General features: G+C 34.9%; 1 long non-coding RNA gene across 2 annotated transcripts; it reads left to right on the top strand.

Annotated features, from left to right (window-relative positions):
• The first annotated feature begins 50,817 nt into the window (after nucleotides 1–50,817).
• LOC116420041 lies at nucleotides 50,818–122,976 on the top strand. 2 transcript variants are annotated; one of them, XR_004230368.1, is made up of 3 exons: nucleotides 50,818–51,175; nucleotides 104,177–104,278; nucleotides 122,549–122,976. It is a non-coding gene; the product is annotated as an uncharacterized LOC116420041 (long non-coding RNA). The 2 variants fall into 2 exon arrangements; XR_004230369.1 differs by lacking the exon at nucleotides 50,818–51,175 and adding an exon at nucleotides 95,632–95,689.
• Nucleotides 122,977–144,179: the final 21,203 nt, after the last annotated feature.

Genomic DNA, 144,179 nt, shown 5'->3' with positions numbered 1-144,179 from the left:
CCTGGGATTTGTGATTGTTCCTTTTTAATCCAATAATAAAAGATGAAGGAGACAGAAGCAGAGCTGTCTGATTGGTTCAGGGAGTGGTTCTGAATCAAAGAAATAAAATAATGCCTGTACTATAGTGTACTTGTGCTGTGTTTTATCTTCATATTTTCCATAATGTACTTTCATTTTTATTTTTTGGAAATATATGAAAAAGTCAGCCAAAAGACACAAATCAATGAAAAAATATCATAGCAAGTTTTCTGTTAAAAAGATTTCTTCTTAGAAATTTCTTATGCTATACCCCCTCTGGGGCTACTTGCTTAACTTCCAATTGAATTGGTAGGTCCACTCTGAAGAATATGATTGTAACACATTTTTAGGGTTCTAGGAATAACCCTAAGGGATTGTAATTCTAGCTCAGTTGTTCCTCAGTATCCAGCAGTGTGCTCCCTATGAAAACAGCCATCTAACAATTAGCTTTTATAAAAGGTTTTTATGAGGAAGGGATGGATGGTCAGAACACTTAGTATGAAACGTTCTTCTCAAATAGAAAAAGAAATTTCCATACAAAATGTCCTTGTAAAAAGTAGGTTTAAGTTTAAAGTACAAAGGTAGGGAGACCTTTATATAAAGAACACATGAATATCTCAAGATTTTTTGCCTTAGAAGTCTTTTTCTCCCTTTGTGGAGTCCTAATGAAGTTCCCCTGTAGTGTTGCTCTCTATTGGGCTACTAATGTGAGGCTCAGTGCCATTCTAGAATACAGTCAGCACTTCTCTCCTGCATGAGAGGCCATATTTCCTGAAGCTGTTGCTGCTCATGGTTGTTTTCACTATTGTTCACTAGTGTTGGTCACTCACCACTGTTCTGCTGGTTTGCTACTTTTGCTGTCATAAAGCTCCAGTCAACAAGGGGCATCCAATGGGATCTTGGATCTTCCAGAATGGAGATTCTACCTAGATACTTCCATCTTGGAATGTTCACTTGCCCAAGATCAGGAAAAAATAAACATAAAGAGACAGAAGCAATCATGTGCCTATGACATCCACTATCAAGGAGACAGGGTTGAAATCCCTCTCTATTCCTCTCCCTCACTTTTAGGTCTAATTCAAAGTAGTTCTCTACACTCAAACCCACCAAGGGAAGACTATCCTTTGGCATATCCATTTTGTTTTGACTCAGCAATCCTGATTTATCAGCTCTTCATAGCCAATTAGATTTTTGATCATCGTATGAGTCATCTGTGTGATATCTTAAACTGAAATATAGCAGGAAATTTTTGTTTATTATTCAAGAAATGGCCTTTATAGGACATATACCCTTTCTTAAGCCTCATTACACTCACATAGAGAATCTCTACTGTTAGACATGTGTACTAATTATAGGGTTTACATTAACTAGCAAAGTGAATATTAATAAGTTTTTGTCATTTGAGGGCGTAAATAATAAATAAAAGAAATAATATAAATATTATGCTGTTTATATTCTTAGTGGGTCATAACTTGATTTTTTTGGTGTGACACTATATTGCACTAGTAAGATTTTTATTTTAGTATCTTATTGGTTCCCAGTGGTTCCTTCTACCAATGTAGATCAATATCTACTCTACAAATTAAGTCTTACAAAGCTGACTGGAGACAGTGAGAAATTAATTGGCTTATCAGGATCATGAAGACGGGTAAGTGAGAAGAACCCAGATCCTTCAGACTTTGATCCTTTTTCTACTATGTTATACTTGTTTTTTGTGACCTCAAGGACCATAACATGTAAATATTGTCCATGGGATTTTCTTGGCAAGGATTTATCATTTCCTTCTCCAGTTGAATAAAACATCAGAAATTAAATGACTTTTCCAGGGTCACACAGCTAGTGTTTGAGATTAGATTTGAACTCAGGTCTTCCTCACTAAAGATCTAGTATTTTATCCACTGAAGCACCTAGCTACCTTCCAGGCAAACAGAGCATTAAATCATTGTGTGTTAGACTATGTAATTGTACTTAAAGTTTAGAAATTTTAGAACGACAAGATTTAGAACTGAAAGACACCATAGTGATCCAAATTATTTCACAGGTGAGGAAATTAAGGCATTAGATGATTTGCTCAAAGTCACAATGAAATCAGCTTTCTGACTCCAAGTTCTATAAAACCAAGATGATCCTGATCTCAATATCTATAGAATGTCTTAAATGTGTATCCTGTTATTTCAGGAAATTGAAACAGAATTTCAGAAATTTTGTTATTTCAGAATTTCAGAAATATTCAGAAAATGTTTCAGATTATTTTCAGAAATGATTTGTAGAACAAATATTTCAAACTTTTTTTTGTGAATTTGGAAAAAAAGAAAGCACACCACGGTTTTTTAAAAGTCATCTTGCAAGTTTCCATTTTGAAAAGATCTCTTCTGTGTAAAGCAACTGCCACCTAGAGTTCAATTCTTTAGTTGTGCATACAATATAGCCATTTCTTGTTTTTGAAGATTCTTACAGAGATTGTGATGCCAGTAGGTGGCACCATGGGTATGTAAAAGAAAGGTTCATCTCTGTTGACTACAGTATAGAATGCTAAGATTTAGAGATGAAAGGAACTCTTGCAATCACCTAATGCAACCTCCTTATTTACAGATGAAGAATCTGAATTCCAGAAAAGTTAAGCAATTGTCCAAGATTTCTTAGGGAGTGAGAAATAGGGAAATAGAGTGAGAAATAGATTTGGAACCAAATCCAGTCATTTTCCCACATTTATCAGGCTCTCAGCAATCCTAAGGATTTCTTAACGTGTCAGCAAATGAATTGTTTTCTTTTCTTTTCTTTCTTTTTTTTCTCATGATAACTGTGACATTTTTATAAATGAATTATACATCTTCTGGGAACTGTTTTGTTATCAACTGCTATGACCTAAATAACTGGAATATGCTTTGACTTAATTCCTGGCTTTTGGAAACTAAGCTTACAAATAAATATATTAATTAAAAGTATATGCCTGTATATAATATATGCATATCACATATACATACATCTATATTACAATAATAAATGCATATCATATATGTATGCATATTACATATATGCATATATGTATACATATTATATGTGTATGTAAACTACCACACACATATATGCACATATGTAAAGGTGTATATAACACATAAATATATGTACACATACATTTATACATATCGCATCTCTATAGGAAACAGATGGTTTTGGAGTTTCTCTTTTACTCTTTTCTACAGTCATTATTCAATCAATGTTTAGTAAAAACAAAAAAAGGAAAGAGAGTGAGGAGAGTAGAGGAAAGAAAGGGACAGAAAAAGGGAGGGGGGAGAGAGAGACAGAGACAAAGAGAGAGTGACAGAGAGACAGAGAGACAGAGATGTTCAGAGAGAAAAAGAGAGACACACACACAGAGGAATACACACACACACACATAGACATAGACACATACAGACAGACAGAGACAGAGACATACACACAAGGACAGACACAGAAACAGAGACAAGACACAGAGAGACAAAGATACAGACTGACATCAGACACACGCCTGCGTACATATACACATACAGAAGGAGTGAGGAGTTAAAAATATTTGCAAAAATACAATAACAATGTCTATGTTCTGTGTAATGTTCAGGGATTTTGAGGAAGGCCTCTAGCAGGCTGGGTGGAGCCCCTGAGGAACATTTTATTTGAGATATGGAACTAATTTGCCCAGGATGAGAAGGCCTGGGTGGGTTGTGATTGGCACCACTGGAGGGAGCACTACACTTATGGATGAGATCAGGCATCTGTCCAAGCATGGCAGGAAACTCAGTACCACTAGGGGAAAAATAATAATCGAGTTATTTTTTTTTAAGAAAAGAAAAACAAAACAGATGATTTTTTTTTGGGGGGGGGGGAAAGGACTGTTTATACTTAGAGAATGAGGACATGTTTTCTATGGGAACACTGATTTCTCACTCTATTAGAAGAATTCATGCCTGATAACCCAGGTATTAGGTTAAGATGAAAATTCTCATATTTACAAGGAAGTAAATGTAGGCAGCTAAGTGGTATAGTTGGTAGAATACTAGATCTAAAGCTAGGACGACTCAGATACTTCCTAACTAGGTGATCCTCGGCAAGTTCCTGTTTGCCTTAGTTTCTTCAACTGTAAAATAAAGCTACTGTAGCTCCTGTCTTGCACACTCTTCTGAGGGTCAAATGAGATGACATTGGTAAAGTGCCCATATAATACTTATTAAAGCACAGAGTAGGAACTATGTATTTTTTATTCCTTCCCTGAAGTGATGATTGGAAAGCATCAGGCCAAGGAAAGTGTGTTGCTCTTCATACCTTTGTATACCTTATACTTTATAACTTTGTGAGCATATTTAAAGCTTTATCTTGCTATTTCATGATCATGAGTTAATCCATAAAGTGCCAAATTTATTGCATTTACTCTGCCAGGTATGGCCCTGAAAAATTAGTCTTAATTAAATACTGTTATTTTATGATGAAAAAGGTGGAGGGAATCAAGTCTGTCATACTAAGAAACGTGCTAATTCTTAAAGACTACAACAACTGAAGTATCATGTATTGTTGACCCTCCCAAAGTCAGGACAAATACAATAGTCAATGTTAGTCTCATACTATCAAAGTGACAACATATATCCTTCCTTTTTGTTAATAAGAATCAGCAAAATACAAAAGTGGAAAGTGACATTAACTATGTCATTACATTTGTTTTTAGATTATTTACTTTATAGGGATGTTTATTAGAAGTCTGTTATGTTAAAACAAAATATGGCAATACTTTTTAGAATATTACATACCTATAACATAAGGTTTTTGTTTTTGATTTCTCTGGTTTTTTTTTTTTTTTTTTTTTTTTTTGTTATTGTTGAACTCCTTGCGACCTCATTTGGGATTTTCTTGGCAAAGATACTAGAGTGTCTTGCCATTTCCTTCTTTAGCTCTTTTTAGGGATGATGAAAACTGAAGCAAACAGAGTTAAATACCTTATTCAGGGCACACAATTAATAAGATTTGGGGCCACATTTGAACTCAAATCTTCCTGACTACAAGTCTGGTGCTCTATCTGCCGTGACATCTAGCTGCCCCTCAATTAATTAGTAGATTAATAACTGAATTATTGGAAGGGTGACATTAAAACTTTTTAAGTAAGAGTTTCCTAGGACATCAAGATGACATTATGGTTGCATCACTAGTTTGCAGGAGTTCAACTTAGGTCTTCCTGATTCCATCCACTCTGCCATGTTACTTCTCAAAAACTTAGTCTATCAAATATAGAAATATGTTTAGAAGAATTGCATGTTATGATTTTTATTGTTTTCTTGAAGAGGGAAGGAGAGAGAGAAAAATTTGGAGCACAAGGTTTTGCAAAGATGAATATTGAAAACTATCTTTGCATGTATTTGGAAAAATAAAATACTTTAAAAATAAAAAACCCTAATTTATAACTTCAATATGAAAATCACATAGCTATATTGGAAGGGTGAGGACCTCATTGGGTTGAAAATTCTGCAAGGGCTGTATTTGTACTGAAGCATCCAGTACTTAGTAGAGGATCCCATAGCTAGTGGCATCTGATACTCATTGCCAAAGTAATTTTGTCCTTTTCATCCTAAGATTGTTGCCAGTCAGCCTTGGGTATAGTAAAGGAAAACTAGTTGCTAGGATACCTCCTTTGAATAATTTACCATCACTGCGAGTTGATATGTACAAGTTAGTTTTTTTAAAGGATTTCTGGAAAAAGAGCTCCACAGGATCATGGGATCATAGATTCAGAACCATCTAGAGGCCATCTAATCCAACTTTCCATTTTAAAGATAGGAAAATGAGGCCCACAGAATGACATGCAGGGAAGTCTTTAGCGGTATAGAGTTTCAAATTCAGATATTATAATAACAAATGCAGGATGCTTTTAGTTACCCAACACTGTCTGTTTTCTGTCTAATATTTCTTTAACTTTACCAGTAGCCAATAAATCTAAAATGCATATTCTTTGTTGAGATTTAAACCCCTCTTGTTCAAGTTTAGACTGAGCTCCAAAAATGTGGTTACCACCTTTTATATTGTAATTCATACAAATCAGAAGATTTATCAATCTTCAGCTTTTTTTTTTTGATAAGGAATCAAAATATTAGTGCTTTGGGGGTCATTTTTTTCATCTATAAAGTGAAAGTAGTAATCTCAGCCCTACCCTACTTAACCAAATGAAATAAAGGATGAAAAAATTATTTGAAAAAGCATAAAACTCTGAAACAAATGCAAGTACTTCTCCCCTCCACCATTCATTTTTTCTTTTTTTGCTGGGGGAAGTCTGGTCTGTGATTTCATAGGTAAAGCTCTTTCTAGTGTTATATGGTACTCCATCCACTATTTCTGTCCACCTCTCTTAAAACATACCATAAATTTATTATCTTTATAATCATCATCATAATCATCAATGAGGAACAGCAAAGAAGCTGCTTGGGAGGCATTGTAGCTGTTGGTCAATCATTTTGTCAGGTCTGATTCTTCATGCAAAGATAGTGGGATGATTTTCATTTCCTTCTCTGACTCATTTAACAGATGAGGAAGTTGAAAAAAACAAGGTTAAATTACTTGCCCAGGATCCCACAATTGTAGCATAGAAAGAAAAATTTAGGAAGAATCAGGTTGTAAAAGCTCTGAATGTTAAATGGAAGATTCTATATTTAATTCTGGAGTTAAGAGATAATCACGGAATTAATTGAGGAGGGGGTGAGAGAGGCATAGGCAGTTACAATCTGCCTTAGGAAGATTACTTTGACAGTTGAATGGAGGATTGAGAAAATGGGGAATCTAACCAGATTATTAAAATAGTCCATATATTAAGTGATGAGGACCTTTACCATATTACTATTTGAAGAACCATGCAATTAATGTAGGAGAAAAGGTTCTTTTTTTTTTCCTAATTAAAAATGATTTCAATTTCCCAGTGTGGAAATATTAATATAGGGTTAAAAGATGGCAAAATAGTGGGAAGAGCAGTTTACAAACTTAAGCCAATAACCTCTATACTTCTACTCTTCCCATCCACATCCCTGAGCCTGGTACAATGGATATTTCTTCAAGTAATCCCTTGATTCCAGTACAATATCATTTCATTCAGAGGAGACAATGTTACAAAACTGTGTTAAAAAATCCATGGCTAAGTTTTAGATTAAGATGGTTTTTGCTCTTTTGCTCACTCAATAAAATATTTTAAAAATAAATTTAGTTTAATTTAACTAATAATAATGGCTGATCCTATTATAAACTACTCTTAATTTACTATTCTTTAATTTTTATAATAATAACTAGCATTCATATATTGTTTTAAGGTTTATGAAGCAATACATTATAATACAAATATGTGTGTGTGATATGAATGGACATAATTTCCTATACTTGTACAAACATTGATATGAATACACACATATGTATAAAATCTCAATTGAACTTCACAACAACCCTGTAAAATAAACAATATAATTCACCCTATTTTACAGATAAGGAAACTGAGGTTGAGAGAGGTTAAATAATCATTTAGCTATCAAATATCTGAAACAAGATTTGAACTCAGATCTTCTTGATCCCAAATTTGGTAATCTATCCATTCCATATGTTTTAGTATTTGATATATTTCAAAATGTATCTTATACTTAATAGGTGTTCAATTAATATTGGTCCATAGATTTAAAATTTAAAGAGATGTTAGGAATCATTTGATTATTATTTTAGAGATAAAAGCTGAGACAAAGATAGATTAAATAACTCATGCAGTAAGCAGAAGAATTATGACTTGAATTTAAGTCCTGTGAGTCTAAGTTCAATACTCTTTCCACTCCATTCCACTGAAAAATTGTTACTTATTTCGAGATAAATGTAAAGTTATTTATTTGGAGATAAATATAAAGTCCTTATTGGTTGATTGTTGTTCTCTTTTCTTAAGAGGACCAAAATGACATCATTGTTAGAGTCCAACTGTGGTTGAACAAACCAATACAAGCTTGAAATGCTATTCCAGGGATCAGACACAAATAGGCTATATGGACGTTTGGGGTGACTTCTTTATTTTACACTTCTTGCATTTCTTCTGGAGTAATTCAATGCTGCTTTGCTCATAAAGCACAGGATCTTCTTTTATGAGGGCACATCATGCTGGGAGATCTTGTGCCTTGGTCTCCCATGTCATACAATTGATTATAAAGTTTTTTTTTTTTTTTTTTATAAAGTTCTTAAAAACTACTTTGAGAGTTCCATGTGTAACTTTTTTTGGACTACCTTGTGAGCACTTGCCCTGTGTGAGACTCCTTATTAAATGTGTGTGTGTAGTTTAAAAAACCTATTATCTTAGAATAGGTTTACATATTGTTAGGGTTAATATGTTTCACTCAGTTAAATGTTCACAGTTATTTTCTAGACCAAAAAAGCATAAAACTTAATATGCTAAAGGTGATTTATAGCTCCTGTATGAGCTTAACAAAAGAACAATTGTGTCTAGGATTATATCAACTTGGTTAGCCTATAGGAAGAGTAGGTTAGTGGATGAAGTAGTCCACAGTCTGCTGAACAAGAATGTTTCACAGAATCAGGTAAGGAAAGTACTTCAACATTTAAAGATCAGTAGTTTACTCTTTTAAACTTTCCTCATAAGTATTCCTTCTTCCAAGCACAGCACAACCCTTTTTTGCTTTCACAGGCAGTCTTTATGGATAGTAGTGATACAAGAGAAAATCTTTACCCAGGGTCAACTTTTTTTTTTTTAATGTTTCAGTCATGTCTAACTTTATTTTTTTAAATTTTTTATTGTAGTTTTTTATTGACAAGATATATGCATGGATAGTTTTTCAGCATTGACAATTGCAAAACCTTTTGTTCCAACTTTTCCCCTCCTTCCCCCCACCCCTTCCCCCAGATGGCAGGTTGACCAATACATGTTAAATATGTTAAAGTATAAGTTAAATACAACATATATATACATGTCCATACAGTTATTTTGCTGTATAAAAAGAATTGGACTTTGAAAGAGTGTACAATTAGTCTAGGAAGGAAATCAAAAATGCAGGAGGACAAAAATAGAAGGATTGGGAATTCTATGTAATGGTTCATAGGCATCTCCCAGAGTTCTTTCACTGGGTGTAGCTGGTTCAATTCATTATTGCTTTATTGGAACTGATTTCCCAGGGTCAATCTTTTGATGATCCTCTTCCAACTTAGTGACAGAGTCTATTTCCAAATCTCTCCTTGAAGCCTTTTAAGCTTAGACAAACTGGCCATAATTCATATTCTCCTGTCATAGTCTTCAGTTTCACAGATTCTTCACCATGCCATGAACAGGTTTCAGAGTTGACTATTATTAGTAGGACATACGTTTCCCTTAGTAAGCTCTTAAACAATATGTTGACCCTTCATTTCCAAAAAAGACCAATAACATCACAGAATCATATCTAGTTTTGAATGGTATTCAAGTGAAATAGAATTTCCAAAGTCTTTAGCCTCAGTGTCTTTTCCAGACTCATTGAAGTCTAGAGGTGAGACAAAATTCAAAATGACTAGTGATGACTAAGGATGTAGTGGATGACCTTGATTTCTTCAATATTTGGTCAAGCTCTAAGTGTTGTTGGAACCAATTATTCTCATCCTCTCATACTGGGGAGAATCTTGGGGTAGACATACTTAGGGATAAACATCCTTCTAATTCACTGATGGGTTTGAGGATTGGCAGTTACCTGCTGCTTGGTTTAGCCTATCTGCTGAGAAGGTTTACTGGGGTGAGGTTGCTGTGAATATTGCATCTTGGAGCCACAGATGAGAATTGGGTAAGGGATAATCACCAAAGGTGAATGAAAAACCCTAAAAAACATGCTGCTTTTTCCTAGAAGCACCATATATGATATGCTAAAAATTTAAATATATCTCAGTGGACAATATCGCTGATAGAAGGTATTATGGTTATTTATTATTTACTTAGAACAGAAAATCAAAAACGTAGAGCATAGATGTGTCTATCCTTAACTCCTAGCTTTGAGAATCTGAAGATATTGGTACACTTGAGATAACATAAAAGCATCCAGAAAACAAGGATACATTTATTGCTGACTTTTGTGACACAGAGATGCCACTGTTTTGCCCTTTGGCTTATTTTTTTATTCAATATCTCAAGTACAACTCAGTACATTCATTCCACAGAAAGAAGACATAAGACACATGGTGAAACACAGGGAATGCTGTCCAGATAATTTTGTGGTATAGTGAAAAGAGATCTTATTAGAACCAGAGCTCCTGGGTTCATGTCTTACCTGTTATACTTTATATCTGTGTAATTTTGGGCAAATCATTTAACTTTTCTGAACCTCAATTTCCATATGTTTTAAAATGAAGGAGTTGTACTAGAGAGCAGATCTGGTAAGTACTATCTAACTTCAAATTCATGATCTTATGGTTCTTTCTCCCCTGAGTTGTACAGCTTTAGTATAAACTGTTTATTGATTGACTGGTAGCAATAATGGGTAGCTCTCAATATTGATGTCATCTTTATGCATGCAGCATTTGTGCTCTGGCTCATTCTTTCAGAGACTGGCTACATCTCCACCTGAGGGTGTTAGGGTACCCCTGAGAGAGATTTGTGAGTATCTCTCTTTGTTGTGACTATCAGCTTAACTACCTACTGTTTGCATTCCTCCCATTGTCAGGCACCTGTGACTATTTGCCCAATTTCACTTCCTCTATTTAATAACAAATAATTTTAAAGAGGGATGTTTACATTAAAAACATAGCAAGAACAAACCTATAAACGTTTCCTTTAAAACCTCAGGGACTCTCCCTTAATCCATTTCAGACTCTGAAGTGAAGAATCCATAACTTAGCTCAGTTCCTATATATTTTTGTTCCTTGGAACATCAATGCTGGACTAGACATAAAACCTGCCCAAGAACACTGGAACAGCAAAGTGACCTCCAAACTCTGGAATGCTGAGATACTTAGGCCCCCAGTCAAATTTATAGGATCACAGAGTTCTATTCTCTTCATCTAAGATGAAAAAGAACAAATCTAGGGGTCAAACACAGAGTCTCAAGACCTCAACCCATGAAAAGCAACTGAGGCAGAAAAGAGAAACTACTTTAAATGATACTATAACCATGCACAACTCTGTCATTTACTACATGATTAGTAGACCAGAGACAGTTGCAAAATGTCTTTGGATGCTTCACACTTTCTCGAAAGATTCTCCTAGAATCAGTTTCTCAGCTTCTCTAAATGGGGAGCTTTATTGGTGGGTTGATGGAGTTAGGACATTTGCTAGACCCTGATTATATTAAAAAAGATGTTTCCATGTGACATTATTGTGTTGTTTTCTTTGAGGTAATAAAGCCCATGCCTTGAGGAGTGGTTTTTTTTATGAGTAGCTTGTGTTCCTTGAGAGTCTATGACAAGTTAGGGTATCTATCTGAGGCATGAAAGCAGACTTCTTTTTATCACTCATTTGAAGCAGTATTAACCCTTTCCCATCAGCTTAGGAGATCCACTATTGGTTATCAAATCAAGACATCACATTCTTCCCCTTCCTTCTAAGTCAGTAATCAGTGTGGTTCAGCAAAACTCTCCAACTTCTTTAGTTCTAGGGAAAATCTCTGTGGTGGCAAAAAAAAAAAAAAAAAAAATGGAAGTTGCAGATATGTCCATCATTTGGGGAATGGTTGAGCAAATTGTGGTATATGATTGCAATGGAATATTACTGTGTTATAGGAAATGATGACCTCAATGACCTTAGAACAATATGCATAGATTTTCAAGAAATCATGAAGAATGAAATGAGAACCAAGAAAACATTGTATACAGTAATAGTACTATTGTTTACTGAATAAACAATTTTGATTATTATAAAAAAGCCCAAAGTAACTGTAAAGAATATATAAAGAAAGATGGTGTTTTTATCAAGAGAAAGAACTGATAAACAGAAGTATGTATAAAATAATTTTTATCTATATTTAGATATTTATTTAGATATTAAATTTTTATCTATATTTATATATATCTAAACTATATTTCTATATTCACAACATTTGTTGTATACATTGTCTTTTATCCACTCATACAACCACAACTCTTGTTTAGGTCCTTATCACCTCTATCCTAGACTATTACAGTAGGTATCTATCTGTTTTCTTCAAGTCTCTTGATAATAATCCATCCTCTACTTTTTTCTTTTTTTTAATCAGTATGATTTATCTTTTTAATTGATATCTTAAAAATTGTAATAGTATTTTATTTTTCCAAAAACATATATGTTAAGGGTGGTCATCTCTGGGGTCGAAGGTGGAGAATAAAATAAAAAGAAAAAAAGAAATTTACATGATATTTTTGTTGTATATTTGAAAGATATAGCAAGTTGTTTTTCATATGCAATCATCTTTTTATTATTCTGTGTTATGGGAATGCTTGTTTTATTCCATAAATTAAAAACAAAATAAATTTTTTTTAAAAAAGAAAGTGATAGGGAGAACTTTGGTGTTCCATGGCTTTTTAAGACTTCTGATTCTAAACTAGAACTGTAGAAAGTCCATGAGAGGCAAGTTTGGCAGTTTTTCCTTTTCACACAGAACTTTAGTACTAGTGCCAGTTTTTCAAGTTCTACTTTAAGTTTGACTGGATGATCAGTCACTTTTTTTGGTTGCCTTTGTTACTTTGATAGGGTCTATTACTCTTGAAATGTTTTTAAAGGGCTCTTTAAAATCACCATTTTGTGATTTTAATGTTCCCCTTTCACACACAAGGAAGTCATAACAGTTTTCCCTTATCTTATCAGATGTGGATATTTACCCTGGCATAAAAAAATTACCACTTTTCTCTAAATATTGGGTGTGTCTGCACTTTGGATAGTCCTATTTAAATATTGAGATATTAGGTAGATGATATCTAGATATTAGATATTTAGATAGTTCTATTTGTAGACCACATTAATTTTCTATGAGTTTAATTCAAACATTTATTAAACATCTGTGTAAAGAGCACTGTGTTATACACTAAGGAGAGATACAAAGTCAGATGTTATCCTGCTCTCATGGAGTCTAGTATGGGTGTCAACAAAAATAGATACTATATAAAATATTATAGTGTTAGTGACCTCCATAGAAATCTTTTCTATTACAAGTTATCTTTTCTAACACTTGCCATTCCTACCATCCCTTATTATATAAGTAGCATCATCATTAATTCTCTCATTAAAGGGGCCATCCCTTTAATGATTCACTGTTAGTGATTTTAATCATTATTAAATAGTTCTCTGCAGAAGATTTAGAATTTATGGGAAATGTCAATTCATTAAGATGATACCTTGAAAGAGGGTAATCTATGATGGAAATGAATTCACAGAAGATTTGCTGACTGTCACTATAACTAAGCCTTATACATTAGGACTAGATTCAAAATTGTGCTTATGTTTTATTAAAAATATCACCTATGGCAGCTAGTTGGCACACAGGAGAGAGCAGTCCTGGAATTAGGAGGAGTTGAGTTCATATCTGGCCTCAGACACTTACTAGCTGTGTGAATCTGGGCAAGTCACTTAACTTTTTGCCTCAGTTCCTCCACTGTAAAATGAACTGGAGAAGAACATGGCAAATTATTCCAACCATTTTGATAAGAAAACCCCAAATGGGGTCACAGAAAGTTGAACACAACTTAATTATCTTTTAAATATGTTTTATTTATGTCCTGTTATTGTTGAAGGCATTGCCATTTTCCCAGTCAACCAAGCACACTGTCACTCACCTTACTTATTTGCTTCATTGTCAACTCTTGTTATTTCTATATTCACAACATTTGTTGTATACATTGTCTTTTATCCACTCATACAACCACAACTCTTGTTTAGGTCCTTATCACCTCTATCCTAGACTATTACAGTAGGTATCTATCTGTTTTCTTCAAGTCTCTTGATAATAATCCATCCTCTACTTTTTTCTTTTTTTTAATCAGTATGATTTATCTTTTTAATTGATATCTTAAAAATTGTAATAGTATTTTATTTTTCCAAATACATACAAAGATAGTTTTCAGCATTTGCCTTTGCAAACCTTGTATACCAAGTTTTTCTCCCTTTCCTTCTCTCTTCTCCTCCCCAGGACAGCAAGCAATCTAGTATACGTTAAATATGTGCAATTAAGATGATTGTCCTAAAGTTCATATCTGACGTTGTTGCTGCCTTTCTCAATGAACTCCAATAGCTTCCATCCCCCAGGATTAAATATAAAGTCATCTCTTTGGCCTTTAAACTCTTCCCAACCTTCCTGGCATCTTTTTATTTTCCTGCCTTTCCTACTTTCCTCAGCTACAGATGTCTTCCTCTTTCAGATTCAATAGATTTTATTTACTCTGAATTTATCTTTTCCGTACCTACTTATTTATTCATTGTCTCACACATTAGAATATATCTTTGAATGCAGAGACTGTTTTTTTACCTTTCTTTGTTGCCTGGCATAGTTTCTCATCTGTAAAATGGGGATAATTATAGCATCTATCTCCCAAGGTTATGAGGATCAAATAAATATATATCACTTTGCAAAACTTAAAATGCTATATAAATGTTAGCTATTATTATCAGGGCAACTAGGTGGTTGGGGTTACAAAGAGTCAGACGTGACTGAAAAATAACTGAACAAGAAAGTATTACCATTTTGTTATTATAAAAGTCTAATAAATAAGGGCTTGTTTACTGAGTGGTTGGCATTCAGCTAGGATTCATTAGAACACATTGGAACTACATTTATGTCTGATTCAGAATCTGATAAAAAATTACATCCTTAGCCATACCTTTTCCTTTCTCAAACAGCAAATATATTGTTTAGTTATTTCAGTCAGGTCAGACTTTTTATAATTCTGTATGGGGCTTTCTTGGCAAAGACACTGAAATGGTTTGTCATTGCCTTCTTCAGTTCATTTTACAAATGAGGAAACTGAGGCAAACAGGAATTATATGATTTGCTCAGGGTCACATAAGGGTCTGAAGTCAGATTTAAATTTATGAAAATGAGTCCTCCTTAATCCAGGCCTGGCACTCTATCCTCTATGATACCTAGTTGTCCCACAACAAATATAAAACTAAGGCATTTAAGTACTACAACATCAACATTTTAATTGTTATAAAAAGTAGGAACAAAATGAAAATATTATTATCAAATTAAAAAAAAAAGATGAAGCTTAAAACTGGACCATTTGGCCTATTCTTTTTGTCTCTTTCCAGTTTAACATATCTACATTTCTTAATGGCCAACGTCCTCTTAGATCTGCAATTGGGTTTAACCCAAGCTTCAACACAATGATTTTTTTTTTTTTTGATGGTCTTGGCTTTTGAGGGAAATAGGCTTTGTTTGACCACTGCAAGTAACTGAGTTGCCTCAGTCATGATACTTTTTTGCCCTAAGTGTTTAGGGAGTCTACAACCTTCTTGTACTGAGTGACTTGGTGAGGTTAGTACTGGCCATATTTTTTGCAGTAGGTAATAAAGACTTGAAGAGCATTTATTATGTTGGTGGCAAATCATCAGCACAAAGAGAGGGCAAGGAAATTTCTTCTCACATTCAAGTAGACATATTGGCTTAATCTTTACAGTTTAAGGACAATGCCTGGTACCAAAGGATTTTAAGTTGGTGCAGGAGAGAGGTTAGTTGAATTCCTTGAAGATATTTCTAATCTAAAGACTCAGTCTGTCTAAATGAAAGCATTGGCTATGGAATAAATAACTGGATGAGTTGGAAAAAGTAATAAAAAGACAAAAGAGAGACAAGAGAACATTGTATACACTAATAGTGATATCAATTTAAGAATGACTTTGAGTTAACTAGTCATTTTGATGATTATAAATACACAAATAAAAATAAAGGATATATGAAGATATATGTATATGTGTGTGTATGTATACCTATATGCCTATTGGTATCTAATGATAGTTATCTCTAGAGTCGGATGGAAAAAAGGAAGAAAAAAGAAATTTCCATAATAATTATTATATATTTAAAAGGAATAACAAGATGTACATAATAGATTTATGTGCAATTACCTTTTTATAATACTGTGTTATGGAAATACTTGTTTTATTCTATGAATTAAAAATAAAATAAATTTGTAAAGAAGAAAGACATAGTGAGAGAAAACTATCTAAGCCAACAGAAGGAGATATTGGGACTTAGACATTCATCTCCAAGCTCTCCTTGGTATTTGACCATCATTAGTATTTTAATTTTCTAATGCTGAGTAATAATTTACTTCAATTTGATTCAATTCAAGAAATATTTAATAAACAATTTCTATGTGCCAGATACTGTGCAAAGTTCTTGGTAAGTTTATATTCTACTGGGGGGGGGGGGGAACAAACTGAAAAAAAAAAAAAAAGTATGTGTGGGAACAGCGACTTCTGGGAAAAGTTTCTGTGGATAATTCTGGAAGAAGGGAGAAGTTAGGCCAAGAGGTTTCAAAGTTCCTTCCTCTCTCTTGGTCCTGTGTATACTTTGGCAGAGAAGCATTTCACTCTTCCCTCCTTCTCAAGGACCTTCAGGTGACAGCTTCAATGTAGCACTGGCTTCCATAATTAATGTTAGAATTGATATGGGTCCAAGAGTGACTGAGAGCAGTGAGACCAGGCCTGGGTGCCCCTTATAACAATTTCCTTCTGTTTTGACTCTCACTTAGAAGAAGGAGGTAGCTGTTTGTAACTGCCCCATTTCTCTGGAGTTTTTGGCCCAAACTATTCTGTTAGAGGAAGATGTTTGCCCACAGGTGTTTCCCGTTCCCCCCTGTGCTTTCTGTTCTCCCCCTCACAATTGTTTTCCCTCCTAACAATTGTTATAATAAAGAATTTACCAGCTACTAACTGTTTCATATTTGATGTTAGCTCTAATGGTAGAACTGAGGTCAGAGGAAGGTGGAGGACAGCCGCCAAAGTGGGAAAGAAAAGTGGCCACTTTTGCCTGAAGTGATCACAAATATTTCGGTTTATGATGCCATAGTATTCTTAGCTTTCCGAAGGAAATAGGTAGGAGAAATAATAAATAGAGAATGAAAACAATTCCAAACTAGTCACAATTCCCTAGACCAGAGGTGTCATATAATTGACCCATAAGTGAATTATAGCACTTTTAAAATGTAATTGGGAAATATTTAACAAAATATATAAAAATACAACAAAACAGATAATATTACATTTTAAAACTGTTATCATATAGCCCACAGGGATCTTTATGTATGGATTAGTGGCCCCCATTTTTATTTGAGTATAATACCATTGCTCCAGACTAGTAGAGGAGGTATTTCTTTCTAGTTCAAACAAATATCAAAGAAGGAGAAAAAGAGGAATGCTTTTCATGTATGAATCTTATTGGATCCTTTATTGGAGTTTCTCTTCTTATTCTTACCTCTCATGAAATTGTTATCTCTCTCTCAAGAAAGAGCCCATGTAATACTTAATTATGGTAGAAGGCAGATGAGGTAGGGAGCAAAATAATGACAAAATTCATTTGAAGGAATTGAAGGTCAACGATACCAAAGAATAAGATGTAAAAGGGTGGAAGATGTCATCTTCACTACCATATTCCAAGCTATACTAGAAAATAGTGATTATAAAAACTAACAATGGATAAAAAAAGTGCAAAAATAGATCATTTGGAAATCCCCGTCAATGATTCAGGTTACACAGAGAAAAGAGAATCAAGGTGTTTCTTTATCCCAAATCCATCAATTGAAATATGCTGCTTTATTATTTTTTTTTTTTGTTGATGTTAGCCATAAAACATGGATAATAAAATTAATCTCCCTTTAGATAGACACCTGGACATTTTTTCTATTTGCTCTCAACATTTTTTCTATTTCTAACACATATGGTTCTAAATTCTCTTTGTGCAAAACCATAGCAATAACCCTTCAGAACTGATGCACTAAGGTTATGATCTTTGCTCATTTGGAGTGCAATGATGGTGGTGAACATGATATCTTTATATGTACATTTAATATTTTTTTATTTTCCCCAGTTATATGTAAAATAATTTTTACATTTGTTTTTAAAACTGAGTTCCAGATTCTCTTCCTCCTTACCCCCACTCCTCTTTAAGAAGGCATATTAGAAATTATGCAAAATATTTCCATAAAAGTCATGTTGCAAAAGAAAATATAGATCTCTTTCCCACTCCTCAAAAAAAAAAAACCCTCAAAAAAAAATAAAAAAAAGAGTATGTTTCAATCTGTATTCAGACACAATCAGTTCTTTCTCTAGGTATGAATAACACTTTTAATCATGAGTTCTTCAAAGTAATCCTGGATCATTGTATTGCTGAGAATAGCAAATATCACTTGGCTTGAGTTCATGGAGGACTTTTCAATTTTTTCTGAGAACATCCTACTTAACATTTCCCACAGAACAGTAATATTTCATCTTAAGCACATACCACAGTTTTTTCCCCCAATATGTCCTCTCTTCTATCACCCTTCCTCCTTCCAATATCCTCTTTCCCTCCTACTTTCCTGCAGGGTAATATAGATTTCTAAATACATGTGGAGTGGATATGCTTTTTTCTCTTTGAACCAGTTCTGATGAGAACAAGGTTTACTCATTCTCCCTCCTCTTACCCTCTTCCCCTCCATTGTAAAAGCTTTTTCTTGCCTCTTCTATGGCAAATAATTTATACCATTCTACTTCTCCCTTTCCCATTCTCCTGGTATATTTGTTTTTCATCCCTTATTTTTTTTTAGATATTAACCCTTCATATTCAATTCACAATTTTTCCCTCAGAATTTGGCAGTTTCCTCTTCATTATTTTTTTGTACTTCCTTTTGTACTACTCTCAATTCTCTTCCTATTTTTTCTTCTATCTCTCTTACTTGATTTTCAAAATCTCTTCTGAGTTCTTCCATGAACTGAGACCAAGTCTTATTTTTCTTGGACTCTTTGGATGTAGGAGCTTTGATTTTATTATCTTCTGACTGTGTATTTTGATTTTCCTTGTTACCATAGTAACTTTCTTTTATTATTATTATTATTATTATTATAGCTTTTTACTGACAAAACATATGCATGGATAATTTTTCAACATTGACTCTTGCAAAAACTTCTATTCCAACTTTTCCTCTCCTTCCCTCCACCTCCTCCCCTAGATGGCAAACAGTTCCATACATGTTAAACATGTTAAAGTATATGTTAAATACAATATATGTATACATATTTATACAGTTATCTTGTTGCACAAGAAAAATTGGATTTAGAAAGAAGGTAAAAATAACCTGGGAAGAAAAACAAAAATGCAATCAAACAATAACAGAGAGAGTGTAAATGCTATGTTGTGGTCCACATTCATTTCCCATGTCATTTTGCTGCGTGTAGCTGATTCTGAGCATAGTAACTTTCTAAGGAGGATATTTGTAACTTATTAGAACTTTCTAATTATTATGGCAGTTAGAAGGAGTATATATAGACAGAAGGAGCAGATGTGACTTGAATATGAAGGGATAAAATCTAAAAAAAAAATAAAATTAAGGAGTGAGAGAGGAATGTATTGGGAGAGGTGGAATGGTATAAATTATCTGCCATAAAGGAGGCAAGAAAAAGCTTTTTCTATTCTATTTTTTGCTCATTTCTCCAGCCTATTACTTGGTTTTTAACTCTTTGTTAAGGACACCATTTCCAGAGTGGAGAATATACTGTCCCAAGCTGTTTTCAGAGACCCTTCTAGGGACCTAATCATAAGCACTCTTTTCTGCCATGAAACTGTTGGGGTGTCCCTGCTCCTGTAAAGTTCTAGTGTGCTAAAGCAATAGAGTTCTTCTTCAGTACTAGCAAAGAGACTTCCTGTGAGCTGAGGCCTCCTGAAACTGCTGCCGCCACTACTCACAACCATTTCTGTTTTGCTGTTTTCCCAAGGCCCTCTCATCCTACCAACAGACCTTTCCTAACAATCTTCCAGTCCTCTTTGGTGTCCTGGATTGACAGGTCTAAAAATTGCCTGTCTGTACCCATTTTCTTGAAAGGAATAGGAGGTATTTTTCATAATAATACTTTTCCTATACAACAGTAATAATTTATAATAATAATTATAGATTATAATAATTTATAGAGTGCTTAAAGTTTGAAAAGCACTTTATGTATCTCATTTGCTCCTCAAAAAACCTTGTGAAATGGATACTCTTATTAGCTCTATTTTTTGAGAGAAGTTAAATGGCTTACCTTTGTCACACAATTAGCAAATATTCAAGGCAGGATTCAAATTCAGGTCTTTCTGACTATCAATTTAACACTTTATCCATGGGATTGCTTAGCTTCTTCAAATGGGAGTGATAGTTGTCTGAGTTCTCAAGAAGGAGGGATGTCCTAACTTTAATTACAGTGGGTAAAGTGGGATGATATTACTGGGATTGCCTATCAACTAGGGGTAGAAGCTTCATCAGTGTTTGAGTTGATGGTCGAAGACACATGATACTTTTTTTTAAACTGGGGCTTCCTGACAGCTTTCAGGGGTATACAGTCTTTCTTCCCATTAGCTAATGATAGTTATTAGTTTGGTCTTCTGTTTGCCCAAATGGGACTAAAATAAAAGCCACAGCTTTAGATGCTTTCCTTTGAACTGCGAATATAGCCTTGGCTTCATGTCACAAACAAAGCAGTAGGAAGGAAAGACAATGTGAGGCTTAACTTAGCTGGACATTTAGTGTTCTCTTTCATTGCCAAGGGAGTTAGGGGAAAGGGGAAGCATTCTTTTTTGACCTTAAGATTGGACAAAAATGAATACTGTTCTTTCTTTTTTAGTTTTTACAAGTTTCCAAGGAGTAAAAAGGTGTGGTAAGGAGGCAACACCAGAAACTCCACATACCAACAGCAAAATATTTTGAAACTTGCACAAGGTTTGGACAGGGGCCAATGTTCTACAATAAACATTTTCTAAGTCTGAATAGTACAGTATTTTAAGAGGCAAATGCGAGAAAATAAGTATTGTGAAAGAGAAAAATATCCTTTAATACTATATAATTCTTAGAAAAGCTTGGGAATTGGGAGAAAATTCTGGGAAGATGATGGAGTAGGTCAGAAAACTTTTGGTTCTCTAAAATTCCTCCACAAAAAAAGACAGAACATTGCCTCAGAGCAGCAGAAATAAACAGTGGATAAAGAAGTTATTCTCCTAAGACAATTTGAGAAGATCTTTGAAAAAGACCTGACCTCCAGAGATGGAGGTTGGACCTGAATAAAGTGCAAATGCCTCTAGCCTGATTCTATGGAATCCACAAATAACAAGCCCTAGGGGCAGTTGGTTTGGGAGGACACCTTAGTCTTAGAAACTGTCACCTCCTGGACTGTGTGTGTGGGAGTCTGATGGTTGAATAGAAGACTGAAGGACCTTCCATTGTCTAGGGACTCCAAGAATAGATGTGCTGACCAGATACATTCTGGTCTATGATTGCAGGGGAGAAGGAGCTAACAATCATGATGAAATAGAGAATCACAAACTTAAGGAAGAAAATAATTCTTTTGAACTTAAAGGGCTTTTGGTCTTTCCTAGTCCTTCACAAAATGTAAATAGCCCTGGGAAAGCTAAGAACAGCAAGTGATGTCAGTTCCCATCAAAAGAAATTGACAGCTAAATGAAAGTAAAATTGTAAAGCAGAGGCTTTTCACCTGGTTTTTATGTAAATTGAAGGAGTACATGGATAGATTTCAGGGTGTTTGTAAACTTGGATAGGGAAAATTAGAGCTTAATTTCAACATAACTGATTTCCTTGTATGTTACTTTACACACTTAATTCTATGCACTTAATGTCCTCAAATGTTAAGATAAGAGTCTTAGACTAATTAATTTGTCAGTCTTTCCCAGCTCTCCATATGGGAGTCTAGTACTAGAACTTTGTAAAATAAATGGAGCTCCAGTTCTGTGCATGAGATATATTGTCTATCCTTCTTAAGAAATTTGGAGACAAAAAAGAGCTCCATTGGTGAGAGTTCCATAATAATGATCCATGTCCATAATGACAGCTTTGGGTCATCTTTTTTTTCTCCACTTTGGTTTTATTATAAGTAAAATCCCTGATGCAGATCTTTTCTTGGTTGTAATTTTTGTATCATCTCGGTTGGAGGCATAAGAATTTGATATGAAAAACATGACAAGCATGCAGAAGGCACAAGGGAGCAAGCTCTGTCATTTGGTTAGCCAGGCTTTCTGGGCTACAGACAATGGGAGAATATATTCCAGTAAGAAGGAAAGAATAAACTGAAGATTATAGGAAAAATCCTTATCCTTATGGGATATCTCTCTCCTATTATGGCTAAGTAAATCTTTTTTGAACTACCAAATGATTCATATGAGATTAGGGTCTCATTTTGCTTCAGTATCAAAACCAAATCACCAAAGGACTGGCCTGAGTCAAGCCATAAGGATAAGGATCAAGAATGTTTTGCGTCAGTTCAGCTGATTGAAGCTCCCTGGTCTCAACTGCCCATCATGGTCCACTAAACAAACAGTAACCTTGGGGTTGCTTTGTACTCATACAATCAGGAAATAATATCAATGGACTGAAACTTTAGTCCTCTGAATTAACCAAGACTACAGGAATTAATATTAATGCCTTTTAAAAAACATATTTTTTTTTCCCAATTACATATTAAAACAATTTTTCAAGATTTTGAAAAAGTATTGAGTTCCAAATTTAAAAAGTGTTGACTTCCAAATTCCCTCCTTACCTTCTCCCTCCCAAGACAATAAACAATCTGATATAGATTGCACATGTGCAATCATGTAAAACATTTCCATATTAGACATTTTGACTAAGAAGACAAATAAAAAAGAAAGTGAAAAGCAACATGCTTCAGTCTGTATTCAAACAATATCAGTTTTTTTTTCTGGAGTCTGATAGTATGCTTCATCCTGAGTCCTTTGGAATTATTTTGGATCATTGTAGCATTGAGAATAGTTGTCACTCAAAGTTCTTCATACAATATTGCTTTTACTGTGTACAATGTTCTCCTGGTTCTTCTTACTTCACTTTTCATTTCATGTAAATCTTTCCAGGTTTTTCTGAAGTCATCCTGCTTGTTATTTCTTATAGCACAATGATATTTGATCACAACTTATATACCACAGCTTGTTCAGCCATTCTATAATTGGTGGGCATCAATATAGCTTTTAAGGAAAAATTTTCATGGGGGTGGAGGGGTAAGAATGATTGAGATATTGAGCCTGTGTGGGTGTGTGATACTGACTGAATTGAGAGTGATATATTGAAGATTGAATAATATCTCATTGTTAACTATTAAATAAAGGATTGTCCAGAGAACCAGGTCTATTTGGGTTCAAGTTCTAACTTTGACAAACACTGGCCATTTGGCCCTGGACAAATCACTTGACTTCTCAGACACCCTGATAACTCTCAAGGGCTTTCAATTGCGGAGAAGGAGATGATCTGTTTTGGTTGGAGGAGTTTCTCTTTGAGAAAATGAAAAATCTTCTCTCATTGAAGGATTTCTCTCTATCAATCAAACACAAATCCAGTTACTATTCCCATTCCATAGCCTAGAGATAGCTAGATGGTGCAGTGAATATGACACCAGCCTGAAGCTAGGAAGACCTGACTTCAAATGTTATCTCAGATATTGAATAGCTGTCTGACCCTGGGCAAGCCATTTAACCACTATTTCCTTTAGTTTCTCAAGTTTAAAATAGATATAATAATAGCACTTACCTCACAGGGATGTTAAAAAGATCAAGTGAGATAATATTAGTAAAGCACATAGCCCAATGCTTGTCACTATGTGCGTATTAAAGCCTTCCTTCCTTTTTTTACTAAAAAAAGATCCACAATGGGTCAAGGTTTTGGTTCTATAGAAAAGATTTAGCTTTCTAGGGAATTTGGAATGACCAAATACCCTGGATGTCTAGTGGTAATGATATTTTAAGTAGGACTTTAGTCAATCTATCCAAAAAAAATTGATTTTATCTAAGGCCATTTTAAACCATTTTTAGGTGAACTGTTTGATTGATAACTATCTTGTAAGAGAACACTAAACTCCCATTTCAGCCTAGAAGGAAATAAAAATGAATCAATAGTGAATAGTTGTTGGGAGTAGACATTTTGACTTGGGCTTGTTGCATAGTTCATGGAATAAAGCCTTTAAGTCCAATTCTTCATTTTATAGTTGAGAAAATTAAGATACAAATAATTTAAGTAACTTCCTAGAGTCAAGTGGTCAAGTATCTACCAAGTATTTGAGGCAAGATTAGAAACTCAGGTCACCCTGATTCTAGAGCTAACATTCAATCCACTACACTACCTTATTTTCTCAATAAACCAGAAGTATATTTGTTGTTCAGTCATTCTTCAGTCATGTCTGATTTTTAGTGAACTCGTATTGTTGAGGTTTAGTAGGGCCTCCAAATGGTTGGGGGGTGACAGACTGGTGTCATGAGGTGTCTCAAGAGAATTTTCAGGCTTGAAATCAAATCCACATCAAGGGGCAAAGTTTATTGTAATTATAATGCCAATTGAAGCCCGCTAAATTCCAAAAGAATTTAGCAAAGAATCAGGAGCAAGAAGATAATTTTATAGGAAAAAGACAGAGAGAGTAAGTGCTTCATGGCACTGATATGCTAATTTTAAGATCTAGAGGTAGAACTGAGGAGTGGTCTCAGGAATTTGGTTATCACTGACAGCAGATTATGTATCTGACAGTAAATAAGATTTTAGGCCAAAAGACTTTAGAATCATTGACAGACAGGTTGTGAGAATAAGGTCAGAAGGTCTTAGGATCATTAATATAACTTCCCTAAAATGTAAGGGAAAAAATATTATTATATTTCTAAACCAGAAGACTTTTACAATCATTGACTGACAGATTATTAGAACAATAGCACTCTAAGGTTGGGGGACCTTAAAATTATTGCTATAATTCCCCTAGAAGTTATACCATATCAGTATGATATTTTCTTGGCAGATATACTGAAGTGTTTTGCCATTTCCTTCTCTAGCTTATTTTAGAGATAAAGAAATTGAGGCAAACAGGGTTAAGGGACTTGTCCACAATTAGTAAGTATATAAATCAGTATATAAAATCAGATTTGAAAATACTACTTAAACTAAAGTTGGCAATGCTGCAAATAAATTGGAATAACTAAGCTCACTTTGAGGAGCTGCCACTAAAAATCACTTGATTGTGGTTTTTCTTGTAAGAAATTCTGATATTCCTATTTGATCCTATGGAAGGTACTACATGCTCTCTAACCACCATCCTCCCCTCTTCCCCACTGTGGAAATTTGGGTTCTAGCCCTGGGATTCCTGGTTCTCATAGGTGAATTTTTGCTCTACCTTGTCAACCCAGCCTCCATTCCATTTCCTGGCCATCTCCACATGTATATTCCTTTCTGTTCTTTCCCCACTACTCTTTGTATGTTGTCTTCATGCTTTAGAATGTAAACTTTTTGAGGGCAGGGACTGACTTGTTCAATTGTATTTGTATCTCCAAGCCTCAACAGAGTGCCTCTAAAGGATAGCTATTTAATACATGCTCTTTTTCTCTTTGTCATGCTCCCCTCTTGTATGCCCTATCTAGCTACTGAGAAAATAGAATGACTATTAGTCAATTAATTAATGATTTTTACTTTACTAATCATTTTAATTTCTCTTACCATCCAGAAGACGCCTGATTGATCTGGAATCAAAATCAGAACCAGAAGAACAAGAAGTAAAGAGATTTCTTGCAGTATTAGCACATCAGAAGCTCCTTACAGTATTCAAGTACCCGAATTCTTTGTGGTATTGATATACTGAACCCAGAACTTCCCTTGTCATTCCAGATAACCAACTCATGGACAGTCATGTCAACTGCCAGTTCTGAAGAACAACCCCAATCCAGGGATAATCTGATTAGACCACTATGCAATTACCCCCACCCTACCCTGACATGTGATTTTTGTCTTAATTACCTGATCAGACTACTATGTGATTACTTTCTGCCCCCTTTCCTTGATTTATAGGGTGATTTTTTTTTTTTTTTTGCCTTTATAACCTCCTCTGCCTAAGCCCACCTTGAGCTCAGTCAGGGCTTCCAATGTAGTTTACCTTATTAGGAAGAAATACTTCCACTTAAGAGAAAATAAACTTTTCTTAAATTGAACTCAGGAAAAAGGTTGACTGACACTCTCTCTCTCAATTTTATGATCTGTTTTTCTGTCCTATCTATATTAAGGCAACAGAAGTACAAGTTGTATCAGAGGGAAATGGCTACAATAAGAAAATTTAAATGTGCTCACTCTCTAATACTAACGTGGTCCCCCAAGCACAGTTTTGGTCAATGATCTACTGGCTTAGGAGTAAACTATCACAGGCATTGACCTCACTGAGATAATGAGCCTCAGAAAATAATTCAACAGGGTGAAACTATTAATATACTTTTAGACTGTTCTTGGGAAATTCTGACCAATCATTAACCTTATTTGATAATGAAGCTATCAAAGCCCAGGGATTTATTACTAGGGATACTAATTATGGGTTATTATTAGAATGGACCTAAACATTCCCAAAGTTAAGATAATGAGAATAACTCAGTTCATTATAGTGTGTTAAGATTTATAAACAAAGCAATTCCCTTACAATAGTCCTATGAATAGGTTATTAAATAGTGTAACCCTAATTTTATATATGAGGAAACTGAACCTCAGGAAAGTGGTGACTTGCCAATGATGACATATCTAACTTAAATATCAGAGATAGGATTTGAACGCAGGTCTCCTGATTAGAAGTCTAATAATTTTTCCACTGAGCCAAACCAATTCCCCTAAGTACTTTGAGATCATATGTTCTTTTGATTTATTTTTCCTTGGTGTTGACTCAGCGTCCTTATTCCTAGACAACTATCTTACTTAGGATTAGAAAATTCCCTTTAACTCTTTTAAAAACCTTGATAGTGAGTCTATGTCCTCAAAATCCATTTTGGGGACATCACTCACTTAAAAGATGTCCTAACAACATGTAGACTAGAATGATCAGGTTCCTCTAGCTCTTAAAATTCTTTCTTTTTTGGCAAATGAACAAAGCTGGAGCAAGAATAAAAACTTAGTGAAACATTCAAGATTTCTGTTCTCTCCTTGTTTCACACTCCAATCTTGACATATCTGCCAGCAACAAAAGTAATTATTCTTGTGCTGCAATGTGGGTAGTACAAACTTTCAGAATCACAAAGGCCTTGAATATATTCTGAATGATTCTTCATTTTTCTGACTTACAGTTCCTACCAAGGAAATAGAGGGACATTATGTTGTTGCTGTTTTTTTGTCTTTCATTTTTGAAGAGGACCATAATATCAGGAAGGGATCATTTTTCAACTTTGTCTTTGTAATCCCAAGGACTAGAAAACTTAGGTTTTTGGTTCTAATTCGGGGGTTACAAGATGATCAGTTTCTTCTACCCATTCCCCAACATTTAATAGCAAATATTATCTCATTGGATAGCTATTTGGGGAACACTGCTGTGCCTCACTAAAATCTGACCTCAGAACAAATATAAAGACTCACAAGTATCTTAGTATAATTTATTGAAGGACCTGATTAGATAATAAATACTAGGAATGCAAATCCTGACCAGTAGTCCTCTAGATGATCTCAAGAAAGGGTGAAGCTCCTCGGCTTGTGAATCTCTTAGTCCATTGTTAATTCACTGACTTCCTTATAGGAACATGATCAACTGTGTAAGAGTTACAGGATGAATCTTTAGCAGCAATGCAATTTGAAACTTGTTTTTATTTGCACAGAAAATTGATTCCACTTTGATGTATTTATTAATGAAGTCTCACTTTTTGATCAGTTTGAAGTTTTTTTAGGGAGTTGAGTGGAAGTTTCTTACTAATTAGGATATATGTAAAGAGTCTTTTAATTGAAGATGGGTCTTAACACATATTATACAATCTCAGAAGTTTTATATACAGCTGTCTGCTATTATAGTTGATAAGGCCCTTTACTGAGTATATTCTTATAATTATTGGCCAAAGGATGACATAAATTCAATGATCCTGGGAGATGACAATCATCTTAAGAAAGAGATCTATTCAAGTGCTAATAATTGTTTTCAGAATTACCCATTTTCCTAGAGCTAGGGAAAGATTCCAGTAACTTACAGAAAATTATAAAAGAGTGGGGAAAACCAAACTTGACTGTATGGCATGCAATTATAGGACTAAAAGAAATCATAGTTCAAAAAAATTTTTTTTGCATGCAAGCAGATTAAAAAGATTTCACTATTTCATATACACCAAACATATTTATAGCAACATTTTTTTAATGGTAGAAAAGAATTGAAATTAGTAGGTGCTTATTAATTGGGTAATTCCTAAACCTGGATATAAATTGATGTAAATGGATGTAATAGAATATTGTTATGTTGTAAGGAAGATGGACAGAAAGAATATTAAAAAAAAGGGAAGGGATTCATTTGCATATGGATTGATGCAAAATAAAATAAGTAGAACCAAGAAAACAAGGTAAACAATGACATCAATACAAATGAAAAGAACATTTTCTTTGTTCTTTTCATAATACAAAGTGAAATCAATTGTTTTGTAATTATAATTACAACTCTTTGCCTTGAAGAAGAGATGCCAAAATGTACATTTCCCCTTTTCTTTTCTTTTTTTTTTAAGGGGTTGGAGACTTAGGGTACAGAACAATGCATATATTGTCAGACTCTTCCTGAGAGTATTGTTGTAAAGATCAAATGAAATAATATTTTTAAATCTCAGCAAGTGCTTGGCACTAGAAAGTGCTATATAAATGTCTATTCCCCTTCCCTTCCCTAGAGACCACACTTGCTGTCAGGCAAATGAGTTTTTTCTTTTGCCTTTGACACATTTTGAGAATGTGATCCTGGGCCTTCTTAGTTCCCCATTCCATAGAATACTTTCTAAGAATGTAAGATATAAAAGAGGTATTGATGTAAATTGGTGGAAGATATTTCTTCACTAATAGCTATTAACACTGATAAGATTGTAGGTATAAAGAAAAAAACCAATTGTGATGATGATGTTATTTCAAGGACTTTATACTATGCTCTTCATACATTGGTTGGGGGTAGGGGAGTGGGAGGGATAGGTAGAATGTTAGCTCCTGACCAAAGGCAGGTCAGAAGATGAAGCAAGAGATAGGCTCTGTGAACTATCTGAAATGATAGAGAATTCCAAGATCCCCAAGAAAATAAGTTTAAAAGGTTACTTAAAAAATAATTATGAATTCTTCTTCTGCTAACCTGGAAGTGCTGAATAAGTTTAAAATCCTCATGATAAAAGGAAGATAGACTGATAATTGTAATATGTTCGCTCAAAAGAGCAGGCAATGCCTCAGAAGTCACATTATTTTTAATTATTGGTGGCTCTGGCAATGATGGCCGTGGTTATGCTTTCCTTAGTAGATACTGATATTGTGCACAGTTTCCTTTGATTATTCTACCTCAGTTTCCCTAATTGTTCTACCTCAATTTCCCTGAATTGTTCTCCCTGGTTACAACATCCCCTCTCCTAATCATCATGATCCAGATAAGGGGAAAGAGCTTCTATCTTAGACATCATAACCCCAGACCTTCCCTACTTATCAGAATGTCTGGTGCTTCCACCCACCCTGTCAGAACCGGAGTGATAGTCCATTCCCGCTCTCAGTGCTCTGACTCGGCCTCTGCCTTGGTCTACCCTCTGGTATCTTGGAGCCATGTGCATATATATGTCATTGAGAACTCATGTTGGCTTCTGGATGCTGGATTCTTGGAGACGATAGTCTCATTTGGCCCTGGGACCAAACCATGGATCCATTTGGTGCCAGTAAATCTCTCCCTTTCAAATAAAATATTAAAAACTCTCTAATCTCTATCTTGCCTCAGTTTCTCTGGCATTACACTGACTGATGGTAATAATGGCAACAACTGCCAGTGAGAGGGAGGTGGTTTTCAGTTTGCCAATACTAGTGCAAAAGATTCAACAAAGAAAACTTATTTTTCATGGGGCTAGTTGCTTCATTAGGAGAGAAACCCTTTGAATCCTGGATAGGATATGTCACAGAAGTAAAGTAGGAGTGATAGAGACCAATGCTGAGGAACACAGTAGAGAGCCATACATGCTCTTTGAACTTTGAAATGATGGGGAAACCCTGAAACTGTCCTTGACTTTTTAAGTGAGCCCTGAAACTCTTCTGACAGGACCCACCCTTCAGGGCAGTTAAGTGGTTTCCTTAAGATTGGCCCAGGACACTCCCTACTTAGCTCAAACTTAAGTGGTCTCACTTAAGAGATCTGGACCTGATATTTCTATTGAGTAGCTGTACCTTTATTGAGCTGAAAATTAGTCCAGGATCATTCCTACTTTGCCCGAACTTAAGTGGCCTTATTCAATTGGAAATCTAGGCCTGGGGGCAGTGATAACATTGAAGTAATTTCATTCAATTGGAACTTCAGTTTCAGATTTCCTATTAAAGGGCAATTTGGGGCTCATTTTTTTGAAGGAGGCCTAAAGTAGGAATCATGCCATGGCAAAGGACTCTCTCCCCTTAGCACAGTTACCTATCAGAACCCCTGCCCGCTGTGAAGAAATATTCTCTTCTCAGTGATAAACCTTTTGTTATCTCTCTGCCAGGATTTCTTTGCTAGGACCTTTATCTCTCTGCCAGGACTTTGTCACTCGGAAGTTAGTCTTCCTAGCAAAAGCTGGCTTTTATAGTGCCAACAATAAACTTCCTCTTGCCAGTCTAATATTTCAGGTTCGTGAATTCTTTCATGTTGGACCTGTGCCACAACTCTCTGCACTGCCATTAACTTCATCATTTGGTTCCCTGACAGGGAATCAACATCATTTGGTTCTCTGACTGGGAATCGACATCAATATGTTCCATCACAATATAGTCCTTTCAGTTGAAATGTTATAATGCTTGCAGATTCTGAATAACCAGTTTGGTGGTACACAGAATGTATGGAATAGCTATGGAAAATTTCTTGAGGTCCTTCTACAGAAGGGAGGACAGATCTTTGATTTTTTTGCCTATTAGTTTGAAAAGTTTCTCTAAAATATGTGATCAAAGCATCCCCCTCAGTGCTTGGAATAGATGAACAATGGTAGACTAATATAAATGACCAGATATATAATGAAACACTTGAGTTGTAGCTATAAAAGAGTGAACAGCAAGGATAGATTCTCAATTAATTAGAGTTGATGTATCTGGTCAGAAAATAGAGACAAAGATGGTGGACAGAAAGGTGGTCCATAGATATCTCCTCAAAAGAAGGTCTATTTCAATTCAACCAGAACTCTCTGAAGATGCATGGGCCAAGATTGATAGAAAATGAACCACTTAGCAGAGTAGCAGTTTGTGATTAGAGGTCAAAGCAACATACTATAGGAATAGTAAAAACAAAGAACAGGTAGAGAGGTTGAGTTTTACTTTGCCATATCAATAGATTTCTATCATGATGGGATTATTCATATTGGGATCAATCAAGAATCCTAATGGGAAATCTTGATTTCCAGGGAAAAAAAAACAAGATAGTGCTTTGATGGACTATTTAGTATCCCATAACAAGTAGGTGAGAAAAATTGGGTAATTTGTCAATGTACCCAAGAAAATAACAGAGATTCTGCAAAAATGATAGGTTGTAATAGTTTGTTGCTCAAAGGAGAGGTAGTCAGACTCCTTGGTGATTGTCAGATAAATAAATTTGAGTCTTGGATATGGTTACCATTTAGACAATTGATGTCAGACATGGCTCAAATGTAAGATATGAACTCAATTTAACCTTCCACAGAGGGAGTTGGCAGCTCAGAATCAGAACCAAGGAAATGTCAAATTCATATTTAATAAGCTATAGTCCTTCCCTATTTCCTCCAAGGACAAATATAAAGTTATTCAGTTGAACTATAAAAGAGAGCAACCCATCCCCAACCTATTCTTGTCTGTAGATTATATGTGGGCTATTTAAGCTGCGTCCTTGAGGTGTGAAAAAAGGTCTGGTAAATGAATGACAACAAAACAAAACACTTATCAAGTATCTGAAAAACACAATGCTGAGCCAGGGTTATCAAAAAGTTCTCAAGAGAAGTCCATTCTAATGGAAAAACAACCCACATGGAACGTTTCAGCTGAAAGTCTCAAATATTCTTTAGAGTACATTAACAAAGCAAATGGTTAATTCCTTTTTTTTTTTTTTTTTTTTTTTTTTTTTTTTTTTTTTTAACATTTTTCCATCAACAGAAAAGCATATCAGTTTCTGATATTGAACCAATTGAAAATGCCAAGGACTTGGAGAGCTATAATTTTCTGGGTCTTCATTGGCTGTAGCAGTAGCAACTGCATCTCTATAGGGGTTATTGGACTAGAAGCCTTGCTATTTGAAAGGCTCTTGAAAGGGTTCTTGGCTTCTCTACTGGGATGTGGGAGGAGATGGTGGTCATGGTCTTAATGAGGTTTAATTTGCCTGGACCATGTTGTTTTTGATTTTCTCTTGGGATCCCTTGCTATTCCAATTAGGCTGGTTTCCTTCTCTTGTATGTGGCAGTTTGTTGGTAGACATTTGTCTGGCCCCTTCTCCACATAGTCGTTTCCCTTAATGGGTTGTAGGAGCTGGACTGAAAGCAGGACCCATGACCTCAGAGGTACTGCCACTCCCAGGACTCTTGTGCTTATCTGTTGGTGGCAGTTTGTTATCCATTGTTGCTGGAGGTAAGCCCTCTTTCCACAATGATTTGATGGCCATGGGCCTGGGCTGAAAGTGCATTTGGTGGTGATGAACTTATTCTTTCTACAATAAGAGGCCCTTTGCTCAGATACCTGCTTCTGTCTGGGAGTTCTGCCCTCTCATGATTATTTTATTATTTATACTTCCATCCTGAGTCCCAGGGAAAATTTACATAAAACTTAAAGTTGACTTATGTCTTAGAATCTCCCAAAGGAAAGTTCAGTTACTCAATGTTCAATACCAATTGGACAAAGGACAGCTATTTGTTTTCTCTAATCCTTTCCTCTTCTCTTAGTGATAGCACAAAAGATTCATTAACAAAGACTTAAAATAGGATATAGTGGCATGTAACTATTGTTACTCCCACCTAGTAAGTTGAGATTTAAATATCAGAACAAGAAGCAATTCATGGGACTGCTTAATAAACATTTCACACTTAACCTCCCCTTTGCATTATTCACATAAATCTTCTGGAAAACCAGGCCAGCAATTCAGCTACTACCCTTGTTTGTGGTAATCCTTTCCAAGGCAGACACTCCCTTTCTTATCATTCATCTCTAGCAAGGAGATCAGAATCTCTGATCTCTCAAATTCACAATGTTGCCTTCAAGACTGTACATATATGCACTTTAGCATTGCTTTTTGGTGACCTGCATTCAGGAAAGAAATATAACTGGAAAGACAGCCAGGGCTAGAAGCACAGGCACAATTTACCCAAACCCAGACATGTGTTTTAGTCTCCAGGCTTGTGAGTCATCATTTCTCCTTCCTTGGAGTATGAACTCAGTAATGGAATCTCTGGTTTAAATTGTATGAACGATTTAATCACTTTATTTGCATAATTTCAAATCACTTTCCAGAATGGTTGTGTTATTTCCCAGCTCCACCAAGAATGTATTAACATGCCTATGTTTCCAAAACCTTTCCAACATTGACTAAATTTTTTTTTTGGGGGGGAAAGGATGAGGTGGGGTCGTTTTTGATAATTTACAAGATTTTCAAGGTTGTTTTAGTGTGCATTTTTCTTATTATTAGCAGCTTGGAGAATTTTTAAAAATATGGTTGTGAATACTTTATAATTCTTTTAAGAACTATTTATTCATATCCTTCATAGTTATATATTATATACTTTCATATATTTTATATTTATCATATATTATATATCTCACATATTTTAGATACTAAATCCTTGTTAGAGAAATTGATATGAAGAATTCCTCCTCCTCCCCATTTGATAACTTCCCTCCTTTTCTTGAATGTCTTTAATGCTTTCTCTTTGGGTTCAAGATCCCACTTCTGTTGTAGACATAGTATTATGTTCTTTCAATTAGTTTGCTTGCTAGTGTTTTTAAGGTGGCTCTAATTTCCAATGACATTATTTAATTTCCTCCAATCCCCTCTTCTCATGTGATAATTTCCCTTTGTATCTTCCCTTTCAGTTGAGTTTTATTCCTCATCTTTTATATTTTTTGCATCTCTTTCCAAAAAATTTTTTTTCTCTCACTCTTTTCATTATAAAACTTCTCTGTTTATTCTAAAACTCTATTTTCTGATTCATGACCTCTATAATGATATGGTCTCTCTCTTTTCTTGGCATTCTTTATATAATCAGTTTCCAAGGTATCTATTCTAGGTTCTTTCCTCTGAACTCTTTCTGTCACTGCCTTATAGGGTTTATGTTTCATTTCCAAAACGACTTTTTCAAGTGTCTGAGAGGATGCTACTCCATGTTAGGGTTCTTTCCCCACTATGGTCCTGATTATGAAGCCCACCACTGATGTATACCCTCTTTTCTTGACTTTTTCCCTTCTATATTTGTCTGAAAATCTCCTTTCTATATACATGCTTTCCCCTTCCTCTAGATGATGGTTCTTCTCAGAGGTGTCAATCCATCCTCTTCAAATAGACATTTCAAGCACCAAGTCCTCTAGACTTATCCAATGAAAGCAACTACTTGTTTTCACCTATAGATGAATTCATCAGAGGAACCTCTTCTTCACCAACTTCCCTGTAGGCTCTTCTATTCTGAGATCATAGAGGTCACTTTCCCATCATTTCTAACTCTTGATTTCATCCCAGAAATGCCATGGACACCTTTCTATTCCCCTGTTCCCCTTTCCCCATCCTGCTTAAGTACTGTCCAACTTTATAATGTAGTCTCACAAAAGAAGCATGAACTTGTAAACAGGCCACCAAGTTTTGTCTATAAATGCCATTTCATTGTTCCTTCTACCAGATTTTCACCTTCATTTCAGTATCTTTGTGGACATTTAGAAAGAAGTCTCCTATTGTCCATCTGTGACTATTATAATAGCCGGTCTGTGGCTATTATCATCCTTGCCTACTACATTTATTCACTCCCAAATTTCTGTTGTTTGAAAAGCAAATAATCTTTTTACTTCTGATTTTCTTCCTAAAATTGTTTCAAACTCTTCTTTAATCTTTAATGTCTGTCTTTTGTTCTGTATGGTTAAACTCAGATTTGCAGATTAAGTCAGCCTGATCTGTGTTCTAAGATCAATTGGTCTTTGGAACACATTATTCTATTCCTTCCTCCCTTTTATAGTGGGTGTTGAAATGTTGAATAACCTTGCATTATTTGAAAGTCTTTTTCCTTTGTATTTGACTGATGACTTTCAGAACTTGTTATTTATGAATTGAATTGTTAAATTTAGCCACTATTGTCTTGAAGTTTGCAGCCTTGAAGTTTTTTTTTTTTTCTTTTCTGGATGTGATCTGTGATTATCTTTTATTGGAATGTCATTTCCTATGTTTAGAAGTTTTGGGCTGTTTTCTTCTATTATTTTCTAAGTTATGGTTTAAGGATTTCCCCCACTTCTCGTTCTTCTGGGAGACCCGTGATCCTTAGGCTGTCCCTGCACAACATATCTTTAATTTTAGTATGTTTGCTTGCATTGGGAGCCTATTTTCTTTTAGTGTTAACTGTTTTTTTTCTTCTCCTAGGTTGTCCTTCCCTTTTGTGTATTTGCATTCCCAATCTACTGTTATTTTGTTTCTTTGATGAGGCTTATCATTGAAGATTCAAGTTTTTATATTGTTCATTTTTTTCTGTATAGGACATTAATCTTGATCTTATAATTCTCATTTATCTTTTGAACCACTCAGAAATAGTGTATTGTGATTCCATGTATTCCTAAAATTCCATAGGGTCCTATGACTCATCAATTTGGATCATTTTTCTTTATTTTGCTGTATGTATTCATAGAAAGCTGAACTCATTTACTGAATCTGGAGGTCATGGTTCCTTCTTTCTTAATATTTTTCTGGTGATATATCTGTTTATGTTTAAGTTCTTTGAGATTTTTTCTTCCTGAAGTCTTCAGAATTTTTAGTCCATTCCCTGCCTCTATCCCTTATTTTCATTGTTACTCACTAATGAGTCTATAATGCCAGAGAAAGTGAGGCAAGATAGAAATTAGAGAGTTTTTAATATTTTACTTGAAAGGGAGAGTTTTACTGGGAACAAATGGATCCATGGTTTGGTCCCAGGGCTAAATGAGACTATCGTCTCCAAGAATCCAGCAAACAATGTGAGTTCTCAATGACATATATATATATACACATAGCTCAGATACAGGGGTAGACCGAGGCAGGGGCGGAGTCAGAGCACTGAGAGCGGGATCATGACTATGGATCTGGTTCTGACAGGGTGGGGGGAAGTATGGAGGACATCTGACAAATAAGGATTACAGAATGGGGAGAGACACCCAACATTCTGATGATGTCTATGATAGAAGGTCTTTCTCCTTTTTTTATTTTATGATTTTAGCTTTTTATTTACAAGATATATGCATGAATAATTTTTCAGCATTGACAATTGCAAACCCTTTTGTTCCAATTTTTCCCCTTCTTTCCCCCACTCTCTCCTCCAGATGGCAGGTAGACCAATACATGTTAAATATGTTAAAGTATATGTTAAATACAATATATGTATACATGTCCATACGGTTATTTTGAGGCACAACAAGAATCAGACTTTGAAATAATGTACACTTAACCTGTGAAGGAAATCAAAAATGCAGGCAGACAAAAATAGAGGTATTAGAAATGCTATGTAGTGGTTCATACTCATTTCCCAGAGTTCTTTTGCTGGATGTAGCTGGTTCTATTCATTATTGAACAAATGGAACTGATTTGGATCATCTCATTGTTGAAGAGAGCCACGTCCATCAGAATTGATCATCATATAGTATTGTTGTTGAAGTATATAATGACCTCCTGGTCCTACTCATTTCATTTAACATCAATTCATATAAGTCTCTCCAGGCCTTTCTGATAGCATCCTGCTGGTCAATTCTTATAAAACAATAATATTCCATAACATTCATATACCACAACTTATTCAGCCATTCTCTAATTGATGGGCATCTACTCCAGTTTCTGGAAGGTCTTTCTCCTCATCTGGATCATCGTGATTAGAAGGGAAGGGTGGTGTTGCAGTATTGACCAGAACAATTAGGAAATGAGGCAGAACAATTAGAGAAACTGAGTCAGAACAATAAAAGAGAACTGTGGCACAACATTCCACATTTTCTCTCTTCTGATATTCATATCATTGAATTACTTTCCTCTAGGTACCTGGAAGATCTTAGCACCATAATTTTGACCAACTCTATGTGAAGCAAATAAACCAAAATAAAACTAGAAAAATGCAAGGACTTATGGCAAGGACATCTCCCTGATAACCCCAGAGCTAATCAGCAATACAAAGGCTACAAGGGCTAGCATATCAGGTCCCCTGAAGTTCCAGAGCATCTCAGCCAGAGAATCCAGTTTGAGATGGACAGTTTACTGGGAGTTAGATGGTCTGCAGTCATTTGTGCCCTTAACTCAGCCTCTGCTTATAGAGAAGCAGGGGTAACACTCTCCAAGGGAGAAAGGTGAGGCTTGTCCCCACCTGTCCCCATCAAAGGAACAGATAGGACTGCAGAAAGGATTCAGATTTCTGAGCAGTGTATACACAGTTAGTCCAAGGCAGGCAATCACCAAACTTTTAGAGGCCTGATTTCAACCTGCAAGGTTCTTTGAGAATGCTGAAATACTAATTAAGGAACTGGGGTAACAGGAGTGGAAAAACAGATCAGAGAATCTGCCAGTCCCAAGACAGGTGTCTGATTTCTGGTTGTTTCTAAAAAATAATTCTCAAAACTGAGTCTGCCAGGGCAATTCCAACAGAATAAGGGATTCCAAAGTTAAAGCATAACCAGCAAATCGTAGTCCAGTAAATTTAAGCAAGGAATAAAAATGAAAAGGATTGGTTTTTAAAGGACTTCCAATTGAATCTAAATTAGTGAGATAGGGGGTGGGGCAGAAATGCCTAAGGCAAAGTTCCCATTCTTTCAGATATTTTGAGAAAAATCCATCAATTTCCTCCCTTTTTTTTTCCTACAGAAAGGAAATATCAAATAAACATCCTACATATAAATCCCAAGAGTGAATCAAAATTCTTATACATAATAGATTAGTATAGTAGGTTTCCTAAAAATCTTGCAAACATACAGCAATAGTTCCATCCCAAATCTTAAACGCAGTAATACAGTTAAAATTTTAACAATAATTCATCAACCCCCACTCCCCCATATCAGTCCATCAGGGGTAAGGGATTGTAGAGGGCTGAAACTATTGAGTCGATGCACTGAGGTCAGGACTGCCGAACACTTGAGAATAACTACCAATTGGACAATACTCTATGGGCATATGCTTAGAAAATGGCCCTTTCTACTATCTGTGCTGGATCAACGATTGGTGTATACAGAGGATTGTAGGAGGGACTAGGGGGTAGAGTAAGACTAGCCAGAGTTACTCTTTGGAGGTAGACAAGGGAGAAGGTGGTTGTGGAGATTCTGTTTCCATCCTGTTCAATCATGCATCTAAGACCAAGAATAAAGACTAAGGACTTTTGCTTATCCTGATTCTGGCTGATGCTGAGGTATCTGGGATGTTAGCGTGGTCATCACATTTGGCGTCCAAGCATGGGAACCAAGGACTCTAACTTCACTGAGGAAGTCTCCGGTGACCAGGAAATAGGGTGAGTATTTAAATAGACAAACAGGGAACTTAACTTTGTTAAGGACTAAACTAGTAACCTTTTCTAGCTGCAATTGGGCAGATATTGGGAAAAGATTCTCCCCCGGCCCCGGCCCCAGCCCCAGCCTCAACCGCAACCCCACCCCAAGGGAGATCTGCAGGAAGCATACTCAGACTGATAAAGAGACAGGGCTTATTTATGACTTGGGAGTAGATTGATGGATTGCTGGATACATTAGAATGTATGTCCCCTTGGTTCTTTAAGGAAGAAGAGATAAGCCTAAATAATTGGAAACTTATAGGAGATCAACTATATGAATATTATAATGATAATGGTTCTGAGTCACTTTTCAAAGAAACACTATATATATATATACAACATAATACAATTGGCCTTAAAAAATCCTGCAAGTTATAGAAAAAAGAAAAGTTTCCAGAACAGCCAGATGAGGAAGTATGAGGAAAATGAGGAGGACAAAGGAGGGATTAAAAGCGATATCACCAGAGGGCATGGGGAGTTAAGTGAGGATAAAGGGCGTGGTGAAGGGCATGGTGAAGTGCATGGTGATTCTGGCTCTCACAAAGCAGCTTCAACCCCACCTAAACCGGAACTGGTTCTTGACATGCCTCCATCAACTTCACCTTCTGGGAGGGAGGGGGAAGGAGTAGTAGGAGGGGCTGTGACACCACCAGCACCTCACCCCTCCAGTCACCTCCTATGACTAGATTGCAAAAAGCAGTACTTAAAGCCAGGGAAGAAGGCCAGAATTTAAGTGATTTGCAACTGGAAATGTATCCAGTGATTCAAGAGTTTGACTCTTCAGGTCAAGAAAGTAGAAGATACGCTCCTTTTGATATAGAAATCCTCAAAGACCTGAAAAAGGCTTACACTATTTATGGGGTTACATCAGCTTATGTTAAGATGTTATTACAGAATTTGGCTTATGAAGTCTTAATCCCTAGGGACTGGAAATCGATAGCAAGGACATACTTAGAACCTGGACAAAACTTGTTGTGGCCTTCTGAATATAGTGAGCTCTGTAGGATATAAGCCCAACAAATTAGTCATAGTGGACTTAATCCTCCAATCACCTGTGACCAACTAACAGGTGTAGCTTCTTATGCAGAAATTTCAGTACATATTAATTACCCTTTAGCAGCTTATGGGCAAATTGCTGCTGCTGCTATCAAAGCATGGACTTTGCTTCCCAATAAGAATGACAAGGGTGAAGCCTTCACAAAAATAACACAAGGGCCAAATGAACCCTTTGCTGATTTTGTGGGATGTCTGCAGAGAGCTGTTGTACATACTAATGGTGAAAATGCAGTAACAGACATTATGATAAGGCAACTTGCTAAAGAAAATGCTAATGAGGTTTTTAGAAGAATTATACTAGGACTGCACAAGGATGCTCCTTTAGAGGATATCATAAGATGCTGTGCCACAGTGAATACAAATGCCTTTTATAGCCAGGCTCTGATGCAGAATTCCCAAAATCCAAATATGGGGAGACAGGGTCCCTTTTGGGAAGGGACTTCCAGAGAGACTCGTCAATGCTTTCAGTGTGGTAAAGTAGGGCATCTGAAAGCTCAATGTTGGCATAGAGACAGAGTGAGAAAACAGGGTGGGAGAACAAGACCTAAAACCCCATGTCCAAAATGCAACAGAGACTTCCATTGGGCCTCAGAATGTAGACAGATTCAGGGAAACGGGATGAGGGGCCCAGCTCCAGGGCCCAAGACAAAAAACACTTGGGGCATGATGGCAGCCAATGGTGCACCCAGAGAGTGCCTAGAATTCCAGTACCCAGACATGACCAATCAGCCAGGAAGCCATATGATGGGAGAAGGGGATTACAATTGGGGAGAATAGAGTTGTATGCAACTGGGACAACTGAGATACCCCTTGGAGAGGTGAAATCTGTTCCTCTCCAGCCTATGGATCCCTTGCCTCCAGGCACAGTAGGCTTGACCATTTCACCTCCTGAGAGTACTTACAAAACAGTGTCCATTCACACACTGATGTGGGAAACTGGGGAATGTGTAGATAATATCCCAGTCACTAATACAGGTAGACAATGTGTGACTTATCAACCAGGAGAAGTTGTAGCATCAGCTTTACTGATATAGACTCCTAATAAGCAACCTGGTGATAGTCGCCCAGATTCTGACTCCATGCAACAAAATCCAGGAATATACTGGACAGCAGCTGTGACAGCTGACTGACCTATGCTCACTATCTATATAAATGGTATACCATTAGAAGGATTGGTAGACACAGGTGCAGATCGTACAGTCATTAGAGGTGCCAACTGGTCCAGTCACTGGCCAAAGATTAAGGCAGACACCTACATGTCTGGCGTAGGAAGATCAATAGAAGCTGAAGTTAGTGCTACCCCTTTGAGATGGATATTTGAAGGTGAAACAGGAATTTTTACTCCTTTTATAGTTGAAAAAATTCCCATCAATCTGTGGGGAAGAGATGTTTTACAACAATTAGGATTAAAAATGAGTACTTTGGTTTTTTAGGCAGGGCTGCTGTTGAAGGCCTGCCAACACTTTCACCTGTTCCTGTCCAATGGAAAACTGATACACCAGTGTGGATAGAATAGTGGCCCTTAGGTAGCAATAAAATTCAGGCCTTATTAGATATAATACAGGACCAACTTGACCAAGGACACTTAATAACCTTCTCTAAGTCCTTGGAATTCCCCAGTATTTGTTGTAAGAAAGAAATCTGGAAAATGGAGGATATTGACTGATTTAAGAAAGGTAAATGAACAGATGGAAACTATGGGAACTCTTCAGTCTGGACTTCCATCTCCTACTCAATTACCTAGAGAATGGCCTCTTTGGGTCATAGACATTAAGGATTGTTTCTCTTCTATCTCTCTAGATAAGGAGGATATGAAAAGATTTGCCTTTTCAGTGCCCAGTGTTAACTTAGCTGAGCCTTATAAAAGATATGAATGGACAGTTTTGCCACAGGGAATGAAAAACAGCCCTACTATGTGTCAAATGTATGTTGCTGCTGTTCTTACTACAGTAAGAAAAGCATTTCCAAAAGTATGTTGTTACATTACATGGATGATATATTGGGATGTGCACCTGAGGAACAAATGTTAGAAGCATGTCCACAAAAGACCATGGAAACACTAAGATACTACAAATTGCATATAGCTCCAGAAAAAATTCAAAGACATTCTCCTTTTCAATATTTAGGATAGGAAGTATATCCTTAGGTGCTCACAGTACAAAAACTTTCCTTAAGAACAGAAAAGTTAAACACCTTAAATGACTTTCAGAAATTATTAGGAGATATCCAATGGATGTGACCAGTGTTAGGCTTGACTACCTATCAATTGCAACCATTATATGGCATTTTAAGGGGAGACAGTGCTTTAAACTCACCACGCCCACTTAACAAAAGAAGCTCAAGAGGCTTTGAGAGAAATTGAACTGGCTTTATCCAATGTGGTTGAAAGAGTCACTCAAAAACCCTTGGAAATATTAGTTTTTGCTACACAAGAGGCACCTACAGCAGTCCTTCATCAAGGAGACAGTGTGATAGAGTGGGTGAACTTCCCGGCACAACCAGAACAAAGGCTTACTCCTTACCCAGTGCTAGTGGCTAGAATTTTATTAAAGGCCATTAAGTGAGCAGTATAATTATCTGGGATAAAACCTGACAAGATATACACCTTTTATACTAAAGCACAAATTAATATATGCTGGGAACTATCCCAGAGTGGCAAATTTTATTAGCCATGGCTCCAAATTTCACACACAGGTCTCCATTAAAGATAACCAGATTATTACATAATTGGCGATAGATTCTTGAAGAAAAGGTTTCTAAAGTTCCTCTTAAAGGACCAACTATCTTTACAAATGCATCAAAATATAACCTTTGTGCTGTATACTCTCATGACTTAATTATAAAGAGAGTAGTCAGAACTCCTTTTCAATCCCCTCAACAGAATGAATTGTATGCAATCATTCTAGCTCTTACTTATTATCCAGGAGATATAAATATAATATCTGATTCAGCCTATTCAGTAGGTGGGGTACCAAGAATTGCCACAGCCCAAATAAAATTTGCAGCCTCTAATATATATCAGCTCTTTAAGGAACTTCAAGAGCAAGTGAGAAAGCATCCAGGTAAGATTTATATCTTGCATGTCCACTTTCATAGTGGACTTCCAGTCCTATTTTTGATGGTAATTCAAAGGCAAATAGCCTTCCAACTATGTTGACCAACACTCCTTTATTTCAGGAAGCCCAAGAATCTCATTTTAAATATCATCAGGCTGCTTGAGCTTTACGTTTACAATTTGGAATAACAAGAGAGGAAGCTAGGAGCATAGTAAAAGCCTGTACAGCTTTCCTTTCTTTCTATGCTCCTACACTGCCTCCAGTTTGAGACCCAATGAAATTTGGCAAATGAATATGACCCATTATAAATCTTTTGGTCATCTGTCTTTTATCCACATTGTGGTAGACACATTTTCAGAATTCACTTTTGCAATACCAGTAGCAAAAGAGACAGCCCAAGTGGTCACTGAATTTCTTATCCAAGCATTTGCAATTATGGGTGTGCCACAAGCCATAAAAACAGATAATGGACCTGCTCAGATACAGGGGTAGACCAAGGCAGGGGTGGAGCCAGAGTGCTGAGAGCAGGAACAGGACTATGGATCTGGTTCTGACAGGGTGGGGGGAGGAATGGGGGGCATCTGATAAACTGGGATTACAGAATAGGGAGAGGCACCCAACATTCTGATGATATCTAAGATAGAAGGTCTTTCTCCTTATCTGGATCATCATGATTAGGAGGGAGGGATGGTGTTGCAGGATTGACCAGAGCAATTAGGAACTGAGGCAGAACAATTCAGGGAAACTGAGGCAGGACAATTCGGGAAACTGAGTCAGGACAATAAAAGAGAATTGTGTCTCAACAATTCCTTTCCCTCTGATTGTGATTTCCCTGGAATCTGGATCTCAAAGTGTCTCAGCCTCCTCTCACACTGAGTACTTTATAGCTCATCAGCCTAGATCTATGCTCAACTGACTTCTGGGTGGTCAGAACTGGTCTCATTTGCATGTAGCATAAGCTCCTCCTCATACAATGTACTGTCTTGGTGATTTGCCCCTCTTCTTCTGTTCCTTAGTTCTCTGACTCAGCATTGGAAGATCAGAGCTTTGCAGCACTGGTTTTAGGTTTTAACTCCCAAACAAGGTTTTGTTTCTGAAGGGTTATGGCTAACTGGCTGTGAGCCTGAGCAAACTTCTGTAGCCTGGAATAGGGGTCTCCATAGCACTGGAAAGAGGAAGGGAGGACAGAGGTGCAGAGGTGGGTTTTGGTGTAAGGCTATGTCATATACTGCTAGTGATGTAATAGGACTCTGTGTTCCCCTGATCTTTGGGGGTGGGGGGTATGAACCTGGGTTAGAAAAACTCTGAATCTCAACCCCTCTTGGCCTCTGGAAAACTTCCTAAAATGATCCCTACCCTCTTACTTGGTTCCCTTGGGAAACTCCCACTTTCAATTGATCTGGAAATTAGTTTGGTTTGGGAAACAATTATTGACTTTTAGTGATTTGGCAATTAGTCCCTCAAATGACTCTCTAGACTCAAGCCATAGAAGGCTAAATAAAATCAAAGCTCTATACCCCAGTCTTTGCCTTCTTCCTAAGAAAGAAAGAGCTTCTCAGTGAAAATAAACCCATTTTTTTTTTTTTTTTCCAAACCTCTCTTAGAGACTAGGACTGTCAATTCTTTCACAAAACCTGCAATACTGGCCCAGGGGGCCCCCATCACTGTTAGGCCTCACTGCTGATGGTGTAGGAGGTGAGGGAGGGCTTCTGAGTGAGCTCAGGGTCAGTGAGTGTCAATTCATGAGATTTTTAAAAAACTTTCTTTTGAATTTTGGGTATCCCAGATCATGGATAATTAGGCTAAATTGCTTTATATTTAGTTTATTATTTATTTTAGAGAGGTCTGAGAGAGATTTTGGAGAGGTTTTGAAGAGTTGCAGAGATTAAAGACAAGGTCTAGTCCACCATCTTGTTGCTCATGGGATCCATTAATGATTTTCTTAATTTCCTGAACTCATTTACTGAATCTGGAAGCCATATTTCCCTCTGTTATTAGTGTTTTTAGTGTTTTTTTCCTGTTGATTTATCTGCTTATGTTCAAGATCTTCCAGATTTCTTCCTCCTGAAGTCTTCAGTGCTTTCAGTCTATTCCTTGCCTCCCCTTGTTTTCCTTATTATTCACTTATTGACTCCCTCCCCAATAATTGCGATTTCCTGGAAGCTGGATCTCAAAGGGTCTCAGACTCCTATCCCATTGGGTAATTCATAGCTCATCAGCCTAGATCTATGTCCCAACTGACTTTTGAGCAGTTTGTTTTGTTATCTACTTGTTGCCATGAGCAATATTCTTACATAACCTTGTGTTTCAGATTTTCCCCTCCTTCCCCTCATCCCTCCTCTAGATGGCAAGCAATCCAATATATATTATACATGTTAAAACATATGTTAAATCCAATATGTGTAAACATATTTATACAATTCTCTTGTTGCACAAGAAAAATCAGATCAAAAAGGAAAGAAAGTGAGTAAGAAAACAAAATTCAAGTGAACAACACAAAAAGAGTGAGAATGTTATGTTGTGAATCACATTTGGTTCCCACAGTCCTCTCTCTCAGTGTAGATGGCTCTCTTTATCACAAGATCATTGGATCTGGCATCAATCATCTCATTTTTGGAAAGAGTCATATTCATTAGAATCGATCATCCTATAATATTGATGTTGCCATGTACAATGATCATGAGCAATATTTTTAATTAAAATCTTTATAACAAACCTACATAGTTAAGTAAAATAAATTCTTATACCAACCATAAAGGAAATTGTCTCATTTTACATGGTTAGTCCATTATTTCTGCCAGGAAATGCTTCATCACAGTCTTATGGAGTTGTGACTGGTCATTGCCATATTTGATTAGAATTCTTAAGACCTTCAAGTTTTGTTTTTAAATGTTGTTTTTATTGTATAAATTGTTTTTCTGGTCCTGTTTACATCATTCTGTTTCAGTTCATTCTGAGGGCTATGAGGTGGAATCTTGTGGTTGGTTTAAATTGGAATTTTCTTGTTAAATTGCCTCACTTTACTATGGAGAAACAAGAGGCCCAGATTAAAAAAAAAATGAGATACTGCATTAGTAGTACATAAATACATACATAATGTATACATAAATACATAAATAGTACATGCCAGACATGAATTTCGAACAGAGTTCTTGTGATTCCAAATTGAATACTTTTTCTACTCTACCACCCAGGCTCTATTAAATAAGAAAGTAATAAGGTACTGTGAAATCAGAAAAATTATTTAAGATTATTTAAGAGATTTCTTTATAGCAAAAGACTTCATGTCTTATCAGCAAGGGAAGGCATTAATCTCTGTTTTCAATAATTCGCTTTCCCAGATTGATTATGCCAAGTGAGGCAATACCAGGTTGTTTAATTTAGATTTTAAAAGGTATCACTGTAAATACTGACAATCTATCCAGTTTGCTGAGAATATCTTTTCTGCCTAAAGAAATTACAAACTGACCTTTGGAAAAGAAAAGCCGTGTTAGTCATGGTAGTTGGTATAGAAGACAAAAGACTAGCTACATTCTAGTCTGCAAATTATTATCTGCCATGGATTCAAATGCTATCAGACAGCCACTCTAAGATGAAGCTTGATTATGTTCTAAGCAGTGTGTTGGAATTTGTAGTTGGAGGTTCTATGTTCAAATTTCATCCCTCTATTTAAAATGAGACCTTAGACAATTCACTTCATTTCTCTAGGCTTCAATTTCTTCATCTGTAAAATGAATAGAACAAACTAGATGATATCTAAGATCAATTAGAACTCTAAATCTGTGTGATCCATAAATATTTCCTTCCTTCCTTCCTTCCTTCCTTCCTTCCTTCCTTCCTTCCTTCCTTCCTTCCTTCCTTCCTTCCTCTTTCCCTCTCTCCCTCCCTCCCTCCTTCCCTTCCTTCCTTCCTTCCTTCCTTCCTTCCTTCCTTCCTTCCTTCCTTCCTTCCTTCCTTCCTTCCTTCCTTCCTTCCTTCCTTCCTTTCTTCCTTCCTTCCTTCCTTCCTTAAAAAACAATTTCTATCTCATACATGTGTGGTGTGACTTAAGGTTATTCCTAACGAATCAAAGATTTCGATCTAAAGTGACCTCAGTAAACCTTGGAGACAATCTAGTCCAGGTCCCATTTGAATCAATCTATTGGTTCAGCTTCTGGACTGAAAGAAAAGGGATACTTGAAAGTCAATCTGACAACCAATAAAAGAATATACATCAAGGATAGAGCAAGGATATAGTTTCCCCACCAGAGGATTAGCTAGGGTTATGCACTGGTCTCCATGTGTCAAGTCTGGGAGAAGAGTTCTTAAGTGTATATAACCTGGTTTTTGTACTTTAGACACTAGGATGCTTTGTCAAAGGTCTGACCTTAGTCCTCTGAGTCAATTAAATCTCAAGGATAGTTTTACTTCCTTTTAAATGCAAAAATAGCTTTGTCTATCAGGAAGAAACTATGACATATTATGATACATATTATTACTGCTACCACACCCCTCATTCTACAGATGAGGAAACTGAGACTAAGAAGCATAAGTGATTTGACAGTGGTAACCCAGGTAAAAGACAGAGGCAGATTTGAGTGCATGTTCTTTAACTCCAAAGTCAGTCCTTTTTCCATTGTACCACAACTCAACCAAAATATTTTAAGCTATTCAAAGTTTGTGGTTATCACAGAACTAGCTGAGCTAAATTTTGGAAAGTTTATTATCACTAGAAAAGGTGGACATCACATGATTTCTTTTTCACAGAACTACTCACCAAGCCTATCAATTTACACTTCACAGGGTCATTACTTGTATTGGCAGAGAATAAAAGTATTCAGTAGATTCATAGATACTTGATATAATAATTTGTGGGAGATAGTTCTTATTAATTATTTATAAAAGTGAAGTCTATTGAGACTTTTACCATTGTGCTTGTTAAGATTGATTCACCTTACTTTGTGGAAGGGATCCATGGACATGCAGGGGTTGGAATCTTAAGTGTGGTAGAAGCAATATCCTAATCCCTATTCCCTTGCAGGTAAAGCTAGTTTTTTTATTTAAGAGGTATTGAAACCATATTTGAGATTTGTTTGATTCAAAAGACTAAAGATTCAGGCTGTTGACATTTTCTAGGCATTAATGGGGTACTATATCTGATGGCTGGCTGCTGGGAGAGGATGGAAATTCAGATAAAATAACTTAACATTGCTGAATCAACCCAGGTGCCAATGCATATTGTTAGGAAATATTTTTCTCTTTCTGTGAAAAAATAAGCCATATTTTGCTAATTGTTGAATAACCTATGAGAGACTCATTTTGCTCTAAAGTTGAACCTAAACTATTGGGGGGATTGGTCTGTGTCAGGTCTAGTCCTGAATATCAGGTTTGATTTTTTTTCTCATCTGGCTATATCCTGGCATCTGACCAGATGCAAATTTCTTGCCTAGACACATTAAGAAAGGAACATCCCATTGGCAATTTTCAATTATCTGGGGTCCTAAAAGGGAAAAATGTGGATAAAAGAGCTAAAGAATAGTAAACTTCATTTTAGCCAATAATTTCAATCTCTTCCTTTATAAGAATAAGCTAGATGTATAACAAATAGTGTACAAGACTTGTAGTTGAGAATTCCTGGGGTTCAAATCTTACCACTTGTGTAGTTGTGTGACTCAATCTCAGTTTCCTTATCTGTACAATAGGGATAATAGCAACTGTTTCCCAGGATTATAAGGATAAAATGAAATCATATTTGCAAAGTGTTTTGCAAAGCTCTATGTAAAAACTAGCTTTTATTAAAGCTAAGATGGATGGATGCTGGAGGATTTGCTTTTTTCACTTTTTCTGTCTCTACTCCTCCTCAATAAATTTTTTCTTACCTAAAATACAATAGAAGAGAAGAAAGTGAAAGACATACAGACTATTTCATAATTGGCAAAATCTGCCTCTGCATAACTGAGGTGGTTATGCTGAGCACAGTTAACAATTTATGGGTCTTTAGCTCGATGAATTAAGCAACAGAAAAGATCAGGGTCATAGTAACATTTTTGTATATGTTGTAGGTCTAAAGACCTTCTTTGGTACTATATGACTATATGAATTTTTAGCTTTGTTTTATAATACCAAGATCTATCTGACAGTTTAACATAGTGTTTATGGGTGTGGCAAGTAGAAATCAATTTCATTCTTAATCCATAAGTAATTTCAGCTCTAGTTAATTTTGGGACTTTTTACATATAAAGATCATTGAACTATTGCTTAAAGCACAATAATTATTCCCCACTGTCAGAACAAATACTCAATTTAAAGGGCAAATTCCTAACATATAGTAATATGTAGAGCTCCACAGGTATATCATGAATCAAAATTCTTCTGACCATGGTCAAGTTGTTGTTGTTGTTGTTTTAAAAGAAACATTCCATTGGATCATGACATTTTTATTGAATTTGACTGAAATAACCATAGGAAGTAAGAAACTCAGAAACGGAGGCCTAGCACCATAGAAACAAAAGTCAATTTAGCTTTGGAATGGGTCAGACCCACTAATATGTAGAGGAATTGTGCACATACTAGATGCTTAATATAATACTGCTGAATAAGTGAATGAATTAACCTAGAAATACTTAACTGAAGTATTAATATTAGTTTTAGCTTGGCATAGTGCTTAAAATATAAAGAAACTGAGAGGTGACCATTTCACATATTGGGTATTTCTGCAGATTTTTGCAAACTTTATGTGCGGACATGGATTAACGTGAAATGAAAAGGTGTATGAAGTTTGTGGTTTCCACTGCTGAAAAGAGTGCCCTTATTAATAAGATCATGGATCCATTGAAATTCTTATAAGGTTTAAAATAGCCCTAGTATTATTGCCTGTCTTGAATATGTAATAACATGCAGGGGATTGGACACATTGATTATTGAGTCTTCCCTGCAAGGGACTTCCTTAAACAAGCAGTCATACCCTTGTTCCCCATTGTGGATTTAAGAGGGATTAGATGTATCACTGAAGGAGAAAAAGGGACCTCTAAGATCTAAAAATATGGGACCTCATACATTTGTGTTAATTAAGATCAGCCATTAAGATGCAGCTAAATAGATAAGAGTGCTGGACGTAAAGTGAGAAAGACCTGAGTTTAAATCAAGCTTCAGACTCTTACTAGCTATGTGACTCTGGGCAAGTCATCTAAACACTATTTGCTTCAGTTTTTGTTATGGGCCAGAACTCTGAAACAAGAATTCTTACAAGGTGTTATGTCAGTGGAATTGATAAAGACAATGGTTGTTTAGCATGGTGCTTAATAGTTCTTTAGTTCAGTACATGTACTTAGTACTTAATATAGTTCTACAAAATTCACACCTGTGATAATGGAGTATATAACAGCCAGCAAGGACTGGACAAGATTCATTCCATCTGTATCAGCCTCGTGGTGGCCTGGCCTCCTGCACTTCTCCACAGAAAGCAAGACTCCGAAGGCCTTTTAGAAAGCTAGCCCGGCTCCAGACAAGGAGGCAATAAAGAATTTGGACTTTAACTCCTGGCTATTCTTATGGTGATTACTTGGCTGAAAAGAAGGCTGCCCCAGAGACCCCCAGGAAACCAAACTAGAACGTTACAAGTTTCCTAACTGCAAAATGGAGATAAAATAGCAAGTACCTCCCAGGTTTATTGTGTGAAACAAATAAGACTGTATTTGCAAAATGTTTAATAGAATTTCTAGAACATAGTAGATGCTTAATAATTCCCTCCCCGCAATTTTCTCCCTCTCCTCAACTTCCTCTCCCTCCCTTCTCTCCCTCCTTCCTTCCCTCCCTTTCTCCCTCCCTCCCTCCCTCCCTCCCTCCTTCCTTCCTTCCTTCCTTCCTTCCTTCCTTCCTTCCTTCCTTCCTTCCTTCCTTCCTTCCTTCCTTCCTTCCTTCCTTCCTTCCTCCCTCTCTCTCTTCCTTCCTTCCTTCTTTTTTTCCCCTCTGTTTTTCCTCTTCATTTCCAAACTACTCTGAAAAATGCAGGAATATTGGTAGGATGTTTTTGAAATCTGCATAGGAAAGGGCCAAGATAAAACCACCAGTATTAATCTAGTAGGCAATGAAATCTATTTCTGACGTGATGATTACCCTCTTGGACTATGTGGCCAGCTCCTAGGATTAGCCACCCAACCACAAGGGTAATTTCACCACAGTGTGGATTATGGAAAGGTGGAAAGAATTTAATATTTGGATCAGACCTGAGGGAGAGATCCAGTCATCTGATGGGAGAAAAGGAGAAAGCAAGCCAGAAAGGTAATGTTCAAACTTGTAAATAGGATTTTCAAAAAAAAAAAAAAAAAAAAAAAAAAGTCGGTGGAGTGTGTTCAATGAAGCAATTATACCTGTAACTAAATACTGAATCTCAGTAATAGATTATTTCACTATTGACATATTTGGGGGGACCTTGAAGGACCAATTTTAAAAACTGTAAATTGAGCATTCTTGTTTGTTTCATATTGTTCTGTATATATTTTGTTTCCCTGAAAAGAATGTTAATACTATGGCATGATAAGACAAGCATTTATTAAAAATAGCAGACATTTATAATTTGTGATAAAGGCAGATGCTGTTTTCAGTTTTGTTTTTGTTTCTTTAGCACCCAGCAAAGTTTCAGGGGCTCAACATATTAGATATGTTGATAAATGTCTGTTAAGTAGTAGTCAATTTTTCCCAGGGGAGAAGATCCACAGAATATTAGAGCAATTAGGGGTTTCAGAGATCATCTTATCTAACCCCTATTATTATATAGATAAGGCCAAGAGATTTGATTTTTTATAATAATGTTACTTGTTAGTCAGTCAACTAGCCACAGTCTAGCCACAAAAGGGAGAGGTTGAGAATATAGAGTGGGGATGACTGGTTTGCAGAGGTTTTTTGAGGATAGGGGAGATATGGACAAACTTGAAGGCATGCAGCCAACTGAATGTCTGAATATTAAGTGAGAGAGTAGAGTTGATAGAGGGAGTTCTTAGCAAAAATGAGGAAGAAAGGAAAAGAGGGAGTTCTTGGCAAAAGTCCTTAATCTTTTCAGTAAAATATGAGACAAACTTCTCAGCTGAAAGGATGGAGGGAGAGGTAACCATTGGTGTTTGAGGAAGGGAGGAAAAATTTATAAGAACCATTGCAACAAATGAGAAAAAATCAATTAGGTATGTGTAAAAAGATTGCTTTGCTGCAGTGAGGGCCAAATTGAGATTATGTAATATCAACCTGTAGTGAATCTAGTTAGCTAATTTTAGGTGGTTTTTCTCCACTTTTGTTCAGTAGTATATGTTCAGCAGGAGGGAAGATGGGTTGGTGAGAGTGGTCTAAGGTTAGGGCTTGGCAGGACAAATATTTTCAAGGGACTAAAGAGAAGAAGATGCTGGAGTTAAATTAACTTATCAAGAGATCAAAATGAGGAAGGGAAGAGAATATAATGTGAAGATAATGACTTTCTAAACTTTTTTTATTGTATTTCATGATTTATTCATTTTAGAAAATAAAGTATAAGTTGACTTTTTAAATTTTTTAATAGCTTTTTATGTACAAGATATATGCATTGGTAATTTTTCAGCATTGACCCTTGCAAAACTTTGTTTCAACTTTTCCCCTCCTTCCCCCCACCCCCTCCCCCAGATGGCAGGTAGACCGATGCATGTTAAATATGTTAAAGTATATGTTAAATACAGCATATGTATACATATCCATACAGTTATTTTGTTGCACAAGAAAAATCAAACTTAGAAAAAAGGTAAAAATAACCTGAGAAGGAAAACAAAAATGCAAGTAAACAAAAACAGAAGGAATGGAAATGCTATGTTGTGGTTCACATTCATTTCCCATAGTTCTTTTGCTGGATGTAGCTGGTTCTCTTCATTATTGAACAAATTGAACTGATTTGATTCATCTCATTGTTGAAGAGAGCCACGCCCATCAGAATTGATCATCATATAGTATTGTTGTTGAAGTGTGTAATGATCTTCTGGTTCTGCTCATCTCACTCAGTTCATGTAAGTCTGAAATCATCCTGCTGGTCATTTCTTACAGAACAATAATATTCCATAACATTCATATACCACAACTTATTCAGCCATTCTCTAATTGATGGGCATCCATTAAATTTCCAGTTTCTAGCCACTACAAAAAGGGCTGCCACAAATATTTTTGCACATACAGGTCCCTTTCCCTTCTTTAAGATTGCTTTGGGATATAAGCCCAGTAGTAACACTGCTGGATCAAAGGATATGTACAGTTTGATAACTTTTTGAGCATAGATCCAAATTGCTCTCCAGAATGGTTGGATGCATTCACGATTCCACCAATAATGCATCAGTGTCCCAGTTTTACCACATCCCCAACATTCAGCATTATCTTTTTCTGTCATCCAAATTAATCTGAGAGGTTTGTAGTAGTATCTCAAAGATGTCTTAATTTGCATTTCTCTGTTTAATAATGATTTGGAGCATTTTTTCATATGGTTAGAAATAGTTTACATTTTTTCATTTGAAAATTGTCTGTTCATTTGATTCATTCCTTTGATCATTTATCAATTGGAGAATGGCTTGATTTCTTATAAATAGAATCAATTCTCTATATATTTTGGAAATGAGGCCTTTATCAGAACCTTTGACTGTAAAAATGTTTTCCCGGTTATTGCTTCCCTTCTAATCTTGTCTGCATTAATTTTGTTTGTACAAAAACTTTTTAATTTGATATAATCAAAATTTTCTATTTTGTGATAAATAATGATCTCTAGTTCTTCTTTGGTTACAAATAACTTCCTCCTCCATAGGTCTGACAAGTAAACTATCCTATGTTCTTCTAATTTATTTATAATCGCATTCTTTATACCTAGATCATGAACCCATTTTGACCTTATCTTGGTATATAGTGTTAAGTGTGGGTCAATACCTAGTTTCTGCCATACTAATTTCCAATTTTCCCAGCAGTTTTTGTCTAACAATGAATTCTTATCCCAAAAGCTGGACTCTTTGGGTTTGTCAAAAACTAGACTATGATTGTTATTGAACCTAACCTATTCCACTGATCAACTAGTCTTTTAGCCAATACCAAATGTTTTTGGTGACTGCTGCTTTATAATATAGTTTTAGATCTGGTACAGCTAGGCTACCTTCATTTGATTTTTTTTTTTTTCATTAGTTCTCTTGTAAGTCTTGACCTTTTGTTCTTCCAGATGAATTTTCTTGTTATTTTTTTTAGGTCATTAAAATAGTTTTTTGGGAGTCTGATTGGTATAGAACTAAATAAATAGATTAGTTTAGGTAGTATTGTCATCTTTATTATATATGTTTGACCTATCCAAGAGCACTTTATATTTTTCCATTTGGTTAGATCTGACTTTATTTGTGTGGAAAGTGTTTTGTAGTTTTGCTCATATAATTCCTGACTTTCCTTTGGCAGATACATTCCCAAATATTTTATACTCTCAGCAGTTATTTTAAATGGGATTTCTCTTTGTATCTCTAGCTGTTGGATTTTATCAGTGATATATAAGAATGCTGATGGTTTATGTGGATTTATTTTGTATCCTGCAATTTTGCTAAAGTTATGGATTGTTTCTAATAGTTTTTAGTAGAATCTCTGGGGTTCTCTAAGTATTCCATCATATCATCAGCAAAGAGTGATACTTTGGTTTCCTCATTACCTACTCTAATCCCTTTAATCTCTTTCTCAACTCTTATTGCTGAAGCTAGCATTTCTAATACAATGTTGAATAGTAATGGTGATAGTGGGCAACCTTATTTCACTCCTGAACTCGTTGGGAATGGTTCCAGTTCATCACCATTACATATGATGCTTGCTGATGGTTTTTAATAGATACTACTGACTATTTTAAGGAAAAGTTCATTTATTCCTATACTCTCAAGTGTTTTTAATAGGAATGGATGTTGCATTTTATCAAATGCTTTTTCTGCATCTATTGAGATGATCATATGGTTTTTAATTTGGTTATTGATATAGTCAATTTTGCTAATAGTTTTCCTAATATTGAACCAGCCCTGTATTCCTGATATAAATCCTACTTGGTCATGGTGTATTATCCTGGGGATAATCTTTTTGCTAATATTTTATTTAAGATTTTTACATCAATATTCATTAGGAAGATTGGTCTATAATTTTCTTTTTCTGTTTTCAACCTACCTGGTTTAGGTATCAGTACCATGTCTTTGTCATAAAAGGAATTTGGTGGGAGTCCTTCATTCCCTATTTTTTCCAAATAGTTTATATAACATGGGAGTTAATTGTTCTTTAAATATTTGCTAGAATTCACAAGTAAATCCATTTGGTCCTGGGGGGTTGATTAATAGCTTGTTCTATTTTTTTTTTTTTGTAAAATGGTACTATTTAAGCAATTTGCTTCCTCTGTTAATCTGGGCAGCCTATATTTTTGAAGATAGTCATCCATTTTACTTAGGTTATCAAATTTATTTGCATAAAGTTGGGCAAAGCAACTCCTAATTATTGCTCTAATTTCCTCTTCACTGGTGGAAAGTTCTCCTTTTTCATTTTTAAGACTAACACTTCCTCTTTCCTTTTTCTAATCAAATATAATTAAATATGTAGTTTTTATTGCATTGTGATCTGAAAATAATGCACTTACTATTTCTGCCTTTCTGCATTTAATTTTGAGGTCTTTATGTCCTAATATATGGTTAATTTTTGTATAAGTTCCATGAACTGCTGAGAAGAAAGTGTACTCCTTTCTGTCTCCATTCAGTTTTCTCCAAAGATCTATCATACCCAACTTTGACTTTTTAAACTTTAAAGTGCTATAGAAATCAGTAATTGTTGTAGTTGTTGTTTAAAGTTAAGGTTATTCCTTCCACACGTGACTTTGTCCATCAAGGCTTCCATATGTTGACTGGATTAAGAAATTAAGTGGGAATTTTTTGGGAGTTTTTTGAAAGCTACAGATGACACATGAAGAATAGCAGGTGACATAAAAATACTTAACACAAATTTTCCAAAAATGTTCTTTAAATACCCCATAAAAGAAAAAGAAAAAAAAAAAGATTTCTTCTCTGGTTTGAAGGGAGGGTTAAAAAACTTTACTTGGATTTTTCAGATCATGGGAATGGGTTGGGTGGGATGCTGCAACCATATCTCCATGATCTTTTATTATTATTATTTGGTAAGGCAATTGGGATTAAATGACTTGTTCAAGGTCAAAGTTAAGAAGTATAAAGTGTCTGATTCAGGATTTGAATTCAGGTCCTCTGACTCCAGGGCCAGTGCTCTATCTACTCTATCCACTCTAACTGCTCCCATATTCTCATGATATTGAGGGAATAACTGTATATAGCTGAGATCCACTATACCTGGATATAATACAGAAGTGTTCCAAATGCTGTTTGTAGGGGCAAGCAATTACCTACTATATCAAACCATATTAAAATGTCATTGGGAAATATTTAACAAAATAAATAAAAATATCATAGAACATAGGTAGTGTAAATATATAATTTTCTGAATCAGTATGGGCCACAGGAATCATTATATGTGACTTTAGTGGGACCATTTCTGAATTTTGATACAGTCAATAAAGAGCTGGCCTCAGAAACAGGGAGATGAATTTAAGTTCAAACCACCACATATGAACAATGTGATTTGGGGTAGTCACCTAACCATCAGTGCTCCAGACTACTAGCTAAGAAAATTATTGGTGGAAGGATTTAAGTTATTGAGAGTCCCCCATACTGATGAATCACAGGTCTAGATCATTATGATGAAATGAAAAGATTACTACATTTGGAGTCAAGAACACTTAGATTGAAATCTAACCTCTGTTACTAATTGGAAGGATGTAGAGAGTATCAGGTCTTCACCTGTAAAATAGTTCCTACCTAAGGTGCCTACTTCAAAGTAGTTCTGTAAGGTTTGAATGAAGTAATGTATGTGAAATGCTTTGCAAACCTTAAAACACAACACATATTTGAGTTATTATGAACTGTCCTATCTAATTCACAGAGCTATGAGAAAAGTGCTTTATAAACCTGGATGACTGGGAAGATACTGGTCCTCTCCTTACAGGAATAGGAATATTAGAAAGAGAGGATAGATTGGCAGGAGGGCAATAATGAATTTTTTTTTGGACATTTGGGTTTAAATTATTGATTGAGTTTGAGATGTTCAATAGGCAATTACAAATCTAATATAGGAGGGAGATTGGGGTTCGAGAAATAGGTCATCTTCATAGAGATGAAAATTGATGCCTTTATGAGCTAACTATTCTGAACTATGATTTTATCTAAGCCAATCAATTTGGGGTTGAGAGAAGGGCAACTAGCCTATGGAAGAAGAAATTTTCCTGATTTATTGGGACTGACAGTAGTTTTTGACTTGCTCAGGATTACACAGCTAGTGTCTGAGGGCAGATTTGAACTCAAGTCCTCCTGATTCCAGGTCTGGGGCTAACTGTGCCATCAAGCTACTTTTAATGTATAATATATCAGGGTCTAAGGTTGTCAGGAAATGTCCATCAAAAGTGAAACTCACTTTTTGCTAAAGAATAAAAACACAATATTTAGTAAAAGTTCATATTTATGTTCTTTAAGCTTTACAAAGTGCTTTCCTTGTGGCGTAGAAGTGTAAATATTATTTCATTTTCTGCACCAACAAACTTAGACTCAGAGAGATGATATAGTCTCCCATTGTCATTAAGACAGTGAATTTGGATTCCAGCCCACATCTCTTTACTCTTGAGGCCTTCTTACAATCCTAGATAGGATCATTCTGTAGTGCAGGGGAATGGCCAATGAGCCCAGTCTTTATGGTTGCTGATGTAATCCCCATGTGGACTTTGGAACATGCCCAGATATTCTGTATTTGGTTCCAATCTGCTAGCCAAATAGTGAAGAGATTTTTTTGGGGGAGCTATGAAGCTGGAACTTGGATACTTTCAAAAAATACCAACCGGTCAAAATGAAATTCTTGGTCTGGTTCTTCCTGATATTCCTGACCTGTTTTCTCTCACTGAGCATTATCAGATAAAAAAAAAAAATCAACGAATAGCAGCACAGTCAAAAGAAAAATGGCTAAAGCTGTAGGCACTAATTAGTGCCTTGTTGAAGGCACATCAAGTTCCAGCCATATAGCCAGATCCAGAAGCTATCTATCATTCATCATGTGGCTAGCAGAAGTAGTTACAGAACATATTCCAATGTCTCCCCAAAGTACTTACATTACTCTTTATCATGGGTGTCTTGGAAGTAGATTTACCACTTTGTTGACATTGAGGGTAGACTATCAGATTCACTTAGTGAAAATACTAGTAATCCATTATAGTACCATTTTAATAAAAATGGCTAACCTCCTTACAAAGAAATTTAAGTAAAGGAGAAAAAAAAATTCTTTTAAATTGAGATTTTTTTAAAGCTTTGCTTCTGTACCCCTAGCATCTAGCTTAAGGATGTTGTTGTTTAGTTATTCTTTGTGATCCCTGGACCTGTAGATCAGTGTATAGGGGTTGTCTGGGCAAAGATACCATAGTGGATTGCCATTTCCTTCTCCAGTTTTATGTAGTCAAGTATTAAGTGCCTTGCTCAGTGCTGTACAGACAGTTAGATTTGAAATCTGGTTTTGCTGATTTCATGCCCAGTACTTTCTATGTTGCCCATAGCTAGCATGTTGTAGGCATTTAATAAATCTTTGGTGATTGATGGGTTGATGGGTCTAAATTGTCATTTCCAGAATACTCAATCACTACCTTTGTTAAAGTTGCTCTTTACAGATTAGAATTTGTTTGAGAGAAAACTCCTCAGAACCAAATTAATAAAGGATACTGTATTATTTTTTTATCTTTCTTTTTTCCTCAATAACATTTTATTTTCCCAACATTCACCTTTGCAAAATCTTGTGTTTCAAAATTTTCTCTCTCCTTCACCTCCCCCCTCCCCAAAACAGCAAGCAGTCTGATATAGTTAGATATATACAATCCTTTAAAACATATTGTCATATTTATCATGTTGAGCAAGAAAAAAATGATATTGTATTAAAAGAAAAGAAATACTAAGGACAATACTTTTCTCATCAACTTCTCTGATTCTTTGCAAGTTTGATTATGGACAAGGATAAAAGAGCTGGAGCTGGTTCATATGGTTTGAGATGATTGTTAAATTTTCAGTATAAGTATTTATACTGCAGAAATTGTCAAATGCTCCAAATCAAGTCTTGATTTATTATTCTACTGATAGACTTAAGTCTAAACCTACGGGAATGATGAAAAAAAATTTAATAATGCAAATTAAACTTGAGTGTGCATGCATACATTTCCCTTGACCCCCTGTCCTCAAGTAACCATTAAACATTTACCAGATGCTCCTGATAATAGACAATAGTTGAGTCAGAAATGAAAACAATCCCTAATTAAGAGTTTATGTGAAGTCATCACAAATTGGAAGGAAAGATGGAAAACAAGTTCTGATTGGTCCTACTTATTCCCTTCGTCTTCCCTTCATCTTCTGTTACAAATCAGGAAATAGGGGGGCAATGCATTTAGCAATTAAACCCCAAAGTACTACTCTTCTATAAAATGCTTTTCCCTGGTGGTCAGGGAAGCATGAGACACTCACTGTGTCTCTACAATGTCCCTATGCTGTATGGATGTACTTCACATCCACATGGATCAAATCCAGGAAAAGCAACTCTATCCTACATTCCAGTTCCATTCCTCCCTCTCTGCTGATAGTTCTTCATTTTCTCCCCAGATTTAAAAATAAAAAATGAAAGGAAGAGGGGACAGAAACATTTGCATGTCTTAGAAGTCTCCTCAAATTTCTATCTCTGTACTCTCTGACCTGCAGTAGGAAGTCTTTGAGGGAGGGAATCCCCTCTAAGGGTGTTGATTTCAAGCTGTGTAAGAATAAGGAGATCAAAGACTGCTCTAAAACCAAGAATGGCTTTTTTGATCTCTACCAGAGCCTTAAAGGAAAAGCTTTTCATGCAAGCAATTAGACCTCTATACACTTCTTCCTAAAGAGTGATCGATGACTTCGTCTTTCTGCCTTGATGGAATAGGACAAAATGTATATGCATTTTATATGTGTAATGAGACCCCATGTGTTGTGAGGGTCTGTCCCTTCACATGTAGTTTGGGGGTATCATTGTGTGGCTCCAAGGAAGGTAGAAAAGACAACTCTATCCTCTTTTTCCTCACTCTTCACCAAAGAAGACTTTGAATTCCTACCAGAAGAAGCAAAAGTTTGAGGGAGCTGGAAACCATTCTGTTCTCCTCAGAGAGAAGGGTGAATGTACCAGATTAGAATTCTAGAATCACTTCCTTAAATATTGTTAGTCTAGGGAATATGATCAGGTTGAAGCTAATCATTGTTTCATTATTAGGGGAAGGAGAACATTGAGCTTTATGTATAAGGCTTGACTCTCCATCCCCCAAGACAGTTTTACAAATGAGCACACATAGAAATTATTGAAGAATTCCCATTTATTCAAACTGTAGCAACACAGAAATCAGAGAAAGTATTCATATGAGAATGTGTCAGGCAATACAGAGTAAAGGAGCTCTTTCATTGGGAGTGAGGTAAGCAGCTCAACCAAGCAAGAGTTTCAGACCTCAACCGAGGGAGAGGTTCCCCAAAGTCTCTAGTGTATGATGGACACTGGCTGCTTTTCTCATGTCAGGTTCTTCCCAGGATATTATTGTTCAGGAGGTAGGGTTGGTTCCTTTTAGCTTTCCTCTCAAAGCTGGAAGCCAAAAATTCATGAATAGACTAGAAGCTTAAAAAGAACTCAAAATTCTGTTTCAAGAAGAACTGAAGAGACTTGAACTCTTCTGTCAAACTCTGCCCCACACTTTACAAAAGCACCAGAAATTTATTTTCACCAATAAAGAGAATCCCATAATAAAGGGTTTTCAGTAGGGTTTACGTCTCTTCCCTAAGTCAAAACACTTTGCAACCCCCTTGCAAAGATCAGCTGGGGCAGTTTAAAAATTTGTAAATATATATATAGTATAAACACAAGTATCAGCACTTTCAGACAACAAGGATAATTTTCCTGGTATCCCAGGTTCTGTCTCTGACCAAATTACAACCCTTAAGATATTAAACAATAGCATAAGAACTTTTTCCACAGGATGGAGAATGCTCCTATTGTCCTGCACTGGTGGGCTTGTCATGGGAAAGTACTCAGGCCCAGAAAAGATTGTATCATAGTCTACCTTTCCCCTTCCTTCCCACTTATCATTTTTTTTTAAAAAAATCTTTGCCTTTACAAGAAAACTAGTTTGCAAATTATATTCCTTACTCTGAAAGTGTCCCAGATAACCAACTTTTATTACCATTGAAACTGAAAAATATTAGTAATGCATATTAATACATGCAGTGGACATGGTACTATACCAAGCATCACCTGGAAGGATACCACAGTGACAACATGCTTAATTCCATATAGGACATAAGACATAACATATTTTAAATGCATATGAATATCAATAGAACATGGTGGTCAATCGAAAGCAATATGTCTAACAAAATGAAGATAGCTAGATGCAACAATATTACTATTAATAGACATAAATATAAAATACAGTTTATCTATAAGCATTAACCTATTCACAAAAGAATTAAGAGAAATTGATATAACATGAACATAACACAAAATATTGTCTAATAAATATGACAGAAAAATTTAAAAATCCACCATACTCAAACATATAATTCACATATATAACAACAATATATATATATGTGTATATATATATATATATATATATATATATATATTTACATCTAAGCCACATTTCAGATAGGTAATTTTTAGTATTATCTCGCAGATACATACCTTTAGGATTAAGCATAATACCATAACTTTATGCTTTTAGGTTTAAGCATAATACTATAACTTAGCCAGGTGATTGGTCTAATAGACTTATTTCTCCTGTCACTGACAAATCTCTCTGCTTCTATATCAGAGCCAGGAATTGATATGGGCTGATCATAGGATTGCTGTAGACTTATGTGTCTATATCTGGGCTGGCAGCTATTCCAGGTTGGCAGTCAGTATGGTCAAACGCTATGAATTGAATCTGTACCCTATGAGTCTCTGTGGCAGTTTGGAACATGAAAGGCCTGCATCTCTGTTCAGTTGTATATATCATTTGCTGTCTATATCACTTTGGGTGCTTATATCTGGGTCAGAAAATGTTTGTACAGCTGGTGGGCAGTCTCTATCTCAGTCATTTACTAGATGAGTGTGCATCTCTCTTCCCCTGCTCACTAGAAAGTCCAGTTCTTTATGCTGTGAATAATAAGGAGAGGACTCTTTCTTTTCTCTCAGGTAATTTTTATCAAAAGCCAAGTTGCTTATTTTCTCAATTACTTTGATGAAATAATTTTCTAGCTAATTTGTAAGTCCTTGAGAAGATGAAATCCTTGTCCCTTAGACATAAAAATCTGGTACATTGCAAGTCATAGACTGAAAACCACCAAGTGATAGCAGACAATCTGGTACATCTTATACCCATTGCTCAGAATAATTTAGTTTTTTTTTCAAGTTTAGAAATCTACATATATTCCTTTCATTTCATTTTTCTTAGGTCCTATCACTATAGGTGATACAAAAGTGCTGCTGCATTCTAAGATGATGCCATTAACCATCATTTCTTTGAAAATGGTTTCTGAGATTATTCATCACACAGAGAGAAATCATCCTAGATCTTTCTTTGAATGGTCTGAAATTAATGAGCTGGATTCTGTGGGTTGCACTTCAAGCACATCTCACATCCCACCCATATAATAAGAACATACCTGTTCTCTTGCTGAGTCCCAGACTCAATCTATCCTTGTAATATTAAGGAGTAACCAAAATCAATCTTCAAGGCCCAGTACACAGAATGAAAAGTCATGGCCTCCATTGTGGTATTCGCTGGAACTTCTTGTCACTATTGTTTTGTAAGCCACGGTACATTATGCATGGATGGTCAAAGTGTGCAGATATTGAGACACAGCTTGTCCCTTGAAGTATCCTACTAGAATTTTGAAAAGGCTAAAATTAGTTCCAATCATATTTGACAATCCAGTGGATTGTTGAATGATCTGGATATACCAGCACCAGAGTGTCCATTCTTCTTTGAGCACTAACAACTTCCTTAGGTAAGTTCAAACTTACCTGAATATATCTCAGACATAGCCACTCAAAACATCAAGTTCAAGCTTTGTCAAAGTCTTTAAAGGCATTTTACTCAATACCTATCATAAAAAGATTGGAAAATGATGGTAACTTGAGATCCACTGTAGAGGATAGAATTGCAGGCCAAATTCTCAATTTTTACTATCATCTCTGTATGAGATCCTATGAGCATATATGGAATAAATCCATAAGGAAATAATAATGAGATGGATATAACTCTATGTTCCAAGGTGATTTCCTCCCTGGCCCCACTCCAAATTCCCAAAGTTGAATCAGAAGATTTTAAATTCTTAATGAGTGAGGCACTGTTGCCTTTGCTAGCACATCCAAAATAAGTATTACTATCTAATCCACACTTAAGACAAAAAGTGGATCTGTTATTCAGGTTTTTATACCCTTTATTCCCTTAGCTTTATACCTCTTCACTGAGAATAGCATTGTGCACTCCCATCTCTTACCTGAATATTTCAGACTGTGACTGTAATTCAACACTGGTGCTGATATTGCCTTGTTTTGCTCATATGGCTCATAATTCTGAAGGTCTGGAACCTCATAAGGCTGAGCCCTGTGGATAAGTTTATAATAATTATCTCACCTTGACTATAGTTAGCAATGGTTTCTGTGGTACATAGATCTGATGACATCAGCTGCCCTTTTCTGCAGGCTGACTGCACATAATCAAAGTCACAAATAACATTAGAACATGGGGCCACTTCAGAATATCAGTGACTGATTTTTTTTCATCTATCAACATATAACAAGTAATTATGTATTTAGTAGCATTCAGATTTTTATGAAATATAATCTAAAAATACAGTGATTACATAATTGTATAATGTAGATATATTGGACATTATACATATATAATGTATTTATAATTACATATATAGAGAGAATATATTATATGTAATAGAAAATTATATATAATATATAGAATGTAGACATATTATATATAAAATCATATAATGATGTTACATACAATATCATTGTAAAATTATACATTATACAATGCAATAATTCTATAATTTTATAGATGATTTTGTTATACCTTATTATACTTATATAGATAAATTTGTTACACCTCCAAAAAACCATAAGACATAAAAAATAGATTAAAAATATTCCAGGCTATAGCTAGAAACAAAACTATCTTTGGCACTCAAAATTTTTTTCTACTTCCTATGAAAGTGAAAAAGAAAAGCAAACCATGCCAAAAAGAGTGTTTTCCAGAGCAGGAAAACAAAAGCTAAACTTCTGAAACAAAACATAACACAAAAAAAGTCAGAAATTTTCTAAGTCAAGGAAGTTTCCTAAGTCTCAGACTTCTTACTGAGAGAAGACTAATTCAAAGTAAAGGATTGGGTCCTTACCTCCCACATCTTCCCCTTCCCCCCTCCAAAAATCAAAATCATTCAGATAGGGAGAGCTACTTATTCCAAATTTTTAATAAAATTGTTAGTTTATACATATAAAATGTAATCCAGGTTATTTGTAGAAATGGTTCCTACTTATACTCTTTCTCAGCCATTAGAAGTATAAACAATTTAAAACAATAGATCTCTTATAGAATCTGCTGCTAGGGTTTTTATTGGTTACTCTAAAAAACAAAAGAAAACAACAAAACTTGATATTATTTGGGTTATGGGTTATTTCTACCTTCTGAATCCAATTCTCCCTGTGCAACAAGAGAACTGTTCAGTTCTGCACACATATATTGTATCTAGGATATACTGTAACCTATTTAACATGTATAGGACTGCTTGCCATCTTGGGGAGGGGGTGAAGGAAGGGAAGGGAAAAATCAGAACAGAAGTGAGTATAAGGGATAATGTTGTAAAAAATTACCCTGGCATGGGTTCTGTCAATAAAAAGTTATTAAAAAAAAGATATTATTTGGGTTAAATTGTATGTCTAAATAGCCTCATAAAGAACAATGGGCAATTCTATTTTTTTCTTTTTAAATTTAGAGTATCGTACGTTTCCCATTTATGTGTAAAGACAGTGTTCAACATTTATTTACTTTTTGAAAGATTTTGGGTTCCAAATATTTCTTTCTTCCTTCCTTTCCCTGTCTCCAAGATGACAAGCAATTTCATAAAGGTTATACATGTACAATCATGTAAAACATATTTTTACATTAGTTAGGTTGTAAAAGAAAAAAAAATCTTTAAAAAACAAACAAAAAATGAAAACAGTATACTTTTATGTGCATTCAAATAGTTCATTCTCTGGATGGGAATAGCATTTCTATCATGAGTCTTTTGGAGTTGTCTTAGATCACTGTATTTTAGAGAAGAGCTAAGTCAGCAATAGTTGATCATCATACCATGTTATTATTACTGTGTACAATATTCTCCTGGTTCTGCTCACTTCACTCAGCATCAGTTCATGTAAGTATTTCTAGGTTTTTGTTGTTTTTTTTTTTAATCTGCCTGCTCAGAAGCAGAGCCAAAATTATTGGAGTGAAAGTGGGAATTTGCTGGAGCTCTCCCCTAGACCCTTTTAATAATGACTCTAAACAAATTATAGAGCATCATAACTCACAAAAAGACATAGTGGAATAATTTTCCAGCTGAAGGCAGCTTGAAAGGTTGGTAGGAAGGGTCTATTGCATTGGGGTGAGTCTGAGTGCAATTGCTATGCAGGCCATACCAGCATAGCCCAAGGCCCATGAAACCAGGAACAAGCCATGGAGCTTCTAATTTGGTGCCAGTAGTAGTGATCTCCAGACCTCTCAACCCACAGAGGCCAAGAAAAACTCAGCAGGAAATATTTGGTGCACTATGGTGTATGGGGACTTCCAACTCAGGATCAGGCTTGGAGAGCCACTGAATCAACACTGCAGGCAACAGCGCATTGCCAATGCCAGTGGCTTCCAGAGATCTCAGCACATGGCAGCTGGGATGGGGGAAGAGTTGAAACAGCTAGCAGAGGGAGATTGCAGGGTCCTCTTTGCTGACATTATGACAGAACTCTGTTGCTTTATCCATAACGCAAATCTAGGTAGAAGTGCTGGCTCACAGTACAAGTCCAAAGAAGGATCTCTGAAAACAGCTGTGCAAAATCCTTGAAGTCTGGGACATTGCATCTTCCACCCTTGAAATAGAGCCTTACTTTAACAAACAGTGAAAATCCAAGTAATATTTGGGGAAATGAGCAAACAATAGGAAAAGATTCTGACTATACAAAGCTACTATGGAGAAAAATAAGATTAAAATACATACTCAGAAGATGATAAAGTCAAAACTCCTATATCCAAAGTCCCCAGGAAAAATAAGAATTGGTCTCAGACCATGGAAGAACTTAAAAATAAGAGAACTAGAGGAAAAATGGGCATAGAATTGAAAGTGTTGCAAACAGAAATACAAACAGAACAAAACAAAAACAAAAACAAAAACAATGGGGTGAATGCCTTAGAGAGCAAAATTAGTCAAATAGGAGAAAGGAAGCATACAAGCTCACTAAAGAAAATAATGCCTTAAAAATTATAATCGATCAGATGGAAGCTAATGACTTTTTGAGAAATAGAGATACAATAAAACAAATCCAAAAGAATGAAAACAGGAAAAATGTGAACTTGGGCATCTGGGAAAAATATGAAATTTGGCACAAAAATGTAAAATTTTCTCATTGGAAAAACAACTGACCTGAAAAATAGATTTGGGAGAGATAATTAAAAATTATTGGTCTATCTGAAAGTCATGATTATAGACTTTTCAAAAATGAAGTGATTCAGGCCAGTTCCAGTAGACTTGTGATGGAGAGAGCGATCTGCATCTAGAGAAAGGACTATGGGGACTGAATGTGGATCCCAAAATAATATTTTTGTCTTATTTATCTTTCCCATGATCATAATATCTTGTAAGTACCAAAACCTTACAGATCCTCAGAAAAAGACTCTGAAAAGAGCAGTATGAAAAAGCTTGAAGCTTGGCATACTGCCTCTCCATTGCTAGGAGAGCAGAGTTTAACCTTAAGACAAAGTTCAAAGTCAATAAATTGATTGGAAAAATGAGCAATTAACCAAAAACCCCTTCTTAGCCATAAAAAAGATATTGTAATGGTAGGGAACACCAAAACATAAATTCAGAAGACAACAATGTGAAAAACGCTACAAGCAAAGCCTCAAAGAAAAAAAAAATGTTAATAAGATTCAAGCCCTAAGAAAGATATGAATGATAGAGTGGGATTGTAACCCAATATTGTATAAAAATACACAATACAATACAGCAATAGTGTTGCTGATCAGTGTCAGTCAGGCTTCCATTTCAATTGAACTAACTTTTTAAGCTGGATTTTTAACTTTTTTTAGGGAAGAAAAGTATCTCACCCTGACCTTTTTTTTTTTTTTTTTTTAACTCCATTACTTCAAAATTTGGTTTGAGGTGGTATTTTAAGGTTGTTTGGAAAGAAAGAGAATTATGAAAAGAGAATTAACAAATTAGTAAAAGAGGCACAAAAATACTGAAGAAAAGAATACCTTTAAATAGAAATGACTTTGTTGGTGAAGTTGTGAATGGATTCAACCTTTCTGGAGAGTAATTTAGAACTATGGCCAAAGGGCTATAAAGCTCTGCATATCTTTGATCCAGCAGTGGATTCCAAAGAAATCATAAAAGAAGAAAAAGGATGTACATGTGCAAAAACATTTGTAATCACTTTTTTGTGATGGTAAAGAAATGGAAAATGATTAGATGCCCATCACATGGGGAATGGCTGAATAAGTTATGGTATATGAAAGAAATGGAATATTATTGCTCTATAAAATGATAAACAGGCTGATTTTAGAAAAGCCTGGAAAGATTTATATGAACTGACTCTAAGTGAAGCAAGTAGAAGAAAGAAGACATTGTACATAGCAACAAAATTATGTGATAACTATATCAGACTTGATTCTTTTCAGAATTCAGTGATCCAAGGCAATTCCAATAAACTGGATGGAAAAATGCTATCTGTGTCTAGAGAGAGAAATATGAAGACTCAATGTGGATCAATGCATTAAATTTCACCTTTTTTTCTTTCTTCTGTTTTTTTCTCATGGTTTTATCCTTTTGTTCTGATTTTTTTCTCCCAACATGACTCATATAGAAATATGTAAAAAAAATGTATATGTATAATCTAAAAAAAGTAAAAATGTTTTGTTAACATCAAAATGCCATATAAACGTGAAAAAAGAAAAAATAGAAATGACTAAGTGGAAAAAGAGGTACAAAATCTCACTAAAGAAATTAATTGCTTAAATATTAGTCAGGCACGAAGAAGCTAACGATTCTACAAAACATCAGGAAATTAAAAAAACAACATGTCAAAAAATTTAAAAAGCAAAAAGAAATATGAAATTTCTCATTAGGAAAAAAACTGACCAGGAAAATAATCAAGAATAGATAATTAAGGAATTATTTTATTGCTTGAGAGTCATGATCAAAGAAAGAGCCTAGACATAATAGGTCAGGAAATTATCAAGGAAAACTGCTTTGATATCTTAGATGTAGAAAGTAAAATAGAAATGGAAAGAATTCACTGATCACCTCCTGAAAGAGATCCCTAAGTGAAAACATCCAACTATATTACAAATAGCCAAATTCCAGAGCTCCCACATCAAAACTGCCAGAAAGAAACAATCTAAATATTCTGGAACTATAGTCAGGATTGAAGAAAATTTAGTGGCTCCCACGTTAAAGGAGTGAGAGACTTGTGATATGATATTCCAGAAGACAAAAGAACTCGGATTACAACCAAGAATATTTACCCAACAAATTGAATATAATCCTTAAGGAGGAAAAATGGATATTTAATGAAATAGAGTTTCAGTATTCCTGATGAAAAGACCAGAGCTGAATAGAAAATCTGACATTCAAAAATAAGACTCAAAAGAATCTCAAAAAAATAAACATGAAAGAGTAATCATAAGGACTCAATAAAGTTCAACTGTTTACATTTCTGTGTGGGAAGATGACACATGTAACTCCCAAAAACTTTATCATTATTCAGGCAAAGGGAGTTTATATAGACAGAACTCATGGATGTAAGCTAATTGTGTTGGAGTAATCTCACCCCAAAATGAAGGGGTCAAGAGGAAGGCCATACTCGGAGAAGGAGGAAGAAAGAGATAGAATGGGAAAATTTTTCTCATATAAAAGAGGTGTACAAATGAAATGGAGATAGGTAGGGTAATGGACTGTTTCAATTTCACATTGAAATTGGCTCAGAGGGAAGAATATATGCACACACTCATTTGTATATAGAAATACAATGAACACAAATGAGAAAAAGGAGAGGAAAGGATAAGAGAAAGGGAATGATGATAAAAGGGAGAGCAGATTAAGGGAGGCAGAAAAGCAAAATAGACTTGAAAATGGATAGTATAAAAAGAAAGAGATGAATAAACAGAAGAAATTGGAATGGAGGGCAACAGATTACTAAGTATAATTGTGTATGTGGATAGGATGAGCTCATCAATGAAACAGAAGCAGATAAAAAAAATGAATTAGAAACCAGAATCCAATAATATATTGTTTGTAAAAGATACATTTGATATGGAACAACATAGAGTTAAAATGGAGGACTGGAACAGAGTCTTATATGCTTCAGCTAAACTAAAAAAAAGGCAAGAGTAGCAATCAGGATTTCAGACAAAGCAAAAGCAAAAATCAAACCACTAAAAAGGAATAATCAGAGAAACTATGCTAACAGGTACCATAGGCAATGAAGTAGAAATAAAATTTATTACAATTTTTGACAAATAGTTAAAGCCTATAAACGGAAATTTTCAAAAGAAGAAACAAAAGCTATTTATAAATCACATAAAAATGATTTAAATCACTATTGATTAGAGAAAGGCAAATTAAAACAACTCTGCAATACCACTTTACACATCAGACATGACAAATGCTTGACGAGATGAGGGAAAAATAAACACTAGTGAACTATTGGTGAGGTAGTGAATTGGTCTAATAGTTCTGGTGAACAATTTGGAACTATGCCCAAAGGGCTATAAAACTGTGTATATCCTTTGACCCAGCAATACCACTGCTAGTTTTATAAACTAAAGAGATCAAAGAAAAAAGTATAGAACCTGTATGCCCAGAAATAATTATCAGCTTTTTTTTTTTTGTGGTGGCAAAGAATTGTAAAACAAGGGGATGCTCATCAATAGGAGAATGACTGAACAATTTGTAATATATGATTATGATAGAGTACTATTGTAGTGTAGGAAATGACAAGGGAGAAGAGTTTCAGGAAAAAATGGCAAAACCTCTATGAACTAATAAAAAGTGAACAGAGAAGAATGGACAGATTGTTATACACAGAAAGAACAATATTGCGATGATGATCAATGGTGAAAAACATCTGAAAAATATAATGATCCAATATAGTTCAAAAGGACTCATGCTGAAAAAGTACTATCCACCTCCAGAGAGAGAATTGAACTCTGAATGCAAATTGAAACACAATTTTTTCTTTTCTTTATTTTCCTAGCTTTTTTTGAAATATGGCTAATGAGAAATGTGTTTTACATGATTTCACATGTATTTCAGCTGTTCATGTTTTAGTTAAGTCCCCCAGCCTTTTAAGGTTTTCTCGATGGAAATACTGGAGTGGTTTGTTATTTCTGTCTCCAATTCATTTTGCAGATGAGGAAACTGAAGTAAACAGGATTTAGTGAATTGCCCAGGGTCACACAAGAAGTATCTGAGACAGGATTTGAACTCAGTTCTTCCTGCCTCCAGGTCCAGTACATTATGAACTTCATGACAGCTATTCTAGGCAGTTGCCAGGCACTGTTTCCTGAATTAACTTTGTACATTAGCTATGAAGTGAGCTTGGTAGTATGAAGGTCTGTAGCAATTTGTTGAGCCTTTAAGACTGAGCCTACTCTTCCCAAGGACCAAGGTATCAAGGGGAAATATCCAACTTTAGGGGAATAGTTTGTACCTCTATCTTTGCTATCTCTTTTAGTAAATATCCTTTTGTAAAAGCTAATTATATTAATTGTTTAAACAAAATTCGAGCACTAATTGCTGATAATAATGTTGGGAAGAATACATTGTAAACAGGAGCTTGTACCAATAGAGGAAAAAGAGAGAGAGAAAGCAGGAAAGTCAGACAGACAGATTATAAAAACTTAGAGAAGATAGAAAATCAGAAGGAGAATGTACTGCAGAAAAATTTGCATTGATTACTATGATAGAGTTGGTCTGATGATTGAAAAGAAACTGTTAGTTTTGGGGATTCAAGAATTGGTGACCATATGTAAAAATATATGCTTCATCCTGTATCTTTCTCTTGTTTACCACTTCTCTACCAAGACATGGGAAGAATGGGAAGCAATAAACTGGGAAAATATTTTTACAGTCAAAGGTTCTGATAAAGGCCTCATTTCCAAAATATATAGAGAATTAACTCTAATTTATAAAAAATCAAGCCATTCTCCAATTGAAAAAATGGTCAAAGGATATGAACAGACAATTCTCAGATGAAGAAATTGAAACTATTTCTAGTCATATGAAAAGATGCTCCAAGTCATTATTAATCAGAGAAATGCAAATTAAGACAACTCTAAGATACCACTACACACCTGTCAGATTGGCTAAGATGACAGGAAAAAATAATGATGATTGTTGGAGGGGATGTGGGAAAACTGGGACATTGATTCATTGTTGGTGGAGTTGTGAACGAATCCAACCATTTTGGAGAGTAGTTTGGAACTATGCTCAAAAAGTTATCAAACTGTGCATACCCTTTGATCCAGCAGTGTTACTACTGGGATTATATCCCAAAGAGATTATAAAGAAGGGAAAGGGACCTGTATGTGCACGAATGTTTGTGGCAGCCCTTTTTGTAGTGGCTAGAAACTGGAAACTGAATGGATGTCCATCAGTTGGAGAATGGCTGAATAAATTGTGGTATATGAAAATTATGGAATATTACTGTTCTGTAAGAAATGACCAACAGGATGATTTCAGAAAGGCCTGGAGAGACTTACACGAACTGATGCTGAGTGAAATGAGCAGGACCAGGAGATCATTATATACTTCAACAACAATACTATATGATGACCAGTTCTGATGGACCAGGCCATCCTCAGCAACGAGATCAACCAAATCATTTCTAATGGAGCAGTAATGAACTGAACTAGCTATGCCCAGAAAAAGAACTCTGGGAGATGACTAAAAACCATTACATTGAATTCCCAATCCCTATATTTATGCACACCTGCATTTTTGATTTCCTTCACAAGCTAATTGTACAATATTTCAGAGTCTGATTCTTTTTGTACAGCAAAATAACGTTTTGGTCATGTATACTTATTATGTATCTAAGTTATATTTTAATATATTTAACATCTACTGGTCATCCTGCCATTTAGGGGAGGGGGTGGGGGGGTAAGAGGTGAAAAATTGGAACAAGAGGTTTGGCAATTGTTAATGCTGTAAAGTTACCCATGTATATATCCTGTAAATAAAAGGCTATTAAATTAAAAAAAAAAAAAAAAAAAAAAAAAAAAAAAGACATGGGAAGAATGATTTATCCTCAATCTTCTAAAGACAGAAGATTGATCATTGCATTGACCAGTGAGGTCTTACAAAGTTGTTTTATTTTGTATTATCATTGTCATTGTGCAAATTGTTTCTCCAATTTCTGCTCAATATCAGTTCATATAGATTTTCCTAAGTTTCTCTCTTTCATGTTCTTTATTTCTCAGGGCACAATGATATTACAGTAGATTCATGTATTATAAGTTGTTCAGTCATTGTCTAATTGATGAGCACCCACAATCTTTCCAATTCTTTGCTGCAAAATAAAGTAGAACTATAAATATCAGTTAATCAACATTCATTAAGCATCTATTATTTGTCAGGCACTTATGCTATGTGCTGGTGTTACAAAAAAGACAGTCACTGCCTGCAAAGAGCTGACAGTCTAATAGAGGAATTTACAATCTATCATAAATTTGTATGTGTGCTTTATATCTCTCCATGCATTACTAGTAATCTTTGCTAGTAATACCCTTAAAATACTAATACTAGTAATTACTAATAATACCTTTATTCAACTTAGGGAGAATGTATAGTACAAAAGAAAGTTGATTGAGTCTATATCCAGAGGACCTGAGTACATATCATATATAAATAAATATGATAAATTATATATAAATACTAGCGCTGGGTAACTGAGTAAATTGTTTAACTTATATAGGTTTTACTTTCCTATTCTATAAAACAGAACTAGAACTTTAATGACTTTTTGAGATTCTTACTTATCTCTAAAAGGCTGTGCTGGAACCAACTCACACCAACTCAAGAGAGCTGATAATCTTTTTTAGTATGAAATAAGGAAATGCCACAAATCAGTATTTGATTTATTGTTTTATTGGTTGCTTATACTTAATGTACTGGTAAAGAAAATGTTAAAATAGAGATTAGACTTAAAAGTTTGTCTTGTGTACATTCTTCTCCTCCTTAGAGAGTTAATTGTTAAACTTTTATTAGAAAGCCTTTATTGTTTAAAATGATCTTATAAATTTAGATGTATTGGCAGGGGTATTAGACTCAAAAACGTGGATTAGGATATATTAGCTGTACCACCTTAAGTAATTTACTTCCATGGTTTTCAGTTTATTCATCTCTAAAATGGGATTCAACAATATAGTACCTACCTCACAGTATTATCATATGGGCAGCTTTTTGTGTAAAATGAAAAGTACAATATAAGACTAAACTAGAAGGTATTAAAATTTTCTTTTTAAGAATTGTTTTTATTTATTTCACCAAATATTTCCCAATTACATGTAAATTTTTTTCTAGTCATTTTTAACATTTCAAGTTCCAAATCTACTACCTTGCTTTCTTCTACACCCCTCCCTTTGAGAAGGCAATCAATTTTGTATTGATTATAAATATGGACTTGAAAATTTCCACATTACTCATATTGCAAAAGAAAACTCAAACAATATAAGACAAACATAAAGAGAGTAAAATAATGCTTCAGTTTACATTCAGAGTTCATTAGTTTTCTATCTGGAGGTGGATAGCATTTTTCATCATGGGTCCTTTAGAAGAATCGTAAGTCATTGTTTTCATGAGAGTAATAAAGTCTTTTGCAATTGATCATCTTTACAATATTGCTGTTACTGTGTACAATGATCTGGTCCTGTTCACTTCACTTTGCATCAGTTCATATAAGCCTTCCCAAGTTTTTCTGAAGATATCTTGTTCATCATTTCTTATAGCACAACAGTACTCCATCATAATCATAGACAACAATTTGTTCAGCCATTCCCCAGGCGACCCCCTGATTTCCAAAACCTTACCATCACAAATAAGATAAATATTTTTGTACAATTAACTCTTTTCATCTTTTTTTTTTTTTATCTCTTTGGGATACAAATCTAGTATTCTACTGTTGCTGGGTCAAAAATGTTGCATGGTACTAATTTTTAAAAATGACATCACAACCCCATGGTTAGGTGCAAGTAACACAAATTTTTAAAAATTAATTTTGAATAAATTAATTGATTTTTAATTTTAATTGACTAAATAGTATTGAAGCTTCCTTTGTAGAACTATAGTTGGCATCAGTTAGCAGGTCATAACCTGTGAATTCTACATTGGCAAGGTATGAAATGGTTCTTCAGAGTATTTTGACATACATGATAGGGTAAGTATAGTAAAGCACTTAATTCATAATGCTTGCATAGTTTCTTGGCTGACAATATTTGTATGTTTCATTCACTGGAAAAACTTCTCTGGATCTGGAACAGTGTTGTAATTTATCCCCTCTATATACACCTATTTTTCATGTTAAATGTTTCCCTTCAGTTTTTGTTTCTTTTCTTTTTCTTTTTCTTTTTTTTTTTTTTTTTTTTTTTTTTTTTTTTTTTTTTTTTTTTTTTTTTTTTTTTTTTTTTTTTTTTTGCCCCATGGACAAATGCTTTTTATGTTTTTCTGGCATAAATTAAAAGAAGATTAATTGTGTTTATTAAAATTCCTTCGAGTTTGATCCCAAGGTCTGCTTGGATGATCTTTTTCCTTTCTTTCTTCCTTTTCCCCCTTCAGATCATGGAATATTGTGTAGTGGAAACATAACATCAAATTCAGTTGAGAAGGTGTTTATATCATAGAATGACATGAATTCAAAGATCATAAATGGATTTAGAATAGATGTTGAGCTATTGAGGGAAATAGCATCATTCTAGATGAACAGGGGAAGATTGATGGATTTTGTGGAAACTTCATCCCAGATTTTCTTTGTATGATGTTTGGCAAGTTCTTTTACTTCTTTCATTCTTAGTTCTAACAATTGTAAAATGAGGCAATTGGACTCAGTCAGTGGTGTCAAACTCAAATAGAAAAGGAAGTCTAAGTATGATATTGACTTGTTTTGTTATGTCTGACTCTTCATGATCCCATTTGGGTTTTTATTTTTTATTTTTTTTTGCAACGCTACTGAGTGGTTCACCATTTATTTCATTTTATAAATGAGGAAACTGAGGCAAACAGGGGCCTTAGAACTAGTAAGCATCTGAGGCCAAATCTGAACTCGGGAAGATGTCTTCCTGACTCCAGGGCTGGTATTCTATCTACCACAATACTTAGCTTTTCCTCTTCCTTCATTCCTTCCTTTCTTCCTTATCTTTATTTTTTGTTTTGGTACATAAAACTGTTCTCTTTTATCTTTTTAATTTAAATTTTTTTTTTAACATTTTAAGTTCTTAATTGTCTTTCTCCTTTCACCCTTTCCTGCACTAGGAAAGCATACAATTTGACAAAGATTTATAAATATTTGTACTTCTGCTTATCAGTTCTTTCTCTGTAATTGGATAGTATTTCCCTTCAAAGGTTCTTTCTAGTTGATTTGAGTATTTACAGCACTTAGAATAACTTGGTTCTTCATAATTATTCTCTGAACAATACCACATAAGATATTTTCTTGTTTTTTCATACTTCTGTTTTCATTATTTTATGCAAGTCTTTCCATATTTTTCTAAAAATCAACCAGTTCCAGAGAAAATTCTGGAGAGATGGTGGTGTAAATCAGAAAACTCAAAGTTCTCCATATTTCCCGATAAACAAAACAAAATAGTGCTTCAGTGTGAACATAGAGCAGTAAGATACAAGCAAAAATTGGAGCAGAACAATGGTCCTTTTGGTACAATTGGAGAAAATCTTAAGAAAGATATAAAGATGGAGATCTGGCCCTTGTAAAATATAAGCACCTCTAGGCTAGTTTTGCTGAAACAGCAAGTGGTGAGCCCTGAGGTCTGTGGTTGCCTCTGCCTCAGCCACAAGAATTTTCACCTCCTAGATGGTGTTTGAGTCAGGGAAAATAGAGGGAACCTCTGCTGATAATAAACACCAGGCACAGCTGTGCTGCCAAGAGTACCCTGGGAGAAAAGGAATCAGCATATGCCTGGTTAATGTAGAAGCAATAGGGCAAGGATACTGCTGGCTGAAGGCACTTACAGAAGGGTGGAGTTCTTAGTTTCAATTCCAGTTTTGCAGGAGGAATTGGGGCCAGAAGCACTATTTCCCCATATCTCAGGGCTAGATATGATTACATCAACAACATATTGTAAGTTTAATAATAAAAAGAAAAGAGCAAGCAAAGGAGAAAAATCCAACCATAGAAAGTTACTATGGGAATAGGGAAGATCAGGGCTCATTCTCAGAGCTGAATACTGAAACAAAAAAGTGTCTCCCATTGCAAAGGTCACCTGCCTCCCCCCAATTCATACAACTCAAAAAAAGATTTTTAAAATCAAATGAGAGAGATTGAGGAAAAGCTAAAAAAATCCAGGAAAAACAAAATGATTATTAAAAGTCAACCAATTAGAAGATAAGATCCAGAATCTTAGGAAGAATACAACTTGAAAATTAGAATTGGGAAGCCAGAAAAGTCATAAGAGATCAAGAAATAACAAAACAAAATATAAAATCATACTGAAATGTTAGAACAAGAGAGCAACGTAGAAATAAAAAAAAAAAAACTTACTGATCACCACCTAAAAGAAATCCTACAAGGAAAACTTACTGGAACAAGATAGTCAAATTCCAAAACCCTCAGGTAAAGAGAAGAATATTATGAGAACAAGAAAAAAATTTAATTAAAAAATGGTAAAGCCACAATTAGAATCATGCAACAGCTAGTAGCAGATACATGAAAAGACCACAGATCTTAGAACACTATATCCCAAAGATCAAAAGAAGTAGAACTGTGGCCAAAAGTTAAGCATAATCCTGAACAATAACAAAATGGACATAACAATAAATTGCCAGACTTTCAGAATTTTGTTGCAAAAAGATCTGAACTTAATAGAAAGTATGACATATAAGATCCTAGAGAAACATAAGGCAAATATCAAAGACTAATTTCAAGGGATTTAATAAAGACAAACAATTTATGGTTTATATGTGGAATGTAACATATATATCTAAGGTTGTCCTTAGTAATTGGGTAATTCAAAAGAAAGATTAGGGTAGAGTTGAATATGATATGATTCTAAAAAGCAAAACTGTATAGAAAAAGGTAAAAAGGATTAATTATACAAATGGGGTACAAGAAGATGAACTGACACAAAGGAATTAGATGTGGTGGAGGATTGGTAGTTCTGGAATCCTACTTACACCAAGAATTGTAAAGGGATGAAACTCTTGAGTTGATGTACTGAGGTCGGACAACCAAGCACTTAAGGCTAATTACCAATTGGACAATACTCTATTAGTATATACTTGGAAAATGGCCCTTCCCACTATTCTGTGCTGGCTCAATAATTGGTGTATATAGATAATTGTAGGAGGGACTGGGGGTGGAGTAAGACTAGCCAGAGTCACTTATTGGGTGGGAGACCAGGAGAAGTCATGGAGATCCTGCATCCATCCAATTCATTTCTACCCCTAGAGATTGGAATATTGCTGTGGTGTGCTATATGATGAGTGGGTGAACTTAGAAAATATGGAAATAACTGGAATTATGAAAGATGATATTATCCACCTTCATAAAAACAGGACAAACAAATATAGTATGGCCTTATATAGAGAGTGTATGTTTTTAATAGAAACAAGTGTTGCATTTTTTTTTCAAAAGCTTTTCTGTAACTGCTGATACAATCATGATTTTTTGTTGCTTTTGTTTTTGATCAAATTAATTTTATTGAACCATCCTTGCATTCCTGATATAAACCTCACTCAGTAAACATATATAATCCTTGTGATATAATGTTGTACTCTCCTGGCTAGTATTTATTTATTAATCTTTGCATTCCTATTCATTAATGAAATTCTTTCATAAATTTCTTTCTCCATTTTTATTACTCCTGATTTAGGGATAAATACTATAATTATTTCATAAAAGGAGTTTGGGAGGACTCCTTATTTGCACATAATTACAAGTAATTAATTTAATATTGGACTTAGTTGATCTTTAAATGTTTGATAGAATTCACTTGTGAATCTATCTGATCCTGATGCTCTTTTCCTCAGAAGCTCATTTATGGCTTGTACAATTTCTTTTAAAAATTTACTTTGATAATTGGGCAAAAACCAATAATTGCTTTGATTTCATCTACATTAGTGATATATTTACTCTTTTCATTTTTGATACTAGGAAATTTCCTTCTCTTTTGATACTAGGAAATTTCTTTTTTGATTATTTTAAACATGGTTTAATTAATTTTCCCCACATAATTAACTTCTAGTTTTATTTATTAGTTCAATAGTTTTCTTGCATTTAATTTTATTAATCTCCTATTTAATTTTTAAGACTTCCAATTTGATGTTTAATTAAATATTTTCAATTTGTTCTTCTAATTTGCCTACAATATCACTCTTTATGTCTCAAGCATGAACTCATTTAGGTGTGGGTCAAGATTTATCTAGTTCTGAGAGGGAAAGTTGCAAGTCTCTTATTATTATAGTTTTGCTATCCATTTCAATTTATAATTCATTTAGCATTTAAAAATGGTTTTAAAAATGCTTTAGCTTTTGATGTAAATAGATTTATTATTGATATTACTTCATTATCTATGGTATCTTTTATCATAATGTAGTTTCCTTATTTATCTCTTTTATTAAATCTTTAACTTTATCTGAGATCATGATTGTTACCCCTACTCTTTTTTTTTTTTGTTTCAGCTGAAGCACAATACATTTTATTACACTACTTTCTTTTTACTCATTTCAAATTTCTCATTTCAAAATGTGTTTCTTGTAAACAGCATATTATTGGAATTTGGCATTAAATCCATTCTGCTGTCCATTTTCCATTTTATGTGTGAATTCATCTCCTTTACATTCAACATTATGATTACTATTTGTGCATTTCCCTCTATCCTATTTTTCTTTAGTGTTTATCCTTCTCTCCTGCTCTTTTTACTCTATTCCTCCTTAGACATCTAACTGACTTATAACCAATGTCCCTTAATCTGTATCCTTTTTAAGAATGCCTTCTTTATCCCTTCTCCTTATTCTCCAATTTCTTAATCTACCCACTGTTTTAAGAGTCCTGCCCCAACCAATTTCCCTTTTAAGAATCTTCCCTCAGAAATTTATGACCTATTAAAAATAGAGAACATTATAAAATGAAAAATGGATAATTTTTTGTTAAATTAAATTTCTTTTGCACAAACACCAGTGTGTGTGTTTGCTTCTCCTCATCTACAGTTATAGTCAGGAACCTGTGCCTGGTCAGCACACCTGAGTCTGGCATCCAGAGCCAGTGGAGACTCTAAAATTTCCCCATGACAACCTATCTGACCCTATCCCACACCCCCTACATTGTCTGTGAGGTGAAAATTTCTGAAGCTGAAACTGCTTTCTGACACAGCTGTTCCTAAGCTTGTTTGTTGATTTGACATTATCTGATGAGAAACAATTGTACTTCAGTCAGGTCAGACTATTAGGTTATGAAGTCAGATCTTTCCTAACATCCTCCCAAGTTTTCTTAGCAGAACAACTGCTTTTAATTTTTAAAATATTTTAAAATTATTTCTGCTGCTCAGAGTTCACTTTGAGATATTATTTTATATTGTGTGTGTGTGTGTGTGTGATTTAGAAGGGTCAGATAATTTCTTGCCTTATTTCATAATCTTCCCCAAATCCTTTCCTATCTCTCTTTCTAAATCACATAATCATCAGATCTGTGTCAAAATGTATTTTGGAGGTCATCTTGTCCAACCAGTTCCTAAATAAAATTCCTTTTGTAAGATAATCTAACAAGTGGTCACCCAACCTTAGCTTAAGAACTTGCAGTGAGTGGGAATTCTCACCTATAGGCAAGTCATTCCATCTTAAGATAATTTTTTTTTGTAATAAATGATAGGCATAGATAAATAGTAGTGATAGATAGTAGATTGTAAGATAGACATAGTATATTGATAGATGTAGATAACACTCTCTTATTATCTGTTATCTATGTCTGTCAATCTCCTATGTTTGTCATTAAGGTAAGTTTGAAGAATAGTGAGTAGGCTGGCACCTGGGAAATTTCAAATTGGAGGGTCCTGGGACTGGCTAATTTTTAAAAATAATAGTATTTTATTTTTCCAAATACATTCAAAGATAGTTTTCAACATTCATCTTTGGAAAATCTTGTGTTCTAAATTTTCTCCTTTCCTCTCCTCCCCTCTCCAAGATATTAATCAGTTGAAATAGGTTAAACATATGTAGTTCTTCTAAATATATGTCCATACTCACCATACTTGGCAAGAAAAATCAGATCAAAAGGGGAAAAAGCCACGAGAAGGAAAAAGAAACAAGCTTCTCTACTCTTCTCCAAGGGAAATTTTGATTCCTTGTTGTTTAATCATTTTAGGTCATGTCTGACTCTGTGGTTTGAGGTTTTTTTGACAAAGGTGCTGGAGTGGTCTGCCATTTCTTTCTCCAGCTTTTTTTTTTTTTCTTCTTTTTTTACATATGAGGAAACTGATGTCAGCAGGCAGGCTTAAGTGATTTCCTAGAATCACATTTGCTTGTCTGAGATCACATTTGAACTCAGGTCTTCCTGACTTTAGACTAAATGTACTACTGCACTCCCCAGTAGTCTCAAGGAAAGTAAGAGGGTTGGATAAGAAACTGGACATTCTGCTTTCCTTAGAAAGAAAGTGTACTGGGTAAGAATGATTTCTACCTCCTCCCTGAAATGTGTTTAATCTAGAGGAAGTACTTTTTCTGTTCAAGTTTTTCTCCTGATCACTGTCCCTTAAAAAGGGAAAGAGTGTTACATGCTTTACATCTAATACTTGACTCTCTTCCCAGAGATGCCAGTTCCACAATGAAAAAATGAAACATAGCAAATAGTAAATGAACCTATTTATTCAAGATGATAGTGAGGGAAAAATGTAGAAACCTAACTACTATGAGTTTGGAGTGGGGGAAAAGAATTCCTCCAAAAGAGTAACTTCTGAGGGAACTACAGGTTGGATAATTAGAGATAGATCCTCACCAGCAACAATGAAATAAATCTGACTGACCAATTATATATCTTAAAAGAGACCTTCTCTGGAAATTCATTGCCTAAACAGAATATTCTGGTGATATTAACTACAGAGAAAATATGTCACTGGAACAAACCTGATCTTTGGCAATTCCTGATAGCCAAGAAGTACACATTCTCCCCTGAAATTAACTGATATTCTGACCCTTTTTTCTCAACCTCTTAAATAAGGAAAATGGCTAAGCAGCCTCACCTGATAATCTTATTGTATTTCCTTTTAATGTGTAATGTTGTCATAAAGTTATGTAAAAATCCTGTATATGTGTATCCCTATTTATCCATCTATCAATTGCCCATCAGCTTATGTTAATGAAACTTTTAATCTTCTAGTCACACCTCCTTATTTATGGACCTCCAATAAAATGAACCAGATTTGGAGGAATTACTCTCTGGAAGGATTTTAGAACCTCTGGGTTGAGGAATTCCTCAAAGATAGCCAAAGAGTGAAAGTATACATATGACAATATATATGATACAAAGTGAATAAGGCCTTTTTAAAAATTAAAGCTTTTTATATTCAAAATATATGCATGGATAATTTTTCAACATTGACCTTTGCAAAACCTTGTGTTCCAAAGTTTCTGACCCTCATCCCTTCCCTTAATGTGAATAAGCTCTTCCATTGGGAATTGAAGTAAGTCAGTTCAACTGACAGTCTAAGTTTAAAGGGGTCCTCAAACTTTTTAAATAGGGGGCCAGTTCACTGTCCCTCAGACTGTTGGAGGGTCGGACTATAGTAAAAACAAAAACTTTATTTTGTGGGCCTTTAAATAAAGAAACTTCATATCCCTAGGTGAGGGGGATGATCTTCCTCAGCTGCTGCATCTGGCCCGCGGGCTGTAGTTTGAGGACCCCTGAATCTCACCCGATGGGGAAGTTTTCCAAAGTCTCTAGTATTAAAATAGGAATAGGGGACATGATAAATTGGCACTTCTTCTATATATTTGTTTCTTCCCAAAGTCTTTCTTTCCCTGTAGGGGTCTGAAGAGATTCTGCATCTTCCTTCTTGAAACTACAAATCAGAAGACTAAAATCTGTATTTTTTTCAGCTCCACCTTGAAGCAGGTATCAAGCATTGAGTAATCAATCTCCACCAATGAGGATAATATTGTGCAAATAGTGCCTTCAGCCAAGAAAAAAACAAAACAAAACAAAACAAAACACATCTTTGGTAGTAAATATGTATGGTCAAGGAAAACAATTCTTTCACTGGCTACAAAATAGCCAGAAATAATACTCTCTCTCTTTCTCTTTCTCTGTCTCTGTCTCTCTCTCTCTGTCTTTCTGTCTCTGTCTCTCTCTCTCTCTGTCTCTCTGTCTCTTTGTCTCTGTCTCTGTCTCTTTGTCTCTATAACTCTCTCTGTCTCTGTCTTTCTCTGTCTTTGTCTCTGTCTCTGTCTCTCTGTCTCTGTCACACACACACACACACACACAAACACACACACACACAACTCATCCTGCATCTTAAAATACATCACCTCTCTGTAATGGATAGCCTACTTCATTATTAATGTTTTGGAATCATAAATAATCATTGTATTGATCATAGTTCTTGCAACTTTCAAAATTGTTTTTACAATGTTGTTATTGTAAAAATTATTTTCATGAGAACATTTAATTCAACATTAGTTTATAGAAGTCCTCACAATTGTCTATTTTTATAATACTGAAGTTGAAAAAAATCTTAAATTTGATATAGCAAACAAAATTATTTGTTTTTTACTTTATTTTATTTTTAAAAATTATATATAAAAACAATTTCACTATCTGTTCTTTAAAATATGGAGTTCCAAATTATCTCTCTTCTTCTCCTCCCTCCTTTTTGAGCAGGCAAGCAATTTGATATAGGTCATACAGGATACACTTATGTGCCATAGTAGTCATGTTATGAAAGAAAAGACAACCAAAAAAAAAAAACCCCAAGAAAAATAAAGTTTAAAAAGTATGCTTTGGAACTATGCTCAAAAGGTTATCAAACTGTGCATAACCTTTGATCCAGCAATGTTTCTATTGGGATTATATCCCAAAGAAATCTTAAAAGAGGGAAAGGGATCGACATGTGCAAAAATGTTTGTGGCAGCCCTGTTTATAGTGGCTACAAGCTGGAAAATGAATGGATGCCCATCAATTGGAGAATGGCTGAATAAATTGTGGTATATGAATGCTATGGAATACCATTGTTCTGTAAGAAATGACCAGCAGGATGATTTCAGAGAGGCTTGGAGAGATTTAATGAACTGATGCTAAATGAATTGAGCAGAACCAGTAGATCATTATACACAGCAACAAGACTATACAACGATCAATTCTGAGGGACGTGGCTCTCTTCAACATTGAGAAGATTTGGACTAGTTCCACTTGTGCGGTGATGAAGAGAACCATCTACATCCAGAGAGAAAACCGTGGGAACAGAGGGTTCTCTGTGTTCCATGCTGTGTTCCAACACAGCATAGCATTCTCACTCTCTCTGTTATTATTTGCTTGCATTTTGTTTCTTTTTTCTCAATTATTCTTTCTTCCTTCTTGATCTGATTTTTCTTGCGCAACTGGATGGCTGTGTGAATATGTATACACATATTGGATCTGGCATGTATTTTAGCATATTTGGCATATATTGGACTGCTTGCCAGGTGGGAGAGAGGATAGGGGACAAGAAGGGGAAAATTTGCAGCAGGGGGTTATGCAGGGGTCAGTGTTGGAAAAATTACCCATGCATATGCTTCATGAATAAATAGCTTTAATAAAAAAATAAGTAAAAAGAAAAAAAGCATGCTTTGATCTGCAATCATACTCTAAAGATCTTTCTTTGGAGGTGGATAGCATTTTTCTTTTTTAAGTCCTTCAGAATTGTCTTGAATCACTGTATTGCTGAGAATAGCTGAGTCACTCAACAGTTGATCATCATATAATATTGCTGTCATTGTGTGCAATATTATCCTGGTTCTGATCACTTTATTTTGTATCAGTTCATCTAAGTCTTTATAGGTTTTTCTGAAATCACCCTGCTTGTCATTTCTTATATCATAGTAATAGTAGCTGTCACAATCACATATCACCTTATTCAGCTATTCCCCAATTGATGGGCAGTATCTTGATTTCCACAATTCTTTGCCATCACAAAAATTGCTATAAATATTTTTGTACATGTAGGTCCTTTTCCTATTTGGGATACAGATCTAATAGGAGTATTCCTGGGTCAAAGGGGGTTCATAATTTTATAATCCTCTGAACATTTTCCAAATTGTTTACCAGAAAAGTTAGAAAGGTTACAGCTTCACCAACTGTGCATTAGTGTTCCAGTTTTCTCAAATCCATTTCAACATTTGTTATTTAAAATTGCCTGTTCTTGTGTTTCCTTCTGAGTTTCTTTAGATCATTTTTCCTGTTTATTTTCTTTTAAAAACATTTTAATGTTATTTTATTTTTTCAAATAATGCAGACAGTTTTCAACATTCACCTGTTTATTTTCAATCTTTTATTGATACTTTTTTCTTTTTAAGTGTTTTGCATTTCTATCACAGTAGTCATTCAGTTAGCAAGCATTTATTAGTAACATGTTAATATGTTAATAGTAGTATGTTTATTAATATACCAGAAAGTGTTAAGAGACAGAAAGAAAGGGAATAATATGATCCTTTCCTATGAGTTCACATTCTAATGATTAATGGATGACAACTATAAATGCAAGGTATGTACAGGATAAATTGGAAGTATCTTCAGAGATGGAGTGGAAGTATCTTCAAGAGAACTGGAATTGGGAAAGACTTTTTGCAGAAGGTGGGATTTAAGTTAAAGTTGGGAAGGAAAGAATTCCAAGTATACGGCACAACTAGTGTAAAGTCAAAGCTAAAAGGTGAAGTATTGTCATTGAGGAATAGCAAGAAGACTGTCCAGTATCTCTGGATACTATCATTCATGGAGGGGAGTAAAATACATGAAAAGACTGGAAAAGCACATAAAGGGATCAGGTTGTGAAGGACTTTAAAAGCCAAATGGGATTTTATTTTTGATCCTAGAGCTAATAGGGATCCTTTGGAATTTACAGAATAGGGGAGTACGAGTGTGTGTGTGTGTGTGTGTGTGTGTGTGTGTGATATGAATAGTCTTGTGTTTTAAATATCACTGTAGTACATACGAGTGGGGAGACCAACTAGAAGTGTTGTAATAAAGGTCTGCAACAGATCAGGGACAATGTCAGAGAAGAGAAAGGAACTTCTTTCATCATCATCTCATGAAAGATGCTGTAAAGACAAAGAACCTAGCAATGGGTTGTATGTATATGGTGTGAGGGAGGGAGAATATAAGGAAGATATCAAGGATGACATCTAGGATGTGAGTTTGGATGACTGGGAGGATAGTGATGACTTTGGTAATAATAGAGAATGTAGAAGGTGGGGGTGGAGGGAAATTTGGGAGGAAAGACCACCTAAGAACTCTTCTCTGCCCTACTCTCATCCAATAGGGGGGAGTAAGAATTCTAGTTTCACTTCTTCCCAAATCCTTCCCTCTCAACTAAGAAAATATATGTCTAACTCTTCCTAGAGAAGAAATAAAAATTGATATTATACTAAGTGAAAATGATTTAGAGCAAAATTTAAACAAATTTGCCCTTTACATATTTTTCTCTTTCTTAGGTGTGTCCCCTACTGCTTTACAAGTACCCAGGACATTCATGTTATTTCTACTCTCCCTATGATTGAATTCTTCAAATCTCAATTAAAATCTTACCTTTTGCAAAAAAGCCTTTTCTGATGTCTCTTGATGCTACTCCCTTTCTTATATGATTGTCTCTAACTTTTACTAATATATATATATATATATATATATATATATATTGCTTGTATATAGTTGTTTGCATGTTGTTTTCCTCATTAGAATGTGAGTTCTTTGCAGGCAGGGATTGTTTTTGCTTTTTTTTTTGTGCTCAGCATAGTGCCTAGCACACAGTAAGCCCTTAATAAATGCTTATTAACTTGAATTGAGGGGGAATGCTTCTCTTTGATACAAATAAATATATTAAAACTAAGCAAATCTATCATGTCTGTGACTGACCAATTTAAATCTCATCTAGTACATTACTCTTCGGCTAAGAGTAAATCCTACTTATTCTGTGAAAGTTTTAATTTGGAACAAAGCAAGAAAGGAATAGGAGTGGTATAGGTGAGTATCTTCTATGAGCTGCTGTTTCCCTGACAATCTAATTTCTCCTTCATCAATGGCAGTCAAATTATCTGAGCTCTTTTGGTGTGATTCAGGGATGCTTAGGCAACCCTTGTAATGAGGAAAAAATGCTGTTTGGGAATAGAGGTCTTTCCCCAGCTATCTTCCAATTGGTTTAATTTTTATGTTATAAGACTGTGTATGGATATGTAAGTTAAATGGCATAATCCACCTGAAATTGTTGGCTTTTTGCCACATTTTTCAGGTACTTCACCTGACCAGCTTGGACTTTGGTATGAGATTGTACAAGCTGTACCTTGTAGTGGGAGCTAGAGTTTGATTTTACCTCCTTATCCTAGTGCTGGTTTCCAAGTAGGTAACTTTTGATTTTGAGATTTCAGACATTAGTATCTCAAGTGAGCTTCGTAGGAGATTAAATAACATTCCTTCTCCTAAACTTTTGGTAATTCTCATAATTGAATTTATCAATCATGTTAAATACCCAAGGTCACAAAATTAGCCAACCAGCTGGCTGTTCCCAGCGCCCTGAGAACTGCTGATTTGAAGACCAGTGCAGGTGGCCTTCAACACAACTCTCACTCCACCTTGCCTTTGTATCTATATTTTAAAGCTGATTTTTCTAAGTATAATATGGGAGCAGCTAGGTAGCACAGTGGATAGAGGACAAATTCTAGAATCAGGGAGATCTTAGTTCAAATCTAAACTCAGACACTAATTCTGTGATCCAAGCAAATCACTTAACCTTTGTTTGCCTCAGTTTCCTGTCCTGTAAAATAGGGATAATAATAAAATAGTATTTGCTATTTCAGGATCAAATGAGATATTTGTAAAGTGCTTAGTCCAGTGCCTGGCAAAGTAGGTTTAATAAGTGCTTATTTCATTCATCCATTCAATATTTGAAAACCTGCTTTTTGGTAGTCAAAACCATGGCAATATGTTATAATGGAAAGAGTAAGTCAGTCAAAGAAACAAACATTTATTAAGTTTTTATAATGTACTGGGCGCTGTGCTAAGTATGCAAATTACAAAAAGAGGTAAATGACAGTTTTTTTTTTCTCTCATGGAGGCATTCCTACTCAAGTCAAGTCCAGTGAGGGAGACAGCAAACAAATTAATCTGTATAAAGGAGCTACAATATATGCAGGATAAATTGGAAATGAGGAAGAGAAGGGAAGGCACCAGAATTAAGAGTAGACGATGAGATTTTAGTTGGGACTTACAATGAGCTATAGAGGACCACAAGTGAAGAGGAAGAAAAGAATTTCAAATAGGGGGACAGCCAGGAAATGCAAAAGCTAAGAGATGGAGTCAGGGAGTTCTGGCCTAGCAGTCAGGAATCTGGTTCTGCTATGACTTTGAACTCTTCATCTCTCTTTCCTTGAGTTTTTTCAACTGTATAGCATCTGATATGCCCTCAGTCATATATAAGACTTCATTAGTTCACTTAATTAACTAACATATCAGATAAAGTGACAAGAAAGGCTATATTCCCCATTTTTTCTCCCCACTTTATTTCTGAACACCTTACTTCTGTTACTATGCCGCAAGTGAGATAAGGTAAATGTGAAGAACTTTTACATGATCTTGGTTTCATCACCTTTCATAACCTTGACCCTTCCTATTTTTTCAGTCTTCATATATTTTATTTATCTTTTTAAAAAATATATTTATTTTTAATTTGTAGAATAAAATGAGCATTTCCATAACACAGTTTAATAAAAAATAATCGCACATTAAAATGAAAATTTATCATATGCAACTTGCTATTTGTTTTAAAATATATAACAAAACTTAGCATGTAAATTTCTTTTTTTTCTCCCTTTTTTCTTTTCTCCCCACTCCTGACCTAGAGATTGTTATCATTAGATACAAATATGTATGTGTGTGTGTATAGATATACATATATATATATATATATATAATTATTCTACATATCTATTTATCAGTTCTTTCTCTGGATACAGATAGCATGTTCATAGGCCCTTTGTAATTAATTTGGGTATTTATAATAGAAGGACTTAGTTCCTCAAAGTCATTCTTATAACAATATCGTGGTTACTGTATACAACTTTCTCTTAGTTCTACTCATTTTGTTTTTCATTATATCATGTAACTCCATCTAAGATCGTCAAGCTCATAATTTTTTATGCTTTCCTCTTTTTCTTATATTCAGCAAACCAATGACATTGACCTTCTCTTTGTTCCTAACACAGGATATTTCATTTTCTCATTGAGTATTTCCCATGGCTGTCCCCCATCCCTGGAAAGCTTTTCTTTTTCATCTCTACCTCTTGACTTCTCTGTCTTCCTTCAAGTCAAATCCTACCTTCTGCAAGAAGAATTTACCATTCTCCCTTCTCTCTGACATTATCTCCAGTTTGTCCTCCATATACCTTGTTTGTATATAGGTGTTTATTTGTTGTTTCCTCCATTATATTGTGTTTTTTTATGCCAATATTCTTTTGAAATTTTTTTAAATTTAAATTTTATTTTTAATTTATAGAATAAAACAATTATTTCCATAAAATAGTACATTTATAAAATATGTATATCTAAAAAGGTAATTGATTACACAAAAAAGTACAAATTTGTTAGTTATTACTTACTATTCCTAAGGACATATACAGGGAATGTTTTTGCTTTTCTCATATTTCTTGAGCTTAACAGAGTGTCTAAGGCATAGTAAATATTTAATAAATTCATGTTGATTTATTGTTGTAGAGGGAATATGGGCAACTAGGAAACATGGATGAAGGGGAACATACAAAGGACATATATGATCAGAGAAACATATCTCTGATGCTTTCAGGTTGCTGATATCCCCCTACTAATCTACTCTCTACAGTTTGTTACTCATTATTGAATTTTAAAAAAATTTTCTGCCTATTTCTATTAGTCAGATTCTCCTTTTCCCATCTTTTAGTTCTTAGCTGTTCAAAACTATCTTTGGACAAGTGCTCATTTACTAGGGTATGGTGACTAGAAAATTTCTCCTAACCAGATTGGACTGAATTCTTTTGGTCTATTGTCAAGGCCATACATTACAAAGACAAAAACCAGTCTGAGCATTCCCATATTAGCTCTGTTATTTGAATTTTCTATGTCTAGTGCTAATTTGAAGTCTATGCTCTTAGACAACCACCTGACTTAAGGTTAGAAAATTTTGTACAATTTCCTTTCAATCTCTAATGGGATTCTATGATGCCTTCTTCCCACTCCACTTCAAAACTAATGGACAAATAAATAACTCTATAGGATCTCTGCCTTAACATCTCCATGAGAGCTTGGTTGACACTATTAAACCCAACTTGCTCACAAGAGCCTTTGATTGGCACCCCAAAGAGTCTGAGCTAGAACAATAGCTAAAAGAAGAAGGCAAGGTCATTGTCCCCCTGGCCCTGGTCCACATTCAGGCCTCTGTTATATATATTTTCTAGAAATAAGAACAACCTTGGTTTTGTATTTTCTTTTGACTATCACAAAAACTCATTATCTTCTTACATCTATAAAATGATGGGGACTCCTTGGATGATTCCTATAGGCCCTTTTAATCTATGACAATCTTTTTTTTATAACAATTTAATCTTAGCATATCTTTGTACTTATTTTTGTAAAATATTTAAAAATTTGTTTATCAATGTCAAAAAAGCAAATATTTTACTTTATGTTATTTACATACCTAGTGGGATTTTAGCAGGTACATCTGGGTTTAGTTCAAGGTCTCCTTTCTTTAAAAGGATATGATTTTTAAAAGAGAGTTTCAGTTGAATATGCTTTTTTAAAGCCTGAGATCTGGCATTGTTAGAACAACAGTATACTGTGTTTTTTCACTTTCTTCTCAGGAAAGATAAAACTCCTAAAAATACTACTAGTAGGATATATAATTGGAAGTTTTTCCTTCTTTAATTAACATTTATTTTTAATTTATGGAATAGAACAAGCATTTCCATAATAGTATCATAATGAGGGATTTGCACTGGTCCATCCTTATAATTTTCATCATGCTTGTATCCTTTATATTTAGAGGCATAAATCAGAACCACAGCTCTGAACTCACTTCTAACAGGATCAATCATATGGTTGTAGAATCTAAGATTTAGAGCCAGAAGGGACTTTAGAGATCATTGATCCTCTTCCTCCTTTTACAGAAGAAAAGGTGATGAGACCCAGCCATGTTAAAAAGGTATTCACTTTTAGGGGCCCCTTCCTAATAAGACTCTGGATCTATTTCATCCTCACTCAAGACTCAGGTCCTGGTGGGCCAGACAAATAATGGATACATAAGCACATGAGGAGAGAGAGAGAGAGAGAGAGAGAGAGAGAGAGAGAGAGAGAGAGAGTAGCAGAGACAGAAAGACAAAGACTGAGAGACTGAGAGAGGGGAGCAGAGTGAGAGGGACAGAGAGAAGAGAGACAGTCAGACAGACCGACCGATAGAGGAAGAAATTCTGGAGTATAAATGGGCATGGGGGAGAGAGATAATAAAAAAGTGGATGCCTTCACCAGATTTCACAAAAGTTCAAAGTAGGTATATCTAGGAAAGCAATAAATTCTATGTAGGCAGAAGATTCCTTAAACATGTCAGTGAGCAGAGAAGGCTCTAACTACTCTAATTTTATTCGTCTGGGGTAGTGCCCTTTTCTTACTTGTTGATTAGTGATTGGTATTCCATATGGAGCTTTTTTTCTGTCTCATGATCTTAACAGCTTTTCAGATTTGCTTGGCTCCTGTCTTATATGATCTTAAAAGTATCCTTTCCATCAATAATAACAACTGATATTTATATAGAGCTTATTATGTGCCAGATACTGGGCTAAACACTTTACAATTATTTCATTTGATCCTTATAAATGCTCTGGGAAATAAGTGCTATTATCACCATTTTATACATAGGGAAACTGAGAGAAATGGAGACTAAGTGGCTTGTCCGGGATCACATAATTAGTAAGTTAGGAAGTGTTGGAAGTGAATTTGAAATTTGTACACGACTGAAAAAGAAACACACACACACACACACACACACACACACACACACACACACAGTTGCCAGTCTGCTCTACAGGAAGCAAGCCCATAACTTTGGTCCCATTCACACTAGGGACATACAAATTAATGGAGAAAAGCATATCCATAGTGCTCTGGTTGTTAGTAAAGGTATTAGGAAGCTTTTTTAAAAAGCAAGAATAAGGTATTCCTGAATAACAGAGAGATGCTGAATTTTGTGGTAGAAGAGAACTTAGGAAGTGCATGACCCACTTCCAGAAACCAGCTATCACACATCTCTGGCCCACCTGAACCAAATCTATAAAGGTGCCAGGAACAGCTTTCCTTTTATTATTATTATTTTTTTATTATAGCTTTTTACATACAAAACATATGCAAGGGTAATTTTTCAACATTGACCCTTGCAAAAACTTCTGTTTCAACTTTTCTCCTCCTTCCCTCTACCCCCTCCTTTAGATGGCAGGTAATCCCATACATGTTAAATATGTTAAAGTATATATTAGATACAATATATGTATACATATTTATACAGTTATCTTGTTGAATGAGAAAGATCGGATTTTGAAAGAAGATAAAAATAACCTGAGAAGAAAAGAACAAAAATGCAAGCAAACAATAACAGAAAGAGTGGAAATGTTATGTTGTGGTCCATACTCATTTCCCAGTGTTCTTTCTCTGGGTGTAGCTGGTTCTATTCATTATAAATCAGTTGGAACTGATTTGGAACTTATTGTTGAAGAGAGCCATGTCCATCAGAATTGATCATCATGTAGTAGTGTTGTTGAAGTGTATATAATCTTCTGATTCTGCTCATTTCACTTAGCATCAGTTCATGTAGGTCTCTCCAAGTCTTTCTGTATTCATCCTGCAGGTCATTTCTTATAGAACAATAATATTCCATAACATTCATATAGCACAATTTATTCAGCTATTCTCCAATTGGTGGGCATCCCTTCAATTTCCAGTTTCTAGACAACACAAAGAGGGCTACCACAAACATTTTTGTCATACAGGTCCCTTTCCTTTCCTTAATATCTCTTTGGGATATAAGCCCAGTTGTAACACTGCTGTATCAAAGTCTATGCACAATTTGATAACTTTTTGAGCTTAGTTCCAAATTGCTCTCCAGAATGGTTGGATCCATTCACAACTCCACCAACAATGCATCAATGTCCCAGATTTCCCACATCCCCTCCAACATTCATTATCTTTTCCGTCATCTTAGCCAATCTGAGAGGTGTGTGGTAGTATCTCAGTTGTCTTAATTTTCATTTCTCTGATCAATAGTGATTTGGAACACTCTTTCATATGACTAAAAATTGTTTCAATTTCTTCATCTGAAAATTGTCTGTTCATATCCTTTGACCATTTATCAATTGGAGAATCAGCCTTCCTTTTCTTGTGGCAGTCTACTTCTGTTATAATTAAAGCAAACCTCTAACTAGGCTCCTATAGCAATTAAAACCTTTTCTTGCTTCCCTATATTATCAGCAAAAGGTTATCTGGAGCTGCAGTGGGGGCCCCAGGGTCTATTGCTGATAAGGAGGGTGTGCCTTAAGAAGACCCAGCTCTGTTTTCCAAATTTGAGCTGAAAGAATTCAAATGGAATTGGATCAGTCTTGAGAATAAAATGATTCAAAAAGTGATATATTACCTGTCATTAGTAGACTTAATAATCTTAGCTTTCTCCCTCCCTCCTTCTTTCTTCCTCTTTCTCTCCCTCCCTCCCTTTCTCCTCCTTCTCCTCCTCCTCCTTCTTTTTCTTCTCTCTCTCTCTCTCTCTCTCTCTCTCTTTCTCTCTCTCTCTCTCATTCTCAAGTATTTTCAAAAATGAATATTTTTTGCCTTTTCAATCTCTTCCAGCTAAGTATTAAAATGAATAGAGTTCTGGAATCAGGAAGGCCTGAGTACACAAATCATTTCTTACACACATATTAGATGTATGCCCTTGAACAAGCCTTATAATTCCACTCAGGTTCAATTTCCTTATCTGTAAAATGGGATAAAAATTGCAACCATCTCAGTTAAAATCTTTCCTCGGATATTAACAGTGCAAACCCCTTTACCTCTCTCAACCTCAGTTTCCTCATCTGTATAATGGAGATTATAATAGCTAGCACCTGTTTCATAGGTAAGATGTTTGCAAGGATACAATGTTAAAACATATACAAAGTCTTAATCTTAAAATACCATAGCGATTTATCATTATGAAGTTCTTTATTTTTATGTAATAAACAAACTAAAGAAAATAAAGCACTAAATGTTGAAAATCAACAACTAAAATTTACTTGAAAAATAAAAACTTTGCAAAGGACTTAGTTTTCTTTTGAGAATTAAAAGAAGTTTATATTACATATAGCAAGCTGCTCTTTATCTAATTCTTCCCTTTACTACTAAATGTCAAACAACTTTTCCAGCCTTATCTTCTTGACTAAAATCTTTTTATAGCTGGGCTTTGCTTCAAATCCCACATCTTGCTAGGAAGACCTCACACTGGACTGGTGGTGAGAGATGTTTCCCTTTAATGAAAATTGACAATTTCAACTTTTTTTTTGGTCAGTAATCAAAACTGAAAATAACATTAAATTTATTTTTAATTTGGTTATTTGCAGCATCTTGGAATTTCTAGGCAGGAGAGTAGGGAAGAAAGTAAGAGGAGGGCAAATAGCTATTCTGACATCCCTCTCACTCCTCCAGGAACTGAGCTCTACAAGTATGGGTATGATAGGAGTAACTTGAGTAGCACCAGGTTCTGGGAGAGGGTCTTGGTAGGACTAGGTTCTGCAGGGCAACTGAGAGTCACTAGACTTTCCCCTGTTTCTTTGCGCTAGAACTTTTCCACAGTGGAAAGCAGAAGACAGAAGCAATTATAGAGGTGCACCTTAAGCAACTTGGGGCTCCTAGAGACTGATTATGAAGTGGACTCTGAATCCTAAGAGAGAAGGCAACTGGCACAGAGGTTTGTGCCCAGTCACCCACACAAACTTTATATATGTGCCTAGTCTTCCTTATATCACCTCCTCCTTCAAATCTCTCCTGATTCTCCTAGATGAAAGTGGATACTCCCCTTTCAAATTTTCTTCTATTAATTATTGTCCCAATCATATTCTACATTGGATCATGTACTTGTTGAATCCTATGAGGGTAGGGACCATATTATTTTTCATTTTTGTAGGCTCCGGGATCTTTAAAAGTTTACAGCTTAGCATGGTATTTTCTAAAAAATATTGTATTTTTTTCCCTTCAAGGACATATAAAACAATTAGCATAGTGTCTTGAATAAATATTAGATTGAAGTTAATTCCTCATGTATATTCTGTGATTTGAGACTGAGCCTGCCTCCCCCAAAATGTGTTTCCTACCAATCTCTCAAAACCTAATCCTTTCCTAAGAGACTCCTCCCTATTAAGGTTTTTCCTTTCAGTTATACAATTTAAAAATAGGTCATTTTTGCCCTTCAAAAGAAGGCAGTTAAAATGTTATCTGAGTCCAGGTAACAGTTATTTTATAAAATCATTTAATAAACAATGATTACTTCATCAAATAACCTGAAGATTCCTTTGGAAAGTCTGGTAGTCCTAAATAGATAAGATATTCTGAGAGTTCTTTTCAGGTGAATGAGAAAAAGCAAGGATTAAAAACCCTTTTCTGTCTAGCTGCCACCATAGGAGATTGTTCTCTGGGGAGGACCTCTCCTTGAAGGCCACTTGAGCTTGGATGTTAGAGGGGCAGCCCCAGAAAATGATGAGTATAGAAAGGATTCATGGAGTCAATGAAAGGAAGGACCCTAAAATCAAGGAGCAATTGGCCAATGATAAGCTTTATCATTGTTATATATTTTTTCCTATTACTAATTCTTTTTATCACCCTATTTTTTTTCTTCCAGAAAGGAGCATATTTATAACAACCCAGTAAATTAATAATCCTGAAGATATTCACTAGGTAATTTTTGATGCTAATCTTTGTTTACTGTGGCAATGCTTAAAACTGTATATTTTCTTTCCCTTTTTGTTCTCTTCATAATGAATTAAGAAAAGACAGCTGGGTGAGGGGAAAGGAAGCCTTTCCTATTCTGACACATATTGACCATAGGCAAGTTACCTAACATATCTGTGACTCAGAAAATTCTCTAATTCTATAAATTGCACTAGAAGCCTATAATGTTACACTTAAAACATTTTTGAAAAAAGAGTATTTTTTGAAAAAAAAGTATTGAAAAGCTCGGTGAAGTTGTGCTCTTGTCTGCAATTTTAGCACTAGCAAAGATTTATGAATCCATCAAGATGGATTCATAAAAAGTCTATTATTTTGTTTTAAAAATAAAATTTTCTATTTATTAATCTGGTTTGCTGAAAATTCACTTAGAAAATTTGCTGAAAATTCACACCCACACAGACTTTATATGTGCCTAGTCTTCCTTATATCACCTCCTTCTTCAAAAGAATGTGTGTGTGTTCAGGTGGGCCAGAGATGTGTGATAGCTGGTTTCTGGAAGTGGGTCATGCACTTCCTAAGTTCTCTTCTACCACAAAATTCAGCATCTCTCTGTTATTCAGGAATACCTTATTCTTGCTTTTTAAAAAAGCTTCCTAATACCTTTACTAACAACCAGAGCACTATGGATATGCTTTTCTCCATTAATTTGTATGTCCCTAGTGTGAATGGGACCAAAGTTATGGGCTTGCTTCCTGTAGAGCAGACTGGCAACTGTGTGTGTGTGTGTGTGTGTGTGTGTGTGTGTGTGTGTTTCTTTTTCAGTCGTGTACAAATTTCAAATTCACTTCCAACACTTCCTAACTTACTAATTATGTGATCCCGGACAAGCCACTTAGTCTCCATTTCTCTCAGTTTCCCTATGTATAAAATGGTGATAATAGCACTTATTTCCCAGAGCATTTATAAGGATCAAATGAAATAATTGTAAAGTGTTTAGCCCAGTATCTGGCACATAATAAGCTCTATATAAATATCAGTTGTTATTATTGATGGAAAGGATACTTTTAAGATCATATAAGACAGGAGCCAAGCAAATCTGAAAAGCTGTTAAGATCATGAGACAGAAAAAAAGCTCCATATGGAATACCAATCACTAATCAACAAGTAAGAAAAGGGCACTACCCCAGACGAATAAAATTAGAGTAGTTAGAGCCTTCTCTGCTCACTGACATGTTTAAGGAATCTTCTGCCTACATAGAATTTATTGCTTTCCTAGATATACCTACTTTGAACTTTTGTGAAATCTGGTGAAGGCATCCACTTTTTTATTATCTCTCTCCCCCATGCCCATTTATACTCCAGAATTTCTTCCTCTATCGGTCGGTCTGTCTGACTGTCTCTCTTCTCTCTGTCCCTCTCACTCTGCTCCCCTCTCTCAGTCTCTCAGTCTTTGTCTTTCTGTCTCTGCTACTCTCTCACTCTCTCTCTCTCTCTCTCTCTCTCTCTCTCTCTCTCTCCTCATGTGCTTATGTATCCATTATTTGTCTGGCCCACCAGGACCTGAGTCTTGAGTGAGGATGAAATAGATCCAGAGTCTTATTAGGAAGGGGCCCCTAAAAGTGAATACCTTTTTAACATGGCTGGGTCTCATCACCTTTTCTTCTGTAAAAGGAGGAAGAGGATCAATGATCTCTAAAGTCCCTTCTGGCTCTAAATCTTAGATTCTACAACCATATGATTGATCCTGTTAGAAGTGAGTTCAGAGCTGTGGTTCTGATTTATGCCTCTAAATATAAAGGATACAAGCATGATGAAAATTATAAGGATGGACCAGTGCAAATCCCTCATTATGATACTATTATGGAAATGCTTGTTCTATTCCATAAATTAAAAATAAATGTTAATTAAAGAAGGAAAAACTTCCAATTATATATCCTACTAGTAGTATTTTTAGGAGTTTTATCTTTCCTGAGAAGAAAGTGAAAAAACACAGTATACTGTTGTTCTAACAATGCCAGTATCAGCAATGTTGTATGATGTGTGTGTGTGTGTAAAGAAATCTATCTTAATCCTATTTTTGCAATATTTTTCTTTATGATCTAAAATTACTGCATGCAAAAAAAACTAATGGAATACATATTATGGCTGTCTGTAAAAAGAATAAAGTTCATTAAATTTTAACCAAGATTTAAAACTGATTTAAAAAACATTTCTTTTATAATATTCCAGAGTTAAGGGAAATTATAGGTAAAATATACAATATTTTTATGACATCTTGCATGTATGTGTGCACACACACATTTTTTTTCACATTACTGTTCTTCTAGAACAAAACTCTGGTAGAGGACTGAGTAATGTATCTCTGATATCTCAGTTACAAAAGTTTTAAGAAAATACATGTTATCTCTGGCCCTGTTGTCTTCTTTTGCTATTGAGCTCCTGGTTAAGGCTGATAAAGATGGGGAGTGAGAATGCCCCAAAAATAATTTTGAAAGAATAGAAAAAGATGATGGTTGTAACCTGTTATGCTTTTCAGGGATGTAGTAATATCAGATTTAGATTAGACAATGCTATTTACAGCTGAATTGACTTTTAAATTTATTTTCCAATCAATGTATTATTCTAAATAAATTTCTTGTCCTCTTCTTGAGCATTAAACTGGGAATCAGAAATCTCAATTGTTTCATTTGGTTGCTTAATATCTCTGTTTCTTGGGTCCTTCAGCTCAAATTCCTATCATGTTTCAGGATAAAGTTCACTTACAATAAGTTTGATCATGGACTTAATATCCTGTGAAACTGTAAGATGAAAATTCATTGGAAAGTAGCAATAGTTGGGGCAACAAGAAACTTTCCTTTGAGACTAGAGTTTCAGTTTTCAACTGAATTATCATGAGAATATCAATTTACTACCCATGACTCAGTTTCCACTCTTGTAAATTGGGAACAAAAAAAATCAGCCTGTGGCTTTCTCCCTATCTCAAGGGAATAACTTTAAAAACTTAATAATTTAAGACTGCACTAAGGCTTTTGGAACACCTTGTATAACAACAAAAATAATATAATCATAAAACATAAATTTAAAATGGATCATAAAATAATCTTACCCCCCAAAACCCCAAATGGGGATACAAAGAGTCACATATGACTGAAATGACTAAACAACTCAACAGTAGAAGATAATCAATTCACTTAGGTGATAAAGTGGATAAAGTAACTAGATTCAGTCTCTGTGCTGGGCTTTAGGAGGTACAAACCCCAAAATGAGATAGATTTGTCTTCAAGGAGTTTACATTCTAATAGAGGGATGTAATATGTATAGAAGAATGATAGTGGGGGAAGGGAGATGTGGTCTGAGTTGTCACCTGGATAGTGACTGGAGCCATAGGGCAGTCTACTATCACCTTTCCCGGTAATTAAGGTAGCATTGATTTAATGATTTTCCTAGAGCAACAGAAAGAAGCAGAGAAATGGGTATGTGTGTTGGGAGAAGGTAAGAGTTCATAGCAGAGTGCTGTGGCAGGGCAGGTGGCAGAATACCTAGATAAATACTGGTTTCTTCTTGGTGAATGGTAAGATAGGATGTGATGCATGCTTTTGTGGTCAGCTAGAAAGAGTCAGTTGAATGAACCTGAATTCATTCACTTACCAATCAGAATAGATCAACTCTAGGGGTGCAGCAAATCTGAGTGGATGAACACCTCATAATGAAAGAACATGCAGTCTTGGAATTCTGTGCTAAAACAGGTAGGGAGAAGTGGGGAAATGGTAGAGCAGATGACAAAATGTAACGTGAGATAGTAAGTGGTTTGTACATGTTTTCCTCTACTAGACTGTAACTTATCTTAGAGTAGGGACTTTTCTTCACTTATCTCTATAGTTGCTTAATAATTATTGCTTGAATGAATGAGTTATCATGAAGAGTTGGAGTGCTCTAGGCACGTCTACTTCACGATATAGGCCTAGAGCTAGGCCTTAGAGGAAGAACTTTGGCAAATAAAGAAGACAGGGAGAACATTTGAGGCTTGAAAAAAGGAATGGATATGGGAAATACATGTGACAAATATGGGTGAAAGTAGGGATAGGTTGAAAGTTTATATAGAAGAACAATAGGACAGGAAACTGGAAAGTTCATATGATGCTTCAGACTTTGGTAGATGCCAAAGCATTTGGACTTTATCCAACAGGCAGTGAAGAACCACCAAAAGTATTAAAGCAGAATGATAATATAAATTAAAAAAAATTAACACTGGCAGCAATTTCCAACATGGTTTGAAATGGGAAGAGATAAAGCATTTAGCTGACTTTAGTGTTTGAGCTTCAGAATGACCCTGTGAGGAAGGTGCTGTTACCATTTCAGTTTTACATTTGGGGAAACTAAGGTTCACAAGTGAAGTGACACAGATAGCTACATAGTCTAAGTATCTGACACAAGTTTTGAATTAAGATCTTCCTTACTCAAAGTCCAAAGCTCTCATATATATATATATATATATATATGTAATACAATATATATAAATATACTTATATGTGTAGATATATATTACATGTATAGTGCATGCATATTTACATGTATAGTGTATATACATATTGTATATGTTGTTGTTCATCCCTTGTTTTTGAAGAGATCTATGACATGATGTTAGAGTCAAAGTCCATTTGTTTGAGTGTGTCTGATCAGCCAAATCTAAGTTTGAAAGGTTCCACCACAGGTGGATCACAAGAGGTTCATTAAAACACTGGAGATTAAGATATCTCTGGATTCACATAATTCACATTTCTTTTGTGCTACTGTGATTCTGCTTTGTTCATGGCATAGAGTGCCTTCTTTGATGAAAGCATAGCATGCTGGTGGTACTACTGCAGCATCTCCAGTGTCTCACAATCAATACTAAAATTCTCCAGAAAGAATTGTACCACTTCTTCTGACCACGATGTGACTTCCTGTCTTATCTGAGTTCTTTGTAAAATAGTCTTTTGAATAAATATATGTTTGGCATTCAGACAACATGGTCTGCCCATCAGAGCTGTGCTCTCTGCAGTAGAGTTTGGATGCCTGGCAGTCAGATTGAGAAAAGATTGCAGTGTCTTTTACTTTATCTTGCCAGGTGATCTTTAGAATCTTTTAAGACAATTCAAGTGGAAGCAATTCAGTTTCCTGGAAATGTAACTGATACCCTGTCTAGGCTTCATAGGCAAACAGCAATGAGGCAAACACAATGGCTTTATAAACCTTCAGATAGACAGTCAGTCTAATACTTCTATTCCACACTTTCTTTCATATCCATATCTATCTTTCATATATAAACACATGCTTGTGTGTATAGAGTATTTATATGTATGCATGTATATTATTGTTGTTGTCTAGATCTGTGATTTTACCAGGACAGGATATTTTTGGTGAGAGATGGGAGATTATTTCCAGAGTAGTAGCATAGAGAATGGAAAGGCAGAGATAGCTACAATAAATATAAATAAACACCAGTACGACTTGCTTACCACCTTGTTGTAGGGGAAGAGAGGGAGGAAATAGTCATTTATAATTCCACATTTCAAGATGAAAGAATTAGAAAAATCTAGAGAGAGAACTGATTTGGGGAAATATAATGACTTTAGTTTTAAGGTATGTTTAGTGTTGATTATGATATGATGGCAGACCACAGAAATAAAGGTTTCCAATGAGCACTTAGAGAAGTGATAGTGAAGATCAAGGGAGATATAATTTGAAATTTTTTACATTTTGTTTTTTCCAATTACATGTAAAAACAATTTTAGCATTAAAATTTTAAAATTGTGAGTTCCGAATTCTCTCCTTCCCTTTTCACTCTCCCCCAATACTGAGAAGACAAGAAATTCAATATAAATTGTACATGTACAGTCATGCAGAATGTTTCCATATTAGTCATGTTTGTGAAAAGAAAAATGCCTCCCCCCCCTAAAAAATTAAGAAAATGAAAAAAAGAAAGTATACTTTGACTTGCATTCTGTCTCTATCAGTTTTTTCTCTGGAGATGGAAAGTATTTTTCAACATAAGCCCTTTGGAGTTCTCTTGGATCACTGAGAATAGCTAAGTCATTCACAGTTGATCATCATACAACATTGCTGATACTGTGTACAGTGTTCTCCTGGTTCTGATCACTTTACTTTGTATCAGTTCATATAAAATTTTCCAGGTTTTTCTGAAACCACCCTATTATTTATTTCTTATGGCACAATAGTATTCCATTACAATCATATACCATAACTTGTTCATGCATCCCCCAATTTTGTGGACTAATACTTCAATTTCTAATTCATTGCCACCACAAAAAGAATTGCTATGCTACATATAGAAGATAATTAGGTATTTGAAAAAGCGATGTATGTTTGGGTCTGTGTGTACATATCATATTGAGAACTCTAGAATGGATCATGTGACATACAATGCAATGGGGTTAAAGATGATGGAAAAATAGTCTAGTTTAAAGCTTATTGTTAGGTTGAATGTATTTATTGAGAACCATTGTCAGTTTGTAATTGTGGCTTCTTGTCCTGAATATGAATAGGGTTAATGGAAGAAGGCTAGTAAAGAAGGCTAGTTTGATTGTGTTTTTACATAATAGTGGGAAATTGCTAGTTTTGTGCGGAAGAAGCATGTTGTAGATTAGAGGGAAAGTAAGTATAATAATGGCCAGAAGTAGAGAAGAGTTTAATAAATAGTTAATTACTTTTATTTGGAATTGCACCAAAATTTTTGGTTCCTAACCCCAATGGATGACTATTATCCTTTAAAAGTGAGAAAGCTATGGGGTTTAACCATGGGATCAAGAATTAGCAATTCTTGTAACTTTCTCAGGCATATAAGGAGACTTAAACTCTTAATTTTAGATTCGCAATCTAATGTTTTTGTTAAACTATATTTGCAATATGTAATGCCAAGAATGAATTTGGGGCAAATGGAAATAATAAGTAGGGCAAGGAGATGTAGGGCTATTAACATGTATTCTCGGGTGAAAGTTGGTTTGATAGGATATATGTGGTGTGTAAACTTACCTCATTGGAGGTAATTAGTATGTGTAGTGAGTAGAGGGCTGTGATGACTGTGTTGATACCTAATAGGATGAGTGAGAAGTTAGATCAGGAGAATGAAGTTATAATTACTATAAGCTCGCTGGTCCTTTTCCATTAAAAAAAATTTCTTTGGGATATAAACCCAGTAGTGGTATTGTTTGGTCAAAGGATATGCACAGTTTTGTAGTCATATACTTTGGGCTTCCCAGAAAGTCTGGGTTAGTTCAAAACTCCACAATAGTGCTCTAGTGTCTTAATTTTTTCTACATCCCCTGTAACATTTGTCATTTCCTGTTTCTATCAAATCAGCCAATTCAATAGGTTCACACCTATATTTGTATTTCAGAATTGTTTTGATTTTATTTTCTTTAATAAAAGTGTTTAAGTATCTTTTTATAAGACTATGGATAGCTTTGATTTCTTTGTCTGAAAACTGCTTGGTTATATACTTTGACTATTTAGAAATTGGGAAATGATGCATATTCTTATAGATTTTACTCAGTTCTCTATATATTTGAGAAATGAGTGCTTTATCAGAGATTTTTCCCACTTTTCTGTTTTCCTTCTAATCCTGGATGCATTGCTTTTACCTGTGCAAAATCTTTTAAATTTAGTATAATTATAACTATCCATTTTCTATTCCATAGTGCTTTTTCTTTCTTCTTTTGTCATAATTTCCCCTTTTATTTATAGATTTGATAGGTAAAATATTCCATGTTCCCCTAATTTGTTTATGATATCACCTTTTATGTATAAACCATAAACTCATTTTGACCTTATCATGGTATATTGTGTTCCAAAATTTCAAATCTTTTTATTTATCAAACACTAGATTACTATGTTTATTTACAATCGTATATTATGTACCTAATCTATTAAATGAGATATAGTTTGAGATATCACTTAAATCATTAAAGTTATCAGAATATGTGAGATATCAAAGAAAAAAAATGAAGATTAGAAGACTGAAAGCTAGACCTTAACATCTATTTACATTTCCATCTCTACTTCCTACCAGTTCTACTTGTGATTTCATTGTTTCAAGGTTGAAACTCATTTTATTGATATCACATAGTTTTAGGGAACTGTCTGGGGCAATTAGGGATTAAATGACACAGTAGTGCCAGATAAAGGTCAGATGCAGGAATTTGGAACTGGGCCATTCTGATTTCCCTCTATATTGATTGCACTGGAAGCATCAAACTCAAATAGAATCAGAGGCCACCAATCCCCACATCAGAATCCTTATTGGCTGCATATTGACTTAGAAAGCCACATATAAATATTATCTATTTTTTATATCTTAATTTATTTTGTTAAATATTTCCTAATTACATTTTAATCTGCTTCAGTATGGATTTGGGAGTATTATGGGCCATAAATGGCTTTCTGCATTTGACACCTCTGGATTATACCTTTGCTTCTTGCTCATATTTGTGTCAGGATTATGGAGAAGGACCAGGATATGAGAGAGTATGTATCTACTGATCAAGAAGAGAAAAAGGATCAAGAAAACTAAGGAAGAAAAACAATTTCAAGAAGGAGGTGAGTAGTGGTGGTAGGGAGGGTTATTTTAAGATTTTGCAGAGAAATCAAGGAGAACTGAGAAAAGGGTATGAGAAATGGATAGGCATTTATTTGTTTTCCACAGTTATGAAAATTAATTGGAGAAATGAAACATATATTAGAAAACAGAAAGCCATATGGACATCAAGGAATAATCAAAGGTAGAAATTTTCTTCTCCCAAAAGAATGTGAGCTTGTTGGAGGCAGAGACTGGCTGTGTAATGAGGGGTGGAGATTCATGTCTTATAAGTTCCATAACATCCAATTAATAGGGATTCAGGGTCTCCTCTAATTTGTGTCAGGATAGGAAATAAAATGCTGCTTCTGGAGTTTCAAAGGTGTCCCAACTAACCTAGGCACTCATTCTTGTGTGAATGTAACATAAATCTTTCCTACATTCATCGGTGAGTCAGTGGAGTTCTTGGTAAGATATTTTGTTTCTTAAAGATGTGAATTAAGAAAATAGACCAGGAGAGAAAATGCCATAAATGTTTAATTTTACAAATTGAAATGAAAATCTGGAGACAAAGAGAATTTCAAACAAAAAGTTTCTCTTCTAGAAAGGACAAATGTATTTTAGTTTTGTTGTATTCATTTTTTAGTATTTTTTATTTTAATCACAATTAACAAGTGATTATACAGTGATGAAAGATTCATCAGGATAACACAGATATCATATCTAGACTCCATGTAATTTCTCAACATCACTTTTTATCAGAATAGTTAATTCAATGCTGTTTAGACAAGGTTGGAAAAAACCAATATAGCTTCTCTCCATCCCTATCTTCTGCCTTTTTCAATCAATTGACTAGATTGACAAGTCTTTGTCACTCTTTGTACACTTAATACTTAGCACTTAGAATAGCACTTAGCAATCCTGGTCCTTGGCCATTGATTGGTTGTTTCATATGGCTGAAATGTTAAAACAGAATTATCAACAAATTAAAATCTTAAAGCATAGTGAAATTCTATGTATACATAGTTCAAATTCATTGAGAGTAAGGACTGTTTTATATACTAACATTTAGCACAATGCCAGATACACAGTATACATTTAATAAATGCTTGATGATTGATTGATATGAAGTTGATGGATGGTAGGGTGCTAGACCTGGAGTCAGGAAGAAGAGTTCAAATTTAGCTTCAGACACTTATTAACTATATAATCCCAGGCAAGTTATTTCTTTTTGCCTCAGTTTTCTCATCTGTATAATGTAGATAATAACACCTACTTTCCAAGGGAGTTGTGAGGATAAAATAAGAAACTTGTAAAGCACTTGGCACACCTCAAAATGCTGTATAAGTGTTAGTTATTATTATTATGTGTACATAAGATCTGCCTTAACACATAGAAATACTCAGCTTTTAGCTGAATTTAAATAAGTTCTATAAAATTTTCTGGGTTATCTTCCTATTTCCCCATCAAATTTAACCTAAATTCAAAGAGTAAGAAGAACTGGAAAGGAAAAATAATAGAAGTGCAACTATTGTGCTTCTGAAGTTTCTAAGAACTCTGTCTTTGAAGCCTGTGCTACTTTTTCTAGGTTCATTGTGGCTTTTGGGGGATAACTGATACCAATCATAACTTTCTAGTGCAACAGTCTCTATAAACCATTCAAGAAGAAGTTATCCAAAAGCAAAAATATTTAATTGAGACACAAAACAATATAAACATTAAAAGGACGTCAAGTAATAGAATCATTCCCTACCTACTCCTCATCCTAATATCCTAATGGGCAACATGCCTTATATCTTCCAGGTAATGACTATATGGGATAAAAATCACATTGGGGAAATTTATTAGGAAATTGGGAAACTTTACCATAAACCAAACCTACTTTCTGTGGGCCAGTTCTCTTTTTTTTTTTTTTTTTTATTTTTTTTTTTTATTTTTTTATTTAATAGCCTTTAATTTACAGGATATATACATGGGTAACTTTACAGCATTAACAATTGCCAAACCTCTTGTTCCAATTTTTCACCTCTTACCCCCCCCACCCCCTCCCCTAAATGGCAGGATGACCAGTAGATGTTAAATATATTAAAATATAACTTAGATACACAATAAGTATACATGACCAAAACATTATTTTGCTGTACAAAAAGAATCAGACTCTGAATTATTGTACAATTAGCTTGTGAAGGAAATCAAAGATGCAGGTGTGCATAAATATAGGGACTGGGAATTCAATGTAATGGTTTTTAGTCATCTCCCAGAGTTCTTTTTCTGGGTATAGCTAGTTCAGTTCATTACTGCTCCATTAGAAATGATTTGGTTGATCTCGTTGCTGAGGATGGCCTGATCCATCAGAACTAGTCATCATCTAGTATTGTTGTTGAAGTATATAATGATCTCCTGGTCCTGCTCATTTCACTTAGCATCAGTTCGTGTAAGTCTCTCCAGGCCTTTCTGAAATCATCCTGTTGGTCATTTCTTACAGAACAGTAATATTCCATAATTTTCATATACCACAATTTATTCAGCCATTCTCCAACTGATGGACATCCATTCAGTTTCCAGTTTCTAGCCACTACAAAAAGGGCTGTGTGGGCCAGTTCTCAGTGGCCATCATAGAAACTCCTAACATTTCAGAAGGGACAGGATAGATTCTGTGAAAATTTCTTGACTTGATGTCAGGACTCTTAAGTTCAGGGACACGAGGGCATTATGACAATGTCCTTTAATCTGTCCACACAGTCTGCAACTTGCCTTTCCATCATATAGCAGCCTATGAATTCCCTTCTTTCTTTTTTTTCCCTTTCCCATAACTTTCTCTTTTTTCTTTCCTCTCCTTTTTTTCTTTTATTTTCCTACATTTATGCTGTTTAGAGTAACTCCCCTTACTACACAATGGGCAACTAAAGTCACATTGCAAAGGCCCATTAAAAGCAGACTAATTCCTGTTCATAATACATAGGCGTATTCAGAATTAGATAATCAGATAACAAAATGAAGGAAATGTCTCCATTAACAATATCAGTCTCTGCCCAGATAACTCACTCTTTTTAGAGTCAAGTATATTAGACATGCTTCTATAAAAACTTGGAAGTCAAATAATACCTAGTCTCTTCAGAACGTTTGTGAAGGCATCTTTTAGAAATTATGACATTCTGCACAAAGAGGTAAGGAGAGTAGCATTTTTTTGGGTGGGAGTGATGTTGGGAATGGGCAACGGAGAAGGAAAAGAAAGACTGCATTTTAGAAGTTCTTTATAGAGTATTGAAATACTGGGAAAACAAAAGAAAATAAAATAAAACCAAAAACAAAACTAACAGATCAATTAGTAAATGTCTTCAAACCCAAATCCCGATTGGGTTCTGAAAACATTGAATTATGTGGTTTGAAACAAAGAAGGCACTTACATTGGCTAAAACAGATGCCTTATAATAGAGCCACATGCCCTATATCAAAGCCAACTACAACAGAACTGTGGTAGGAAAGGTGGGTATGGTTGCTGAATGAAAAACTAAGCAGTTGCTATAGCTTATCCAGGTAGCTTGCTGATAATAGTGTATCCCAAAATAAAATCTAGACAAACTACAAGAATCAAGCAAAATTTAAAAGTGAAAAAAGAGTAGAAAAATAACAACAAGAATGACAAAACATCTGAACAATCTGTAAAGGAAAAATATAATCTAGACAAGCACATTCAGGCAAGTTGTAACAAAGTTCTCAAACTAAATAAGTAGGTCAATCTCTCCAGCCTTTGTACTTTAACCTGGGTCTCCTGGCGAACAGCCCAATGAGCAGCCTGGGCTTTGAAAAAACAACTTTCTCCCTCCCCACTTCTCATGATTGGTTTCTGATCATGCCCTTGCCCACCTCAGAGTATTTTAGTGAAATACCTTCTGTTTACTTACTTTTCTATTTTGCCTATTTTGGCATTAGTCAACCTTGAGAATCACCCTAGTTTCCCACGGCATTTCCTTTTTTAACCATCAGGATAACATTGATTTTTCTAACTCCAGATCAGGTGGGTTTGGAAGATCATATAGAACCACTGAGATGGAAATAAGAGAGATTACTCTATAGTATTCATGAGAGCTATATTTAAATGATGATTACTGGATTATTATTACCATCACACCTTTTCCCCAGACCAACTTACAGATCAGGAACCAGGAACCAGTCAATTATGCTGATAACAGGCCACTGGCAATAGTTGCAAATATATATATATATATATATATATATATATATATATATTTACCAATGTAGTACCAGAATATTTTTCTAAGTACTGGAAGTTTATAGGACATAATTTGATATTTTTATTTTTGTTCAATTTTGTTCTATTCTTTTTGGCAAAGATACTGGAGTGGTTTGCCATTTCCTTCTGTAATGGACAAAGGCATCAGAGGTTGAAATTGCTCAGCTTCACACAATTCATTAGTGTCCCAGTTTTCTCACATCATCTTCAACATTTATCATTCTCTTTTTCTGTCATTTTAGTCAATCTGAGAGGTGTGAGGTGGCACTTCAGAGTTGTTTTAATTTGCATTTCTCATAATCATTTAGAGTGTTTTTATATGACTATAGATGGCTTTAATTTTGTCATCTGAAAATTGTCTGTTCATATCCTTTGACCATTTATCAGTTGGGGAATGTCTTATATTCTTATAAATTTGACAGAGTTCTTTATATATTATATATATATATAATATATATTTTAGAAATGATACTTTATCAGAAACACTGGCTATAAAGCTTTCCCCCCAACATTGTACTTCCTTTTAATCTTCTGTTGGCTTTGTTTGTGCAGAAATAGAAGGACACTAATGTAATAAAAATTGTCCATTTTGCTTTTCAAAATGTTCTCTTAGTTCTTCTTTGATCACAAATTCTTCCCTTCTCCAAAGATTTAATAGGTGAATTATCCCTTTATGCCCAAAATCATGTACTCATTATGATCTTATTTTGTTATGGAATGTGAGATATAGGCTTATGCCAAGCTGCTAACATAGTATTTTCCAATTTTCCCAGAAATTTTCATCAAATAGTGAGTTCTTATTCTAGAAACTAGAGTTTGGGACGTTTTATAAAATACTAGATAACTATAGGCCTTGATTATTGGGTCATGTATGTATAATCCATTTCATTGATTCACCACTCTATTTCTTAGCCAGTACCAAATGACTTTGATGATGGCTACTTTATAATATAGTTTTAGGTTTGATACAGTTAAGCCACCATCTCTTGTATTTTGTTTCATTAATTCCCTTGATATTTTTGATTTTTTGTTCTTCCAGATAAATTTTGTTATTATTTTTTCAGTTCTATAAAATAATTTTTGGCAGTTTGATTGGTAGACCAATTTAGGCAGAATTGTCATTTTTATTATATCCTATTATATTAGCTATCCATGAGCAATAGATCCCCAAGTATTTTATTTTATCTACAGTTATTTTAAATGGAATTTCTCTTTTTAACTCTTGCTGATGTGCTTTGTCAGTAATATATAGAGATACTGATGATTTGTGTGTATTTATTTTGTATTCTGTAACTTTGCTAAAGCTATGAATTTTTTCAATTATTTGGATGATTTTCTAAACGCTTAAGTTTATCATTATATCATCTGCAAAGAGTGATAATTTTATTTACTCCTTGTCTATTGATTATATCTTTTAATAGAATTTGGTCACCAATCACATGAGGGCAGCTAGGTAGTGCAATTGCTGGAGTAATGTTCCAGGGAGCAAAAAGACCTTAGTTAAATCTGCTCTCAGATACTTATTAGTTGTGTAACTCTAGGCAAATCACTTAATCCTGTTTGCCTCAGTTTCCTCATCTGTAAAATGATAAAGAAATGGTAAACCATTCTAGTAGCCTAATCTAAAAAACCCTAAAGGGGGTCACAAAGAGTCAGATATGACTAATATGACTAATAATATGACTAATTCAACAATAATAACACTAATCCCATGAACAGGTCCACAGTGGCACCTCAAATCAACATATTGGCCCCTAAAATTGAAGTGCAATACATGATAGATTACTATGCAAATGGGTGTTACATACCATTTGCCTCCATTCTTGATATCTCTTTTCTATTCCCTCTCTAAAGCACCCAGAAATACTGAGGGCTCTCCAGGTTTTTTGTTAAGATAAAAGGACACTAAAGTTTATCATCTCTAACTGTCTGTCCTGGCCCCATTGATGTCACTTCAGATAAAATAAATTTCACTTCTAAGGCTAGTTCCTGGTATTGGGATCTGAACAAAAGCATTTGGATACTATCTTTAAAAAACATGAATGTGATCCATGAAAAATATAATTCATAGAATGGACTTACAGAAATGGTTGTGGCTTCTATCAGTTATGAAGTTTAACAATTATACAAAATTCATTGTTAAAAAAGGTGCTTCTTCTTTCCCCTTCTATTATCTATTATTAAGAAGTTATATAATGAACATAGCTATTGTTTTTTTATTTTCCTTTTTTTAAGATTAAGACAAGCATTTCCATATACAAAGAGAACTACACATGAAGTTTCAAATACACATTATAAGTGCCTTGATTTTCACTTTACTCATATAATAAATTTAATACATTAGCCCCAAAGCTTCTTGTATGTTTGAATTTCTTATTGATCTTTGCTCTATTTTCTTCTGTGCATTTTTAATTGTTAATTTATGTAATAAAACAAGCATTTCCATAACATAGTATAATGAAAAAAAGATGATTGCACGTGAAACTGCAAATCTTTCATATGTAACTTGCTATTCCTCTTAAATATATAACAAGGTTAGCATGTAAATTTCTTCTAAGCATTTTAAAAATGCTTCAATAATCTTCTTGTCTTCTTTTATATATTTTTAAATTTTGGTAACACTTTTTGGCAAGATGTTTACAATTTTATTTGATGAATCATGCCACCTACTTCCTGACAGAGAGAGAAGTGATGAACTAAGGCTGCTGAACAAGATTAATATTTTTTGGACATGGTCAGTCTTTCAATATATTTTGCTTGACTATATGTATTTGTTAGAAGAGTTCTGTGTGTTTTTTTTCTTTCCTTGTTCTAGTTTATCCTGACCATGGCATCTACTCTATTTAATAAACTCCATGGGTTTCCTATTATTTCCAGGGTCAAGTCAAGTTAACAAGTAAGAAAGAAAGAAAGAAAAAAAGGAAGGAAGGAAGGAAGGAAGAAGGAAGGGAGGGAGGGAGGGAAAGAGAGAGGGAGGGAAGAAGGAAAAAGAAGGAAAGTTCCTGTATTCAATTGGGGAAGACAATATGTAAACAACTGTGTATGAATAAGATACATACAGAATAAATTTAAAATAATTAGGGAAGGCACTTCTATTAACAGGGATCAGAGATTGGAAAAAGCTTTTTGCAGGAAATGGGACCTTAGTTGAGATTTGAGGGAAGCTAAGGAAGTCAGGAGATAAAAATGAAGAGGTAGAGAATTATGGTCTTGGAGGAAAACAAGTGAAAGTTGAGTGTCTTTTCTGAGGAACACAAGGGTAAATATCACTGGATAATATAGTTTGGGGTAAGATTTGAAAGTTGGAAAAGCCTTGGATAATAATTCTCAGATGTCTCTGTTCAACCCTAACCTCTTTCCTCATCTCTGGTCCCACATTTCCAAATGTCTATTGAATATCTTGAATTGGGATCTCAACATATAAAAAAATGGAACGCATCTATCTACCTCCTCCTCCCAAAAAATCACCTCTCTTTTTCTGCCTTTTTTATTATTGTGGAGAGCACTTCCATTCTCCCAGGTATCCATTCTTAAAATATAGATTTATATTCCACTTCTCAGTCTTTCTCACTCCCCATATCTAGATCCAAGCTAAGTCTTGTCAATCTAGCTCCATAACATTTCTTCTACTATTCCCTTCTCTCCTCTAATCTGGCCAGTACTCTAGAGCAGGGGCTCATCACTTTTACCTGGACTGTTGCGATAGTCATCTAGTTGGTGCTCTCCCCATGTTAGTCCATGATCTAGACAGCTATCAAATTGATCTTCCTAAAGCCCAGATCTGATCATGTTAGCCCTAGTACCAACCATCTTGTTTGATAAAATCCAGTGGCTCCTCATTATCACCAGGATCACAAGCCTCTAGTTGACTTTTAAATCTCTTCTTTAGAACCTGAGCTTTTCTACCTTTCAAAAGATGTTAAACAACATTCCCAGGGTCACACAGTTTCTAAGTATCTAAGGTTTGTTTTGAATTCAGATTTTCTTGATCCTAAGCCTAACACTTTCTTGAGGCAGCTAATGTTACAGTGGATACAGTGTTTTAATTTTTAATAACAACAAAAGTATGTGAAATGTATAAGCTAAGGCTGCAATGAGGCTTAATTCTTGGTATTTTCTTTTTTTATTTGAATAAGATTTTATTTTAAAAACAATTTTAAACATTCACTTAAAAATTTAAGTTCCAAATTCTCTTCTTCCATCCTGTCCCCTTCTGAGATAGTAAGCAATTTGATATAGATTATACATGTACAATCATGTAAAAACATATTTTCATATTAATCATATTATGAAAGAAAACAGACCAAAAAAAACGCCATAAAAATAAAGTGAAAAATAATACGCTTTGATCTATTTTCAGACTCCATTGATTCTTTCTCTAGAGGTGGATCCCATTTTTCATCATGAGTTCTTTGGAGTTGTCTTACATCATTGTATTGCTGATAATAATTGTTATTCCCAGTTAAATGCCATACAAATTGCTTCTTATGTACAATGTTTTTCTGGTTGTCCTCATTTCACTTTGCATTAGTTCATATAAGTTCTTCCAGGTTTTTCTGAAGTCATCCTGCTTGTCATTTCTTATAGTGCAAAGTTATTCCATTGCAACCACACACTTGTTCAGCTATTTACTAATGGATGAGCATCTCCTCAATTTCCAATTCTTTGCCATCACAAAAAGAGCTGCTAGAATATTGTTATACAAATAGATGCTTTCCACTCCCCATCCCCCCTCCCCTTTTTAAAAAAATCATTTTGGGATACTAACCCAGCAATGTTACTGAATCAAAGGGTATTTACACAGTTTTATAGCCCTTTGGGCATAATTCCAAATTGCTCTCCAGTTCACAACTCTACCAATGGTGCATTAGTATTCCAATTTTCCCACATTCCCTCCAACAGTTATTATTTCCTTTTTCAGTATATTAGGCAATCTGATAGCTATAAGGTGGTACCTAAGAGTTGTTTTAATTTGCATTTTTTCTAATCAATAGTAATTTAGACAATTTTTCATATCACTATACTTAGCTTTGATTTTTTCTGAAAACTGCCTGTTCACATTCTTTGACCATTTGTCAATTGGAGAATGGCTTCTAGTCCTATAAATTTGACTCAGTGCTCCATATTTTTGAAAAATGAGGCTTTGATCAAATTTACTAGCTATAAAACTCCCCTCCCCCAATTTTCTGCTTTCCTTCTAATCTTCAATGCAATAGTTTTATTTATGTGGATTTGCATAATTAGACAAAAATTCTAAACCAACCATATTAATAAAAGGGTATTATCTAGATATACTAGGTAATTCCAGAAGCTTTCTGATAGAAAGATTTGTCAATGGCATCTGCATAATCAGCTGACATTGACACAGACTTATCTTTGTAACATAATCTTTGGATGATGTCAGTTAATTGTTGCATAAGCATGGGGGCTGATGGGATGGGAGAAGTGAGAACATAGTTGGTAACATGCTGAAGTTGCAGAACAAAATTAAAGTGCCACTCTGACTAATTGTGTATATACAAAAAAACAAAAACCAAAACCAACCAACCAAACAAAAAAACCTGATTAACTGGATACTTAAGGAATGGAGTATTCTTGTGTTAACTGAGGGTCTGCCCCAAACTCCTTTTTTTTTTTTTTAAACCATTTTCAATTTTAGTAATATATGATGTAATAATGAAGTGTATCAATCCACTTTTCATCCTTAATTCAGTATAATATAAGGTTAAGGATAATAGAATCATTCTTTGTTGATTAAATGTGCTGCCATTTTGGAAACTCTCCTTGCTGAATGCCAGTAATTACTATAGAGCATTGTAGAAGATTATATGTAGTAGTTGGGTTGAATCCATTCTGGCCCTAGGAAAATGCCCCAAGGTGATTAAAAAAAGCAAACAAACTGAGTTTCTAATGTTGGCCTTTGTCAGGATGATTATTTGCCTTTTTCTCCTAAAAGTTTAGTACCAAGACAAAAAAATTCTGACTAAAACTAAAAGTTTAGCTAGTTACTAGGTGGTTTGAATGGCCCTGGAATTAGGAAGACTCATTTTCCTGAGTTCAAATCTGGCTTCTGACACTCTAGCTGTGTGACCCCGGGCAAGGTACTAAACCTATTTGCCTCAGTTTCCTCATCTGTAAAATGAGCTGGAGAAGGAAATGGAAACTCCTTCACTGTCTCTGACAGAAACCCCCAAATGGGGTCACAAATAGTCAAACATGACAGAATCAACTGAATAATAACAAAAAAGTTGGGTTTTATTAAGCCTGAGTTTTCTCTGTAAAAGTAAAAAGAATCTTGATAATTTCTTTCAATTTTAAGTTTCAATGATTCTATAATTCTTTGGAGATCTTGGCTATCATGAAAGCATATTCAAATATTCAAATTTTTCTCACTACTATTATTATATGTTTTTGCAAAAGCAGCAATCCTAAGCAACTGTAAGCTTTACCAACTCAATCATGAGTGCACATTATAGCATTCCAAAAAGGCATTCTTTTGCTTAGGAGAAATTAGAAAAGAATGTAAAGTCCTTCAGAGAAGACAGGAATGTTGTTCTGAATCATCATGTCCCCATTCTGTCCTGAATCTAAGGGACTCAGGGTAGTGTTATAGGCTTAGGATGAGTCAGCAGAATGAGGTAGCAGTTGAAACAGCTCCTGAGTACATTGTGGGGCGGCATGGAAAGACACAGCTTCCAGTAACGAGAGGCTGGGAGTTCGACTGTGCTCTACCTTGGCTGGATTACAATGAAGACGATTGTATTCAGCTGTGGGTGCCAGTTTAGGAAAAACAATAAGGTTCTGGCAATGTCCAAAGGAAGGCAGCCAGAATGGAGAAGGGCTGTGAGGCCATGCCAGATAAAGATCAGTTGGTGACACTGATGATGTTTAGTCAGAAGAGAAGACTTAGGGGGAACATGGTAATATTTCAAAAGCTGTCATGTAGAAAGGGCATTGCACTTGTTCTGTTTAGTCCCAGTGGACAAAAGTAAGAGCATTGGGTAGATAGATCTCATAAAGAGGTAAATTTAGGCTTGATGGCAGAAAAAAAAAACTTTCTAAAACTTAGAGCTCCAAATTAGAATGATTCAACTCCCATTTACCCTCCGTGGAAGACTTCAGGTATAACTACTTGTTGGGTGTCTATTTCTCTGGGTTGTTGTAAGGATCAAATCAGAAAATACTTGAAAAATGCTTAGGCCAGTGCTTGCTACATAGAAGAACTTAATAAATATTTGTTTCCTCCTTCCCTCTCTCTTTCCTTCCTTTCTCCCTCTCTCCTTCCTTCCTTTCTCCCTCCCTCCCTCCTTCCTTCCCTCTCTACCTCTCTCCCTCCCTTCCTTCCTTCCTTCCTTCCTTCCTTCCTTCCTTCCTTCCTTCCTTCCCTTCCTTCCTTCCTTCCTTTCTCTTTCTCTCCCCCATCCCTGGAATGATCTCTTTCCTCATCTCATCCTCCTACCTTCCTTGGTTTCTTTCAAGCCCCAGATACAATATCATTTTCTACAAGAAGTGGCTCCCAATCCCTCTTAATCCTACTGCCTTCCTACTATTAATTTTTTTTTCAAATTTATCCTGTATATAGCTTAGTTGAAGGACAGCTAAGTGGTGCAGTGGATAGAATACAGTGAATAGAACATGGAGCCTGGAGTCAGACAGACCTGCATTCAAATCCAACCTTACTTATTTTGCGTGACTCTGGGCAAGTCACTTAATCTTATTTACCTCAGTTTCCTTTGTAAAATGAGCTGGAGAAGGAAATGGCAAATCTAATTTTAGCATCTTTATTAAGAAAACCCTAATGAGTCATGAAGAGTAGTATTCTGCTGAACAACAATGATATTTTGTACATAGTTGATTTTGTTATCTTCCCCATCAGACTATGGGGAAGATAAGCTCATCAGACTAAGCTCCTTGAGAGCAGGCACTGTCTTTTGCCTTTATTTTTTACATTCCAGAACTTAAGCATAGTGCTTGGCACATAGCAGATGATTAGTATAGCTTATTGATTGACTGATGTACTTTGATCACTATCTATTGGAGAATTATTTTCTTCATATATATATATATATAGTTGTATTTATCCCTTGAAAACCATATATATATATGTATATAAAATTTCAATCCACTAAACTATTCTTCTCTAGTCTTTGTTTGGTGAAGAATACATTTTTTGCTCCTAGCTGTGAAAGGCATATGATCTTCTTATCATCTAAGATTTTTATAATATGATCTTTATATTCAGGTCATGTATCCATTTGGCATTGATAAATGGTGTATGATGTTGACCTAGGCTTAATTTCTGCTAGGTTACTTTCCTGTTGTGAATGATATGAGTTGGTAATTTTATCTTGCTGTTATAATTGTTGTATATGGTGTCAAGTTCTGAGAAAAATCTGTACTTCATTCCAAAGTTTTAATAAAAATAATAGGCCAAGTTAGAGTTGAAAATGACTTTAGAGATCAATATCCTAAGGTCACACAGGCAATACAGAGCAGATCTGGGATTTATACCCAGATCTGATAATAAAAGAATATGTCATGTTATCAAGAGTACTCCATCACTAGTTTCTGTGACCTTGGGGATATGATTTCACTCTAGTATGATCCTGTGATCTCCCTTGCCCCCAACCTCATTAATTGACAGGTTTTATGAATTGTTCAAGGGGTAACATTCAATCTTCAGTAATGAACTCTTCTCCATGGCTGATCCTTGGAAATAAATAACTCAATTTGTCAACCAATGTTTTCATTGCCTGGTAGCATCTATGAAATCTTATTCTTAACTGATCTAACCTGAGAATCTCAGACAACATTTGTAGGTCTGATAATAGTTTTGTTGAATTATATTAGTACTTGCTCCATAGGAAGCTTGCATAATTATATTGTTAATTCTTATAAAATCCTTTTGAGGCAGGTTTAGAAGGAAACAGTCTAACAATTGATTATTTCTGTCTTAAAGGAAACCAAGTTAAATAAACTGGTCAAATCTGTATCAGAAGTGGGGACCTTTAATTCTAGGATCTTCAGTGACTCTCATTTGTTTGAAAATCTCTGGTCCAAATGAGAAGTGAAGTTTTGAAATTTCATAATTTTTGAGAGAAAGGAGTGTAATAATACTTGATCTCAAAGATACTATCAGAGAAGAAGGAAAAGAAAAGAAAAAACATTTGTATAACACCTTCTATGTGCCAGGCATTTTGTGCAAATGTTACATCATTTGAACCATCCTTTTTAAACCACAAATTTAAAAATTATATAAGTATTTTTTGTTTCCACTTATTTTTTCCTCTCCCCCTTTCACTACTGAAAAAAGAAAAACAAAATCCTTGTAACAAATATGCATAGTCAAGCAAAATAAATTCCCATGTTGATCATGTCAAAAATATCATTTAAGAGATTGAAAAAAATAGTTATTTATTGTTACTACTCAATAACAATACAATGATTAAAAAAGATGTCTAGCAAATATATGATTAAGTCATTGTGTTGGGTGAAATAAAAAAAAATTTCTCTAAGCCTTGTCCTTTTTTTTCAAGGGGTTTGCTATCATAGGTAGGATGCCCAATTTTCTATAATAATGAACATTAGAATGCCAAAGTGCTTTGTGAAGCCTGAAGGAAGATGCCCAGTGGAAGCTAATCGAAAGACTTTTTGAAGGAGGTGGACTTTTTATTGTTGGACTTTAAATAAATAGGATAAGGAAAGAAGGGGAGGCATTTTAGATTTCAGGAGCAAAGTGAGCAAAGGTCCAGAGAACATGATGGTGCAGTATATGTTCCTGAGGCAGAGAATTCTAGAAGATCTTAAATGCTAGGCAGAGGATTTCAAGCTTTATTTGACTTGCAATAGGAAACTGCTAAAGAATTTGAAGCATAGAAATAAATGATTGGACTAGCTCTATGTATTATTAATATTATTATTATTTTTCCTGGAGCTATGATTTAATTAGCATAGGAAATTATTCCTGAGGAGCTCTTTACTACTAATGAAGACCAATGTCAACTTATAATTTCAGAGCAGGGACTCTTAAATTGAGGTCTGTAAACTTGTTTTTGTTTTTGAATATTTTGATCAACTTATATTAATATAATTGGCTCCTCTTGTAGTTTTTCGTATTTTATTCTTCCAGGTTTCATCCTCGACTCCTCTCTTTTCTTTTTAAAAATGTATTTATATTTTTTGTAACTTATAAGCATGTACTAATAAATTCTGTATATAAACCCATACAAAAGACATTAAAAGATTAGAATAAATATGAAATAAATATTTTAAGTGATTTATGTATTAATGGTAGAAAAATCTCTGACCATCTGATTGAACGTTTTGCTTAAAAAATTCAGCAGTCTGATTCTAAGCTCAGTTTATTCTAATACCTAGTCTTAATGACTGAGCTGAAAAAAAGATCACTCAAAAAGAACTGGAAATTTCAGGAAAATTCTTACTTTTTTTTTCACTCACTCCCCTTCTTGCTTCCCCCCTACTCAGTCCATTCAATTTGTTGCCAAGTCCTTTAGGTTTCATCTTCCTAACACCTCTTCTGTATTCTGTCTTCTTTCCTCAAACATGTCTTCTCAGATTGCCATCACTCTGGTGCAGGTACTCATTAACTTCAAACCTGAACTATTTGAATAGGTTAAGAATCCCTTGCTTAGGAGAAAGTTACAACTTGATTTACAGTTAAGTTCTACTTATAGGAAAGATAATTCTGGTAGTAATGTGAAGGAATCACTGGCATGGGAAGAGGATGGAGCCCAAAAAACTTGTAAAAAGACTATTTTCATAATCCAGGGACCTTTATTAGATTGCTGAAATAGGTGCTAGAGGAGGAGATAAATGAGAATCATTGTAGAGAGAGACTTGGACACACCTGATAAATGGTTATGAAAAAATGAGGCAGAAGGGACAGCTTGAGGTAATCACTGGTATATGAAATCAGGTGAGTAGTAGTTTCCATGGATAGTTATAGTAAAGTCACAAGGAGAAGAATCATAGGAAAAGATTTTGAGCTTCTTTCTGGAAAGCTTGAGTTTGCAGTGATCATGGGACACTACTCAGGAGTTTGATGGGGGCACAGTTCATTTTCGTAATTTCTCTATAGCCATTTCACATCTACTGTGAAAGGTAGTACCTCCACAGAACCTCCAGATACTGCGTGAATAACTGAATTGTCTTTTTAATAAACTAAAGCGGCCCTTTAATTATGATAAGACAAGGTAATTAAGTAATTAAAGTTTGTGGTTCTCCTTTCACTATTGGCTTCCTGTTTTCCCTTCTGAGCCCTTTTGTTCTCTGTGGCAATTCCCACTTCTTTTTCTCCTTCAGATTGTTCCCCGAGGTTTTTCCTTTTCCTTCTGTTATTCTCCTCATAGAAAACCATTCTTGAGATCTGATAGTAATCATCTAGTCCTTGGTTAAAATTTGTCAATGTATTAGTATGTATTGTCACTTTCCACTAAACTCAGGTTCAATGTATTACTTCTATCAGGGAAATTTATGTGCTAATTTTTACACCTAATTTTTGCCTCTTGTTAAAGTGAAAAGTATATAAAGAAAGTAATTCAGGGGCTTGAAATTCTGTTTACAAGACCTGAAATCACATAAACCTGTTCCCCTAAAAACTCAGTTTTTAGAAGTTTCTCTTGATTTATTTATGGTAAAATTTTTTCAGCCATGTCCATCTCTTTGTGACCCCAATTTGGGTTTTCTTGGTAAAGAAAATAATGGTTTGCCATTTTTTTCTCCATTTCATTTTACATATGAAGAAACCAAGTCAGACAGGGTTAAGTAACTTTCCCAAGGTCACAAAGTGAGAAAGTATTGGAAGTCAAACTTGAACTCATAAAGATAAACCTCCTTGACCCCATGTCCAGCACTCTATCCACTATGCCACTTAGCTGCTATAAACATAGAAACAGGAAAAATATATCAAAGTGAAATAAATAGAAAAATAAAATAAATAGAAATATAAAACATAGAACATATCTATGTTTAAATGTAACATATACACATATATACATGTATATATGTGTATCTAGCCATCCATTCATCTATTTGTCTATCTCCAAATGAAATTGTGCTAGATATTAGATTCAAAGCCAGATGGATTGGTTCTGAAACCAAATCCAGCCTTTGCAATAAAGCAAGTTATTTGTCTCTCTGGTCCAGTTTGGCTGAAATATGTAAAGGAACAAAGTACAATAAAAGCTGGAGCTAGATAATGGAGAGTTTTCAATGCAAAGTTAAGAAGTCTGTATTTTATTCTACAGTCAATGGCAAGCCATTAAAACTTTTCAATCAGAATTTTGATATGGTCAGATTTTTGTTTTAGTAAGATAAATTTGGCAACAGTGTGAACAAAGACATAGAGTAGGGGGGGCGGGAATTGGAATCAGTATGATCTATGAGGAGACAATTAGAGGATTCCAGGAGAAAGGCAATGAGGGTCTGAATTATCATAATAGTGGGTTAATGGAGAGTAGGGATAGGCAAGAGACATCTTTCAGAAGCAGAATGGATAGGACTTGACAACTGACTGAACATGGAGCTTAAAGCTGAAGCTTAAAGATAAAAGAATGTTTAGAACAGTCTGTTGACTATTGAGGCTAGTGTGACAATAAAGGAAGAATTTACAGAAGTAGTGTAAGAACATTCATTGCCATAGCGGCCAAAGAGAGAGCTTCAAGAATAGAGAGGTAACACCAATTTATAGTGAACCCAATTATGGCAACTTGTAGTGAATCTAATTATTGCAACTTATGATTTCCTTCAGTAGTGTATGGTGCCTTAGTAGTTGGAACAGAGATTTATGGATGTGATGAGAAAGAGGAAAAGTGAAAATAGTAGAAAAACAAAAGGGCAAAAAACTAAAGGTCAGATCATTCTTGTAGCTGCAGAAATGATTAAGCAAATTCATTTTAAAGGTGAAGTTGCACTTTTTCAAAGGAAGGAGCTAATTTTGGGAGGGTAACTTTCTTTAATGATAGCCTGTAGACTTCTTGGTGAATCTTTATGCACCATTTGTGGTATTTGGGTTTTATTATATCACTCTTTTCACTCCTTAGTAATAACTAAAGATTAAAACTGAGCATTTGGAGGTTGATATTACGCACAAGGAAAGATAACTGGGGAATTGTAAACCTGCTAATTTTTTTCTCTAAGGATTGTAAAGCATTATGTGTGTTGAAATTTTCCACTGACACACAGTGACACTGATCCATAGTTCTTAGGAGTTTGGATATGTTATTTTTGGCTTGTGGTCTTTTGAGGTTTTCTCTGCATTAGCTTCCTTTATAATATCTTTCTTGTTTTTGCCTCCATTTCCCCCCTGTAAATTATACCAGATTCTAAGAACTCTTATCTACATGGAGCCTTTCCTACAACAATGCTCTATTTATATCAATGTATGAAACCAAAGCTGTACAATCTCACTTCCCCATCTGAGCCAGCTAGGCATAAATTACTCTTTCCTATGTATATCCTATCATGTACCTGACCTAAAAATATTACCCACAATTTTTCTTATTACTTTGTGTTTATTTTTATATATTTTGTTCATCCTGTTCCTTTTAGTAGAATAGAAGCCACTTGAGGCTAAGGAGTATCTCATTGTTTTGTCTTTATATTTCTAGACCTTAGCACAGTATCTAACACAGAAAAATAACTTGATAAATATTGATTCAATCAAATGGAATAGAATAGATGCATTTCATAACAACAGCTCAAAAGTATATAATGCTTTAAAGTTGACAAGGCACTTTTATCACAACAGTCCTATGAGAATGGTAGTAAATGTATCCTCATTTTAAAAATGAGGAAAGGGGGGCTTAAATGAGGAGAAATGATTCACCTAAGTTCATGTAAGTGGCAAGTATAAATGATAGGATTTGAATCTGAGTCTTGACTCCAACATGCATTCCACTGTACTATACTTTAACTACATTAAACCTTTAATTGTGTCAAGTGCACATACAGATGAAAATAGAACAGTATTTTGTTGTATGGATTTTCCTTATGATTTGTGTTATATGATTTTTCTTAGGTAAGGAGTCTTGAAAAAACTAGAGATAACAATAATAAGAAGAAAAACAATTTTGAGAGATCTATTACTCAGATCAAAGTGGGAAACAGCAGTGACTTCAAAAGATGGATGATGAAACATACCTTCCACCTCTTGACAGAGAGGCGATGCGCTGGAGATGTGCAATGAGACCTGAGTACTCAGAAGTGGATAATGTGCTGATTTGTTTTGTTGGACTATATATGTTTGCTTTGCTGGTGTTGAATGTGGGAAAGAAATTGGTTTAGTGAAATTCAAAGAAGAACAGTAATAAAACATTTAAAAAGGCAGATAAATGAAAAATGCATAAAGAGTTGTAAACTAATTGAGCACTTTTGTTACAACAGATATAGATCATATATATGTATATATACACATATCTTGAAAAATAAACTATTCAACAAAAGAAATTCACAATTTCTTTCATTTTTTTGTTGTTCTTTGCATATTTAAACAAATATATGCTTATTAAGTTCAAAATAAAAAAATAAAGTTAAAACCAATCTGAGAGAAAGAGGCAATATGGCAGAGTGGAAAGCTCTGGAAGCTCTTGAAGAACCAGGAAGACTTAGATGTCTTGTTTGTCGCCTAACTTAAAAGCTTTTTGACTTTGTGTCATTAAATTAATCTCTCCATTCAGACCACTCTATATAACTTAAAGAGTAGATGACATCCTACTGGTAACCATCTTTAAGGGGGGAGGGAATTGGGAAAGAAGGAAGAAAAAAAGGGGGAAAATTTATACAATAACTTTATTATATTTAAAAGGAATAGCAAGTTGTCAAGAATAGATTTGCAGTTTCACGTGTAATCAGCTTGGTCTTAGAAAGACTTTACCAATGAAATCACAAGTTTGAGAGGTAAAAATATCAGCAAAACAAATAGCAGCTTTAAGTTTTCTTGCCTCAGGGTCTGGGTCTGGTTTGGGGAGACTATAATTAATATTAAAATGACCTAAGAGATTTTGTTTGGGTCTGGTGTTGGTCAAGGAAAATTTTTCTTCTTCAATAGATGCCAAAATATTGGGTTTTTTCCTCCCTATCTCTATCCTGCCTCCAAACTTCTCTATTTCTTTGGAGGCCTAGACTAGTTAGACTCCTAACTAGTTTCCATGATATGACATTAAAGCTTAAGTTTTCTTTAAGGTGAGATCAGAGAAGGGAATCATTTCCCACAGAAAAATAAACTCATTGCAGAGCTATAAAAACATGATTACGAAATCCACAAAATACCAAACTGAATTAAGTCAGTTGCCTATTCAGTCCACATTCCTGACTCTGATAAAAGTAACAAGATACTTGGCCAGTTGTATAAAGATGTAGTAATCTTTCTTCAGTTCTGTCCTATAAACATCCTCCCTTTTGGATGTCATTAGCCAATATTTCCCTCTCCTTACATCTCTACTCATTTGCCCCTGTCTTTCACTCTATGCTTTTGACAAAGTAATCAGTGTTCCAAGGGAGAATATATTCAGGAGACTATATGACCTAGGTATTCATTTATATAAGACTCCAATAGTGATCAAAGTGAATAAGGATGAAAGTTGGGTGAGGCAACCTAACTCTGAAGCAGGAAGGATTGTGGGACAAAAAATAGCTACCTCCTCTTTCTGAAGCAGAAAGGGTTAAAGAGTAGAGGCCTTCTGCCAGTCCTTGGATGAGGGGCTCCACTCTTTCTGAAAGATCATAATAGAATTTCAAGCTGAGCTAGAGAGTAGAGATAATGGAAACCTCAATTACCCTTTGAAGGATACACCCAGTGGCCAAGCAGAATTCTTGGCCCAGACTAGCAATAGCTATACTTGGTAGTTGATAAACTGAGCCAGGGAAGAGGGTAGCCTATTGGATGAGTGACCTGAACTGCTTGGCCCAGCCCAGTAGCAGATTGACTCATCCAGTAGATGTACAGTGTTTTTTGAAGAAGCAGCCTACCTTTGAAGTGAAACACCTTGTTCCTCTCTGATCTCATCTCTGATCATGAACTTGATGAGAACTCTGGAGAAAAAAGGTACAAAGAAAGGCTATACTTGAGGTATTTGCTTTGCTGCTTTCTATCAAAAGTCCTGGCCAACTGGATCTGCTCATTGATAGGACTAGTGAGAGTATTTTTGTAGAAGTACTTGACAAAGAGCCAGAAGAAAGGGTCAAATTGGCCCACTAAGTGCCATGTTAAAGTTTAGGTGCAATTCACTGAAAAAGCAGTACACTATGACTACAAAGCTTCAAGATAATCAGAACTTGTATCTTCATCTTTAATACGAAATATTATGGGTCAGCTGTTAAGGAAATGACATGTCCTAAAATAGCTGTTTGTGTGTGGGGGGGTCTGTGTGTAAAAAAAAAAAAAGCTTCAACAAAAAACGATAGGGCGAATCAATGGAAGATAGTCCTACAGATATTGTATGTACTTCAGGTTATGCCATTTGGATTGTGTTTTGATGTAAGCTTTCTCTGATCCTGACTATCCTTATGCTAGAGGCATGGCTCTAATGTCAGGACCTTCTTCATTTAGTTTTTGATGTTGGAACAAAATGGGCTCACACAAGTCACTGAACATTTAACAAACATTTGCTTTTTCTTAACACTGTGGGAATATAAGACAAGTTTTTCTCTCTTCTGGTCAATAAATCATCAGGGTATATAGACTTGTATGGTCTCAGGAGCCCATCCAGTCTGAGGAGTTTTTGCTATTTTTTTTTTTATCCCTAGACCCTAGACCTAGACCAGGAATCTGGGATCAAAGGAACAATACCTCCACCTTCTTCAGGCTAGTAGAAAGCAAAACACCTCCCAACAATAATATTGTCTGATTCTCCAAGCCCTTCCTGAGACCTAGAACCTGAACCATTCTAGAAGAAAGGAAGTCTACCAATTGAGGGAGACCTGAGCTTTTTCCTGGAGTGTATGAAATTCTCTGACGAGGCAAAGACCTTGAGACCAAGATAATTGTGTTGGGGAAGGATTAAGTAAGAGCCAGGGAGGATCAGCCCAGAACTTTGTCAAAAAATACAGTCTTATTCTTGAAGTCTTTCTGGAGACTGGATGTGAGAAACTGCTGAACAAGAGAGTTCATCCCCTTTTCAATTTATCACAGACATAGCTGCTGGGAGGTTGGGCATCTGATGTTGTTAGTCATGATTATGTATCCTAATGCTCATATCAGCTGAACTGGGGGGCCTCAATCTCTGTTATAGTTATATATACTCTGACATAGAGCACAATCTGACATAGAAGGACTATATTTAGTTACTCAATTGATAAGGCAGCTCAAGACAAAGAGTGATAATATGATCCTCTGATCTAATAGGTGGTGCAGTGGATAAATTTTTAGGCATGGTGTCAGGAAGACCTAAATTCAAATCTAGTCTCCAATCTTTACTAGTTGTGTGACCCTAGGCAAATCACTTAACCCTATTTGCTTCAGTTTCCTCATTGGTAAAGCCATGGAAAGACTTACAGAAAATAATAAAGAGTGAAATAAGCAGCACCAAGAGAACAATGTATACAGTAACAGCAGTAGTGTTTTAAACAATTATTTTGAATGAACAAGTCATTTTGAGTATTATAAATATCCAAATGAACTATGAAGGACATATGAAGAAAGATGTTTTCTACATTCAGAAAAAGAACTAAGAAATAAAAAAATATGTGTAGAATAAGTTTACACATATAGAAAGCTATTTGTGTCTAATGGTAACCATCTCTAAAGTGGGAGGGGGTTGGGAAAGAGGGAAGAAAAGGGAAAATAAGATATTAACACTATAACTTTGTTATATGTATTTAAAAGAAACAGCAATTATAAAAAATAAATTTATAGTTTTGTGTACAATCATCTTTTTATTATATTAGATTACGGAAATGTTTGTTCTATTTAAACAATATTTTAAAAACATTTTTAAATGATCTGAAGAAGTAAATGGCAAATCACTTCACTATTTTTGCCAAGCAAACTCCAAAAGGTCGTAGCAAAGAGTTGACTAAACAACAAAAATGACCCTGTTATCTGGTCAGTAGTAACTGGGATCCAGTAAGAAGCAAAAAAACTGCTTTCAAAAGTGCTATATTAATCTGGGAAATTTTGAGCTCCAGATGCCTAATATTAGTTTCCCTTGCCACCTATTTGTGTTTGCCAAAGGTTCTACTCAGTCTGATCTTTATGGACAAAGATCTTCAGAAATATAGACCTTGAACTGCCATAAAGGTCCAAGGGAATAGATTATTAGACACACTGCTTTATTTCTTCCAAGGCTACAGCCTTTTCTGGATCCTACTTGAAAGATGAAGACTCATGGATGACTTGATAAATGGGGACCATAAGGATATGCAGTTAGGGAATGTGTATACTCCAAAACCTAGAGGTCAGTAAGTCTTGGAACTTCTTGCTTAAATTATAGAAAAGTAAGTATCAGTAGTATAATCAGAAATGTACTTAGAATTCTCTGGGTATTCCCACATCCATGTATTCCCCTAAAACTTGACTGAGGAGGCTGTACCCTAGATTTCCTTAGGATTGATTTTCTAGCAAGGGGTGAACATCCCTCATATGGACCACAATCTGATCTGGAGTTTCTGCCACTGTGGTTTCATCTAACCATGTCAACATCATATCATTTATGTAGTCATGTATACCAGAGATATCAAATTTGTTGCCTTCAGGAGGCAGGTAAAACACCCTAGTATAGTCTGAACCAGTCTAAAGTGGGATTGGGAAATATTTAACAAAATAAATAAAAATGTAGTACAGTATAGCTAATGTTAATTTGGATTTTCCAAGTCAACATTTGGTCTTTGGGGATCTGTTTTTATTTGAGTTTGATAATATTGATATTTACCAGTATCCTCAGGGAGACCTCTTTTAGAACTTTACATACCATAATAAAGGCAGTATGAAGGAGAGTTGAGAAAACTTGGGAGAAAAACTCCTTCACATATGAAAGTGTTTAGGAAAGGCTGACTGTGAGTTTGGGATAGTTTTTCCCTAGGGAAAAAAAACCCAAACCATACTCAATACAACCCTCTTCAATTTGGATTACTAGAATACACAATATGCTTTGAGACTGAGTTCAAATCTTGGCTTTATAGGAAGCCTATTTCTTAGGCCCTTCTTTATCCCCTACAATTACTTTCCCATGAGATTATATTCCATTTACATTTTATATATCTTGTGAGAAGCTTTCAACAAGGACAAAGATGGTATCAAGATCAGGTATCACATTGATGAAAAATTATTTAACTTGAAAAAACTGCAAACCAAGACTAAAGTAGAGGGAGGTTAATATGTGACTTTTTGTTCACAGGTGATTGTATGATCACTGCAGGCTCTGAATCTTAGATGTAACAGTATGCAGTATGGATTAATTCTTTACTATATTAGCTAATTTTGGCCTGATAATACCAAGATAACAGGTTCTTCACCAGCCAGCATAATACCATCCATAAGTGGAATCATAGGTTACAAGCAAATGGAAAAAATATTGAATGCTATGGATAAGTTCACATACTTTGGTAGTATACTTTCCCGGAATATATAAGTAAATAATGAAGTTGACATATCCAGTCCTAGAGCTAGTTCAATGTTTAGGATAAAGCAAAAAAGTTTTAATGATTTTCCCAGGGTTCCCATATTTATAGTAAGGGTCAAAGGCTAGATTTAGTACCTAGTTGCCAGCAACTAGTGTATATCAAGTGTATCAAGGATATAAAACAAGGCCATAGTTTCTCTGGTTGGGAACTCCATCTCCATCTGGTCAATTAGTCATTAGGATAACAACAATAGTTGAGTTGTTTCAGTTGTGTTCAACTCTCCATGACCTGATCTGGGGTTTCCTTGGCAAAAATGCTGGAATGGTTTGCCATTTCCTTCTCAACAACAACAACTAACATTTACATAGCTCTTACCATGTGCCAGGGTATGACAATCTGTATGGTTTCGGGCACTCATCAAGCCTGAGAAGCTCCCTGTGCTTTAATTTTTTAAGACGACTTAGACTATCATTAAGGAAGTAGGGGTTGAAGGAAGTATCAGCAAAAACATTGGTCCTATCACCATGCCTTCCCTGGCTAATCAGCATTGACTCCTACATTGTTTCTCCAACTTATCAGCCCTAATGAGCAGCTAGGAGCCACACTTATACTCCAAAATCATTCTAGAACGTGACTTGATCTTGGCCATACATGGCTACCCATGCTTCCATATGTCAACCCTTAGGTTGCCTAAGGAAGCATTTCATTCCCTCTGCTAACTAAGAATACCTGCACTGATACTGTCTAGAGATTCATTACCAATCTGTGTTGTCTTGAAGTTTACTTTGGAAAGAAAGGTCCCGGAGTCAATCTTGGGAAACCCAATTTATCCCAAACACTGTCTAACAATAAGTAATTGAATAGATGTTAAATTCAACCTTACTTCCAAAATAGAAGGGTCTTTCAATACAAGCCCTCCAACTACTATATTTGCTTATATTTTCAAATTTCTTAATCTATTAAATAAAAAATTTAATATTTCTTTACACTCACCAAAGAGAAATAATGATAATGTTTCCCTGGCATTTTGAGAGAAATCAAACAGTCTTTTTAATTACTTTGGAAAATATAGTGTGCTCCTTGTTAATTTTTGAACTTGACCTCGATTTCACCATTGGAGGGGTCTCACACTGAAGAAACTCACTTCAATCAACACAATGCAAATGCCTCTTCTGCAGCATGGAGTCTTAGAGGGATTTTGATAATATTTGGAGATGGTACTTAACCAAGGTCAGAGGAGCTTTACTGACCAGACCATCTCACTATTCATTATTCCATGTTTGATGTTGGGACAAAGTGAGGCACTCATTAAGGCGCTCAACATTGAAAGAAAAGGTTTCCTACCTCAGTGCTTCAAGGATAGAAAATAAGAACATAACTTCTCTAGATGAGACTCTCACCCCATCTCAATCTATAGACCCTATAGACATAAAGGATAATAACAGCAAATTAATGTATAATATATATTATAAAATATGATAATATATATCTAAGATATAAAATCTTCTGTCCAGTTTTTAAAGCTCTTAATAACCTACTTTTCTAATCTCTTAGATTGTGTGTCTATGTATACATATATATGTGTGTGTATGTGTGTGTGTGTGTGCATTATAATAGTAATTAGTAAACAATCAGGATAATAACAATAACTATAACTAACCTTTATATAATGCTTATCATGTGCCAGGCAGTGTGCCACAATGTAGTAAACTGTGGTGTCTCAGGTACACAATGAAGCCCATACTTCTTGTGGTTGGGACTTTTTGCATTCCTAGACCAGATTCAAGGAAGCTGAGGAAGTTATGTTAGGAAAAATATACATACATGAAAAGTAGAAAGTATTATGTTGACTGTCTTTCAGTATTTCTAGAAATGATGACTACTTTGAACCTGCAAAGATGACATATAAAATTATTTCTAAATGGTAGTCAGTGAATATTAGATACCAGTAAAAACAGAAATATCTATTAACAATAAAAACACTGAGGATACAACAAAAGGCGAAAAAAACAAAAAACAAAAATCCAGACTGCTTTTAAGAAATTCAAAATCTAACAGATGAAACAACATGAAAACAAATTATAGGATAAATTGGAAATAACCTCAAAGGGAAAGGCACTCAGATTACGGAGGACTGGGGAAAAACTTCCTGTCAAAGGAGGGATTTGAAGGAAACCAGGAAGCAGAAATGAGGAGGGAGAGCATTCCTGGAGGTCAGCCAGTGAAAATATCCGGAGTCAGAAGATGGCAGGTCTTGAGTGAGGAAAAGCAAAGAAAGCCTTCAGTGCCATTGTTATCTTAAAATAAATAGAGGGGATTAAAATGTGAGAAGACGTAAAATAGGTTATGAAGGGCTTTTAAAGCCAGAGGATTTTTAAAAATTTGATTCTGGAGGCTTATTGAATGTGAGAGAGTGATGTAGTTAGATTTGTGATATAGGAAGGTCACTTTTATAACTTAAAGTAGATTGGCTTGGAGAGAAGGGAAATGAGACAGGAGACTAGCCAGCAGCCATGGGCAATAGTCTAAATGAGGCAATAAAGGAACCGGGTGGTAATAGGAGCTAAAAATGAAAGATAGGTTTACAAGAGATGTTATGAAGGTAGAATCAACAGGATTTGGAAACTGTTTGGGTGTGGGGGGGTGAGAGATTGAGGAACTGAAGATGACACATGGGTTTGCAAGCCTGGATGACTAGGAGGTTGATGGTATCCTTGACAAGTAATAAAGGAAAGTTAGGAAGAAACAAGGGTTTGGGCTTTTCCCCTCCTAGAGTTTATTTAAACTTAAAAAAAAAAGTCAATTGCTTAACATTTTCTTTCAATAATAAGATTTATTAGAACTTTTTATTTTTACATTACAGTTATTTCTGAATATAAACTCCACCTCTGAATACTGGTTTTTTGAACTCTTTCTTGTAATAAAGAAAAACAGTTAACAATTGACATCAGAACCATCTGATAAGATTTGTAATCTTCTGTCTTCCTGGTCAAAATGTTTTATTATTTGAAATATAGTGGTCATTTAACATCCTTCAATATTTTTTAGTGGTTGTAAGATAAAGGAAGTATATTCTATTGTTCATTCTCTGAGATCAAGATTGAGGGTTAGAATTAAAGTTTCCCTTTGGTCTAGTATTTTTTTTTCACTTATATTATTGTAATCATTATGAATATTGTCCTTTTGGTTATGCTTCCTTCACTTTATAAACGTCTTCCCATGTTTTCTTGAATTTTCCACAGTTAATTACTCAAACAAAAAGCAGTTACAATTTTAAAAAATATTATTCATCTTAAATTTTTATACCCTCATAATTTCTCCTAGTATCCATTTTTTCCCACCTTTTCCCCAAAGAGCCATTCCATAACTAACACTATTTCTTTTTTTTCTGCCAAAATATATGTAATGATAGTTTTCAACATTAGCAGCTGAAAAACCTTGTGTTCCAAATTGTTTCTCCCTTCCTTTCCGCCATGCCCTTCCCTAGACAGCAAATAATCCAATATATGTTAAACGTGTAATTCTTCTATACATATTTCCACAATTATCATGTTGCACAAAAAAAAATACCAGGTCGAAAAGGAAAAAAAATGAGAAAGAAAATAAAAGGCAAGCAAACAACAACAAAAAAAGATGAAAATACCAGGTTGTGATCCATACTCAGTGCCCATGGTCCTTTCTCTGGGTGTGGATGACTTTCTCCGCTATGTATCTATTGGAATTAGCCCAAATCACTTCATTACTGAAAAGAGCCATGATTATTAGAATTGATCACTGCATATTCTTGTCGACTAACAATATTTCTTACCAAAAAAGTCCATAAAAATGATTAATACCATACATTGAAAAAGTTTGAAAATGTATGCATTGTGTGCCACACCTATGAATCCCCTCTCATCTCTGCAAAGGACTGGAATTGAATAGGTGTATTTTCATATTTCTTCTTTATGGCAATGTTTGTACTTTGTAATTATGCAACATTCATTAAAATGTTTTTTTCTATGTGTTTTATTTCTATTATTGTAGTTATTGTATGTTGCTTTATTTACTCTGTTTACTTCACTCTTCATATCAATCTTTCTGTTTCTCTATGTTTATCATGTTAGTCATTTCATATAGCATAATAATATTTCATTTTATTCATGTACCACAATTTGTTCAGCTATTCCCAACTCAGTGGGCATCTACTTTGTTTCCAATTTTGTACTGTTATAAAAAAAATGGTAGTATAAATATTTTGGTGAATATGGGGACTTTTTCTCATCAAGTACCTTCTTGGGGTATAAGCTTAATTATAGAATCTCTGAGTCAAGGGCTATGTATACTTTAATCACTCTATCTGCATAATTTCAAGGTATTTTCTAAATGGTTGCAATGCTTCTACCAACAATGTATTTGTGGGCTTATCTTTTTACAACCTCTATAACATTGATTATTGACCATAAACAGTCAGTAATCTTTAACACTATCAATCACTCTTCTCTTGAATTTTCTCTATTCCTTCTAGATTTTATGACATCACTTTTTCTTGTTTCTACTCTTCAGTGTCTCAGGCTCCTAATTCCATTGTTCAGTCTCTGAAGAACTGAAGTACCAGTAAAGCAGAATTTATGAATAACAATGCCAACATATTCATGTGCAATGGAAATATTATCTCTCAAAGAAACCAGAGTATGGATCAAGTCATCCCCTTTGCAATACAAAAGTATTTGGGAAATGTAGTTAGTAGGATCCATTAGACATATACAAAGCTTTAAATTATAGCTCACTTAGCTTGCCCCTAATCTATGCTGCTTGGTGAGGATATAATCCATTGAAGAAAAGAACCGAGTATCATTATAGGTTTTTTCCCTCCTCAGTACAAGGTTCACCTTTCTAAAAACAGTATCCCAAAAGTCTTAGGCTAATACTTGCCCCATAGATTAGGAATTTAAGTGATCTTTACCTCTTTTTCCTGGACAATGAGGGTGCTATAATAATGAATTCTTACTGTATTGCTATTTTTTCAAGTCTTCATGATGACCTGTCATTTTTGCATTCATCAATTTAGTATCATTCATATTTTCAACACTTAAAAGTGATATATTAATTCTTTTTAAAGGACTTTCCACTTTCCAATAATCCTTTTTCTCTCCTCCATAATCTTGCAAAAGTATAATTAACGAAAAACAAAGTAAACAATCTCTTCCTTCCCCCAGTCTAAATACATTAGCCGGCTGAAAAACAGAGATATGTCTCATCCTTAGTCCTCTGAAGTTACAAAGTAAGCAAGCTCTCAATAAATGCTTCTAAAGCTATTGAAGTTAGAATTTAGTTGCATTGAAGTAATTAATGACTTCTTTCATCATTGTATCCCTTTATATTATTTATGGCTATTGGGCAAATTGTTTTCCTGGTTCTTCTTACTTCACTCTGCTTCAGGTCATATGAGCCCTCTCAAGATTGTTACCTTTCTTAATGGTAAGTTAATTATTTTATTATACAAATGAACTACAATTTATTTATCTATTTCCCAATCAACAGGTACCTATTTTGTTTCCAGTATTTATTATTAGAAAAAAATATCCAAAAAATATTGCTACAATATAAATATTTATGCCCAGTTGAGGGATTGCTAGATTAAAGGACACAAACATTGTAATGACTTTTTCTAGGAATTGTAGATCATTTAACAGAATGACCAGAACCAATTCATAGTCCTTTTATGAGTGTGATCATCTGCTAACTGTTGAATATTTTTTTCCATTCTTGTCTTTTGTAATCTGAAAAGTCAGTTGGTTTTAAGTGCATTTGCATTGGCAAATAGGTGGCACAATTACTAGAATACTTAACCTTTAGTCCTTAAAGAAAATGGGGATAATAAATTGCATTCTCATAACCACACTGTGAAATAAAGTATTATTATCCCCATTTTGAAGATGAGGAAACTAAAAGTCAAAGGTTAAGTAATGCCCAGGATCACATAGCTAATAAGTATGTAAGGCAGAATTTGAGTTTTCCTTAATTTCCTTAATTATACTTTTTGTCACAAGGTTATGAAGGAGAGAAAATGTGGGTTAGTGGAAAGTTAAAGATTTTTAAAAAAGCATCAATATATCATTTTTAAATGTTAAAAATATGAATGAAAGCAAATTGATGAGTGCAAAAATGAGGGTTCATCATGAAGACTAGAAAAAATCGCAATAGAATAAGACTCCATTTATGTCATGAGGAGATAATAGACTTATAATGGAAAGAGCCATCCACATCCAGGGAGAAGACTATGAAGATTGAATGTGGATAACAAAATAGTATTTTCACCTTTGTTTGTTTGCTTGTTTTTTTTTTTTCTTTCTAGTTTCTTCTCTTTTTCTAAGTTATTTTTTCAATATTTTTATAATGATTTTCAAGTTTACATGTAAGGATAGCAGTTTGTTTATATTTTAAACACAGAAAGCTTAGATTTCCTGATCAAATCAATTAACTAAAAATATGAACTAGTTTTGAACAGATCTTAATCAATTTGGGGGAAGTGAAGTACTTGAATTATTGGATTAAAGTAGACAATACTACATAGGAAATATTTTGTGATTGATTAAAACAATCAGAATATAATTAGTCATATTGAAAATATCAAATTAATTAAAGAAGCCATCAGACTTTGAGAGCTTCCAGGTTTGAGCACACCTTGAGGAGTTAGACCCTTGAGCCTATTCCAGAAGGAATGTTACAGTCTCAGTTTCTATATTGTCTACATCATCAGATATTGGATCCAGAGCAGACAGTGCATTCAATTGAAAGATGAGAATTTGAGAGATATAGAAGGACAATTAATCAGGATTCTAAAAGGGAATGAACTCTTAGCACTCAACTTGTATTTATACCTAAAAAGAACTTCCCAAGAATTCTAAGAAGTAAGAAAAGGATTTCCAGTGAGCAGGAATGGGAGTTACTCCTTTGCCTCATGTATATTCTATAATAGCCTTCCCCCCCATTGTTATGTTTGAGCCCTCTCTTTCTATAGATATGTATGTTTGTAGGAACACATACCCCACAAAGCTAAAAAATAATTTGGAAAAATTTGAGCTTAAAACAACATTTTATATCACATACCACAAAAACATTAAATGTTTGCACTTCTCAAAAATTTAAGTTAAAAGAAAAGTATTTTTTTCCTTTGCCAAATGAAGCAAACAATGGTGACTCTGACAGGCTACATAGAAGTATTAGCTTGATAACAAAGAAAATGTCCTATTAATGGGTTATTTGCAGGGTATGTTTTTGAACCAACATTTATCACTGTCACATTAATAAATAACCCTTTCTAACAGTTAATTACATCTGACTGATAATCATTTGGGTGCATACCAGTTTGGGGCTCATAAGAAACAACACTAATATCCTCTATTCTCTCAGGGTTATACCTCTAACCATTAGGGGAAGACTAGCCATTGCCTTCTGGTAACTAACCTGTTAGGCTATGACAAGATGGGAGAGTGACTCCAGAGATGCCACATATAGATTATTTTTCTTTGATTATATTTCAAATGATTGTTTCGAACAACATAAAATAAGGTACTTTAATCTCACATGTAAGGTTATGCTATAAAGCATGCATTACTACTATTGGAAAAGTATCCTGAAAATAATGAATAATAAAATAAGGCACTTGAAGGATAACTCCCCTAAAGATTTTTGTTTACTTCTCACAATAATTTATCTTGGATTATTTTTATTGCAACTCTAAAATGACATAAAAAGAGAGAGGAAATTTTTGTTTTAAAACATGCTCATGGAGTCATTCCTTCCCCCCCTTCATATTTCTAGTCCTTTTAAACTCATATTGTTGTCTATCTTAATAAAGAAGATGCAGGTCTTTTCAAATGCATTAACTACTTTTATTATCATGAGAGTGTCAGAGTACAAAGTACATCAGTGATAAACACAGTTTTTAAAAGAAGAGGCAGAAAAGGTGATATTCATTGACATTTATGATCTGTTCTTTCTATATGGGCCTGATCATACCTTTGGATGATGGTTCTGTATCCAAGGCCTGTAAGGATCAATAAGTTGATTACCAAGTCTAAGACTTGATAATTATATCATACTCTTTTGAAGGGAGTAGAGGAAAGGGTTGAAGTTGCATGAGTACTGTTTCATCAAGGAATTCAGAATCTGACCATTAACCATGTGAGATATGAATAATATTTCATATTATCCATTGTGAAATAACACCAAGATTTGTGAGGGAGGCTGAGTCAGAAGTCCTGGCTTTACTAGCTGTGAGCCTATGGACAAATCCCTAAAGCCTTGGTTCCTTCATCTGTCCAATATATAGCAATGTCTGTACTACCTCCTTCATGACAATGCAAGTGATAAATTTTTGTTGACTTATTGACTGATGAGATTGTTGAGTTAGTGCTTTCTAAACTTAGCACACTACATAAACATAAGTTATTACTTATAAGTGAAGCATTATAGAGTTGAACACATTATTTCCTTAATAAAACTTGAAACAGAAAGATACTTCCTCATTTCTCATCCAATTCATAGTTCTTAGTTCTTTAAGTTTAATAGCTATTGGAGACAATACGCTAATTTTTCAGAAAGACAATCCCATTAATGTGCGGAAGGTTTGGGATTCCATATCCTTTCTGAGGCATTCTGGGATTGAAATCTGTGGACAGAGTTTGCACACCAGTAAAGAAATATATCCTTGAAGTAATGAATGTTTTTAAGAAATATCCTAAAATAAGTCTATTTTTCATTCTCTAGTATTTAAAAAAGGATGCTGATTAGCTTTTCTCGCTGGAAACTGAGAAAACAATATAACAATGAAAGTCAGCTCTTGTTTCTACTCAAGCTTCTTAAAAACTTGTTAATCAATAGTTTTATAATCAGATAAATTACTCTTCCTGTCAAGAAGACAGTAGCCTAAATAACTGTTCAATAACTAAATATTCAGTGACAAGCAAAGAACGGATGTGCGCTCCATATCCAGGTGTATATATGAATACTCTTTATTAGATGTAGCATATGATGAGAGAGGGAATATGGTATAATGGATGAAATGCTAACTTTGAAGCCAGGAAAATTTGAGTTCAAATTGTGCATTGAACAAACTAGCTATGGGATAATGGACCAATTCCTAATCCTCAGTTTTCTCATCTCTATAATGGGAATAACACTATTTGTCACATTTGTGAGAATCCTGTAATTCCCCTCTCATTTTCTCCAGTCACCCAGAAGGAGGTGCAACTGTACCCAGACCCATATACTGATGATTAGGTTAATCTTGAGAGTAACCACCATTAAGTTCAATCCTGATTCATAGAGATAAAACTCTTCATTCTGGATTCCTGAGTTTTACACTTTTTTTTTGCTCTAGCTTCATTGAGTCTTGGCTCTTTTCTGATGATATCTGTCTAGTATTGTCTGTAGTTCTTATATACTTGGTACATTAGTCCTTGAGCCTCTCTATTACTTCCAGGATATTATTTTGCCTTTTTTCACTAAGCAAATTTTCTTTATATAAAAACCATTCAATCAATATTTCCTATCCAATATACTGATGCCCAGGTCATTCTCCCTTTTCCTTCAAGGAATTCAGTACCTGGCTCATTATCTTTCTCTCTTCCCCTACTCTTTCTCTTTTATAAGGAGACTAAAATTCCCATGTATGATTCCTCAGAATTCCCCAAATCCCCAATTTCTCAGCTTCCTCACATTTTCATAATCTACTTTTTTCTTCTATCTTAGCCACATATAGGGATAGTCACATATTAGATCTTACTATTATCCACAAAAATTCCACTTTCCTAATTAGAGACTCTTTCTACTACCTGATCACAACCTAAAATTATTCAGCTTCTCTCTATATCTTATCATTCTAAGCCTCTTTCATTTTATGAAGAACTTCAATTCCCCTAACTCTTAGTACTTTTTCCAGCCATTACTTTGATTTCACTCTCTGACTTCACTTTCTACTTTCTCTAATCTCAACCCAATAGTTGATCCTTATAAATTTATACTATCCTCTGCTCTGGAATTCCATTTCCCATTCTAATATCCATTTGTTCCATGACTATTGCTTGCTTATCTTCTGTCAAACCTGAATCTTTGTTATTCCTATCAGTCACATTTTCTTCTATTACCTATGAACTGCTAAACAAATTAAAATAAATCTTACAGATGTCTTAATAAAGTAGTTTACAAATTCAAGTTATCCAATCTCAACTAGGCTCTTATAGTAAACAGTTTTTTAAATTCCTGTTGAATTGAGTATTTCACTACTCCAAAAGTTATTCAAATCTTTTTCTTCTTTAACTATCCATACTTTCTCCCAGTTCAGCTGAAGACTTAACCTCTTACTATTTTCAGAAATTTGAGGTGTTCTATATGCACTTCTTCCATTTCTTCTCAAAAACTTCTTAGCATGAGCCTCTACTTTCTTATCTTTGCAGTCTCAACTCTGACAAAAGGGTAACTTTGACAAGGACTGGCACCCACACAAGTGCATTTGACTCCATATCTGCCTATCGTCTCCCAACAGATTGTACCCTCACTCATTCATCCATTCTCTCTCTCCTTGAATTTTTTTCAATCTGGTGGTTCATTCCCTACTATCTTCAAATGTGCTCAGGTTTTCCCACTGCTGAACCCAAAACAATCAAACAAACAAAACAAGATCCAAAATCTATAAAATACCTTCATTAAATCCTGCTACCCATTCAAGCCATCATTATATGTTGTTCTTCTAATTCTCAAACTTCTAGAAATAGTTCAACATTCTGATTGCCTTCACAGCTTTCTTCCTTACTCACATTGTTTGCAATCTGACTCTCAGTTTTGCCATGCAATTGAAACGGCCCTCTCCAAAGTTCTCCAAAAGATCAAAAGTGATCTTTTAATGATCAAATCGGATCATTATCTGATCAGCCCCTACCCTTCTTGACTTATGTGCTGCATTTAACACTGTTGACTATCATCTTCTCTTGGATTTTCTTCTCTCCTTTCTGTTTTTCTTTTCTTTTTTTTCTGATGCCATTTTTTTATTATAGCTTTTTACTTACAAGATATATGCATGCATAATTTTTCAGCATTGACAATTGCCAAACCTTTTGTTCCAACTTTTCCCTTCTTTTCCCCCACCCCTTCCCCCAGATGGTAGGTTGACCAATACATTGTTAAATATGTTGAAGTATAAGCTAAATACAATATATGTATACATGTCCAAACAGTTATTTTGCTGTACAAAAAGAATCAGACTTTGAAATAGTGTACAATTAGCTTGTGAAGGAAATAAAAAATGTAGGCGGACAAAATAGAGGGATTGGGAATTCTATGTAGTGGTTCCTAGTAATCTCCCAGAGTTCTTTTGCTGGGTATAGCTGGTTCAGTTCATTACTGCTCTATTGGAACTGGTTTGATTCATCTCATTGTTGAAGAGGGCCACATCCATCAGAATTGATCATCATAGAGTATAGCTGCTGAAGTATATAATGATCTTCTGGTCCTGCTCATTTCACTCAGCATCAGTTCATGTAAGTCTCTCCAGGTCTTTCTGAAAATATCCCACTGGTCATTTCTTACAGAACAATAATATTCCATAATATTCCTATACCACAATTTATTTAGCCATTCTCCAATTTATGGGCATCCACTCAGTTTCCAGTTTCTGGCCACTACAAAGAGGGCTGCCACAAACATTCGTGCACATAAGGTCTCTTACCCTTCTTTAAAATCTCTTTGGGATATAAGCCCAGTTATTACTGGTAACTACTGCTTGATCAAAGGGTATGCACAGTTTGATAACTTTTTGAGCATAGTTCCAAATTGTTCTCTAAAATGGCTGGATATATTCACAATTCCACCAACAATGCATCAGTGTCCCAGTTTTTCCACATCCCTTCCAACATTCCGTATTATCTTTCCTTGTCATTCTAACCAATATGACAGGTATATAGTGGTATCTCAGAGTTGTCTTAATTTTCATTTCTCTGATTAATAATGACTTGGAGCATCTTTTCATATGACTAGAAATAGTTTCAATTTCTTCATCTGAGAATTGTCTGTTCATATCCTTTGGCTTGATTGAAGAATGGCTTGATTTCTTATAAATTAGAGTCAATTCTCTATATATTTTGGAAATGAGCCCTTCATCAGAATCTTTGACTGTAAAAATGTTTTCCCAGTTTATTGCTTCCCTTCTAATTTTGTCTGCATTAGTTTTGTTTATACAAAAACTTTTCAATTTGATATAATCAAAATTTTCTATTTTGTGATCAATAATGATCTCTAGTTCTTCTTTGGTCATAAATTCCTTCCTCTTCCACAGATCTGAGAGGTAAACTATCCTATATTCTTCTAATTTATTTATAATCTCATTCTTTATGCCTTTCTGATGCTATTATATCCTAGTTCTCTTCCTATCTGACCATTTCTCAAAGCCTTTTGTTATTTCATCATTCATAGCATGTTCCCTAAATCTGGGAGTTCTCCAAAGTACTGTCTTATACCCAATTTCCCTGTCCCACCACACTCCTTCTAATCAATTTCTATGGGTTAAATTATCATTTTTATGCAAATGTCTCCAAAATCCATATACTCACAGATCTGTAGCCCTAATTTTTCCCCAAGCTCCACTCAAATAACCAATTGTTATTGGATATTTTGGACTGGATATTCCAAAGGCATCTCAAACACAAAATCCAAAACAAAACTCACTATCTTTCTCTTGAATTCTTACCTCTTTCCATTTTCCCCTTTTTGGTCCATCAAGCTTCAAAATTCCCAGATTTATTTCCTCAGTGTTATCTTATACTCTTCACTCTCCCTCAAGTCACATATACATTCATTTACCAAATCTTGCTGTTTTTACCATCCCACTATTTTTTTCATTTGAACATTCCTTTTGCTCATATAACTCCTACTTAAGTTCAGCTCTTATCAGGCCCTCACCTAGGTTATGGCTACAACTTCCTAAATGGTGTTTTTGTCTCCAGTCTCTTAAAGTCTCCACTCCAAAGTCACTTCCCTCCTTCCCTCCCTTCCTTCCTTCCTTCCTTCCTTCCTTCCTTCCTTCCTTCCTTCCTTCCTCCCTTCCTCCTTTTCTCCCTCTTTCTCCTCCTCCTCCTTTTCCTCGTCTCTCTCTCTCTCTCTCTCTCTCTCGCAGTCTCTCTCTCTGTCTCTGTCTTTCTCTTTTTACCAAGTATTTGATTATGAAAGTGGAAGAATCTGAAGGGGAGAAAAAATAAATAAATCGAAGGAAATAAAAATAATTGAACTTAAGTAAATTAAAAGAACTTGGAATAGGGCAGAGTAAAAGGAATTGGTAGATAGATCATAATCTTCCCCCACTAAATTAATTTCAGGGACTATCTATTGCCTCTAAAATGAAATATAATCTCCTTTGTTTAGCTTTTAATGTTCTGCACAATCTGGCAAAGAAACTATCTTTACAATGTCATTGGTTACTATTCTCTTTACATTTCTTGATCTGATAGCAAGGTATAGTTGTGAGGATTGGACTATAAAGAAAGCTGAGCATTGAAGAATTGATATTTTCAAATTGCAGGGCTGGAGAAGAGTCCCTTTCAATAGCAAAGAGCCCAAAGCAGTCAATACTTAAAGAAATTAATTCAGACTATTCACTGAAGGTAAACCTTATTGTAAAAGGTTGAAAGCAAAAGGAAAAGAGGATGGCAGAGGATAAGACATAGAAACAATGAACACGAACTTGAATAGACTTTGAGAGATAATGGCGGACAGAAGACCTGAAGTGCTATGGTACATAGGGTCACAAAGAGTCGGACATGACTAAGCAACTTAACAACAACAACAACAACAGCAACACATTTCCTGTCTTTGTGTCATTCCTGTAGCTTGAAATATACTTTTCTTATTGCTGTTAACTACTAGTGTCTTTCTTCTTCAACCACATGGGATAGAACTCTTTGTATATATTTGAATTTATTTCCTTTGTATTTATGCTGCACATATGTGAATGCATATATATTTACAAATATATATTCATACATGTATTTATATGTGTATGTAGACACATATACACATATGTATATACAAACACACCCTCTATTTGTAAGGATAGAGAGGAGATAGCATACTTCTTAGTCATCTAAAACCAGAATTAAAGGGTTAAAGGTAGAAAGATTCCTGGAGCCTACCATTTAACTTCCCCCTTCTATTGCATGAACAATGAGTAAGTTTTGGTAATGAAAACCCAAAGGTCTCTGCCAGTGACCAAGCATAAAAACATCAGCCACTCGAGCTCTAGTCTACCACAGGGCTAAACCTATGTGTTTGATCTGTGAGGAGAAGTCAAGATCCAAGTCCAGGGTTGCTGAGATTTCCTCCGAAGACTGAACTTCCTGGAAGTGTGATTAAAATATCATTTGGATACTCTATTATGATTCCTAAATTCTTTTGCCCATCCTCAGAAATGTAGCTGTGAAGAAAATTGAGTCTTTCATTGAAAATCTGGGCCTGTGAACTGTCTGGAGATTTAGGCTTAGAAGCATGGATTGATAATCATGTAGAAGATTCCCATTATGTTTTATTTCATTACATTTATTGTTACTATTCAGAATGTAAAATACTATGTATTTACCTCTCCTGGTTGTGCTTATGACTCTCTAGACTTTCACATTGTGATTGAACTGTCTTTTTCCATGGAACATCCCTCTGCCATGCTGGCCCCCCTTTTCCACTACCCTCCAATGTCTATTTCTGACTCCTTAAGCGCAGAGATTTTCTTTCTTTTTGCTTTGGGAACCTTTGCTGGGAATTTGTATCCCCAGAATTTTCCATGATGCTTGGCACATAAGCACTTTAAAATACTTGTTGTCTGCAAGTTCTAAATATAAAATGCAAGCATGTTAGTTCATTTCTGATAAGAGTTGACTTCATCATATCAAAGACACACAATGAGGGTCCAATGAAATAATGCAGATTCAGAGTAGAAGAAGGGTAAAGCAAATTGGTAGAGATGCAGGGATGATTTTAGTTGGACAAATCTATATTAATTACACTTTAGATCAATGAAAAGGGTGGCTACCCCAAGAGATACACAGCTTTATGAGAACCAAAGAGAAGTTGACACTTTCCCAGTACTTTGACTCAATAATGTGACAGACATAAGTGCCAAGTTGAGAGCTAGCTCCCTATTTCTTTCTCCTTACTGAACTGGATCATATTAGTGATAGAAGATATTTGAAACACCTTGAAAATTTTGAAGTATCATATAAATGGCAATTATTATTATGGTCTCCAATAGTTACTATATTTAAAGAAAGAAATCATTCCCCAGTAGTATTATGGACAAATAGAACATACTACATTTTCAACTACAATATATTTTTATTAATGGACTCATATATTTCCTTCTTTATGTTGTTGTTTAGTCATTTTTTAGCTGTGTCCAATTCTTCATGACTCCACTTGGAATTTTCATGGCAAAGATACTGGAGTAGTCTGCCATTTCCTTCTCTAGTTCATTTTGTAGGTAAAGAAACTGAGGCAAACAGGATTAAGTAACTTGCACAGGATTATACAATTAGTAAATATCTGAAGCTAAATCTGAACTCAAGAAGATGGATCTTTCTGATTCTAGGTCCAGCAATCTATCTATTGTATCACCTAGCTGCCTTTCTTTAAGGATAACAGTAATAACTCACATTTATGGACAATAATAGTTCTTGGATAGTCTTTCAGGGTTGTTATGGTTTAAATATATTAATTACTTCTGATGACTAATCTTTTGATGATTCTGAGCCTTTCCAAATTTGGCTTCACTCATTCTTACACAATAGATACGTTAGAACAAGAAAATCAACATTAAAAAAAACAAAACAAAACTGGGACCCTTTTACTGAACAATTAAAATTGGATTATAAATTTAGTATTATTAATCCTGCATGAGCTTGGAGGGCTATATATAATAAGATATGTGATTACTATGAATGTTGCAAAATATTTTCATTTCTTTTTACTTAGAATTTGAAAAGCACTCCTATCAATGTAGTATGCAAAACAAATTATAAAGTCATTTCTCATAACTCTCTTAAGAACATCAGTGTCATCAGATGTCATTT

The sequence above is a fragment of the Sarcophilus harrisii genome, chromosome 6 (genome assembly GCF_902635505.1).
Source record: "Sarcophilus harrisii chromosome 6, mSarHar1.11, whole genome shotgun sequence".
Classification (NCBI taxonomy): domain Eukaryota; kingdom Metazoa; phylum Chordata; class Mammalia; order Dasyuromorphia; family Dasyuridae; genus Sarcophilus; species Sarcophilus harrisii.
This window is presented reverse-complemented; position numbering and strand designations above follow the sequence as displayed.